Source organism: Empidonax traillii, unplaced genomic scaffold (assembly GCF_003031625.1).
Source record: "Empidonax traillii isolate 1590-97213 ecotype Southwest subspecies unplaced genomic scaffold, ASM303162v1 scaffold23:size2178997, whole genome shotgun sequence".
Classification (NCBI taxonomy): Eukaryota; Metazoa; Chordata; class Aves; order Passeriformes; family Tyrannidae; genus Empidonax; species Empidonax traillii.
In genome coordinates this window covers 2,004,390-2,127,998 of record NW_020955216.1, presented here as the reverse complement: position 1 = coordinate 2,127,998, position 123,609 = coordinate 2,004,390, and the positions used below count along the sequence as shown (strand labels likewise).

The 123,609-nt window shown below is 53.4% G+C and overlaps 4 protein-coding genes across 9 annotated transcripts in view; 2 read left to right on the top strand and 2 right to left on the bottom strand.

Annotated features, from left to right (window-relative positions):
• The first annotated feature begins 2,862 nt into the window (after positions 1 to 2,862).
• Positions 2,863 to 59,869, top strand: ACSF3 (acyl-CoA synthetase family member 3). Of its 2 annotated transcripts, none has more exons than XM_027904122.1 (10): positions 2,863 to 2,901; positions 5,653 to 6,375; positions 7,746 to 7,901; positions 17,549 to 17,703; positions 18,158 to 18,303; positions 24,052 to 24,164; positions 37,276 to 37,402; positions 56,859 to 56,993; positions 57,540 to 57,651; positions 59,574 to 59,869. In XM_027904122.1, exons 2-10 carry the CDS (start codon positions 5,683 to 5,685, stop codon positions 59,689 to 59,691), a joined length of 1,755 nt encoding a protein of 584 aa, XP_027759923.1. In that variant the 5' UTR covers positions 2,863 to 2,901; positions 5,653 to 5,682; the 3' UTR covers positions 59,692 to 59,869. The 2 variants fall into 2 exon arrangements, with proteins under 2 accessions (XP_027759923.1, XP_027759932.1); XM_027904131.1 differs by lacking the exon at positions 2,863 to 2,901 and adding an exon at positions 3,103 to 3,133.
• Positions 59,870 to 64,623: 4,754 nt separating this feature from the next.
• CDH15 (cadherin 15) lies at positions 64,624 to 70,701 on the top strand. Its single transcript, XM_027904279.1, has 14 exons — positions 64,624 to 64,674; positions 66,366 to 66,518; positions 66,655 to 66,810; positions 66,891 to 67,035; positions 67,118 to 67,278; positions 67,461 to 67,589; positions 67,693 to 67,878; positions 67,949 to 68,202; positions 68,287 to 68,429; positions 68,503 to 68,739; positions 68,815 to 69,054; positions 69,512 to 69,648; positions 69,731 to 69,886; positions 70,025 to 70,701. The coding sequence occupies exons 1-14, from the start codon at positions 64,624 to 64,626 to the stop codon at positions 70,220 to 70,222; spliced, it is 2,346 nt and encodes a 781-aa protein (XP_027760080.1). The 3' UTR covers positions 70,223 to 70,701.
• Positions 70,702 to 70,794: 93 nt separating this feature from the next.
• SLC22A31 (solute carrier family 22 member 31) lies at positions 70,795 to 73,732 on the bottom strand. Of its 2 annotated transcripts, XM_027904327.1 has the most exons (9): positions 73,677 to 73,732; positions 73,016 to 73,119; positions 72,785 to 72,939; positions 72,387 to 72,555; positions 71,986 to 72,107; positions 71,767 to 71,875; positions 71,474 to 71,688; positions 71,248 to 71,359; positions 70,795 to 71,177 (listed from the first exon to the last, which is right to left on the bottom strand). In XM_027904327.1, exons 3-9 carry the CDS (start codon positions 72,852 to 72,854, stop codon positions 70,829 to 70,831), a joined length of 1,146 nt encoding a protein of 381 aa, XP_027760128.1. In that variant the 5' UTR covers positions 72,855 to 72,939; positions 73,016 to 73,119; positions 73,677 to 73,732; the 3' UTR covers positions 70,795 to 70,828. The 2 variants fall into 2 exon arrangements, with proteins under 2 accessions (XP_027760128.1, XP_027760118.1); XM_027904317.1 differs by lacking the exon at positions 73,677 to 73,732 and having other exon boundaries at positions 73,016 to 73,514.
• Positions 73,733 to 77,072: 3,340 nt separating this feature from the next.
• ANKRD11 (ankyrin repeat domain 11) overlaps positions 77,073 to 123,609 on the bottom strand; it is a 131,680-nt gene continuing 85,143 nt past the window's right edge. For all 4 annotated transcript variants that reach the window (XM_027904078.1, XM_027904085.1, XM_027904094.1 and 1 more), the window contains exons 3-13: positions 109,622 to 109,766; positions 102,406 to 102,544; positions 92,465 to 92,635; positions 91,162 to 91,365; positions 89,047 to 89,189; positions 88,192 to 88,339; positions 80,716 to 87,443; positions 79,532 to 79,630; positions 79,298 to 79,441; positions 78,637 to 78,729; positions 77,073 to 77,832 (exon numbers count right to left, since the gene is read on the bottom strand). In XM_027904078.1, coding sequence (XP_027759879.1) covers positions 77,647 to 77,832; positions 78,637 to 78,729; positions 79,298 to 79,441; positions 79,532 to 79,630; positions 80,716 to 87,443; positions 88,192 to 88,339; positions 89,047 to 89,189; positions 91,162 to 91,365; positions 92,465 to 92,635; positions 102,406 to 102,544; positions 109,622 to 109,708 — 8,142 coding nt within the window. In that variant the 5' untranslated portion in view covers positions 109,709 to 109,766 and the 3' untranslated portion in view covers positions 77,073 to 77,646. The remainder of the gene's footprint in view (positions 77,833 to 78,636; positions 78,730 to 79,297; positions 79,442 to 79,531; positions 79,631 to 80,715; positions 87,444 to 88,191; positions 88,340 to 89,046; positions 89,190 to 91,161; positions 91,366 to 92,464; positions 92,636 to 102,405; positions 102,545 to 109,621; positions 109,767 to 123,609) is intronic.

Below are 123,609 nucleotides of genomic sequence, written 5' to 3'. Positions count from 1 at the left end.
TGCGGGCTGCGGGGCTCACACCCGTCTGGGAGGGAGGGAGGGAGGGAACAAACTGCGGTGGCATTTTGGGGACATCCCAGTGATCTGGGGACCTTCGCAACAGCCCCATAAGCCGGGGCAGGGGGGCCATGGGTGGACAGGGCTGTGGTGTGCCCCGACCTTGTTTTTTTCGTGTCCGGCATTGGGTGCTCCACTCCCAGCTGTGGTGGCACATCTGGACTGACCCCTCCCCGGGGAGCAGCTCCCTCCTCCCGGCCCCGGGCAGCAGAGTGCGGCCCCGGAATGGACGACAGAGGCCGGCTGCGGCTCGTGGTCGCGGCTGAGCGTCGTCTCCGGGGATGTGGCCGCCTCCAGATGGCCGGTGGGCACCAGGTGCTGGGGGCCAGAGCGGCAGAGGGTGGGTCGGGGTGGACATCTGGTGTGCACGGCCAGCTGGCCCTGCCTCCTGCCACGGTCGGGGGGGACGGTCCTGAACCCCCGCACCCAGGGCGGGGGGTCTCTGAACTCGCTAAAGAGGCACAGAGGAGCATTCTGCCTGTCACAGGAATCCATGGATGTCTCAGACCTGTCCCCACCCCATGCACTCCGTCCCTGCCAGCCCCTGGGCCACCACGGGGGTGGTGACACCCTGCTGGCATCACAGATCCCCCTCTGGGCACAATTACCCCTAGAGGGGGTGTTAATCCCTGCAGCCAGCAGGGCCCGGGGGAGGTCGGTGACAGATGGCAAGCGTGGAGAGTGACAGTGGCACTGGCAGGGCTGGGGTGGTGGTGACAGGGCTGGCATGGGCAGTGGCAGGACCAAGGTGGGCAGGGGGCACACCTGCAGGGCAGCAGGTGGGCATAGCTACCCTGAACCCTCTTCAGGGAGGTGTCACCTGCTGGCACTGGGGCCAAGCCCAGAGCTGTTGGGGATGTTCAGACCCTCCTGCAGCAGCTCTGCACGGGGTACATGTGTGATGGGGGCCCAGGAAAAAGGGAGGGGGTGTAAAAATGGGAAGGGAGTTTAAAATGGGAAGAGAGTGTGCAGTGGGGAGGGAACTGTGCGATGGGGAGGCTTGAAATGGGGAAAGGGTGTGCAATGGGAAGGGAGTGTGCAATAGGGAGTTGTGCAGTGGGGAGCTGTGGAATGGGAAGGGAGCCGTGTGATGGAGAGGTGTGAAATGGGAAGGGAGTGTTCAATGGGGAGTCCTGTAAGAGCTGTGCTATGGAGAGGGAGCCCTGTGATGGGGAGGAAATGAGGAGGGAGATCTGTGATGAGGAAGTGTGCGATGGGAAGGGGGCCATGCCACAGGGAGGGAGCTGTGCAATGCTGAGTCGTGCAGTGGGGAAAGGGTTGTGCACTGCGAGGCCATGAAATGGGGACACTTGAAATGGAGAGGGAGCTGTGCAACGGGGAGACATGACACGAGGAGCTGTGCAGTGGGGAGGAAAGGGGGAGGGAGCAATGTGATGGGGAAGCATGAACAGGGAGGGACCTGTGCTATGGGGAGATGTGGAACAGGGAGGGAGTGTGCAATGAGGACGGAGCTGTGCAACAGCCGTGCAAAGGGGAGCTGTGAAACGGGGAGGGAGCTGAGTCATGGGGAGGTGTGCAAGACTTGTGCAACAGGGAGGGAGCCATGCACTGAGGAGGTGAGAAATGGGGAAGAAATAGGGGGGATCTGTGTGATGGGGCAGTGTGCAACAGGGAGGGAGCTGTGCCACAGCCATGCAGTGGGGAGGGAGCTCTGCAGTGGGGAGTCATGCAATGGAGAAGGAATGTGCCATAGGAGGAAGCTGTGTGATGGAGAGACATGAAATGGGAGGGAGCTGTGGAACACATCCTGTGGGGAGCCGTGCATTGGGGGCTGTGTGACAGCCGGGCAGTGGGGTCCTGTGCAATGGAGATGGTGCTGCACAACAGGTAAGGGCTGTGCCACTGGGAGGGAGCTGGGAGATGGAGAGATGTGCAACAGGGAGCTGGGTAAGAGGGGAGATGTGCAGTGAGGAGGGAGCTGTGCAGTGGAGATTTGTGCTATGGGGCGCTGTGAGATGGGGTGCTGTGCAATGGTGCTCTTTGCGATGGGGCTCTGGGAGCACAGCCGGAACAGGCCCATTGGCTGCACCCTCCACCAGGCCTGGGCTCTGCCCTAGGCCAGGCTTTGCACATAGTTGGACTCTGCCCTGGGCCGGGCTCCTGGTCCTGTTTCCGCTCCCACCCCGCTGTGCCTCATGGGCTGTGGCCGCCGGCCCCAGTGGAAACACACCTGGGGATGTGGGTGGGGGTCACCCCGGCCGTGCCGCTTCACGGAACACCGCGCACACCCGGAAAAACACAGCTCCACCGGGGAACAGGGCTGGCAGGGGACATACCATGTGCCACCCGGCAACCTCTGAGCATCCCTGGGATGTTCATGCATCCCAATGGGGTCTGGGTGTACCTAGAATGCCTGTGTGTCCCCGGGATGTCTGTGTGTCCCTGGGATGTCCATGTGTCCATTGGATGTCTGTGTGTCCCACCAGTGTCTGTGTGTCTCTAAGATGTCTGTGCACCCTAGGGACGTCTCTCCACACCGTGGAGGTCCCATGAGTCCAGGCGATCCCTCACCCGTGCCAAAATCCCAAAGTCCCGCAGACCGGGCACATGGCCCCAGCACCACCAGGCAGAGCTGCCGCTCCATGATACCATGAACACCCGCCATGACATCAGAGGACATCATGAGGACGCTCCAGGTTGCTGCAGTGACCGTCGGCTCCGCGGCGCCCCCAACCCCGCCCCCCTGGGGGCGGTTTGGGGCCAAATCCCCGTAAATCAGGTGCGGGTGGGCGCGGTGGCGGAACGTTCGTGTGCGGAACGTTCGGACCGTGGCGCCGCGTTCCCCCCGAACCGTCCGTGCACGGAGCGGTCCCCCGGTGGCAGGTGAGGCCGCGGGAGGCGGCGGGGCCGGGGCGGTCCCGGGGGGATCCCGAGGTGGCCCCACAGCCGGGCCCGCTGCCCTCGGCGCGGAGCCCTGGGTCCGGCTCCCCGTCCCTGCGGGACCCGCCGGCTGCAGAGCCTGTGGCGGGGCCGCGGCGCGCCCGATCCGTGCCCGCGGTCCCTCGGGAATCGCAGGGCGAGGGGTTTTCCTGCTGCTTCTGCTCTGGGGCGTGCCGTGAGTAGGGTGAGGGCAGAGGGCTGGAGGGGGGGAATCCAGTCTGGGATAGGAAAAGAATAAGGGCCCTCCTTCCCTGTGAGGGCGGTGAGGCCCTGGCACAGGCTATTCCATAAGTGCCCCATTCCTGGAAGTGTTCAAGGCCATGTTGGGCGGGGCTTGGAGCAACGTGGGATAGTGGAAGGTGTCCCTGCCCATGGCAGGGGGTGGGACTGAGTGGGCTGTAAGGTCCCTTTTAACACAAACCTTTCTAGGATTAAATATTTATCCATTTTTTGTGTTGTGAGAAGGGGAAAATAATCAGCATCTCGGTCATTATTTGATACTTTTCTTAAGTCTCTTTCTCTAAGTTTTATTATTTTCAAAGAGTTAAGTTTTTTTTTAATCTCATCTGTTGCAGAAAAAGCCAAGGAGTTGCTTTGTATTTATACCTATAAATGAGGAAAGGATGGAATCCTACAGGTTGGACTCGCAGTGATAGTTACGTCACCATGCCACAATCAGAGCTGGAATGATGGTTATTTCCTATTATAACTCAGTTTGGAATAGCTCAGAGTAATTCTATGGATCATTTTACTTTAGGAAATAAAATTTATGCCCTTTATGTTCAGAAAGTGCAGAGGGGATTGGCACAGAAGGGACAGGGATGGGTCTGCACTGGGTCAGCTTCCAGTTTGCACTGGTTTGGTTGTGCTGGGAGCTGGTGGGAGCCCCTGGCTGCTTTAAATTCCTCAGTCATAGGAGGATGGGGTTGGACCCTTCCCTTCCAAGGTGGAGGGGTTGGACCCTTCCGTTTCTTCTCAGGGGGCAGACCCTCCCTTCCTAGATCTTCCCTTCCAGGCAGGTTTGAACCTTCTCTTCCAAAGCAGCGGAGCTCCATCTCTGCGCTGCCACGATCTTCCCATGGGCCCTGGTAACAAACTTTGGTTCCAAGTGTGCTGTGCCAGAGTTTGTAGTCCCAGTTATCCCTGAGGAAAGGGAGAGGAAAGAAAACCGCCCCTGGATTTACTTCCCCCTCAGTGTCTGTAAGTCTGCACACACCGACAAGCCCAGTTCTCTGAAGTCTGTAATGTCCAGACTGGCTGAAGGTGCTGCTGTTTATGGCAGCATTCCGTCTAGACTCATGGGAATGGGATAATGGGATTTTTTTGCAAGGAGCTGTTGTGAGGGAGCAGCAAACACCTGGTCTGGAGCCACATAGGGAACAGGGAGAATGCTGAGAGCAGGATCCTGGGAAAACACTGCTTCCGGTTAATTTCTCGGGTTTGATTCAAGTTACAAAATGTGTTGGCTCTTTATCTTTTAGTCTCTGCAGAGCAATGGAAAGATGTCACACCAGTTTGATCGTGACCTGCTTTGTTTTTTTCCATCCTGGTGGCAAATGTCAGGGGTTCACACAGTCACCCCACTCTGGGTTGGAAGCCTCTCTGACCCCCCCAGATGTTTCCGCAGTAGATCACAAGCTTGTTTTGCAGAAGCAGAAATTGAGGTCGATATGCAAAAGAAAATATGAGCAGAGCCGGTGTCTAGGTGGAGAAACGCTCCCAAGGTGGAGGGGAGAGACCACGGGGTCACGGAAAAACAAACACTTGTGCTGGGTAAAGCCCTGCTCAGCAATTCCCTGGGGAGCTGCCAGCCTGGATCCCTTTTATTTCAGCTCCTCCCCACAGTGGGGAGCTGAGCTGGGAGGCTGTTTTAGCTGAGCTGCTCCACTAATAGGCATTTATCAAAAAAATTGTAGGAAATCAAGTTGTGATTGCTGGTGCCAAGGAAGTGTCACGGACACTCTCAGAGAGTGAGGACTTGTCATCCTTTGGCTGTTTCCTCTTGTCATGGAATCTCTCTGGGGATATTTTGGTGGTAATTGGATTCTGTGCAGTAAATCCCTCTCTCTCCTGCCACAACCGTGTTCTGTCTTCTCTGCTCCCCATGGCTGAGGGCTCTATGGAGAGGGTGCTGCTTCCTGCTGAGCTCCCAGCGCTCCAGCCTGTGAAGAGGGGGTTAGGATTCTTCATGGAACCATGGAATGGTTTGGGTTAGAAGGGACTGAGGGGATACCTCAGAAAAATATTAGAAAAAAATTCTTCCCTGGGAGGGTGTTGAGGCCCTGGCACAGGTTTCCCAGAGAAGCTGTGGCTGCCCCATCCCTGGAAGTGTCCAAGGCCAGGTTAGACAGAGCTTGGAACAACCTGGTGCAGGGGAAGGTGTCCCTGCCCATGGCACGGGTGGGACTGGATGAGCTTTAAGATCCCTCCCAGCCCATTCCATGATTCTATGAAACTAGGTCATAATTTAAGTTAGCTGGTTTTTAGGGATGTGGAGGCTGCACAGGGAAGGGTCTCAGCTTCCCGTTCCATCCAGGCACTGCCCAGTGTGCCGGGGATGTGACAGCTTGAAGTGGGGACATCAATAATACAGTGGATGTTATTCAAATGAAGGCTGCCACTTCTCCTTGGTGGGAATAACCCCCTGGGTAATCTCTGCACGTACTTATCTGCTCCTGTAATTGCTTTCTGCAGAATCACTCCAAAACAAGTGGTGCTGGCGGGATGCTGCTCTCCCTACTCTTCCCCCGGCTGAGCCGGCCCCTCCGGAGCCTTGTCCGGGACCTGTCTTGTTCCAGATGGGGGTGGAAGAGGGCTGGCTGTCCCCACAGGGGTCTGCAAACAGCCTGGGCCACCTGCAGCAGTGACATCACCCCTGTCTTCACCAGGGCTTTGGCTTTCGGTGACAAAATCGCCATCATTGACCAAAACGGGGAGCACACATACAGGGACCTGCTCAGCCAGAGCCTGCATTTATCCCAGGAGATCTGTAGAGTCCTGGAGTGCTCCAGCAGGGACTTGAAGGAAGAAAGGATCTCATTTTTGTGTCCCAATGATGCCTCGTACGTGGTGGCCCAGTGGGCCTCGTGGATGAGCGGGGGCATAGCGGTGCCCCTGTACAGGAAACACCCCGTGCCGGAGCTGGAGTACGTGATCCAGGATTCCCAGAGCTCTCTGGTTATTGCAGCCGAGGAGTACGTGGGGAAAATAGCCCCTAGTGCCAAGAAACTGGGAATCCCAATGCTGCCGCTTCCCAAGTCCCGTAGCGATGGATCCACAGGCCATGCAGCTGTGGAAGAGGATCCCTTGACAACCTGCTCCTCGTGGAAAGACAGAGGAGCCATGATCATCTACACCAGCGGTACAACGGGGCGGCCCAAGGGTGTCCTCAGCACCCATGAGAATGTGCAGGCTGTGGTGAGTGCTGCTCTCCCTCCAAAGTCTTGGATTTTGGAGGTGGTTTGGGGTTGCAAACACACCTTCCCACTATCAAATTCCTGCAGGGAGCTGTGAGGCTGTAACTCAGAAATCCTCAGCACTTGGAAGGTGAACACCCAGCAGCGTTTGAGGCTCTGAACCTTGGCCTGGTGGTGTTGCTGCAGCTGCACCCCAGGGCAGGTGGACTCTCCTCCCTACTTTCCTGGAAAGCAGAAGGATGAGACCTGTCGTAAAAAAACTGATTTCTTTGCAGTTTGCTTCTCTACACTGTGATTAGGGAAGAATCTTTTCTCCTGACTGGAATATATCTTAGCCCAGTGCTGTGTGAAGCCTGTGCATTATTCAGCTCTGTATCCCCAAGGCAAAAAATCCATTAGCTCTCAGAGCCAAAAGGAATTAAAAGTTTGAATGAGCCTGCTGACTACATCACCACTTGGTTATCAGTGCCCGCAACTGCTAGACTCCTGCCATTAGGGAAAAAGGGCAGGGAATACAGTAGGCCTTAGGGATTCCTCTGGGAGCTGACGTTTTTCTGGGTGCTCGGATACCACGGTGTTGGGAATGGAATGAAAGCCTTGATGGATAGAGCCAGGGCTTGGCTATATTGGGCAAAGAATCTGTTCCCTTACAAATATGCTGATCATTTGGGGCTGGCCTGAGCAGTTCCCATCCTTTGTGCTGTCCTCCAGAAAGGCTAAAAGCTGCTCCCTGCCCTGTGGAAGAGGATTGTGAGGGACACGACCAAATTCCGCTGTTCAAATGCTTTTTTATTTTTAGGTGGCTGTAAATAAGTTTTCCAGTTGCCAGCTCTGGGCTCTGAAGGGCATTGGTCACCCAGAAACCTGATAATACATTCAGATAATTATCCCTTCAGAGCAGTTTTCTGGAAGCTTGTTACATCAACATTTTTTACTAACATGAAACCTACTTTCTGTTAATCAGTGATTTTCTGCTGCTACTGTTTATTCCTTACAGGTGCTGAAAGCCTGGTGTCATCAGTGTCCAAACAGTCAACAGAATTCTGAGAAAATTAGTTTTTTGATTAACATTGCTGCTAAGTCTGCATGTGTAGCAGCAGGCTGATATTTTTGTAGACTCTGCTTAAAATCACTGTTGACTATTTCTCAGCAACAAGGAAGGGCTTTGCTGATATATAAAGATGCAAAAGGTGTTCCTCTTCTGTTCTACTCTTGTGGGAATTTTGCTTGTTCTGATCCTAAAGGAGAGATTCTGTGCCCAGGCAGGTCTGTGATTCCTGCCACTGGCCGTGCCCAGGGATTTGGGGTTTGGATACCTTGGGAGAATCTTTCCTCCTGCCCTAATGCTGTGTTGTTTGTTTTGTTCTGCAGACCACAGGGCTGGTTGAAAAATGGGAGTGGAAGAAGGAGGATGTCATTCTGCACGTGCTGCCTTTGCATCATGTCCACGGGGTGATCAATAAGCTCCTGTGTCCTCTGTGGGTGGGAGCGACGTGCATCATGTTCCCGGAATTCAGCGCACAGATGGTGAGCCTGGAGGGACTGAGCCTTGCCTTTGAAATTCAGCAGCAGGACCCCATGCATTGTAATTAGAGCAACTCTGGAAATAAGTTCTTTAAGAATTCCAGGCTCTTTAGCCACTGGCTGTGTGTGGTTCACAACGCTCAGTCTGGGGTAAATGCTGTTCCAGAGGCTGCAGCTTGTTTAAGCGTGACATACTTAACACTGCTCCTCCTCGTGGGGCTGGGGGTCTCTGACTGCTGGTATGCCCTTCCACAGACACTAACTCTGGGTGCAAATTCTCTTGGTGGGCTCTTAATTTTTTTTAGTGCCAGGAAGGGTGGAAATGACAGATTTTTTTCTTGGGTGCCGCTTGTAGCTGTGCTGCTTTTTGGCTTTTTTGATACCTTGCATTTCACAGAATCACAGAATTATTCAGGCTGGAAAAAATCTCCAAGATTGAGTCCAACCTGTGACCAATCACCACCTTGTCAGCTGGACCAGAACACTGAATGCCATGTCCAGTTGTTTCTTGAACACCTGCAGGGATGGTGATTCCCTGGGCAGCCCCCCTTCCAATCTTATATCCCTAGTATTTTGTATGAGATTACATGATGAAACACAGCCTTCAGAATTTCTTGCAGCTCAGGTAAGAGAAATACTGGTTCTCCTCACTTGCATGAAAGCACTACTCTTCCTCTCTGGAGAAACAAGTGTTAACAGAGCTGTGGTTTGGACTCAGGGATATGAGAGAGAGTTTGCAAATCCAGACCTTCTTGCAGCTTTTAGGAAAGGTGGCAGGAGGGAAACCTTACCTGAATGATGCATTTATGGGTTTTTTTTTTGTAGCTGAGCCAGGAAACACCAGTCCCAGTGTTCTGCTTCTCCTTTGTTCTGTGCAGCAGTGGAAGTTAAATGATGTAAAGAGAAGAAGAAAAGGGACTAGAAATAGGACAAGCAGCAGGAAGGTGGAACAGGTTCTACAGTTCCCAGCTCCTGGGGTCCAGCACCGTTCATCCACATTTCCCAGTGTTGTGGGTGGTGTCTGCAATGTCACTGTTAAGGGATAACTGGGTTTTCAGGTGCTGCTGCCTTCTTGTAGCAGAAGGGAAATGTGTGATGTCACTGCAGAATTCCCTGGGAAAGTGAAAGGAGCCTGTCAAACCTGTGCTGTGTAACTAAACAGACTGCTTTACCTGTTTGTGTTTGTCCATATCCTTGTCACACTGGAAGGACAAAGTGCACAGTTGTTGGATACACCTGGAAGCCTCTGGCAGTGCTGCTGCCAGGGGAGGGTGAGCTCTGGCTCTGGCTCCGATCTGAGTGATGGCAGGACCGGGGGACTTCTTCAGTGCTTATTTCTGCTTCTCAGAGAAGCAACCAAAGAAAATGGGCACTTCCTTTCTTATGTTAAGATGGCTTTGATACCTTAACACAGATCCTTTGGGGTGGAATAGCTCCAGAATCCCAGAGGGGCAGCTCTGCACTTGAATTTTGAGACTAAATTGGTAGGATGCTGCAGTAGAAGGTGGCAGGGAGGTCCCTTGGCAGCTGTAACCAGTGCTCTTTCCTCTGGTCGCTGCCAAATTGTCCTCCCCTGACCTGAGGGTGTGACCCCAAAAGCTTGGGGTGCAGCACGAGTGTGCTGTAGCTGGGAGTGTGGCCAGTGCTGGGAGGCAGAGCCGGTGCCGGGATCCTGGAAGCAAAGCCTCTGGAGGGCGCGTTGCTCCACGTCCTGTGCCACCGGTGATTGATGGTCCCTCGTCCCCTGATGTTTTTCTCTGCTCTCTCCCGACATCTGCAAATCAATGAGCTGACATTGAGGGATGGGTTCAGGATGGGGGAGCGGGACACCTCTCCTGCCTTCCCTGATCCAAGCTCTCCCCAGACGTGTCCAAGGGCATGCGGGGACAGCGCCGGAGGCGGCTGCTTGACCCTGGAGCTTGAACTTGGGCAGGGAGGTCGGGGTGCTGTTCTGGGGCCTCTCAGGTGCACTGGGGCTCTGAAGGACGTCATTTGCTGTTCTATTTTTTGTATTCCCTTTATTTTTCCGAGGGCCTCCCCTGGGAGCTGCAAGTGGTTTGATCGACACTACAAAGCAAGCACAGGAGGGTAAATAAGGCTTTCTTGTGGAGTTTAATGCAAGCTGCCTTTCAGTTCCACTCTATTTTCACCAGCTGTTTACAAAATGCCCTTTGCTACTGAAATCAGCTTTCAGCAAAGCAGCAGTGGAGGATTTTGCCAAAGGAGCCCAAGTTTTGCTGTGTGCTTTTTTTCCTTCACTGCACCTTGAGAAAGCAGCCAATTATAGTGTGATATAAAGAAACTCGACTGGCAGCTAAAACACTTGACAGGCTGATCAAAACAAGGCGAGGAACTTACTCTCAACCTGCTGCAGACATATTTAGCCTTGAGTGATACTGGCAAAGGTTCAAGAGAAACCGCAGCAGCACGCCCGATGTGTGTTTGGTTTCTAATCACTAACACTTCATTATACAAAATAAATACTTTATTATTACAGTGTTTATTAAATTACATAATTTGCGGCGTGCCTTATAGTCGTGGATACAGATGGCAGTCTGGGTTTGGTGGTGGGAATAATGCTCTTTTTTTTTTTTTTTCCTTTTTTTTTTTTTTTTCCCCTGAGAAGACAGTTCCAACCCCAGACCAAGGCTTGCTTGTCGTTCCCTGTGGTGCAGTGTTAGGAGGTGGCAGCTTTCAGACCTTTCCGTCTGTTTTTGGAAGCTGGCCAAGAAAAGGTTAAAAATCAGGACTGTGGAGTAGCCCTAGTGTCCTGACCAACATCCTCTCTCTCACTAAACCAGCATCTGATATCTGTGGCTGCACACAGCTACTGCTGAGGCCACGAGGACTCGTTAAATTGTACTGAGGTGCCTCAAGCATGAAAGTTGCTGCATAAAATCAGATTCTTTTTATTAAATGAGGACATCCATTACTCTGCACCAGCTACTGTACATGTTATAATTCACTTTATAGCACCATCTGTTAAGACTGTCTTGCTTAAGCTTTTCCTAGCATCTTTTTATTGCAAGTTATTAAAAAATATGGCTGCATCTATTAATCATTTATTAATAAAGGGTTTATAAATGGACCCTTAGTTTTCAGAATTAGTCGACTTGTACGTGACATGCAAAGTCCTCTGGTGCTTGTACTCCTCGGGATGGAGTATCTTCACAGGGAGCCCTTCTCTGCCTGGGGGCCGTGGGAGCAGCATCCACTGTGCCTGTCTGTGCTTCTGGGATCAGGAATGGCAGGGATGGTCGAGAGGGAGTTTTCAGCACTGCTGTGGCATGGAGCAGGCAGGAGAACATCAGTGAGCCTGGCAGTGTGTTCTCCCAGCAGCTGTGTGGGGCACAGCTGGCTGTGATATAATTATTTTAGTGTTTTTCAAGGGTGAGAACTGGGAGGGCAGAAACCTCCTCTGGAGCCAGAGCAAGCTGCAGCCTCAGCATCCCTATGTGATCCTCCCACCATAACCTGCTTCCAAGCTGAGTTTACTTCTCCAGCTGTGCTGTTCTTGTTTGCATTCCTCAGCTGTTGTTGACCCTATCCCAGGTGCCAGTTTTTTTCTTGTGCAGGAGGAGACATTTAAAAGATGGTATTTTTGTGCAGTCTGGTGGCCAGAGGAGAAGAGATTAATGCCTCCACTAAGGGAGGACTGCAAGGTGAGCCTTCTCCTACTGAGCAGCAGAGAAAGCCTGTGACCGAGTGCTTTTTGGAGGCCTCTGGGCTTGCACCGACCACTATCTAGAGCATCCATTCCCAGGGGCTCCCTCCTTCCAGCTCCCTCCCTGCAGCAGTTCAGGCTGCTGAGGCTGAGCACACCCTGTGTGCTCCATGGAAATGTCAGTGAGTCTAGAGAGACGGAGCCAGGAGAAGCCGTGTACCCTCCATGCAGCTGCTCTTGCTGTGACAGTCACACGTTGATGTCCCGATTCCAGACCAGGACTTGGCTGTGCCAGGTACCCTATAGATAGGAGCATTTTGGAGCAAATCATGAGGTCAGTCTCTGCTTTGCAGGATCCTCTGCTGAGGCTTTTGGTCTAAGAGGATCCATTTGGAGTTTGAACAACAGCAACATCTTGTCTTTGCTTTGGACCAGCCCTGGTCTTGCCTTAAGGGAAAGATGTTCTAATAGCAAGAGGCTCCTTGTCAGCTTTGCATTGATAAACACAAGATCAGATCCCAGGAGGTCTTCCAGTCTTTTGTGCAGAGTGGGAAATAAAAGTATTCAAAAACCTGAAGGAAAAAGCTTACTCTGATGAGTGATGGGAGAAGCTTATGGAAATCTCCACTCCGGTGACCCAGTTGTGGCGTGTGCTGCCCGCTCAGCTCTGCCGGGCAGGTTTCAAGCTGTGATGTGCTGCCTGTGCAGTGACAGCCCTGGCTGTGCCCTGCAACCCCTTCCATGATAAATATGCCAAGATGCAGATTTACTGCCCTACAGTTGCAAAGAGCTGCTGTTTTGGTGCCAGCCTCACTCTGTGTGTGACTTAAGGTGCCTCCAAGGATCAAACCCTCTAAAAACCATACCCTGTTTTGCAATGTTGCATGCAAAGCCATCAGAATTATCTTATTTAGACCCTTCTTTCTAGGTAACTAGGACTGCTGAGTGCCCAGAGGAGGTGTGTGATTTGGGACAAGCTTGCCCTGACGTGCTGTAGGTGTGCTGTCACCAGTGGCACCTTTTCCTGGTGGTGGGAGGGAGCCACAGACCTGGCACTCGTTGAGGTTGTGTGTGAGATGTCGCTCCGGGGTTGCTGCTGCGTCGTGTGTGGTCACAGCCCTGACTTCCCAAAGGCCAGGAGAGCCTGTGCTACGTCTGGGAGCAAACTTTATCCTTGGCTCTGCTGTTATCTGTGCAAGCCAGGCTGAGCTGATTCTTTATACCTTGGCTGGGCTGCATGGGGAGATCCAGGGCTTGGCAGCCGTGGTTGCCTCTGGGAAGGAGAAGCGTGTACCACACTGAGCCTCTCCCCTGGATCTGTCACTTCTGCAAACATCAATCTGGGCAGCTCTTTTAGTTTATTTTTAAAAGAAAAGCAAATCCAAGCAGAGGATTCTGAGCTCCAATAACCAAGCGTGCTGGGGATGGTGGCTCCTATCCAATTTCAGCTGGAGAAAGGCTGGAAGTCTTTTCATCCATTAATGGGAGGCTTCAGAGGAGTAATTTTATTTCAGACTCAAAGAGGAGTCGGTGGAGGGAGGAGCAGGTCACTAGCGAATGGATTATGTTTGATCACTTCTCACAGACCTGGCTTTAAAAAGTTAGAGGTTTTCTTCCCATCTCCCCAGATCTGCCGTCTGTCCTCAGCATCTGTTCCCAAGTAATGGCTTTTGATGTGTGTGTGGAAATACAAAAAATGGAACCAGAGCCTGTCATATTTACTTATATTTCCAGGTCCCAGGGAAAGCACTTGCTCCTTTCTGTATGCCTCCAGCATAGGAAGGGTTTAAAAGCTTCAGCCTGGAATGCAGAGGGGCCATCAAACTGCGCTGATGAATAAATGATTAAAACCAGAGTCACGCAGAGCGTGAACAGTTTGGGGTTATAACAAACATGAGATGAAGCCACTGAGGACCCAATTTCCCTTTGAAGAGAAGAGTGTTTCTCTCTTCCTGCATATTGCTCGTGAAGTGTTGGCTGCTCAGTCCTTGGGTGTGAACAGAGCTTCCCCTTGGTGCTCTCTCATCTTGTGTCATGCCCGTGTGCTTTTTGGGGATAAATTGCAGTCGGATTTGTGAGCGTGGTCCTGCCGTCCCATTGCTGCTGCTGTTGAGTTACAGGAGCTTCCCACCCTCAGTGTTTGGCACAGGGTCTTCCTAAATGAGCAGCTGCTTTGGCTACAGCCGTGTTGTGCCTGTTGCTCTCACAGACACTCTGAAAAACACCAGCAGCCCTTTTCCTTGCCGGTGCTTCCCACATGGCAGTGGTCGATGCAAAACACAGACCCATTTCCCCAAGCAAAAGGAAGTAAAGGGATGAGTTAACCTTGCATTAGGGGGATTGTTACTTTTGAAAAGGTTGAAAAAATTCAATAACAACTGAAAATGGTACAATAATTTTATAGGAGAGAGGCGCTGTTGTGTCTGTCAATAGAGGCAACAGCACATTATCCATTTGTGGGCTGATGGAAAAATCCATGCTGGTATTTGCTTCCTTTTCAGCTCACAGTTCCTCTAATTTTGGGAATCTTGTGTCAGGGAAAATCTTACATTATTTAGGATACATATGATTTTTCCACCTTCTTTTTTTTTCATGAGAAGATGCCCAGGTGTTGGTGGGTTTGTTGTTTCTGTCGAGTTCATGTCTTTGCAGGTCTCCCTCTGTAAAAGGAAATAATGATTGCCTTTTCTCCTCTGTGCTCACATCTCTTCCTTCAGGTGATCTTAGTGGGCCTGGGGGCTGGTTGGGAAGGTTACTCTATGGAATGACCATCCTTTGGAGCAGCTCATATGTTCCTTCACCCTCATTCACCATCTGCACACTGGGAAAAATATGTGGGAAAAATCTTCCAGCTGTGTCTCGCTGTGGTTGGTTTGTACTCACTGGTGTCATTTTCTCCTTTTTTTTTCCATGTAATGATGGCAGAATCCCACTGGCCAGACCATGATATGCTTTTGAGCAGTGGGAGGGAGGGAAAATCAGGAATGTCATGCTGACAGGAAGGCTCTTGGGAACATTAGGTTTCCCATTTCTCTGCTGGCACAAGCAGTCCTGTCCTGTAAGCATTCACTATTGTTATTCCTGAAGGGAAGCTGTTCCCACTCTTGCTTCTTGCAATGAGAAAGTCTTTGTTTCTAGCCCTTGGTTATCTTAAAAGGAATCTTGATCCATCTCCTGAGCATATTCCATTGGAAGGCTGCTGCTTCCCTCGGTGCAGAGCCCAGCAGCCCTGGCACAAAGTGCCTCGTTTGCCTCCTGAATCCAGGGCTTTTTAAAAGCATTTGGAGGCCTGAGGTGTCAGGTGAGCAAAATAAAATGGAATGATGGGCTGCCAATATCCTTTCCACAGGGAATTGATGTGGTGTCGGTGACACGTGGGAGAACAGAGGGGGAGATGGATTGCGCTGCTCCAAGCCTGATGCTGTCGGAGGATGCCGGGTGCTGGAAGGACAAAGTGGCCTCTTGCTACAAGCCTGTCCAAGCCCCGGGATTGATTGATTAGTCCCAGGTAACGAGGCTTTCCCAGATCCTTCTCTCAGAGCATGAAGTTAGAGTTATAACCCAGGAATAGCTGTTCCAGCTGGCTGGGCAGTGACGAGCCCTCCGGCCAGCTCGGGCTCTGCAGAGTGTTTGGAGCTGCCAGCTTTGTACCACGGCTCGGGGCTTAGTCCTGTTAAACACATGGGAAGGATCCAGATTTGGCTGAGCAGGAGCAGAGCAGGTGGGGAGTTTGGCTGTCAGCAGATCACCCCGGCAGCTGGTGGCACAAATCCAAAGGCAGCTGCTTATCCTTAGGAAGGGGCTGTTGCTGGGGCGAGTCAGACTGACATGGAAAAAGCTGCTCCCGTGGCTGGAGTGGCAGGAGAAGGATTTTATCTAGGGCAGGAGTTCAGCAGGCATAGCAGGACAGGGAATTCTGGGTGCAAGAGAAACTTGCTCTGTTTAGAGTGATAGTGTTGTTTTTTTTCAAATCCAGAATCATATAAAAATAACTCTGCTGCATGGCCAGACTGGAAATCTCCTGTGTTCCCTGCAGCTGCTCAGGACTCGGGAAGACAAAAAAAATCACCCAGCAAGGATTGAACAATCCTGAGCATCTGTCTCCCTTCGATCTCTTCAACACAGTCCTGATCTCTGCTTGCCATCACGTCTCTCCTGCCCACAGCAATGGCTCTCGGGAACACCAGGCTGAGGAGAGCAGGCCCATTCAGCCCTGGCTTTGGAGATGGCAGCCCTTCTCTATCCTGCTGCCTTGAATGGGAAAGATATTGGGAGGTTGAAGAGAAAAAGAGGCTAGGAGAAGTATGACAGGGATTAGATCCTTCAAAATGCAATTTTGCAATATTTGGGTTTGGGGGGTCATGCTGGTAGGTGGGGTTTCTGCAGGGAGTGAAATATTCCCTCTCTGAACATATCACCCATCAGTCCAGGAAGTCACATTCCAGCTCTGTTTTCCTTGATGCCCAGGGGATCTGGCAGCACTCGTGTCCCACTTCCCGAGGTGTCCAGGGGATTTCCACTTTATGCATTCCTCCCTCCCCATCGCATCTCTGGGCTGGGAGGCAGCACGAACTTCCTCCTGTTGGATGGGACAGTGCCTTTGTGGATGTGTCCTGCTCTATTGAATAACACCGTGGTGGTGGTGGTTTTTTTTTTAGGAGCTGATTGTTCTGGAGCAGTGGAGTGCGAGACGTGGAGAGAGGCGGCACTGATGCAGCCAAGTAGAAAGTAATGAAATGGAGCCTGAGTGAGCAGGACTGAAGGGAAGGGGCAGAGTGACAGCATGAAGGAGAATCACTGGTTCACCTTCAATCAATGCCTGCCTTGCCGGGGTTTTCGCAGGCGCCCGTGTGCAGCTGAGCGTGCGCAGGCAGGAGCGGAGGCAGCGCCCTGTCAGGAGCTGTTAGGAAATACATTTGTCACCGGCGGGGCAGGGACTGGAGCGAGGGGAAGGAGGCGGCTGTCAGTGGAGCCTCTGATTTATTGATGGCTTTGGATCACTCCTGTCTTGGGAAGAGCTCACCTAGGGGAACAAGTGGCAAGGTGTGGAAGGAGTGGGCCCAACTGTGGTTATTTGTGGCTCCTGTGCCTTGTTAACTGCTCCCATGGGCTGCTCATCCCAGAGAGGGTCTTCATCCACATCCCGGCAGAGCTGGCTGCAAGAATTTGCCCCCATTAATAGTTCCCACAGGTTAGCAGGAGTTGCAGCTGAAGAATATCTGTCCCATAGGGACCTGGTTTAGTGGTGAACATGGTGGTGCTGGGTTAACAGTTGGACTCAATGATCTAAGGGGTCTTTTTTAACCTTACTGATTCTACGACCGTTCCTCTCAGGAAGAGTGTCATTGGTGTACTGGCCCTCCTGGCCAACTGCTTTCTCCTGCTACCTCTGGTTTACCTGTGGATTCTGGTGGCTTCTCTGAGCTCGCTGAGGACATGTCTCTCTGCACCCACTCAGCAGCAAAAGACTATTTTCGTAGAGTCTCACTCCCAGTTCCAGTGTGTGATCTTCCTCTTCCAGACTCTGCCATCTGTCTTCAAAGCTTTTCTCCCTCAGAAGTTTGAGTCCATCAGCTCCTACCTGTGTATTGTGTTCTTCAGATGTGGCTTAGTGTCTTTCCAAAGAAGAGCTCCCATGCTTTGGAAAGCTGGTGGCTTTGTGTAGCCTTTGGAGAACTGTACACGATAAGGGAATTAACTGGTTCTGCCACAAGCTTTTGTCTTCAAGAGCAAATTCTTGGCTGTAACATGGCAGCACTAAAAAATGCCATTCCCATCATCTTGTGAGTGTGACAGTGGGTGGGTGATCCACTGATGAGATAAGAGATGAACATTGTGCTTTGGGCAATAAGGGCATGATGAAGGTTGGGAAGTTGTTCTGGACATGGATGAGGTGCACACAACAGGCTTCCAGCTGTTTGTGCTTCCCAGAAGTCTTAGATAGCAGAGATGCATTTTTATCCGTGTATGTTCCCTTCCTTTCTAGGTTTGGAAGAAGCTGCTGAGCTCTGAAGCTCCCCGTGTCAGTGTCTTCATGGCAGTGCCCACCATCTATGCCAAGTTGATGGAGTATTATGACGAGCATTTCTCCCAGCCACAAGTCCAGGATTTTGTGCGGGCCTTTTGCCAGGAGAACATCAGGTGAGAGAGCAATGGCCCTGTGGGCAGGGGATGCTGGTGCCTGGCTGTCCCCACCATGGATCCTCCAGGTTTTCCTTTCAGCACCAGCTCTTTCAGTGCTGTGTTGTGCCTTAGCGTCTCTTTGACAGGAACAAGGGTGACATTATTTAATTATGAGCCACTCTTGCATGGTAAAGCCAGAAGGGGCTTGTTATCTGTGTCACCCTGTGTAACACATGGCTGAGGACTTTGTCCTGCAGCCCAAGCTTGTACTCCAGGATCTCTTTTAGGGAACTGTCCTGTCTTAACTGAAACCCCATATCAGACAGAATGTGTGAGGAACATCTTTGATACTGGTTAAAAGCCTTTTGGTGTTTCTGTCTTAAGGCAGACTTTATGTGACCCTGTTAGGCTGCAAATTCCCTGGAGAAAAGGTAATCTTGGATACTCTCTTACCTGGGCTTTCCCTGTGCAGGTTAATGGTGTCAGGCTCAGCAGCTCTGCCCGTGCCTGTCCTGGAGAAGTGGAAGAGCATCACTGGGCACACCTTGCTGGAGAGGTATGGGATGACTGAGATTGGGATGGCACTTTCTAACCCTTTGCATGGAGTCCGTGTCCCAGGTAGGAGTCTCCAGAGGGTGCCCACTCACTGTTCAGAGGTGTGTGCTGGGAAGTGGTTGTGGGTTTGCTCTGCACAGAGTATATACATGAGTGAGGAGCAGGCTACGGGGATGCTGGTAGGGGAATTGACTTTGGGAAGCCAGGACATGGATGTGTGGGTAGTGGCTGGTTGTTCCTTGGGATCAAAGCTATGTGGTGTAGACCTTACAGCAGTGCCCACTGGCCTGAGCAGCCAGGCTGGCAGAGTCCATATTGATACTGTATTACTTCCAAAATCGTAGTGAATTGAAGCACTGGGACTGTTTCTTCAGCTCCCGCTCCCTGGAGCTGTGTTTCTGTGTGGTGTCACACAGGATTCTCCACACAGCAGTGCTTGTCCAATCCATCAGTGCTGAACACTTAAAATAGGATGTCTGCTCACTCCTATTTTAGAGCCTGTTTCTTGCCTCTTCAGGAATTAGAAATTGTCACACCTCGGTGTACTCTCTGGTCCTGTTCTCTCCTTGTCCTCCCCTCCTTCTCTTAGCTACACTTTGTGACTCCTCTTGATATCTGTACTTCGTGTAACCTAGAAATAAATTGATCTGAACATTACAAATATAAAATGCCCCCACCCTCCCTTGGTTGGAGCATGGCCATCTGTGTGCTGAGCACCCACCCTGTGCCACCTGCCTCCCCACACACTGTCTGTGCAGACATGGCACCATATACAGCCTTTTGGGGGATCTGGGGGGCTGTCCTGGGTGTCACAGCTTTCCCACAGCACCTCAATCCCATGGGATGCAGGATTCACACAGGGAAAGGGGAAGCCACAACTCCCCCTCACTGACTCCTCAACCTGAGAACAGCTTGAAATACAAACTCTGTTTTACTTTTGCAGAGTAACTCTCATTCCCCTACTCCACCTCAGGCACTTTTCCCTCCCTCCAGAAGCCCCATCCCTGCTGGCAGAAAAGGGAAGCAGGCAGGGAAACAAGATTCCCACCTGCATTAGCTCAAACTGTGAGCCCCACACTGCAGGGTGAGAGTGCAGAGATCATTCCGGTGTCCCTATGGCCTGGTTATATTTGCTTTTTATTGATCTTCAGGAAGAGAAATGAGTGGAGCCTCTAGGTATTTCCCAGGAAACTAGAAAATAAGACTGCAAGTAACATAGTGAGACAGAAGCTGGCACCCAGACGGGCAGCTCCTGCCCCAGAGCTGGATGGCCATGCTCTGAGGCATCATCCCTGAGGATGTTGGGGTCTGCAGGGGACCTGGGGTTAAATCCTCTCATGCAGCCAGAGCAGAGGAGCTGGGGACTGTCACTTCAGCCCCATCCAGGGGCTCCTGTGGCCCCAAGAGGAAAAAGAAGCATCTCATAAAGGTGTGGATCAGCGAGAGACTGTACGGAGAGGAGGCTATAATTGAATAGGCTTGATTAATTTATTTCAGGCAGTGTCAGCTGGGAAGCAGATGGGTGAAACTGAGGCATAATTTACTGGAGCTGTGAAAAAGCTTTTGATCTAGTGCCCTGTTAGAGGCTGGGCTGGGAGGTCACCATGTACCACAGAGCATCCAAGTCAAATGTGATGATGGGCTGGGAACAGGGGACATTTGCCAGAGGATTTCTCCTGGAGTGGAAGCAGCACATGCCCTTCTCTACTGCTTTGACCTGTTGGAGAGAGTCCAGAGGAGGCCACCAAGATAATTAGAAGGATGGTGCATCTCTCCTATGAGGAAAGGCTGAGAGAATTGGGATTGTTCAGCCTGGAGAACAGAAGCTTTGGCTTGACCTAATTGCGGCCTTCCAGTGCCTGTAGGGAGCATGCAAGAAACATGGAGAGAGACTATTTACAAGGCTCTGGAGTGACAGGACAAGGAGGAATGGCTTCAAACTGAAGGAGAGTAGGTTTAGATTAGATATTGGGAAAAATTTCTTCCCTGTGAGGGTGTTGAGGCCCTGGCACAGGCTGCCCAGAGAAGCTGTGGCTGCCCCATCCCTGGAACTGTTCAAGGCCAGGTTGGACAAGACTTGGAGCAACCTGTTTTAGTGGAAGATGTTCCTGCTCATGGCAGGGAGTGAAATCAGATGATCTCTAAGATCCCTTCCAGCCCAAACCATTCTATGATTCTTGAGCCTCTGAAGAGAGGTCCTGGGGCTTCCCTTGCCCACTTCCACCGGCTTGGTGTGTCTGGGGAAAGGTCGAGTCCTCAGACCCTGCTCATCCTGCCCTTGTCCCCATTGGTGTCACCAGCAGCATGGCACTTCTCTCCACCCACAGCACAGGTCCGAAGGGGCATGGAGGAGAATGTGAGGGCTTTAATTTTCAGAAGAAACAAAGATGAAAGATTTGAAAGATAAATGTTTGCTTGTATATGGTTAAAACCCTGCTTAAAATGCCTCTGTTTTCACCAGCTCTCATTCTAATCCCCCCTGGTGCTGTTACTGTGAAGGGAGATGAATAATTCATGGCCAGAGAATGCCTCACTGGGCCTAATCACCGCTTTAATTGGAGGTTTAGATCAGAGGCAGCTAATAGCTCCTACAGCGGGGACTCCGTGTATTGTTGACAGTGAGATCGTTGAGTGCCTTATCGTTGGCCTGTTTCAATTCTCCCAGGACACCGCGGCACATAACAGCACCGAGGTACCCAGATACCGAAGGACACAGACCGCGGGGCCAATTAAATTTATCTGGGAAGAGCTGACAACTTTTTTAAACAGAGGAGAACTGGTGAAAGAATAATAGTGTCACTCCTTCCTGCCTGCAGCCCGGCTGGTGCCGCCTGTGCCGACACCTTGGGCGTGGTGCCAGCAGCTCCTAACAGTCAGGAGCCTGCAAATTGGAGGGAACTGGAGGGAGCATGAGGGGAAGGAGCAGGGATTTCTCCCCAGTTTCCACTCAGGATTATGTCTGGGGACAAAAGGAAGCCAGTGCTAAGTGTTGACACCCTGCTGATCACCACTGATTGTGGTCTTGCTGAAGCCAGGACATCCGGTGTCGTTCCTTTGGGAATGGGCCCAACCTTCTCTTGACCCGTTGGAGTTGGCACAGTGTGTATTTTGATGTGGTGGGTGGGCCTGGGAAGCTCTAGTCATTGTTTTCGCACGAATTTTATTAGTACTGTCAGGTTTGTGTAGTTTTAATCAATGATATGAGCTTTTCAGCCTTTACAGATGTTGAATTCCAAGTATGTCATTTTTCCTAAATACCAGAAAACCTTTTCCAGACCCAATATAAGGAAGCAGCTCTCCACCAGGGACTTGTTTTACGTGTAGACTTTTGCTTTAGCCAAGTAGGATACAAATTGGTAAAGCTGTATTTGTAACTGTGATCTGAAACACTGTGTGGGGAACACATCACTTCTCCGTGGCTTAGATTTGCCAGCACTGTGCTGAGCTTTGGTGTTTCCTTCTCAAAGACTGCGACTAGAAGTGGGCACTAATCCTTGAGTCCTGCTGCCTATGATCCGTGACATTTCCATGCTGAAGTCAGCAGCTTGCATCCGGGGAAGAAGGATCTTCCAAGGAAGGTGTCCAGCTGATCTTGATTTGAAAAATTCCAAGTCTGTGAGGGCCCATGGCACTTCCTTCTCTGGTTTATGCTCCCTCCATGAGCTTTCCAGGACTGACTTTGTGGTATCTGCTCACTGTCAGGTGCCACGTTTTGTGAGCAGGTAGAAGTCTGTTCACGCAAGGCATTTTTCACCCTGGAGAAATTGTTCCCATGGAAGTCTGGAAGGCGGCTTCAGCAAGCTTCCACACAACACTGATCGTGTTTTCCATGACTTGTTGTCTGCTTTGAGGCCTCTTGGAGTCTCTCGTAGCAGGTTTAAAATACATATGGTGTGATTTTTGGGGCTGGCCTGTGCAGAGCCAGGAGTTGGACTTGATGATCCTTGTGGACCCCTTCCAACTCAAATATTCTGTGATTCTCTGATTCCATAAATACCTCGACATGGCACCTCAGGGCACTTCTGGCTCATGGCTCCCTCTTCACCCTGCTGCAACCCTCTGTCTCAGGCTTTTGGCAGTGTCTGGTCAGGAGATGGGAGCAGCCCACGCAATGCTAGTGGTGAGAGAAGGAAGGACCTGGCTGTGTGTTGGCTGACCTGAATGCCGGAGGCAATTCTGAGCAGAGCAGACACGGATCACAGAGCTGCCACGTCGCTTTCTGTTTATTTCTTGCCAGATTTGCTAATTGTTCGGGTAGTTTCACTGCAATAAAATCTCACTCCCTCATAGCCCATCTGCTCTTGGCTCATCCTGCAGGGATGCCATAAATCTGGGCTACGACGACATATCTATTTCCATGGCAACTGACCAATGTAGCAAACAAAATCATGATGTCACGGATAGCAGATCTCCAGGGCTTGAAGAGGAGAATGAGACCAGGATAGGGAAAGTGTCACTTGAACCCAAATGCCTGAAATAAAGGTGACAAGGGGAAGACAGCACTGAGCTCCAGGTCCTGCACATCCTGCTGTAGGGACTTTCCAAGGTGAAGCTGATCCTGGCAGACCTGGAAAGCACCAACTGGAGGCTGTTCAGGGGGAAAAAATTGATCATCTCTTCAAATACAAAGCGCACTTACCAGTTTATAGAATCATGGGCAGGGACACCTTCCACTACACCAGGTTGCTCAAGTCCTGTCCAACCTGGCCTTGGACACTTCCAGGGATGGGGCAGCCACAGCTTCTCTGGGCAACCTGTGCCAGGGCCTCACCACCCTGACAGGGTAGAATTTCTTCCTAAGATCCCATCTAACCCTGCCCTACTTCAGCTTAAGGCCATTCCCCCTTTTCCTGTCACTCCATGCCCTTGTGAAAAGTCCTTCTTGAATTGAAGCTCAGACCTGTCCAGTCCTCGTGAGCCAGAGGTTGCTTTGAGCTGTTGTCCCTCTCCCTGCTCACAGGGGATGAAGGTCACAGGCCTCATTATGCCACAAGAACTGTTACGTACCACTGAGATGCCGAGCGAGCCCTGCTGAGCCAGCAGATGCCCACGGGTCCTGGTTGCTGCTGAGCCCATCAGAAAGGTCACAGGAACAAAGCTGCCCTTTCTGCTGAGCTTTCAGGTGCTCCCCAGGAAGAGCAAGCACTAAACTAGGGGGTGGGAATGCTGTAGGTTGGTCACAGACCCACCTTGGAGTTCAATAGCTGACACTGTGTCAGCTTCCCTGGCTTTGAAAATTGAAACCTGTGGACGAATGGTGTGGTTTTGATCCTTGCTTTTCTCCTCTGATGTTTTCTATACAGTGTATTGATGTCTCCTAAAACTGAGATAATCCCTTGCAATTCTCACACTGTTAAGCCTTTGCCTCCCCTGTCAGGCTCAGACTGTAGAGGAGCCACTGGAGTAATCACTGTGCTCTTTCTTTTCACAGCTTTGTGTAGGTTTCATAGTGCTTTAAAAAAAAAAAAAAAAAAGAAGAGAAACAGCTTCATTACTGAGCTACGAAGCTGTGCTGAAGTCTTCAAAGACTGGCCAAGAGAGACTGTTCAGGGCTGGAGACACATTTGTTTTCTGAGGCATTTCCAGCACTGCCTGCTCAGCGAACAACAGCATATTGCACCGTCGTGACATTTGCATGCAGACACACGACGTGATCGAAGCCTTCCTGAAGGGTAACCCCCTGCTAGGAAGTTCTTTAGTGCCAGCACAGTCTGCAGATGCCATTGATAGACGAGCAGCTGCTCTTTTGCATCCTTGATTTTGTGATTTCCCAGAGGCTGTCCACTGTTCCCACCTTGTTTCCCTCTATAGGTTCCGTGGGCACCCCGCTCCCAGGGGTGGAAGTGCGCATTGCCACCGAGACCTTGAAGAACGGGGCTCGTTCCTACACCGTCCATGCTCAGGGGGATGAGAACAGCACACAGGTAGTACTCAGCCCTGTTTGCTTCACTTTGAAAAGGTCTTCATTCATGGAAAGTTCTCTCCTTCCCAGCCCTCTGAAACCTCAAGGACTGAGGCTTCCACTGCTGTAATTCCCAGGAAGTCAATTATGCTATTTAAAGGGTTTTGTATTCTTTTTTTGGGTTACTGTAGCCATGGTACTTTATGAACTGCACAAGTGCTGTGCACTGAATCATAGAATCATGGAATGGTTTGGGTTGGGAGGGACCTTTCAAGGTCATCTGGTCCCACCCTACCTGCCCTGTCATGGGCAGGGACACCTTCCACTAGACCAGGCCGCTCCAAGCCCCGTCCAACCTGGCCTTGAACACTTCCAAGGATAGGGCAGCCACAGCTTCTCTGGGCAGCCTGTTCCTGTCCCTCATCACCCACCCAGGGAAGAATTTCTCCCCAGTATTCCATCTACATCTGATCTCTTTCAGTGTGAAGACCTGGTCTAGTGGGATGTCCCAGCCTGTGGAGTCAGATGAGCTTTAAGGTCCCTCCCAACCCAAACCATTCTGCGATTCTGTGATTGGAAGGGCAGGACTGGTGGCCTTGGGGGTTGCTTTCATTTTGAAACAGCACTGGGGGAAACCCATCAGATTTCCATGAAAATCCAGCTCTGTACTGAGCTCTGACTGACACATGATATCTGCATCTCCAGTTCTGGTATCAGAAGTTGGATATCTGGGATGGGGAAGCATGATCTGCCCCCATCCCAGACATCTGACTGCAGAAGCAGCCCAGCCCAGGGCTGGTCCAGGCTGTGCTCCTGCCTCAGCCCTTTGCCTTCCCACAGAAATAGCTGAACAGGGTCTGCATTCCTCCCACATTCCCTCATTGTGGGTGCAGGTCGTGTCGCTCCGTCAGATCAATCCCCAGGTGATGTCCAGGCTTGGCTGAGCAGATAAATGTGTGTGTGAGAGAAATTACAGCCGTGTGGCTGTGTGGGTGGGAGACAGGCAGGCGTGAGATTCAACCTGAAATACGTGGCTTCACTCATTCCTCTGGGGAAATTGCTTCTCATCCAGCCACCTACATGTCGAGGGTTTGAAAGGAGCTCCCAGCCTGTGCAGGGTGTACAGAGACACTGCTGGAGTAAGCACTGGTGAAAGGCTCAAGAAACCCTTTTATTCTCTAAATTCTCTGTGCTGACAGGTGGAGGAACCAGCAGGACCACAGGCAGTCCCGTGGGTGTGTTGTGCTCGGGCTGGAGTGGGTTGTGTTCCGTGTTCCAATGCCGTACAAGTGCTGGGTCCCACCCCAGACATGTAAAACTAGCCTGAGGGAGGATGAGAGGAGCACTCTGGCCAGGGATCATGGCTTTTTTTTTAAAAAAAAAAAATTTTCTGCTCTTTCCTCTGTGTCACTGCTGTGGTGTGACTGAGCAGTGGGCAAAGCAGGAGGCTCACCACATCCAGTTTTTGTCACTTCCCTGGATGGATGTTATGTTTCACAGGTTTGTCCCCTCATCCCAGAGTTAGCTCTTGGTCTTTTTTTTTCCACTTGTGTGGAACTGAGACGTGAAATATAACATGTCCCTTTTAATAATGATCCTATAATGCTTTCTGTCCCCTAAGGGATCTCTGGGCTCTTTACAAATTAGGTCTCAGACACGAGAATACCCAAAGTGCAGCTACTTCCAGGATGAAATGTGGATGTTGTTCTACTGAATTATGAGAGGAAAAAAAATGGGATGTTATTTTTCTGCTCAATACTCCTTCCCCTTCCTTCTCATTGCATTGAGTGACCAGAGGAGGGGAGCCCAGCTGACCTGTGTCTGATGCTGGAAGCCCACTACCCCCTCAGACCTTCAGAGAGCTGAGATTCACATAACTCTTCCCTTTTCTCTGTCTTCAGGCTGCTGGAGTTTATTTTTGGGACAGAGGAATTGCCTTTTTATCCCAGTCATTTCTCACATACACCCTACACCCCCCACTGTAGGTGTCTGAAGTCCATACCCACATCTTACCCTGCTCCCAGGAGCTCCCACCAGCTCTGGTGTTGGCTCCCCGCCCCTTGCTGATGGTTTGCTTTCCGTCAGGGTCTCCCTTGGGGATCTTTTGAACATTCTGGTGAATTCTCAAGTCATCAGCAAGGGAGGGTATGGGAAGGTGGCAGTTTGCCTCTGCGTGTTGTCTGGTGGGTTGGTTCCTCTCTGAAAAGCTGTCCCCATCTCACCCACCATTCCCCTTGTCCCAGCTTAACTGGGAGTTTCTTCAGGCTGAAGGGAGAAAAATGGTCCCATCTGTTTCAGGCCACCCTAGGAGACAGTGACTGGCTGGGTACCTCCAGGACATCCACAACATTTCCAGGAGGAGAGCCAGCTGCCTCTGTCCCTGGGATTGTCACAAGGTGGAAAAAACAGTCGCTGCTCCCAGCATGTCTTGGCACAGGCGGATGTGCGGAGATGCCAGGAGTTTGAGTTTTATATGCCCTGGGCGTGCAGTGTGACTTTCCATGGTGTGGCCAGGCAGGCAGGTGGTGACACCCCTCTGCTCTCAGGGATGCTGTAATTCCACTGCCTCACACCTGAGGTCCCGGGCAGAGCCTCACCTGCTGCCTGTCCCTGCCCCGAGACGCTGCTGCTGGCACTGTGTGTGCATCATGCTTGGTTAATAATTCATGTCAGCAGAGAATACGTCAGTGGAATTTATTTAAAACAAGGAGGATCTGACAGTCCGAGTGCTCATTACGCTCCACCAGTCAAAGGCCTGGCTTTGTTTAAATCAGCTCCTCCACAGCGGAGGGGAAGTCCCTGTGATGGGAAGATCCAGTTTGTGTCACCCTGCCTGTGCCACTGGATAACCCTGTGGCCTTTTCCTTGCATATTATGAGAAGGATGAACAAATCCTTCCTCACTCCCTTGCAGGAGGGCTCTGAGCCTTACGGAGTGTTGGTTGAAGGCTGGAAGGTCTGTGGTGTGGACCTAGCAAAGGCAGAAGGGTCCTGGAGGGATGGCTAGTGGTGGAACTGATGACGGTTGGAAATGGCTGGAGATGAGTCAGTGGAGGTTGGATATTCCCCCAGAGAGTGGTCAGGCACTGAGCAGGCTCCACAGGGCAGTGGTCACAGCACCAAAACTGTCTGAGCTCAAGAAATATTTGGACAATGCTCTCAGGCACAGGGTGAGAGTGTTGGGATGTCCTGCACAGGGCCAGGAGTTGGACTCAGGGATCCATGTGAGTCCCTTCCAACTCAACGTATTCTGTGAGGGCAGACACCGTGGGGCTGATCCAGTGGGGTGTTGAGTACCCCGGTAGGAGCTGGGTCCGTGCCATTTCTTCCCACCAGGCTCCTGTGAGCAGGTGATCTCTGTACCGGGGGTGAGGCACATTGTCAGGGCAATCTGTGAGGCGTTCACACCTCGGCTGTGCCATGCAGACCCTCCTGACTGTGAGCAGAGCGTGCCTGCCTTTGCCAAGGGAATTGTTTGTGGAGCCTCACGAGGTCACCGCCTTCCCCGCTTGTGTTGGGCTCGGGTTCCTGCCTTCTGCTCCTGCGACAACAGACTCTCTTCGAGCTGTTTGTTCCCCACTAACACAGTCTCTCCCGTTAGACTGGGGCGTTGAGCCCTTTCCTTTCACGCCATCACCCTTTGGACACATGAGATCCAAACAGGAGTGCGGTGGTGCTGGGGGAAGGAGTGTGGGTGGCAGGAGCAGGGAGGTGTGGAGTGTTTCTGCTTTGCCATCCGGGAACTGCCTGAGCTGGCAGCAGGGGACTGCTGTAATTTGCAAAGCTGGTTCCTGGCACACCCTGAAGATCAATAATCTACTTAGCTGGAAGTTTGCTGGATCTCTGTTCTTCCCTTCATTTTCTCCCATGCCTTGATTAGAGTGCTGGATTCCTTTCACGCACGTGCTCCAGCGCTTCAGTCTCCTCACATCTCATGAGCCCTGTGCTCCATTGCATTCCAGTTCAGGTTTTCAGCGGGGTGTTTCTGCACCCTTGGGCTGTGAGCTGGTTTCCTGAGCTGTACACGGAGCCACATGGATCAGGCTGTCGGCTGTGCCCAGCCTGAGACTGCCAGCACCAAACCAAGGTGCTCCAGCCGGATGAGATCCCCTCGCTGGGGACACCTGTGACAGGACAGCATGGGCAGGAAGTGACAGTCCCATTGGAGTCACAGTGCCCACCCTGACAGTGTCCCTACCTCCTCCCTGTTGCAGGAGTGTGGGGACACAGAGCCTGATCCCCAGGAGAGATGCTGTCCTGGGAATGCTGGGAGAAGTGCTTCTCCTCTAACACATCCCTGGGGAGCAGGGGTGTGGAAGCAGATGTCAGGAACTGCAACTTTGACTGCTTTGAGTCATCCCAGATCTTGCTCCTGGAGTCACTTGTATCCAAAACAGCTCCTAAACTTTTCACCTTCCCTAGGCAGCTCCCTGTTGAGTCTGTTGGACTGTTTAGGCTCAGTAATCTTTACCCACAGCCCTGAATGGTTTTTCCCCAGTTTTTTTCCCCCTTATTTTTTGGAGCTCTTCCCATGGCTCCAGTGCCCAGGAAAGGGTTACAGCTCTCCAGCGCTGAACGTTTGAGTTTGCTTTGTTCAGTGCAATGCATATTTCATACGCTCAGCTTCCCAGCTGGCAGAGGCCTGGAAACCCTGCAAGCTGTCGGGTATTGTCTCTCCTTCTTTACTTGTTTGTTTGTTGGATTTTTTTGGGTTGTCATTTTTGTTGGATTTCTTTCTTTTTTTTTTTTTTTTTATCTCTTCCAAATTGCTCACTCGCACGAAAGCCAAACCCCAGCCCCTGACAATGGGGGTCTCTCAATAGATAAATGGTTTCACAGCTGTATCCAACACAGGGCTGTAGCCAGGGCTTTTATGGCGAGTGATTTCCTCGTGACCAGGCTGCAAAGGGAGCTGTGGGGACGGACGGGTTGCAGGAGCTGGCAGCAGGAGGACGCTGTGCCATGGGCTTTGCTCCCCTCCCCGCCAAAGGTTGTAATTATCTCGTTGTTTATCCATATGCAAGCTGTCGTCCTGGACGGGAACGGCTCGGCTGTGGCTATCGCTCCCGAAAGCCACCAGCATTCCCGGGCCCCTCCTCCCGTGCCCCCTGTGTCTCCGCCATCTGCTCCCAGCTTGCTGCTGGTTGCCAGTGCCTCGGCGGGGCTGCGGGCGCAGGAAGGCAGCTGGCACTTTCACGGTGGTTGTGACCAGAGGTCTTGGCATTGATATCCCTGTGGAGCAGACCAGGAGCGGCTCCACCTCACTCATGTTCATCCCAGATCTCTGGAGAACCATAGGGAGGTGCTCGGTCACCACTGAGCTGCCAGAGTTGTCTTGGAGGCTTCCTCCAAGGACTGGGCACCCCATGGCTGCTGCCTGTGGGTGGTGTGGATTTGGGTACTTGGCACATCTCTGGGGCAGGTCCCATGTGGAGGTGCTGTTCTACATGTTTCCCTGTGGGATTTCTCATCATCCATCCAGGTACTCTGAAACAGCTGGTGCGACTGTACCAGGCTCTTTTCCTGTGTGTAGCTCCTGAGGATGGAGACAGGCACATGCCAGCCGTGCCTGGCATTCCTGAAAATGGGCAGGGATGGACATACTCATGGGGATGTGACTGCCTGGCCCAGGGAATCCTGTCTAGTTGTTTTTCCCAGAGGAACAACAAAAGGAACACCTGCTTTTTCCTTTCCTGTCCCAATCAGACTTCAGCCTAAACCAATTCATTCTTTGTCCTCAGTGCTCCTACACTTTCAAAACATCTCTTCTCCAGTTTTTCACCTGTTTTCTTTTCACCTGCTGCATCCCATCCTCATATTCTGGTACCTCGATGGTGGACTTCACCTCCAGCATCCCAGTTCCACCTCCCATGATTAGCTTGCCCTCAACCCCATGCTCAGGTAGTGTGGGGAATGCGTTGTTGAAGGCAGCCTGGATTAGATCTGCTGATTTTCTTCTATCTGCAACTCCAGCCCTCAGGATTTCTGGCACAATCCACCTTTGGTAAACACATGCTGCATTTTTTCCCATTTTCCATTTGCCTCTGCTTCTTCCAAAACCTCCTTCCAAAGCCCTTGGAGTGCTGGACACTGCACTTGTGTGTGTTCCAGTTATCATTTTTGTTTCTCCATATTGCTCTCATCTCCTCAGGAGCCTGTTTTGTGTCCTGTCTGAGTAATTCAAGTTTCTCCACTTGGTTGCCCAGGCTGCTTTTGTACTGTATAAACATTTTAGCTGCTTCTTATTGATCACATCCAGTTCTTTGGTCAACTCGGTTGGTAATTCCATTCTCAGATGTATTTATATCTCCTTCCTCTTTCTGTCTGCCCTCTGATTATTCTTGCTTAATAGTGGCCATAGCTCTATTTTATTTCTTCCTGGTAGTAAAAGTGGAGGCAGAGATTAGTTTAGCATCATGTCCCCTTGTTTCTCAGCTGAAAACTCTTTTCCTCACAGGGGCAGCCTCCATCCCAGGAGAATATTTCCTTGCACACTGAAGTTGAATCCATATGTCAGGAAGAACCCTCTTTTCACAAGTGTTTCTTGTGTTGAACTCGCTTTTGTCACAGCACCCTCAGAATCTTTATTAATCTCTTTATTATTGTTCTGTGCTTACATAGAATCCCAGAATGGTTTGGGCTGGGAAGACCTTAAAGCTCATCTTGTTCTACCCAGTGCCATGGGCAGGGACACCTTCCACTAGACCATTCCTCTTTGTAGCTGAGGGAAAGCTTGGGATGTTTGTGGGAGAGCCCTGGATGTGGTGGGGAGGTGGTGAAGAAGAGGCTGAAGAAAGAGGGGCAGTCTTCCAGAACTTCCCTGGAGTTCTTCCAGACAAGGGGAGGAGGCACCAGCCACTGGGGTGACTCAGCATGAAGAACAGTTAGAGGTTCTGGGGCAGTCCCAGCTCATCACAGCCTCACAACCTCCTCTTTTAAGGGAGGCTGATGGAAACCAAAACAAAGTGGGGGACCACTAATCAAATCATTCCCTGGTCCTCTGCCTGCCCCAAGCACAGAGTCAGCACGGGCGTCGTGAGGGCATATTGGGAGCCTTCCCCTAACAAGGAAAATGGAGGGAGGGGGAATATGTGCTGACATCTCACCTCATTTATTATCTGGTGAAGCCTGCAAACAAGAGGGATGAGAACAGCAGCAGGGAGAGCTGTTGGCATCTCTGGAATAGTGTTACATGCTTAATTTATGGTGTTAATATAGATAAGAAGTTTTGTGTCTATGAAACAACTGCGGGGAGGACTGACCTTTCCCCAGCTTGGGTTGTTTTCTGTGGTGCTTTTGGGATCATCTGGAGTTAATCAGTTCTGTAACTTTCAAAAATCAGTATTGCCTAAAAATATAGACAATCACTTTTGTTTTCAGTGGAGCAACATTTGCTGTAAGTAAAGGGTTGGGTTGTTCGAAAATAAGTTTCAGTGTTCCAGCTCCACTGTGCACTAGCCTTGCTTTTAAATTTATAACCCTTCAAAATGAAAAGTAAATGGATTGTGTTATTCCCAACCCTTTTATAAAAGTTAACATTGCAAAAACAGATGTGAAATGTGGCCTCATAGATTACAGCCTGGGCTTGGGGTTTTTAGGTTGGGGGTTTATTTTTTCCTTACTCTCTCTGTGCTGTGTCCCCAAGGAGCAGAAATCTGCCTTTTTCCAGCAGGAGGAAAATTGTTCTGTGTCTAAATTACCTCCTGCTAGGCTTGTGAAGGATGCTGCAGGACATGAAGCTCCAAGGAACGATAATGCCATGACAAAAACATGCAACTTAGCAGGGAATTTTTAATTAGGAATGTGCAGGAGAGTTCAGATTGCCTGGGATTTGGTAATGCTCTAGCAAACCTTACAGCCCTAGGACATGCATTCCAATATGGCCCAGGGAGACAGTGATTAAAAGGCACTGTCAAGTGGGTTATTGGTCTCCAGCTTCCTTTTAGGAGGCAGGTGGGCATGTCCTTACCTCCCTCAGTACCCACCATGCCAGTTCCGGATGTGGCGTGATCCCCTGATCTGGAAAAGCAGAGCCTGAGCAAAGCCTGGAGCTACCCTGCTCTCTCCAGGTCAGTGGGGGCTGAACTGTTGGATGCTGTGTTTACCCTGGAGAAAAGGAGGCTCAGGAGGGACCCTTCTGACTCTCCTCAGTTCCCTCACAAGAGGGTAGACAAGGCTCTGGGCCACCAAAGTCTTGAAGGGGTGAGTGAGGGGTCTCTTGAGAGACAGGGGTGTGTCTGGAGGTGTTAGCAGCAAGTAAGTTCCAGCAGTGGTGCGATGGGAGCATGGTAGAGCATCCGTGCTCTGCAGCCCAACCTTGGAGTACAGAAGGGAGCTGGGTCAGTCCTTCAGACTTTCTTATATCATTTTCTGTGCTCTGGTATGTTAAAAACCCAACGAACACCAGAAAAAAAGTTACTTCTCTGGGAGAACTGCTAAAAGGACTCCATCATTTCCATAAACCTCACACATGTAAATTATTGTCTCTATTAGTCACTTAAGGGCTCAGTTGCTTAATTATTTTGATCACAGTAATCATTTATTTACAAGGTGGGGAAAAATGCCAAGCAGTTCCAAGCTGAGCAGTGCATTCGGGCTGTGGCAGAGGAGGCAGGGCTGCAGAAACATTTCCTTCCTCCCAAGTCTAAATGCTTTTCCTTCATGGAATCACAAAGTCCCTTTTAAGGTCCCTCCTGAGAGATGATGCTGTGATCCACAGCCTTTGGTGCTCACCCAGGAAACAAGTTCAACGAGGCCAAGTGCAGGGTCCTGCATGTCGATCGGGGCAAACACAAGCACAAAGACAGGCTGGGTGAGGAATGGATTGAGAGCAGCCCTGGGGAGAAGGATTTGGGGGTGATGGTGGAAGAGAAGCTCAGCATGAGCCATCAGTGTGTGATGGGACCCAGAAACAAACCCCCCCTGCATGCCCTGAGCTGATTCCACAGTGGGGACAGCAGATGAGGGGGGGATTCTTCCCCTCTGCCCTGCTCTGGTGAGACCCCACCTGCAGTGCTGCCTCCAGCACTGGGGTCCAACACCAGAAGGACGTGGAGCTGATGGAGCAAGTCCAGAGGAGGCCATGGAGATGCTCCAAGGGCTGGAGCCCCTCTGCTCTGGAGACAGGCTGGGAGAGCTGGGGATGTTCACCAGGAGAAGAGAGGGCTCCAGGGAGACCTCAGAGTCCCTTCCAGTGCCTAAAGGGGCTCCAAGCGAGCTCGAGAGAGACTTTGGACGAGGGCCTGGAGTGACAGGACAAGGGGAAATGGCTTCCCACTGCCAGAGGGCAGGGTTAGATGGGATATTGGAAAGAAATTCTACCCTATCAGGATGGTAAGGCCCTGGCACAGGTTGCTCAGAGAAGCTGTGGCTGCCCCATCCTTGGGAGTGTCCAAGGCAAGGTTGGATGAGGCTTGGAGCAACCTGGGATAGTGGAAGGTGTCCCTGCCCATGGCAGGGGAGCTGAGCTAGAATAACTTTAAGGTCTCTTCCAACCCATTCCAAGAAAATTTGATTATTTGGAGGGACAGGGGGAAGGAAGCATCTGGTAGAAGTTATATGTGCCCCATGAAACCTACTGTTTGCAACCTGAAGATATTTGGATTTTTTCCTAAAAGCCTGTTTGTCTTCCTCCCTGTTGTCAGCCCAATAACATGTTCTTACCTTCCCAACAAACCTCACCTTCCAGCTTTCTCTCTGTGTCTCCCACATGTTTCTGCTTAGGAATCTGCCATGCCTCCCCTGCTTCCCAGAGAAGGACACGCCACTCTGAGCCTCCCTCCATGAAAGCCCCTAATTCCATTAAAGTCCATTACAAGCTCCTCTCCCGCAGTTCCCGGAGGAATGTGGGGCAGAGACCGCAAGAAAACAAATGGGCACTTTGAACAAATCCCAGGGCCGTTTGCCAAGCGGGGATTCCCAGCTCTTTACAAACCGCCCTCCTAATAAAGAGGTAAAATGGGAACGGGGAAAATATGCATTTTATAATCACCCAGATTTAGTCCTTCAAAGGATTTATTACAACCTTTTATTTTCATGCGTGGAAAATGGAATCTTATCTCGTGTGCCGGCTGGGCCGGCTCGACTCTCCGGCTGGGTTTAGAGCAGGAAGCTCTCAGACAACAACCTCTAGGGCCATGCTGTGCCTGGATGTTAAAGTTGCTCGAGTGCATTAAAATATGGCACTGGGAGAGGGGGAGATCTGTGCAATCAGAAATCTGATGCTTCCAGCAGCTGCTTGTGCCGTTGAACTGGTGCCTCAACACTGGGAGCCGCTGAGATTTGAGGGAGAAAGGAAACAACCACCCCAGCCATGTATTTCCAACCCTGCTCCCTGAGCCAGCCAGTGGGGTTTTAGCAGGGATCAGACACAAGGGGTTGTAGGAGATAAATGCCTTGAACCTTGAATTTTAATTTACACTGTTTGTGAGCTGGTTCACATCCCCTCTGCCACGCTGGGGAGCGGTGCCAGTGACATTCCGAGTTCAGCAAGCAAAATCCTATTAAGATAACGTCACGGCCTTTCTGTTTTACTGTTTGCAAGCCAGCCATAACATCATTAAATTACACAACAGGGAGGTGCCTGCTGCCAAGGGGCTCTGCTCGAGATAAGATGTGGGTTGAGCCACTGCCAAAATTTGAGTTGATATGACAAGAAATTTGGAGCTGGTTCAAGGCTTGATTCATAGCAGACATTGCAGAGTGCAGGTAAACATGGGGCAGGATTGGTCCCTGGGGCAGCTCAGCTGTGCAGGTATCTGGGTATCCGGCACCTCGTGGTGCCTGGGTAGGATGGGGCTGAAGGGCTTTGTAGCCGCCAAATTTCCACCTGTTCTTGTGTTCAGCACTGACAAACCAAAGCATGTCAGGATCTGTTGGTGAAGCTCAGGGAACCGGTTGCAGGTTCTTACCTCTGTCACTCTCTCCCCAGCCCTTTTGGGGGAGATGGAAGCGGCCCAAAAACTAGGATGCTGCTCAGGGAAGTGCTTGTTTTGTGATGCTGGACCAGCAGGAAAAAGAGTGAGAAGACAGAGCTGCATCATGAAATTCCACACAGGTTTGCTAGCCTTGAAAGCAGCCTTGCTGATCCCTCTGCATCACCCACCATGGCCCTGCCCCACTTGCCCATGGAGGCTTCATGCCTCTTGTGCCCTTTGTGCCCTTTTTTGTGCCCTCTATGCCTCTTTGTCCCTTTTGCTGCTGCAAGTGCAGATTTTGCTCCTAGGCTCTCCTGGACCCTCAGGCTTTTCTGTGCTGTCTTGCTCATGGAGAGTCTCCCTTTTTCAGCCTCTCATGGAGAGGCTCCCTTTTTCAGAACCCCTGGGGAGAACTCACCCAACACCACCCTCACCTTGCTGTCACTCAATTCCTCACTGAAATTAACAGCCTTTCTCTCCTGCAGCATCTTCCAGGCAGGGAGTTGATGCCCAGCCAGGGATCTGGGAGCCGGAGTTGTGTGTGCAAAGATCCTCATGTCACCCCATTCTCCAGGACAGGACATCAGGAAGAAATTACTTAAATATTATGCCTTAGAAAGCAGTTTTCTGAGCGTTTCCCATTAGGGAAGCTTTGTTTCCATCAAAGGCTGCAGAGAGCCACAGATCCTGCCCTGCCCTGGGACTGCCTGATGCTCCAGTGCTGCTATTACTGCTTCCCTCGTGGCCCTGTTTCTGGCACTGTTGATTTTTGGAGTCCCTGATGTATCTTGTCCATGTTGCTGCAGCTCAAGTGCAAAGTGGCTCGGGAAGTGGCAGGGAATTCCCGTTACTGAGCTGTTCTCCACAGACGTACGGAGCAAGCACATCCCACAGTGCCTTCCATCCCATGAGTACCATTGCACACTGTGGTAATGGCCTTAAACTGACAGAGAGTGGGTTTACATTGGGATATTGGGAAGAAATTGTTCCCTATGAGGATGGTAAGGTGCTGGCACAAGTTGCCCAAAGAAACCGTGGCTGCCCCATCCCTGGAAGTGTTCCAGGCCAGGTTAGACAGGGTTTGGAGCAACCTGGTCTAGTGGAAGGTGTCCCTGCCCATGGCAGGGGGTGGAACTGGATGAGCCTTAAGGTCCCTTCCCACCCAAACCATTCCATGATTCCATGATCTTCCCTGCCAAAAGTTTGAGTTTAATATGGTCCCACAAGTGTTCCGACATTTGTGCCCATCCAGTTCCTGATCCCTTGGCCTGTTGCATCCTTCTAATTGCCAAGTGATGTATGTGCAGGAGATGAGACATGGTGCCATGGCAGGCGAGTCTGTGACCTTCCTGCGGTTCTCCAGTTTCCATAACAGCAGGATATTTGTTTTGTTGCCATAGAAAGCCTGCCTGGGCAGGTTTGCAGGGGACCAGGTTGTGACTACAACTGTTGCCTTCTAGTGAACCTAAAAAGAACTGTGTGTCTGCAGGCACAAATCAGATGGTGTTTCCTGCCACCTCCTCAGGAAAAAAAATAACTGTTAGATTGACAGTTTTGGAAAGTGAAGGGTTTTGTCTGTCAGCAGAGCAGGGAGCAGGGTGGCACAGCCATGAGAGCATGTCATGGGAGCATGAGAGCGGGTTTGTTCAGCTTGGGGAAGAGAAGGCTCCAGAGCCCCTTCCAATGCCTAAAGGGGCTCCAAGAGAGCTGGAGAGGGACAGGACAAGGGGGGATGTCTTCCCACTGCCAGAGGGCAGGGTTAGGTGTGATATTGGGAAGGAATTCTTCCTGAGAAGGTGGTGAGGCCCTGGCACAGGTTGCCCAGAGCAGCTGTGGTTGCTTCATCCCTGGAAACGTTTAAGGGGTCAGAAAGGACCATCCCTTTCCCACGGTTATTTCCTTTATATTTGCATGTGAGGGCTCCTTCTCAGCAGCTGGAAGGCATTGCCCTACCTGGACTGCAGTACCAGGTTAGCAGTCCTTGTTTTCATATGACACAGGTGTCTTTTTTGAGAGCTTTGGAAAATCAAAAGCACCTGGTTGAGCCCTTCCACCTGAGGAAAGAGGTCCTGCATACTGGGCAGGGTGTGGTGGAGGTTGGTAAAGGCTGGAAGAGCATGTGATGTGGGTCCTGTGTTTCACCCACCACGGTGCTTCCCAAACTGTGGTGCTGGGGGACAGGTGATGGGGAGATGCACTCACTGTGTGCCTATCCTAGGTGACACCAGGTCTGGAGGGACAAGAAGGGGAGCTGCTCGTGAAAGGACCCACTGTCTTTCGGGAATACTGGAACAGACCCAAAGAAACTGCAGATGCCTTCACGCCTGACGGCTGGTTCAGAACAGGTACAGGGTGATGTCCCACAGCACCTGGCAGAGGGGAAAGGGGGGACAGCAGCTCTGATTTGGCCCACAGGGTTTCCCAGCTTCTAGGGGAGTTGGGAATTGGTGGTGGCAGCCTGGAGCGCAGACTGGATATGCTTCCAAACTCTGGGCTCAGGAAGGGGCTTTGCTTGTGTTGGCCAAAGTGAGTCAGCCAAGTAATGGGGTATGTTTGGGGTTCCTTGCTCCTAAGCATAAAATACCACTGCTTAATGTTTTCTGGGGAATTAAACTTTGCAAACGGGTGGGATTTAGCTTAATTTACATGGGGACCATGTCATAGGATCATAGAATCATTAACTACCAGCTACAACAACTCCCTGACAGGAGATTGTAGCAAGGTGTGTGTGTGTGTATGGGGGGGTCAGTCCCTTCTCCCAGGCAACCAGTGAGAGGACAAGAGGAAATGGCCTCAAGCTCTGCTGGAGGAGGTTCAGGTTGGACATCAGGAGGAATTTCTTCCTGAAAAGGGTTGTCAGGCATTGGAAGGGGCTGCCCAGGGAGGTGGTGGAGTCCCCATCCCTGGAGGTGTCCAAAGAATGACTGGACATGACATTCAGTGCTCTGGGCTGGGTGACAAGGTGGAGATCAGTCACAGGTTGATCTCGATGGTCTTGCAGGTCTTTTTCAACCTCAGTGATTTTATGATTCTCTGATTCCATGATCTCCACAGCTCTGACCTCCTCATTCCCCCCCTTTACCGTGTGTTAGCAGTGCCATTGTGTCAGGAGTCAGGCTGGATTTCTGATGCCTTCTGTGCAACCTTATTTATTGACGGTTCTTGAAGAAGCTGTGATTTATTATAATTGTTCTCCCAGAGCAGAGATCACTCTGCCAGCAGTGTCACCACGAGTCCCCACACCAGGCGGGTACTGCGGGCTGGGACTGGAGCACCATCAGCCGACGCACGGGGTGCAGGGCAATCAGCTCTAAAAATTTTTTTAGTCAACACTCCTGATGAATATTTCAGCTGCAAAGGAATAGCGTGCATTAATTATTGCAAAGAGATGTCTTTAGGAGAAAATGATTTTGAAATTCAGTTTAATTTCATTGTAATGCGCCGCAAACAGGAAGGGAGTATGTGTGTTTAATTGGCTCTCGGGGGTAAGGCCGGGAAGATGGCATGCCTTTGTCACAGGCCATTAGTGATACAGACTGCATAATGAGGGACTACAATCAGCTCACAGCTGCCGGCTCCTACGGGGAGAGAATGATATTAAATAGAAATCAGTATAAATTAAACTTAACCCTTTCGCTAACTGAGCAAAGCTCAGAGCTGGAAATAAGGGAGGGGAGCAGAGACAGGAGGGGGGTTCAGGGTGGGTCAGGGGGTGCTTGGCCAAGCCCCACCTGTCCAGGTGACCTCCCTGATGTTCTCCCTCCCTCAGATAGGAGCCTTGAACTCCCCTCCCCATCCCATCCCCCCACTCTGCCTTTCTTTCCTTTCATTCCCCTCATCACCGCTTGCTCCATCTCTCTTATGGATATCGGGTCGATGGGGCTGGTTTTTTTCCAAGCCTCATTTAACTGGCAGTTCTGTGAATGAGCCCTATTGCCCCTTCCTCTCCCTGCTCACCCCTGCTGCACTCGCAGCCTCTGGAGATCACTCAGAGGTGGCAAATGTCCCCGTGGTTCCCACCTCAGAATGAAAGAGGTTGTGTTCTGTCATAGTGACCAGATCAGAAGGGTGAATTCCCCCCATTAAGCAGACGTGGGTGACTTTGGATCATGCTGTCAGGATCCAAAAGAGGTGAATCATGGCCGCTGCCAGGCTGTAACCTGCCGTATCTGCCACTTCCAGATCATAGAGGTGATTTAAAGATGAGGCTGAACACCAGCTCCCAGAACCCTGACAATGCCATTTCTGAATCCATACCAGCATTCTGCTTGTGCCAGACTCTGGAGTGTGTCTCCACCAGTGACCTACAGGTCACCTAAAGCAGATGATGGGGGGATTGCAGGTGGTGGCCAAGTCCCCATGGCTGAATTTCATAGAATTGTGGAATTATACTGACTCTGCCCTCTGGCAGTGGGAAGCCATTCTCTCTTGTCCTGTCTCTCCAGGCCCTTGTGCAAAGTCCCTCTCCAGCTCTCTTGGAGCCCCTTTAGGTACTTGAAGGGGCTCTAAGGTCTCCCCAGAGCCTTCTCTTCTCCGGGTTGGACACTCAGCTCTCTCAGCCTGTCTCCACAGCAGAGTTTCTCCAGCCCCCAGAACATCTTCATGGCCTCCTCTGAACTTGCTCCAGCAGCTCTCCATCCTTCTTATCTTGGGGTTCCCAGTGTGCTGAGTATATTCATTTTGAGGATCTACCTGAGTGTCCATCCCCACAGTTACACACACAAAGCCAGGAGTCACCAGAGCTCATTCCCTCCTTTGGTTTTGTGACCATAGTTAACTTTTTTCCAGAAAGTGGAGGATCCAAAACAAAAAATAGCCAACACTTACTGGCAGCAGTCATTTTCCTGTCTGACTGACAGCTCCTTTATTAAAATCCCCTTTTCTCCCATTAAACTGTTTCCTCAGGAAAACAAGCTCATTGTAAGGATGGTTGCTCCCTCCAGGGCAGGAGGAGAAAATAGCAATGCAGAGTCTGGCTACCAGCACTCCCACAGTGTGCTCCTGCAGCTCCCTACTCCATTTCAGGGGAAATCTTGGGAAAACCAGGTGCTTAGTGCAACAACTGCAGACCTGTTTTCCTTCTGTGTGTGTGTGTGCCGTGCAGGAAGCTGGGCAGCCCTTCCTCTGCAAAACCACCCCCTTTGTGCCTCCAGCTAGAAAAGGAAAGGGAAAAAAGGGGGAAAAAACCAGTAACTTTTTGATGAATTCGAGATTGTAGTTCCTTGGAGAAGCCTCTGAACTCCTGGTGTTGCAGCAGGGATGTGCTGTTGCTCTGCCCTCTTTATTCCCTGGGATTTGCACTGCTGTCTGCTGATCCCTCCATCTCTCATTTCCATCTGAGTGAATTTGATTATTTTTATTGTATTAACGCTGTTGACAGAGCTGCTTAGATCAAAGTCCCCTCCAGCCATTTCCAGGGAGACTGCTGGGTTTCCACCTGCTGTCATACATCCAAGTGGCACTGAGCCCTCGGAGACCGAGACGAGCCCAAAGGAAAGATGCCTCTGGCCGTCTGTCTCCTGTCCCTGCTGGACCCTCCCAGCTGTGCCGGCCCTGCCAGGTGAGAGGCAGCCTCCAGACACACTTGTGTGCTGCTGAGCAGGAAGGAGGGAAGAAAAGAAGGAAGAAAGAAATTTTTTAGGATGAGGATGGTGCGGCCCTGCCACGGGTTGCCCAGAGAAGCTGTGGCTGCCCCATCCCTGAAAGTGTCTGAGGCCAGGTTGGACGGGGCTTGGAGCAACCTGATCTAGTAGAAGGTGTCCCTGCCCATGGCGGGGGGTGGAACTGGATGAGCTTAAGGTCCCTTCCAACCCAAATTATCCCATGATTCTGTGAGCAAAATCAAACCCTGAGAGCTGGAGGAAAGCAGAGAACCACCAGGTCATCACACTCCCTGACGTTCATCCATCCATCCAGCTAAGCCTTGCGATGCCAGCGCAGCTCAGGCTGTGGCACTGTCACATTGTACTATCCCTGCCCAGGAGGCAGCAAGTGGCTCTGGAGGCTTAAGGAAGGGGACAGAGGGTTTGGGAGTGTTGTGCCCAGGCACTGCCCATTTTCCCACGTTTTCCTGCCTGCACAGTGTGTTTTCCCCACAGAAATCTGTCAGTCCAGCGAAGTGCACCAGGCAGCAATGGGATCCAAGAGCAACCTTCTCCCCAAGGGAAGGCCAGCTTCCATTCACATTTGCCCATACATCCAGAAAATTAGAATCTGGTGTATTCAGGGAGATTTATTTTCAATTACAGGTTAAGGCTGAAACATGAAATAGCACTGGGTATGAAAGTAGTGCATAAATCCTGTAACAAATCCATGTATCTCTCCTCCATATAATAAGATTTTATTGATTGCTATATTGTATCTGTCAGAATAAAACTCTCTTAATGCATGCATCAGGATGGGGAAGATAGAGAGCTTGGTGGGAGTGGAATCTGATTCAAGAATCAATGCACTTTGATTAATATGTTGTTAAGAAAGTAAGAGTTATTTAACTTGTTTGATGCACATTTTGAAATGATGACTCATATCTTTTAAGTTTCTTTCTTTAAGCTGCATTTAAAAAAAACCCACAACCTTTGTAGCTGTTTTTCACATTGTTAAGTGTTGGTTTGTCACTGAATTTTTGCTGGACCCTTTTACACAGGTCACAGACACCCCAGAATCCCATTAATAATAAATCCTATGGCCCGAAACACTTCCTATATACGTTTGTTGGAGGCTTTAGGGGGAGAACGGGGGGATCTCATGTCTCTTTATTCCTTCTGGATGTTCTGCAGTGAAAGAGGGAGATCCAGGGAAAAGATTAAAAGAAAAGAAGTTGTTCCAGTATTATTACAAAAACAGGCACCAAGGCCAAGCCCTGGCCTAGTTGGGAACATCTCACTCAGCACTGAATTCCCAGCTTGCTCCAGAAATGGAACATGCTCTAGTTGCAGCCGTGAATTCCCAGTCAAGGGAAGGATCCCACTCAGAGTGGTTCCAGGGACCTCTTGGTGTCTGTCCATCCTCTTCAGACAGAGCTCTCCAGTCCACAACTGCCACCAGCTGCAAATCCTTGCCATTCCCAGCCTGGCTCTTTGAGATTCCATAGAATCATAAAATAGTTAGGGTTGGAAGGGACCTTTCAAGGTCATCAAGTCCAACCCCCAGCAAGACTCAAGCACGGGCAGTGACTGAGGGAGCTGGGGGAAGGGGTTCAGCCTTGAGAAAAGGAGGCTGAGTGGAGACCTTCTCACTCTCTACAACTCCCTGACAGGAGGGTGGAACAACAGCTGGATAAGAGGAAATGGCCTCAAGCTCTGCCAGGGGAAGTTTAGGTTGGATATTGAGAAAATTTCTTCATGGAAAGGGTGTAAAGCATTGGAACAGGCTGCCCAGGGTAGTGGTGGAGTCACCATCCCTGGAAGTGTTCAAAACATTTGTGGATGTGGCACGTGGGGATGTGGCTAGTGGTGACCACGATGGTGGTGCTGGGCTGACGGTTGGACTCAGTGATCCTAAAGGTCTTTCCCAACTCTAACAATTCCATGAATTCCATGGGAGAGGAAAAGCTTCCTGCTGTTTTCCAGCACAGAGAAATGTAGTGTTTGTAAGAAAGGCCCTGGACAGGTATCCTTGGCCTGGCACAAGCTATCCCTCCTCTGGGGCTGCTCCCCAAGGACAAGGGGCAGGATGAACCCCCATCCCTCCAGCACAGGCCTTTCCCAGCACTTGCCTGTCCCCAGGGACAAGCAGGTGTTTCCCTGCCAGGGAAATTGCTCACATCCGTGGGTGGAGCACAGACACCTGAAAGAGAAAACACTTGAGCCTGATCAAGGCAGATTATAAATAGAAATGCATCTAATTAGCATTCTAATCTGCAGGTTTTCTGTTTGTTTGCGGTGGCTTTCCTAGGCACAAATCCAGCTAATGTAAATTCTATTTTTAAAGGAATGATTCCTTAATTATAATATGTTGAAATGATGTGGAGTTACTGGTGTGGTGATCCCGCCGGATGGAGGGTGGGCTCTTCCCTGGGCGATCTTCTTGTGGACTCTGTCAGAGATAAGCTTGTGAGTGAGGCAGGATGGCAGCACTCAACTCTTCCTTTGTGGGCAACTCAGAGCTTGGACCCACCTTACCATAAATGATGTGAAAGGACACCCCCAAAAATGCCAGAGGGACCCCAAACACAGCTCTGTGTGCTGCTGTAGGAGGGATATCTAACTGGATATCCATGGGGCAGGAGCAGAAGCCAGACCAGCTGTGTGCTGGGCTCACATCTCCACCCAGCCCTCATTTAAGAGGTGTTTCTGGAAATAAAAATATAAAGGTGGAATGGTTTCTAATACACCAGCCTTTATCACCTCCAAATGTTCCTTACACATGCACTTTGAACACTTGGGACAGAGAATTCCCTTTTTTACGCTTCCTGCTTCAGTATTTATTCTTTCTCCTTGAGGATTCAATATTTCCAGGTTTGCCCAACAGCTGGAAGTCTAGGGGTCATCAGGACATGGGAGGGTGGAACGAGATGAGTTTTAAGGTCCCTTCTAACCCAAACCATTCCATGATTCCCTGATTCTGTGATTCCATTTCCTTGACTGCTCGTGAAGCTGATGTTTTCAGCAGTTCAGAGTGACTTGGGATTTTTGTAGCTGTAAATGAGAGCAGTTTTTGGCACAGAATTTGTTTACTCTCCAAAGCTCTACTCTCGTCGTATCAAACATCTTAGATGCCAACCCTTTACTTCTTTAAGAACCTCTGCTATACCAAGTCTGATTTCCAGAGGCATGGAGCAATTGCTTCCCAGCTGAGAGCCGGTGAGAACAGCAGGCACCCGTACCTCCAAAATCCAGGCTCTTCCCTCTCACTCTGTTTCTACCTCTCAAACTGTGCTACAATAGCGCTGCTCTCACAGTCTGAAGGCAGAGAGGCTGGAATGAGCCCCTGACTTTTGGGAGTGGTTCTTCCCATCCCATCCCATCCCAGGGATTTAGGAAGAAATTCTCTCCTGTGAGAGTGGTGAGGCCCTGGCACAGGTTACCCAGAGAAGCTGTGGCTGCCCCATCCCTGGAAGTGTCCAAGGCCAAGTTGGATGGGGCTTGGAGCAACCTGGGATAGTGGAAGGTGGTGCCTGTCCTTCCTTGCGTGGTGATGAGGGCTATCCTGACAATTCCCTGTCACCAGAGGTGTCCAGCTCAGGAGGAAATTTGACCTCAGGAGGAAAATAGACCTTCCTTCCGCCTTTGGTTTCACAGAATCACAGAATGGTTTGGGTTGGAAGGGACTTTAAAGATCATCTCGTTCCAACCCCCAAGCCAGTGCCCTGTTTTCTTTCCTCCCTGGAAGGAAGGAGAGTGAGGGTCACTTCTATCACGCGTGATCCAAGACATGCTGAGGTTTTGTTGGGTGCTGAGCTGGTATTAGTGCTCGAAGACAGGCTGAACGTCTCTGCCTTTGAGAAGCTCTTTTCCCTCTGCGTTTCGCTCAAGACAACTGAGAACATATTTACTCATGACTAATGCCACTGTACTGTAAGCAAAGTATTGGCTTCTGTGTATTCAGGCAAACAATTTAAGGCAGAAATCCATCCTTACGTCTCACCAGTGCCTCTGCCAACACTCTCCCATCATTATCTTGCTTTATTTAATCATTTCTCTCACCAGAGCCTGGGACAGCTCACTGCATGGACAGGAGCTTTCTTTAGCTAAGGAGTGATCGATTCCTCAGTGATCACAGAATCACAGAATATTCTGAATTGGAAGGGACCCACAAGGATCATCAAGTCCAGCTCTTAAGTGAATGACCCACGTGGGGCTCAAACCCACAACCTTGGCCTTATTAGCACCATACTGAGCTAATCTCAGGGTCTGCAGAGAGCAGAGGGGTTTGCTCTAATATTTTTATTACCACCATTATTATTTTTGGTTACCACACACTTCAAAGCTCCGCCGGCCGCGTTCAGCTGTGCAGCCACACCTTGGAGCATTGACTTATTTATTACTCCTTGAGTTTTCTTTTTCATCTCGTTGTCTGCAGGGATTTCCATAAATATTTAAATGCTAATGTGAAAAAAAGAAATGTTTTTCATTTTTACTTACCCATTTTCTTTTCTGGCTGCTCCTCTGGGCAAACCCATCTGTGGTAATTCGGGCTGAGGAGCGGGGGGGGGGTTCCTGCTCAGCCTACTTGTGTCATATCAGTCACCCATGAGCTCCTGCTAATGAGGAGTGAACCTACAAAGTCTTAGCTGCCTGGTTTGCAGAAACCTTCAAAGGTTTGCCTGGTTTATCCGCAGTTTTCCATCAGAGCCATGTGGCCCCCTTAGAACAGGACGTGCAGCCAGGGAAGGCTTCATCTGCTCGTGTCCTTCAGCTCTCAGGGCTTGGAGAGGCTCCTGGTCATGCTGAGCTGAAGAAATGAGATAAAGCTGAGGAGGAGCACCTCTGGCAAGGGCAGGCAGGACCTGGGGTGCTTCCAGACTTTGCCAAGGCTGAGTTTCCATTTGGTGCTGTCCTCTCCTGGTTGGACACCAGCACTGAGGACTTTGCTGGCATATGTCACATAAGAGTGTCCAAAGCCAAGGCTAGAGCAGGGACCATCTGCAGCAACCCTTGAGGCCCAAAACAATAGTACAGGGATGGGCCTTTGTATTTGGTAGCACAAACCTGCTGCCCAGTGGGACGTGCTGAGAAGCCTGACTTGCAGTGGGAGGGGCTTTCCAAGCTCCCCAAGGTGTCTGTCAGTGAAGCTGACTCTGCTGTCTCTGCTCATCAGTGGGGTTGAAGCTGTCAGCACCCTGCCAACCCTACACCAGCCTTACACCCTCAGGGGTGTTCTGTGTGTAGTCATGGGGACTGTGACATGAAAGGGCAATGCCTAAATGCTGTCTTGCCTTCTTTCCTGTGCTTAGAGAAGGAGAAAAGTCCTCTTGGGAGCAGGGAAAGATCTGTGTGGTGGAATGAGCCCTCTCACAGTGGCCAGATCAGGGGGAATTTGGATGGTGATGGAAATACGATGTGCAGACAAGCCAAGATGGTCAGTGAGCATCACTGTGACTTCTCAGCCTGCCTGAGAGGTGCAATAAATTTGAAGAATCTTTGGAAAATACATGTGAGGGGAAGGAATCACTGATAGATCAGCCAAGACAAGGGCTAGCTGCACTCCTGGGCTGCCCAGTGGCAGCCCCAATCCCCCTGTCCCCTGGCTGGAAGCAGAGTGGGGGAGAGCACAGCTCAGGGTTACTGGCTTGAATTACACTTGTCTTACCTGCTCCTTTCACATCACAGGTACCTGGAGATGCTGCCAGCATTCCTGGCACCGCTCCATCTCCCGCTCCACCAGCGCAGCCACCCAGCGTGGGGAGCAGTGCCTTATTTGCACAGCTCTTTGTGAGATGCCCTTGAGTGATTTATTTTTTTTCCAGGTGTAAATGCCAGGGGAGGCTGTTCCAGTGCTTCCCATTCTTTCATCTCGGCAGGGTTTTGCCCTTTCTCCCAGCGTGGCTCTGACAGCAGGCTCAGCGCTGCTGCCTCTGGAATACAAAGTTCCCTGTTACAGAACATGACAGGAATTCATTCCAGGCTGGGCTGCTTTTTTTGTTCTGATTTTCTTTTTTCCTCATGCTGGATGCTCCAGAGCTCTCTGGAGAAGTTTTGAGAGTGTGGAGTCAGTTGTTTAACCCCTTTCTCCTGGGAGCAGGCAGCTCTCAGCAGACCCAGCACCTCTCACAGATCAATCAGGAATCTCCTGAGTTGGAAGGAACCCACATGGATCATCCAGTCCAACTCCTGGCACTGTACAGGACACCCACCATGTCCCTGAGAGCATTGTCCAAACACTCCTTAAGCTCTGGCAGCCTTGGGGCCATGACCGCTGCCCTGGGGAGCCTGTTCAGTGACCAACCACCCTCTGGGGGAAGAACCTTTTCCTGATATCCATCTTAACCCTCCCCTGACTCAGCTTCATATGGGTAGGTGGAAAAGACTGCAATGCACGGTGCAGTTCCCACTCCCTGCCCAAATCCAGAGCAAGGACCCAACACATGGAGGCATTTGCATCCCTCCATCCCTTAGCAGCAGTCACGAGGGCAGTTGGAGGGTCTCTCCCCCCCTTGCTGAGCACACAGCACCTGCCATTAGTGCTGATGGGAATCAGGGAGCGCAGGGAGAGCCGAGGATGCCCCTGAGCTACAAATCTACTTGGCAATTTTATTATGTAAATAAATGGTGCTGCACATCCACCTGCTGCCGCCGCCGCTCCCAGGGCTGTTCGTGGCAAGGTGCGTAAACAAACAGCGATTCCCTTCTAATAGATTTATTTCCTTTCTCGTGAGCCATTAAATTACCTCCAGATTTCAAGCGGGGAGAAATCTGTAACAGCAGCGAAATCTTGCTCTGCCTCGGTGGCCAGTGGCCTGCAAAGTGTGACAGCCACCGATTCTCTTGGATGTTGTTTTGGGGGAGGGGCGGGAGCAGCCAGTGCCATCCTGGGGGTGACCCTGACTCTGGATGCTCCGTCCTTGATGCCTGCACAGCCCATGTCTGGAGAGCAGGAGTCTTCCAGACCAGAACAGGAAGGGCTCTTCCAGGGGAGTAAGGCAGAGCTTGCTCTGGACCTGGAGGAGACTTTGGGATGGGGCTTCATAAAATCCCAGAATGGTTTGAGTTCGAAGGGACCTTAACTCTTTTCTTGTTCCGTCTCCTTCGATGACCAGGGACTCTTTCTACTAGACCAGGTTGCTCCAAGCCCAGTCCAACCTGACCTGGAACACTGCCAGGGATGGGGCAGCCAGGGCAGCCACAACTTCTCTGGGAATTCCATTCCAGCCCCTCACTACCTCACAGGGAGGAATTTCTTCCCAACATCCTACCCAAATCTCCCCATTTCCAGTGGGATGCCATTCCCCCTTGTCCTGTCAATCCAGGACCTTATCCAAAGTCCCTCTCCAGCTCTCTTGGAGCCCCTTCAGATACGAAGGGGCTCTCAGGTCTCTTCTCGAGGTGAACACCCCCAGCTCTCCCAGCCTGTCTCCAGCAGAGAGCTTCTCCAGCCCTCGGAGCATCTCCATGGTCTCCTCTGGACCCACTCCAACAGCTCCACGTCCTTGTGTTGTGCACCCCAGATGGAACCTGCCTGCAGAACAGCAGCTCCGTGCCGAGCTCACCTGCCAGTTCCAAGCTCAGGGACATATTTCAGGGTGCAGCTGCTGAGCCCTCTCCTCCCTCCCACTCCCAGGCCCCACTGGAGGATTTTGGCAGAGGATTGTAGTGCTGCTGCCAGCAAGAGCTACCGGTGCCAAGATAGCAGCTGGATTGAGGAGTGCAGTGCCAACCCTTTTCCCAGTGCCAGTGGCTCTGCTGGGCAGGGCTGGGACACGGGGAAGGGCTTTTCCCTGGACCCACGGATCGAGCAGCAGCCCTGGGAGCTGCTGGGGAGATGGTTTCCTCATGAATAATTGGTGTGGTATTAATATACATGTGTTTTTTTGAGGAAGTTTCAAACTCTCCCCCTCAGGAGCCTTTGATGCTTTATTAATGATCGCGGCGCACACAGAGCTCTCAGAGCACCACAGCGGCAGCAGGGCCTTGGAGCAGCGCCATTATTTTTGGGCAATGCCTTCCATGAGCCCAGGGAAGGCATTTGCTGGTCCGAGTGACCAGGTGAGGGTAGGTGGACTTGAGAAGCCCCAAAAAAACCTTTCCATGGCTGTGACACACTCCAAAGGCAGCAGCAAGTTGGACTTCGGGAGCCTGGAAGGTCTCACTGTCGTCGTCTGCGCAGGGTGGAAAAGGCGTGAGCAAGCAGGAGTTCGAGATTTCAACTGGTTTGGCTCCAGTGAGGAGCCAACTCCCTGATCAGGAGTTGGACTTGATGATCCTTGTGGAGCCCTTTCAACTTAGGGTATTCCATGATTCTGTAATTAACTTTGGTGCTGGGAGGCTGCTGGAGGACCACAGGGTTTTCCTGCTGCCTTTCCCTGCTGAAGCGTTTAGGGACATGAGGCAGCAGTGGGGAAGTGGGAAGCAAGGCTGGAAATACAGCCTGGTTTCAGGGAATGTGTGTGCTGAAGTGCTGAGTGGATGGGGTGAAGAGGAGAGGAGCCTTCAGGCAGGTGACCCATGGGAGCTGGGACACGTGCCAGCACAAGGAGCCAAAATCCAGACTTCCACAAGTCTAATTACCCTTAATTAGCTACAATTAGTGCTCGCGACCTCTGCTCGTAGCCAAGATGGCTGAGAGCAGGGATGAACATTCTTCACTTCCATGCAATAAATCAAGGTAAAGTTGGGCTGTTATTCAGCCTATCATTTAGAATTTCATTAAATAGATATGTACACATACATCATCACTGCCGAGGAGGTGTCAATCTCCCTCAGCAGCAGGGATGCCTCCAATCAATCCCAGCAGTGCAGGAGAGGCTCTGGATCATTGTGTGTTGCATCTTCACAAGTGTCCATCAGGTGCTGGTAACTCCTCAGTGATTGAAAGCCCAGTTTTCAACCAGAGAGTTGCTCATAGTGATGATGACAGTCTGGAAGGTCCATGTTGGAGCCAGCATGCAGCTTCGGCTGGGCCCTGCTTTGCTGCAGCATCTTCTCCTATCTTTTCTCCCAGGGAACAAGCAACAGAACAAGAGAAAACGGCCTAAAGTTGCACTAGGGAAGATTTAGGTTAAAATGCTGGGAAATTTTCTCCATCGAAAAAGTTGTCCAACGCTGGCACAGGTTGCCCAGTGCAATGGTGGAGTTCCCGTCCCTGGAGGGATTTAAAAGCCGTGTGGATGTGACGCTTGAGGACATGGTTCAGTGGTGGCCTTGGCAGTGTTGGGGTAGCAGTTGGACTCGTTGGTCTTAAGGGTCTTTTCCAACCTAAACAATTCCCTGATTCTCTCTTCTATTGGCAGTGCATTCACACAGCACGCTCAGAGGAGGACTCAGTCTCCTGCAGCTCCAGGGCTTTGTGGTTGGGCTGCCCCAGGGCTAATGGGAGCAGCCCCGATTTGCCTGTGTGACACCACGCGTTCACTGCCCTCCCTCTCCCAGTGCTCCATAAATAAATTCCCCTAGTCTATCCCAGCACACTGTATCAATCTTGTTTAATAGACTGGAAAGCTTATTGCATGGCAGCGGGTCGCAAGGAATGTCGAGGTGATGGATTGCGCCTTCCCGGAGTCGAGCGTCGTTGATATATAATGAAATATTTATGATTTATTCCAGCTAATAAACTGGAGTGAAGTGTGTGATGTATGTGAGCAGATGGGGGATCTATGGATGCAGTTTCATGGCATGGGGGGAGGGAAAGGCTGAAAACCGTAACGGAGACACATCGCTCAGCTGCCCATCCCTCAGCCCATCCCGGTCGGCACTTGGCCACAGAGGGGACGGATTATCTAATTCCTATGAACAGCCTTTAGCAGTTTATAATCATTTATCCACCCCACATGGCTTTTCTCCAACAGAGGAGCCTCTGGGAATGGAAAGAAACCATTTCTTTGAGCACTGGGCTTGGGTTGGGAGCTGCACAGGGAGCTTGTGCTGCACAGGGATGGGAAGAGAGACAGAGTGACCACAGGAATGTCACTGTTGTGCCACACTCAGCAGCTTCTCAGTCCCACTGTGTCTGTCTTACCTGCAAAAAATAGTTTCCATGATTTAGGAGCATGGTGAGACACTGATCTGCTTTGAAAAGAGCAGGGAAACTTGAAAGCACATGAGAGACGTGATGGGCATATGGAACTCATGGCTGCAGGAGAATTCCAAAGCTTGGCAAGGAGCATTTCTGGGGTCTGCTCCTGGACCTGATCTGCAGGCAGGAAAACTGTGCTGGGAGGAGGAGTATGGAGGAGGACCTGCCTGCCAGCTGTGGCCCCACAGCTGCCTTTGAGTGGTCAGGGTGACCACCACAAGCCCCGACTGGGATCCTGTGTGCCCCAGTCCAGCTGAGGTTGGAGACTCACTCCCACAAAACCCTCACCAGGCAAATGGGGTTTGAGCTCCCAGATTTTGGCTCTGCTCTCCGAAGTGTGGAGAGTCAGGATCAGGGCCCAGGCTCTTCATCACCTGCACAGGCTGTTGGATCAATCCTGCCTGAAAAATAAATAATTTTAATTACTGAGGTGTGCCCCTTTGCCAGAGGGTGAGCTCTGCTTCAGGCTGGGATGGACCAGGAGCATCAATAACCATTTTAGAGTAGCAGGAGGCAGGCAGGAGTTAATCCCAGGGTAGAGCAGAGATGCAGAACCTCCTGCCCACTGCTCCGTAGTGTACAAGGCCACTTCTCATCCCACCGAGGCCACTTCTTTGCATCCCACCGAGGCCGTTCGCATCCCGCCAGCTGTTCCCATTTCTGCCTAATTAGCCTCTGGATCAGTGTGCTTGGAGATCCTTGGCTGAAAGGCCCTAGAGAAGGGCAAAGAGTGATTATTCCAACTGCCTCCCTTCAAGCTTCCCAGGGGTTTTCCAGCTGGGAGCCTGCTGGTCCCCCTGACACAGTTCCCCTGGCACGCTGGCTTAGTGAGCAATTTCAGGTGCAGAGGAATGCAGGAGGGTGAGCACCTTCCTCCACCTCTTCTCTGTGGAAATGGGGGATCATCATGGCAGGAGAGCAGCTGACAGCAGGGAATTCCTCCTGGAGTTTGGGGGAAAAAAAACCTTAAAGGTTCCCAAAAGAGCAGGGTGCATTGTGTGATCTGAAGGAGCTCTGCTGGCTATCCCCTGTCTTGTCTGTGTCCCTGTAGGTCAGAGTCATCTTGAAAAGTGGCTGTGAGAACATTCCTGCTCCCCATTCCCACTCTCTGAGGAGAACTGGGCTGAGCTCCTGCATGGAGTATTTGAAAACCAAGACTTTGCAAAAATCAGGAGTGATTCATTAACAGCAAAAGGTCTAATTAATATTTGAAAGTGCTCAAACCACATCCTGCTGCTGTCAGGGAAGAGCCCACCAGCATCCCTGGCGCAGCTCCGGCCCCTGGAGCTCCTGAGGAGAACATTAACAGCCTCCGGAGCAGGAGGGTGAAATAATCAACAAATTAATTTCTCTTTCAGAGGGGAGTTTTGCTGTTTTTTGGTATTTTCTGCTGTGCAGTACTTGGTCTATTGGAGTTATGACAGGAGCGAGGAGACATCCAGAGATCCTGTGGGATGCCCTGGGGGGATGGAGCCATGAGTGTCCCATGGTCCGGTCCTTCAGGGGCCGCATACTGCAGCTGGGTGAGGTTTGCTAATATACAAAGCCAAGCTTTCCTCTCTGACTCCACGTTTGTACCTGGTGCTGTTTCCAATGCCCCAAATGTGCTTCCAATGCCTCCTCTGCTCTTCCAACACAATTTTCATGCAGTCCTTGGTTCTATCTTCATTTTTTAAGTGATGGCTGGTGCTGGTCTGAGCCCAGACTGTCCTCATCATGCTCCCAGTGCCTGAGGCTGGACCCAAATTCATGGCACTGGCATCTCTTCCCTGCTGCTGATGTGCAAAAGAGCTGCTGTTCTGAGTGTTCCCCATGCTGGATCTGCCCAGCAACACAGCCAGGGAGGTCCTGAGGGAGTCTGCCACATTGCAGCTGCAAACAGCCAAATTCACTGGGATTTGGATGCTCTTGGGCTGGGCTGGGCTTAAGGTGTTGGACTGCATGGCTTTGGTTTGCAAACCTTGGAGCGCGGATCCTCAGATGTCCACACTGTCCTGCCTCCCATCTGCTAGGGTGGAGCTGCCTGGGGAACACCTGCCATGTCCCTTCTGGGGGCTCCAAACACAAAGGAATAGGTGTATAAATAATGTGGGATGGGGAAACACCACCCAGAAGCCAGGGAAGGCTGCGTGACAGCTTGCAGATCAGCGCAGCGCCGCGTTGCTCCCGGGTCAGCTCCATACGCCAGATCTTGGCTCACACGTCGCTGCCACACTGTCACTGCCACGAAGCTGGTGACACGTGTTACCAAACAGTCTTCCAGGTTTCTGAGTGACATCTGGCCCTGGGGAGAAGGGACGGTGTGCCTGGGATGGGTTTCTCCTGGGGCGTCCACCTCTCCTCAGCACCCATGTGCAGGACTGGATTAATGTGCCAGACCCACGTCGAGGGCAACACTAGCCCTGTTCATTTACTTTTTCCAGCAGATCCTAAGACATTCCCGGATCTCCATCTAGACTGGGCTGAAGTCACTGTTCCTCATGATTTATCTGAAAAGTCTTTTTTTTAATGCATATTTCGGCTATCTCAGACCTCTCGGGAGCCACTCAGCGTTTCACTTCTCCAGCCAAAGTGTTCTTTTGGTTAGTAGATGGTTCAAATATTTGCTCAGGACACCTTTGATGTGGGAATTGTGCCGTGTTTGCCAGGAACAAGCTGCCCCGTGGGTGAGAGGGTGTTGGCACAGGAGCTCTAGGGAGAGTTTGATCCTGTGGTTCAGCTCAAGGAGCAAAGAAAGAGGCTCTTTGTTTCCTGTGTCTTGGGAAGCAGCTCTGGCTGCTTGGTCTGCAGTATTGGTCACTGGTAGCTCTCTCCACTCTCTGAAGGAGGTGCTCAAAATACAGCCCATCACAAGGGCCCTTTTGTCCTTGGAATGGGGATTTTGCAACTTGAAGAACCTCATTGCAGAAATCTCTGCAGTTTGACTTGGGAAATGTTGGTCTCCATTGCACGTGTCTCCTGCATCTCCCTGTGAGGGTGGTGAGGCCCTGGCACAGGCTGCCCAGAAAAGCTGTGGCTGCCCCATCCCTGGAAGTGTCCAAGGCCAGGTTGGACAGGACTTGGAGCAACCTGGTGTAGTGGAAGGTGTCCCTGCCCATGGCAGGGGGTGGAACTGGATGAGTTTAAGGTCCCTTCCCAAACCATTCCATGATTCTATGATTTTGTGTATATAAATATATATATAATTGTCTGCAACTCGAGCAAGGGGCAGCCTGTTCAGTATGCAGCTCAGCACAGCCTTTAACATTTCACAGAACAGATGCCCACTGAGCATCTTGAAACAGATCCAAAGGTAGCAGTGACGGCTGCTGTCAGGGAAACAATAATCCCACGGCCTTGATGCAGCTCCGGCATGGAGCCACTTGCCACGGAGTTCTGCTGCTGGTGGCTTTGTGGGATGAAAGGAGCCAGTTGGAGGTGGCCCAGGCAGGCAGAGGTGGGGTGTCAGACGCCGTCATCTTATCAGCCAAAATTCCCTTCCCTGCACAGCTGGCTGCGAGGAGGGAAGTGTCGGTTGTGGCTCCAAGCTGCGGGAGGAATCTGAGCACGGGCACAGTGTCCTGACCCTGATTGTGTGCACTGTGGTGATCCCTGTGCTGGAGGGAGGAGGATGAGGATGGAGAGGGAGTGAGGCATTACTGGAGTCCAGCATCCCCCAGCTGATGCCTGACATCAGTCCTGCTGAAACCAGAGCAGGACTGGGAGCTCTGGAGGCAGGATGGGCAGGAGAAGGATCACACAGGTGCAGACCTCACTGTTGGGTGAATTCCTTCCATCACATCCCTCCCGTCCCTGTGCCAGTGCACTGGGTACTCCCTGGAAACACCTGGGAGCCAGCTGGAAAGGAAGATAGATAGGAATGTGGTTTGGAAAGTGGTGTTATCTCATGGGCAGAGGGCTCCATTCCCTGCTCAGAATCCCCCTGTCACCTGTTGTCCATGCTGGGCAAGGGCACCCACGGTCTATGTCCTGTCGGACACAGCAGCCTGATGGAGCAGGAAAAGCTGGAGCAGCTGGGATGGACGGAGCACAACACCAGCAGCAGGGCTGCTTGCAGGGGCTGGGTGGGCTCGTGGGGCACAGGAGCTCACATCAGGACCCCCTAGAAGATGGGCACAACTTCTGCTCTGGATCCTTGAGGCAGTGCCGGGTTTGGAAGTGACTCTCAGACTGTTTACCTGCAGCATGTGGGGAAGAGCCTTTCAGCAAAGTCAGCACTGTTTTAACAGGTCTCCTCAGCCTGGGAATTCCCCGCTGGCCTGGGAAGCAGAGAATGCTGGATGTGCCACTGCACAGGCTGCCTGATGTGCTGGGCTGGGAGCAGATGGTGCAGGGCAGAGGGTAATGTGGTTGTCCTCGTGGATGGCGGTCCCCCAGAGCGTGCTCCGGCCTGTCAGCTTGGGAAGTGACAGCCAGGCCCTGGCACTGGGCTCACAGGAGAGAGGAGACAGAAAGGAAGAGACATGGAATTACAGAGCTCGTCCCAGAAGCTCGCAATAGTTACAGTAATAATGCGACTCATTCCCCCACCACGATGTGCTGCCAACAGGACGGAGGGATCCGTATGGGGAGCACAGGGGATGGAAGGGGAGCAGCGAGGATTCTTCCTCCTCTCCCTGATTGTATGGAGAACATCTGGAAGAGGAGAGCTTAGGGAGCACATCTCCTCCAAAAAGGACATTTTGCAGTTGGCAATAACATTTCTAAGTGTGGGACACAGCTTCATGGGCAGGTGTGAACAGATCCTGCCTGTGCTCCTGCTGAGAAAATGGGGTGGCTGCACAAGGATGCTGGCAAAGGCCATACAGGGGTGATGGTGGTTGGCCATGCAGGGATGCTCATACCCTCAGCCAGACTGGTTCCAGCTATCACCCAGCTGAGCCAGCCAGGTACAGATCCCATCCTAAGGACCCTGCTCCAGCACTGGTCTCCCAAATTGCCTTGGCACATCTGGCAGGGTCATAGTGGATGCTCTGCATGGCCCTGAGAGCTCAGACTGCTGCCAGCTCAGGTGTTTCATTGTGGTACAGGCATGTCCTGATATCCCTCTGCCAGCAAAGCACAGACTTCCCACACTAGAAATGGGATTTCAGGCCGGACAAGATCTGTTGATGCCCTGTGCATGGGGGACAGGAGTGGGACAGACACAAGGCCCCAGTGACAGGCTCTGCCCTGGCAGTTTGCTTTGCAAACAGGCTCCAGAGAGACCGGTGTGGGACACCTCCCCAACAGACTCAAGGACATGCAGGGATAAGAATTCTGTCCTTTCTCAGTGTAAGGAGAGATAAGAGAAGCAATTCATCCAGGCAGGCACAGAGCCCTTTGGCTTTCACATCAGGAGCCCCTGGAACAGAGAAATCTTCCCCCATCCAGGTCTGTCTCAGAGACTCAACCATGTCCCTGTCCCAGGGATTGTTCATCCCATCAGAACAGAGAAAATGCAAATGGGGCCTGGACTTAGATCCCAAAGAGCAACATGGGAAGTGTGTGTGTCACAGAACCAGGGCTGAATTCCCTCTCCTCTCTCCATCTTTTCTGTGTGAATAAGCAGCTCCTGATCTCCCTGCTGAAAACTCTCTGCTCTCCCGGTGCCACCATTTAATTAATGTTCCCTCTCCCATCCTCTGTCAGTCACACACCACAGCAGTCTGGAAGCAGGAAGCAGTTCATCCCAGCAGCCACGAGTTCCTTCCCACCCCAAGAGCCCCAGTTTCAAACTCTCCCTCAACTTCAAAATATTCCAAACAGCTTTCATCATCCACACAGTGCCAAGGGGCAGGCAAATACAGGAACAATTAATCATTCCCTAGCTCAGCTGAGCTGCTCAGCATTTTGGCGTGTGCCAGCTGAGCAGGGACACAGCTCTTTTGGGGAGCAGCCTGGATTTCAGGTCTGATCCTGATGCTTCATTGCTCTGACACTGTAAATCTCTGGGCATTTGCTGCCTTTGCAGTACCACGTGTAAGCTGTGGAGCGTGCCCGGGGTGAGCTGGGAATCAGGTGTAGAAAACTGCACCACTGCTGGCACATTTTATGGTATCTGGGCTGGTAATGCTGCCAAGTGGCATTTTGAGGGGCTGGACAAACAGAGCCAGAAGGAAGGAGTGGAGCAAGGAGAGATTTGCTTTCCAGGAGACACAGCAGTGTACAAGGACGGTGTGTACTGGATCAGGGGCCGCACCTCGGTGGACATCATCAAAAATGGAGGGTTCAAAATCAGCGCCCTGGAGGTGGAGCGTCACCTGCTCGCACACCCCTACATCACAGGTACTGCTCTGCCCTGTCCCTGTGCTGTGCTGGCAAGGATGGAGTGTGGGAACACAGCCCTGGATCAGTGGGTGCATGAGGCTCCCAAGGGCTCCTGCCTGGAGCTCACTCCCAGCCCTCCCACAAGCGAGGCTGGTCTGAGCAAAGTGTCTAAATCCCACTATTACTTCTCTCCTGGGGCCAAAGCCCGTGGCCATGTACTGAGTCAGCAGCAGCTCCCATCTGACTGTGGAAATGAGACTGTAATTAGATCTGTCCTGCCCTCATGCATGGCCCTGTACAAAGGGACAAAAGGCACCCCCAGCTCCACACCACTCTGTACATCATCTTTCCTCCCTGTTGACTCTAAATTGCTCAAACCATGGGGCTTCCTGCCTTTTCCATGGTACAAAGCTCTGTTCTTGTGTCAGCACAAAGGTCCAGGGTGTTTTTCTGTGCATTTTCCTCCCCACACATGGTTGCTGCCAACACCTGAACCCCCCTTCTACCCCCCTGGGCCCCAGAAGCTGCTCAGGTTCCTCACTCCACCTCCTGTTCTCCCTGCAGACGTGGCTGTGATCGGGCCCCCGGACATGGTGTGGGGGCAGCGGGTCAGTGCTGTCGTGCAGCTGCGCAAGGGGGAGATGCTCTCAGTGAAGGACCTGAAGGACTGGGCCAGGTAAGATGCCAGAGGAAGGTGAACAGTGGGGGACACAGGGAAAGCAGGGTCAGAGCCAGCAGTCTCCTTATCAGAGGCATGTCATAGAATCATAGAATGGTTTGGGTGGGAAGGGACCTTAAAGCCCATCCAGTTCCATCCCCTGCCATGGGCAGGGACACCTTCCACTACACCAGGTTGCTCCAAGTCCTGTCCAACCTGGCCTTGGACACTTCCAGGGATGGGGCAGCCACAGCTTCTCTGGGCAACTTGTGCCAGGGCCTCACCACCCTCACAGGGAAGAATTCCTTCCCAATATCCCATCTAACCCTCTGTCAGTGGGAAGCCATTCCTCCTTGTCCTGCACTATTTACTCTTGTAAATAGTGTCTCTCCAGCTCTTTGTTCACTTCAGGTGCTGGAAGGCCACAATTGGGTTACCCTGAAGCCTCCTCTTTTCCAGGCTGAGCAATCCCAAGCTTCTCAGCCTTTCCTCATAGGAGAGGTGCTCACTGTGCTGCATAGTGCCTGCTCATCCCTTATCCTTCTGGCAGGGACATTGGTGATCCCAGCAGATCCTTTCATCCTCCACTTATGGCCTTGTGGATCCCCCAGGTGTTGCTCTGGGGGTCCCTGGTGCAGGGCAGGGGGCTGCACTCAGCCCCCCATGTAATTCCCTGCCTGCCCCCCTCCCAGAGTGTTCCCTGCACATCTCTTCCCATCACTGTCCCCAGCTCTGTGAGGGAGATGTTGCTCTTCTGCCCTTGAAACCAGAGCCCCCACAGGGTCCGGCTGCCCACCCAGGCTGTGCTCCCTGCCCAGCAGTGGCTCCAGGCACCGCTCCAGCACCCTCCCGCCCTGTCTGTCCCCTTTATTTTTGATGTCACTTACATTCACTTGGCCCCTTCTCTTGCGCTCCCTGGCAGGAGACACATGTCCCTCTTCAGAGTGATTCATTTTGCGGCTTTCACTCCGATGGCACTTCCCGGCGACAGGCGCCATCCCGAGTTAGCAGATCCATATGGCCGGGTGCTGGTGGCAGCGGGGGGAGGAGGCCAGGCGAGGGCTGAAGGGCTCAGCAGACTTGGCATCTCGAATTAGAGTCAGTGCCAGGACGCTGCCGGGGCTGGGCACAGCCCCAGGTTGGTGACACACGGGCAGCAGAAGGCAGGGGAGACCCCCCTGCGTGCTCTGCAGAGGGAATGATGCTCGGTGCTCAAACCCCTCCCCACAGCAGGAAGGCCCCCGGGGGCTGTGATCACTGACAAATCACCTGCACACTCCTGGGGAGGTGACTCACCTGCAGTCTCAGTTCTCAGGGACGGGCACCAGGAACACATGGGGTCCAGCATCCGCCACTCCACTGCGCGTTGTCCCTGTCTCTAACTGGGAGGGTCACTGACTCCACCTCACCATTTGAAGGGTCTGCATGCCCCCTCCTCAGGGGTGGGTGCTTTGGGGTGCCCCATGACAGGATTGGCAGCACAGGCAGCTGCTCCCAAAGGGCAGCGAGTGTGAAGCCAAGGGTGACCCTCATGGATGAGCTGGAGGTGTCAGGTGGAGCCAGCTGTCAGTAACAGGGTCCCTCTCCAGTCCAAAACACAGCAAGTGGTGAGCCAGGTCCAGGTGCCACCAGAGAGCACAGGCAGGAGAAGATAGGACCAGGGATAAACTGTGGTGGGGGAACAAAGTCCTCCCAGGAGACAAGGGCAAGGAGAGGGCTGGAAACAAGCCCTGCATCCCCAAGGGCTGAGCTGCTTCCTGCAGAGACAGGCTGGAAACAAACAACCCCCCAAACAGCTCTCGAGGGACTGAGAGCTAAATGGGCCCCTAGGGTGTGGGTGGCAGTCCCAGGTGGGACTGATCAGGGCCCTGAGGGCTGTGGGTGTTCTCAGGACAGCTCAGCCTGTGCTGGTCCCAGATGACTGTAATGGACTGTTCCAGGGAGACCATGGCTCCATACACCATCCCAACGGAGCTGATCGTGGTGGAGGAGATTCCACGAAACCAGATGGGGAAAGTGAACAAGAAGGAGCTTCTGCAGCGCTTCTACCCAGCCTGATTCCTGGCCCTGGGGCCAGGGCTGGGACCCCAGAGGTGCTTGGCCCTGATCCACGTCTGTTCTGCCTCCAAAGAGGTACTGCAGGGATCAGCAGTAGCAGATCTGGACTCGCTGCAGCCTGGTCCATGAATAACATCCAATAAAAGTAGGATTTATTTATCCCACCTGGCCGAGCTGAGCCAGAGCTGCAGAGTTAGGTTTTCCTTGTGTGAGAACCCTTTGCAGGAATCACAGAATCATGGAATAGTTATGGTGGGAAGGGACCTTAAAGTTTACCTCGCTCCAACCCCCTGCCATGGGCAGGGGCACCTTCCATTGGACCAGGTTGCTCCAAGCCTCATCCAACTTGGCCTTAGACACTTCCAGGGATGGGGCAGCCACAGCTTCTCTGGGCAGCCTGTGCCAGGGCCTCACCACCCTCACAGGGAAGAATTTCCCAGCACAAATGAAGAATAAATACAAAATCACACATAGATACTGGCTGTGCTGTCTAACTCAGTACATCTCCCCACACGTTCTCCCAGTGCACCTCATGGGTGTAACCCATCCCACAATGGAGCAGGAAAGGGGGAAGGAGCAGGGATGGCTGCCAGGGACTTGCAGGAACCTCAGTGTGATCAAAGAGCCATGAAACAATAAATAATGTGCAAAGACCCCAGGGAGATGGGGAGGAACAGCGTGACCAGGCCTGGGGTTTGGGCTGTGTCCACAGTGGGGCAAGGGGTGAAAGCCCTGGTGGGCACACGGCAGGCTGAGTTTGGTGGGCACATGGCAGGCTGGGGTGGGGGCAGAGCCAAGAGGGATATCACGGGCACCCAGGAGCAGATGCAGCAGCGTGAGACTGTGTGTGTGAGACACCAGTGCCCACGTCTGAAGGTCATCGATTACCTGGAGGACAGGCACTACTGATAAACCCCACCTTTATATGTGGAATTTTGTCCCTGTTTGACTTCACACAGGAGCTGCCAGCCCTGGGGGACCAATTATGCCAGTGAGGGATGGCAACCATGCCCTGCAGGTTCCCAACCAGTGGGTCCATCCCACTGTACTGGGGAGGCAGCAGGATGCTGGTCCAATCCTGTCCAGGGCCAAGGGGCTGACAGGGAGCGCCAGCTTTCCCCAGCAGCTGGTGGGGCACTGGAAGCAACAGGAAGGGCAAGAGGAACAGAGAGCACAAGTAATTACAGGGATACCTTTGCTAGGGTCAGTAGAGCCCCAAAAACCTAGCAGAACACATCATGAACATGAAGGGGACAGCTTGCAAGTACTGCACATAGGGAGTAGGGATGGGACAGGGACATGACAGCAGATGAGAAAAGGGGAACGGGCTTCCTACTGTGCAGCCCCACCATCCCACTCCACACCATCTGCACAGGGGTCCAGCCACATACCAGCACCCAGCCCACAGTAGCATCTCCCAGGGCCTGACTTTGGTGTTTCAGGCTCAGAAGGAATTGTGATGGGGACACTGGGGACACCGAGAGCTCACCAGCCACCCCTCCCTGTCCCACACCACGAGCTCAGCGCTCCAGCACACGAACACGTGTGGAGCTGAGCACTGGCAGCTCGTCCCAGCCTGCGGGAGGGACCGAGCGGATCCTTTGTTAAAACATCAACGATGCAGTAAATTTTTTAACTTACCAAATAGATCAATATCAAATTATCATGTCTCGCATTCATAACTCTTAAGCAAGCAACAATGGAGAAAGACAAGGTCACTGGAGAATAAATAGCAGCAAAAGCTCTTAATGATCTATCATTCTCGACAACCCCGGGCACCCCGCACCAGCCCCGTGACAAGATCATTAATAAAACTCTGCAGGAACGCTATCGATTGCTTTGATGGATGATCACAGGTAGCAAATACTGTAAAACACCTGGTTGTCACACACAAAATGAGTAGTTTGACTCACACCTCAGCGCAGGGACTCGGCTGTGGCTCTGCTGGATTTGGTCCTCGGTGGTTTCCGCAGGGCGGGTGATCAGTGGTGACCCCCAAGTTTGGGGCTGCCATCCATGCTGGACCCCCATGGTCCCACCTGCACTCCCCCATTGCTGTTCATCCCTATAGATAGAACCTGTTAATGAAAAGCCTCATTAAAGCACCTGGTTATGGTGCCATGGAACCCAGTTTGGGAGCTGAGCCAGATGGAGATGGAGTGGGGTGACTTGGTGCCACTGGATGAACACTGAGACCTCCAGGAACACTGACACAGCGAGGACTCCAGGGAGGGATGGGAGTCTCCAAGGCCATGGGCTCTGCTCCCTCCGTGCTGCCTCCATTAGGGGTGCAGGAGGGGCTATGTCCCCCCCTCCGCTCTAGGCGTTTCACTTGCAAGCCACGTCGGCATTGACGGTCGGATCATATGTACACAACCATTCAATTACCCCGTAATGGCTACAGGCGATTAAGCCATCAATCTCCTTCATTAAGGCCTGCCAGGCCCGGCCCAGCATCGCCCAATAAAACCATTAAAAGAACAACAACAACAACCCATAGCAGCAGCTTTAATGCATGGGCTGTTATGCTGACCCTGTCGACAGCACTGGGGGTGTCCCTGACCTGGGGATGCCTGGGGACTCACCGCAGCGGATATTGCCCTGCAGGGGTGTCTGCCCACCCATCCATGCCCCCCCACTCAGCACACCAGGACCTGCTCTCATGCTTTATAGCTGACATTACCTTTTATTGCCATATGAAATTGAAGCTCTGGTGGCTTTATGGGGCTATGCCAGCGTGTGGCACCTCTGCGCTCCCAGCTGCTCCCTCTGCCCTTGCTGGACACTGCCCTGACCCCCAGTCCCTTGCTGGGGTCATGGTGGGTCCTGCTGCACCCCACTTTAGGAATATCCATGGTCCCAACACACACAGTGGGGGCACAACTGGTCTGAGCACCCACAGCAGTTGCGCTGTTCTGGGCAGGTCAGAGAGTGTCAGATGGGAGGGGGGATTGGGACCCTCCAAAACAGGGTGACCCTGCACAGCAAGGAAGGTCATGGTCCTGGGCCGGTCCCACTTGGGAGACCCCAAGCCACTGCACTCCAGGGGGACCCCCGGTTTTGGGGGGGAGAGGGGCGAGTGGTGTCGGTGCAGGGCCAGCAGTGAGGGGGGCTGCAGTGCCCGCTGTCATGCTGCAACCGGGGACACGCCACGGGCAGCCCTGTCCCCACGAGCGGGTCTGGCGCCTTGTCAAAGCCTGTCACATCTGCTACCCCAGCACCCCCGCGCCGCGGTGCCGGTGGCAGGGAACATCTGCTCGGCTGCCCCGCTGCCACGGTGCGTTAGGGTCAGGGGCAGCCGCCAGGACCCCCGGCCAGCGCCGCCGGGGCGGCTCCTCGCCGTGACACTGATGCGGGGTGACAGGACGGCGGGGCGGACGGATGGGATCGGACAGACGGACGGGCAAGTGAGCGCCGCTGCCCACGCCACGGCCCAGCCAAGCCGCGGGTCACCGGTGCCCGACGCTCACCCGCTCGTGACAAGCCCTTGGAGACACCGACAGCCTTGACACCACCGCTCAGCTCCTGGGTACGGACAGGACACATCCTGTATCCCTCCTCCTGTATCCCTTTTCCCACGCCTTGTTCCCCATCCCCGTGTCGGTGCCCACCACAGGGCACCTGTTCCCGTGGACGGGACGGTGCTGGCCGGGAGTACCTGCAGCTGCCAGGCAGGTACGCGGTGATGCCATCAGTGTCACCGAAAAACCTACTCTCCCTTGCCAGATCCAGGGCTCGGTTACCCGGGAGAGCAAGAGCCCCTCGACCCCTTCGCCTTGCCCGGGGGGTCGCGGTTCTCCATCCCTGCTGCACCGGGACCCCGCGCGGCGGGAGGGGGGCGGTCCTCGGTGAGGCACCTCGAGCGGGGGGACCGCCGATGTCGGGGCTGGTGGCCTGGACGATGCTGCCACCTGGTGCCACGGCACCGCGACAGCACCGGGACCGGCACCGGGGGTCGAGAGAAACACTGGGACCGGCACAAGAGGTCACGGGCGGCACTGGGACCAGCTTGGGGGGGTCGAGGGCGGCACCGGGACCAACCTTGGGGGTCGAAGAAAGCACCAGGACGGGCCCCGACAGTCACAGGCAGCATCGGGACCGGGGTTCGGGGGACAGCATTGGGACCGACAATGGGGGCCGAGAGTCTTGGCGGGACCCTCGGAGCAGCCCTCGGCCGCTCCGCCCTGTGGGAATCCATTTGGACCAGGAGACAGCGGGACGCTGCCGTCCCTCTCCCCACCCAGCACTAGGACCGGCCCCGACGCCAACGAAGACGACACCGGCACCGTCAATGGCCGGGGAGAGGCCGGCGGGCTCCCCCCGACGGGAGGAGCGGCTTAGCTGGGCGGGAAGAATCGCTCCCGATCACTGTTCGTGTCCGTGTCCCTCTCCTTGTTCCTGTCCAGGTTCCTATCCTGTTCAGGTTCCTGTCCCACTACCGGTGCCGGTCCCTATCCATGTCCCGGTGCTGGTCCCTGTCCCGCTGCTGGTGTCTGTTCCTTTCCCAGTGCCGGTACCGGTCCTTCTCCCCCTGCCGATGCCGGTCCCTGTCCCGGCGCCGGAGCAGCCGAGGGGCAGGGGGCCCGGGTCTCTCCCTCCCGCCCGCCCCGTCGCGGCATCCCCGGAGCGCGCCCGGCGCCAGCTGCCGCGTTCCGCCCGCCCTGCCCGGGGCTGCGCACCCCCGGCCCCCCGGGCCCCGCTCTCCCGGCCCGGCCAGGGAGGACCTCCCCCTATCCCCTCCTCGCCCCCCGAATTCCCCCGGCGGGCCCCTCGGCTGGCCGGGCAGGGCAGGGGGTGCGGGCTGCGGGCCGGGGGCGGCGGGGCCAGCTGCCCGCGGGGGGGTCCGGTGCCCGCAGCACATGTGCTGTCACTCAGCCAGTCCCGCCGCTATTTTAGCTCGGGGCCGGCGGCCGGGCTGTGCCCCGCTCCGCCATGGGCCCCCCTCTCCTCCTCGCCTGCCTGCTCGCCCCCCTCTGCGCTCGGGTAAGGGGTGCGGGGAGACCGGGAGGGTGGGGATGGGGTGGGATGGGGTGGGATGGGGACCCCCACTCTGTACCCTGGGAGGGCTGGCCGGGATGGGGAGCCTGGACACGGAGCTAGGGAGTAGCTGGACCCCAAACCCCGCAGAGTCACGTCCCTGGGGGCAGCGGGGATGGGGCTGGGGGTGACGGGGGCTTGGAGCCCCTCTTGAGGCATTTCCCACCCCACAGATGGCCATGGCAGGGGGGGGCCTGCGGCTCCGGCATGCTGCCCGCGCCTGTGAGCCAGGATGGGCTGAGAGCGGGTCTGAGGAAGTGTTAGGCACTCTGATGCATCCTGTTCCCCCTTTTCCCATCCCAACTGAGGTCCCAGACCCCCCCGTACCCCCTTGCCCATGCCCACCCTCCCAGAGCCCCTCCCCACGGTCTCAGGCCTGAGCCACATGGGGCTGTTGGGGTTCTGGCCTGGCCTCTGCACTCGGTACCTCAGGGCAGGGGAAAGCAAGGCAGGGCAGCCCCCACAGCAACAGAGCCCCCATCGCCCCCCTACCTCCCAATCCATCCCCAGTTCCAGCGGTCACCCAGGGAAGGGAGGGAGTCTCTCCTGGGAGGGGAGGACTCACAGAAGCAGCTGGAGACCACAGTGCAGTGCCCATCATAGCCTTGGAACGAGCCCGTTGTCCTGCCCATCCCATGGGGCTGACACGCGGTCCCCGCTCCCCCAATCCCCATCCCCAGGGACCCCCAGCACAGCCATTCCCATAGCCCTGCTCCCCCTCCTCCCCCTCAGGGTGCACAGGAAGTCTCTGGGGCTCCTGGGACACTTCGGCAGCCAGCGGTGAAGGCACAGCTGGGTGCAGATGTGGGTGCAAGGCTGGTGCTGCCCAGATGTGCTCCCTTCCCAGGGAGGCAACAGTGCATGTCCCGTGGGATCAGGATGAGGATGGCACAGAGCTGGAGGGGGTTGGCTGTGTGCACACAGCTCTCCACTCCTACCTCCCTACCTCCTCCCTCCCCACTCCTACCTCCCAGCCCCCATACTCCCTATAGCTTTGGACCCCCATGCCACCCCCCCAATTCCCTGATCCCAGTCCTGCACAGCCTCTAAACCCATCAGCTCCCTGACCCTACTGCAACACCCCCACAACTGTCTCCATCCCTGTCTCCATCCCTTATCTCCCCCCTCACAGCTCCCAGCTCCATCCCAGCCCTCCAGCTCCCTCTGCCCCCCAGCACCCCAGCTTTGTGCTCCAAGACCACCCCAGCAGCCTAAACTGATCCCTGACCCACCTCCACCCTCACTGCCATGTCCATTTGTCACAGTGGTATGGGGGGGCCACAGCAGGTGCTGCCAGCCTGGGGTACCCCCCTCATCCCCTCTGAAGGGGTCCCAGGAGACACAGCCCAACCAGGATCATTTGTGGGGCAGCCTTTCCTGGTGATCCCTGCAGGACACCCATCACCATCCCACCAGGATGTCAGGGGACCACCAACACAATGCTCCTGTGGGAGCTGGGGGGCCCCCATGCTCCCTCAGACCCAACCTCAACCCCATCGGGGGGCCCAGCACTGTGTATCCCCACACCACGTACCCCATCACGGCCCACCCCAGCACCACCTCCCTACCCACTGCCCCGCATTCCACCCCACTCCAGAGGTTTCAGGGTCACCAGCAGCACCGTGTCCCCCCCGCAGGGTGCCAGCCCAGCCCAGCCAGGTGCCGCAGCCCCAGGCACCCCCCAGGCCTGGCAGCAGCATGAGGGTCCACGGCGGGTGAAGAGGGCCTGGGTGATCCCCCCCATCAGCGTCTCAGAGAACCACAAGCGCATCCCCCATCTCCTGGTGCAGGTAGGCGAGCGGCCCCCACCCTCTCCTCCAGGTGTTGGGGTGGGAGGCACCCTGGGCAGGGGGATTGCATTGGAGCAACCCCAGAGGGGAAGAGACCCCCAGCCTGGGACACCCAGACCTGATTTCCTCGGGGCAGATCAAGTCGGACAAGCAGCAGCCCGGGGGGGTGATATACAGCATCAAGGGGCCGGGGGTGGATGAGGAGCCCCTGGGCATTTTCTCCATCGACAAGTTCAGTGGAAAGGTCTTCCTAAATGCCATGCTGGACCGGGAGGAGAACGACCGCTACCGGGTAAGGATAATCCTGAGCACCCATAGACCCTTCCAAGGGGTCCCCAGCCAGACCCCAACCCCCATGCTGTGTGCCCACAGCTGAGAGCCTTTGCCCTTGACCTGGGTGGAGTGACACTGGAGGACCCCACTGACCTGGAGATCATCGTAGTGGACCAGAATGACAACCGGCCGCTCTTCCGGCAGGACGTGTTCACGGGGCATGTGGTGGAGGGGGCTGAGCCAGGTGGGTCCAGTGGGGGAGCTGGGGGGTGAGGGTCTGAGCCAGTCCCAAAACTGGCACCCACCAGGCACTCCTGCGGCTGCAGGGACCTGTGTGATGACGGTGGATGCCACTGATGCCGACGACCCCGACACGGACAACGCAGCACTGCGGTATTCCATCCTGGAGCAGGGCGCTGCCAGCATGTTCAGCATCAATGCCACCACCGGGGAGATCTGCACTGCACAGCCCGGCCTCGACCGCGAGGTAATGGGATGGGGAGCATCTGTGGGGGCACTGGGACTGGGGGCAACCAGGGCCCCCCAGCTGGTGTGAAACCATGAGCAGACCCAGGTGTGGGGACACTGTGGGTGGGCAGCAGCTGTGGGACCTCTGTCCTCCTTGGGGGGCTGGAGGGGCTCAGTACTGGCCCCCTTCATTCCCTACAGACCATGGGGGTGTACAACCTGACGGTGCAGGCAGCTGACATGTCCGGGGATGGGCTCACCACCACTGCCATGGCCGTCATCTACCTGGAGGATATCAATGACAATTCTCCTGAGTTCACCAAGGAGGAGGTAGCAGGCGGGTGGGATATGAGAATGTGCCAGGGAGCCATCCCCTCAAGGGGCTGCAACATCCCAAAGGGACAGACTCCAGCCTCATGCTGCTGTCCCCCAGTTCTCCATGGAGGTGGAGGAGCAGGCAGCCGGTGTGGACGTGGGCAAGGTGTTCGTGCACGACAAGGACCTGGTGGGCTCTCCCAGCTGGCTGGCCAAATACACCATCCTGGAGGGCGACCCTGAGGGCTCCTTCGCCATCCGCACTGACCCCCATACCAACGATGGTGTGATCTCCGTGGTCAAGGTGGGCATGGGGCAGCCAGGGGGCACTGGGGGGGTCTCATGGCTCAGCTGACCCGTAGCCCCTCTCGCAGCCACTGGACCACGAGGTGCGGGACCGCTTTCAGCTGACGGTGTCGGTGCAGAATGAGCAGCCACTGGAGCCCACGGCCCCCCCCAGCCCCAGGGCCCTGGCCACGGTGCGTGTGCGTGTGCGGGATGTCAATGAGGCGCCCATCTTCCGTGAGAACCCGAGGAGGATCAGCGTGTTGGAGGGGACCCCCCCGGGCACCCCTATCACCACCTACACCGCCAGTGACCCCGACACCCACCAGATCCAGACCCTCACGTGAGTCCTGCTCCCGTCCCATTGCCTCCCACACCCACTGTGGGTGTTTCAGGGAGTGATGTCACACCCCCCCTGCAACCACAGCTACGCGCTGCTCTACGACCCTGCGGACTGGCTGCAGCTGGATCCCCACGCCGGCACCGTCCGCACCAAGCGGGAGCTGCTGCACCCCTCGGCCTTCCTGCAGGGCGGCTGGTACATTGCCCTGGTCCTGGCCCGAGACGATGGTGAGCAGCACCCCTGCCACGCCCCCCCGCTCCCATTGCCCGCCCCCCCCGACACCTCTGTTCTGTCCCCCAGCCGAGCCCCCGCTCTCGGCCACCGGCACCCTCTCCATCGAGATCCTGGAGGTGAACGACCACGCACCGCAGCTGCAGACGCCAGCAGGAGTGCTCTGCGGGCGGCCGGGACGCGGAGGGACCCTGCTCCTGGGGGCCACCGACGATGACCGGCCCCCCCATGGAGCCCCCTTCCACTTCCAGCTCAGCCCCCAGCAGCCCCAGCTCGCCCGCAACTGGAGCATCACCCGCTTCAATGGTGAGGAACAGCCGGGTTGGGGGGAAGTTGCATAGGGGGACCCTGCTCACCCTCTACTACCCACTCCCCACGCAGTGACTCACGCGGTGCTGGCCGTGCTGGCGGAGCTGCCCGAGGGGCCCTACTCGCTCCCGCTGCTGCTCCGGGACTCGGGGACTCCCCCGCAGGAGCAGCAGCTGCTGCTGAACGTCTCGGTATGTCACTGTGGCCGGGACGGCACCTGCCAGGACGGGGTCCTGGCTGCCGCCACCGCCGGGGCCGGCATCACCCTCGGGGCCCTCCTGATCATCCTCGGCAGCACTCTCCTCCTCTTTGGTGAGTGAGACCCCCACCCCTCCATCCTGCCCTCCCTGGCACCCTGGGCTCTGTCATGCAATGCTGGCCCTGGCCACCTTCCCGAACCCCACCAGCACATTCGGTCACCTCATCCCCCACTCATCACCCCATCCTGGTCCTGGCCACCCCATGCATATCCTGCCCATGTCCCCCATCACCCCATCCTGGTCCAAAACACCCCAAACTCTCCCTACTCATGTCCCACATCACCCCACCCTGGTCCTGATCACCCCATCCAGTCAGTACCCGTGACCCTCAACACCTCCCCCCAATTTTGACCCTCACCAAAAGACCCCCACTAAAACATTCTGCTCCACCCTCATCCCACGCCATCACTGCCCCCAGTTATCCCTACCTGCATTCCCATCCCACCTCCCAGCCCCACTCAGACAGCATCCCCTCCATGCCCGGCCTCCCATGCCCGCTGTGCCCGCAGTGCTGGTGGCCGTGGGGGCCGTGCGGGTGAGGGGGCGCCGCCGGGCGCTGCGCAAGGGGCTGCTGGAGCGCTCCCAGGACGACATGCGAGACAACATCCTCAACTACGACGAGCAGGGCGGGGGCGAGGAGGACCAGGTGAGCAGGACCCACGGCAGGGGAAGCCCTGGGGGGGTCCCCATCCCAGCCCTGTATCCCTGACCCCCTCCTGGCCCTGCAGGACGCCTACGACATCAACCAGCTCCGGCACCCCGAACTGTTCTCAGCCCGGGCCAAGCCGCCGGTGCGCAGGGACGCCCCACTCAGCTCTGGGACGCCCCTCGCCCCCCGCAAGCTGCCCAACAGCCCCTCTGACATCGAGGACTTCATCAACCAGGTGGGATGGGGCTGAGTGTTCCCCTTGCCCTCAGCCCTCCATCCCTGGCGGGGCAGATAGTGCCCCCCTGTCCCTAGAAACCCCTATCCCCATCCCCCCATCCCTGGCGGGGCTGACAATGCCCCCCTGTCCTCACAGGGGCTGGAGGCAGCTGACAGTGACCCCAGTGTGCCCCCCTATGACACGGCCCTCATCTACGACTACGAGGGCTCGGGCTCTGTTGCCAGCCCCCTCAGCTCCATTGTCTCCAGCCTGACAGATGAGGACCAGGACTACGACTACCTGAGCGAGTGGGGGCCACGCTTCCGCCGCCTGGCCGACCTCTACGGGCACTAGGGGGGATGGGGGGGCAGGAGGGGGGCACCCCCCTGTCCACAGAGGGGCTGGGCCAGGGAAGGGACAGAGAGGGGCTCACACAGACAAGAGATGACCAGATGCAGCAGCTTTGGATATGGACACGAACAAGACACCCACCTGGAGGGGCTTTGCAAGAGGACTCCATGCAGAGGGGTCCACACCTGCATCCCCCCACAGACCCCAGACCAGCAAACCCAGGCAGCCCTGGGGGGTACACCCTGGGGGAGCCCCACAGAGCTGGGGAGGGGGGTGAGAAGACCCCTGGTCATGCCATAATAAAGAGCAGGGGCCAGTGGTGGGGGGTGGTGTGTCCCCCCCACACCAGTGGCCCATAGCCACAAGGCACTTTTGTTGGGAGCCAGCAGCACCCCCTGGGGGGGCATCACCCCCACCCCAGGGCTCCCAGCACCGCTCTTCCTGGGGCAGGATCTGGCCCTGCTGCAGGGAGGGCGTGTTGCTCTCCCGGCCCACCCAGCACACGTCCTAGTGCTCCCTGTTGTCCCCGTGAGCACCCACAGATGGGCGTCCCAGCACTGTGCTCAGCCCCCAGCAGTGGGAAGAACCCCCAGGGATGGGGGGGCACAGCTACATCTCGCGGGGGGTGTCCGGGGAGCCCAGCATCCTCTTGGTGGAGGCAGCGAGGCGGGAGTAGTCGTGGGGGATGCCGTGGGGAGCGAGCAGGGGCACATGGTCCTCGCGGGGGGGCCGGCGGAAGAGGGGGGGCCGGCGCTGGCTCTCGCCGTCCTGCAGGGACTGGGGCAGGTTGCGGCCCTGGCTCTCAGGAAGCAACATGATGCTGAGCACGGCCAGGATGGCGAAGGAGGCGAACACCACATGGTGCAGGAAGAAGCCGCGGCTGTTGGGGATGGCGGTGATGGGCGCTGCCGCCTTGCCCACGAAACTGGCCCCCACGACCAGGCCCAGCCCGGCACCCCTGCGGGGGAGAACACACTCAGAGGGGGCTCTGCCTGGGCAGCACAGGAGGGGAGTGGCTCTTCCCTTACCTGACCACGGTGGGGAGAACCTCACTGGCAAAGAAGATGCTGAGCATGGTGACAGCATGGGAGGCGGCCGTGCCCACCACGGAAAGGGTCAGGACAATGAGCTCCAGCAGATCTGGGAGGGGGTGAAGCACCATCAGGGGTCAAATCCTGCACCCACCCCTCTCAGACACGCAGTTCCCTCCCCAGCTGAGGGCTGCATGCCTGGGGGTCCCCTGAGGGTCCTTACACTGGGTGAGGGCCAGCAGCAGGAGGGAGGAGATGCCTGTGAGGACGGTGCAGAGGAGGAGGATGGCGCGGCGCCCGAAGCGCTCGGCCGTCAGGCACACAAAGAGGCAGGCAGCCACCTCGGTGCCCACCAGCACCAAGTAGGAGGAGAAGAAGTGGGGTAGGTGGGGGGCCAGGTTGCGGGTGAAGCAGTGGCGGATGCCAGAGCCGATGAACCTGTGGGAGAAGTGTCAGGGGGCCACAGGTGAGAGGCCCACCCCAGCAGCACCCCCATGGCACCCCCCTCATGCTCACGCTGCAAAGCCGAGGATGACGCCATTCTTCCAGATGACTCTGGTGCTGAAGATCTCGCAGACAGCGTGGTATCGGGGCTGTGGGGACCTCTCGGACAAGGCCTCCAGCTCTGCTGGGAGAAAGGATCCCAGGATACTGGGCACTGCCCCACCACCCTCAGCACCATAGCTGTGGGGAGGGGTCCCGGTGTTCCATCATCCTTGGAGTCCCACCACGCACCTGTGAGGAGGCTGTCCTGGGGACAATTGTCCTCAGCCAGTGCCTGCAGGGTCTTTCTGGCCCTCTCCAGTTGCTGCGTGGCCAGCAGCCAGCGTGGTGACTCCAGGAGCAGTGCTGGGCACCTGGGGCATGAGTGTCAGGTCACGGAGCTCCTCAGGGGCCTGGCCCCTCCAGCACTGACCCTCCCATCCGGCTTCAAAGCAACACTGCCCAGAAACCCTCAACTTCAAACCTGAGCAAACATTTACCCAGGGTGGAAGGGTTCCCGCTCCCCTGGAGAGTCCCAGGCAGTCTTTGATCCCTGCTGCGGCCCTGGCAGGGTGTGCCCAGCTGCGAACAGCTTGGCACCAGCACCAGGCACAGCCCAGCCCCATGCACCCCCCTGTCCAGGGGGTCCTTACCACCAGCAGGCAGCCATCAGAGCCAGGATCATGGTGACGGCGCCTTGCAGCACCCGCCAGTCCCGGCACAGCAGGGCCAGCCCCGGCAGCAGCAGCTCCCCGGCGATCCAGAAGAATCCGGCCACCATCGTCACCCCCAGCCGGTGGGTGGGCTCACACAGCTCCAGCCCTGGCAGGTGGTGAGGGGTGCACTGTGGGTGCCATTGACACAGGACATCCTGCACCCTGGAGCATCATCCCAGAATATCCTGCATCCCAGTGCATTCTACACCATGCAGCATCCTGCATCCTGGAGCACCCTATACCCTGGAGCATTTTGCACCCCAAAGCATCCTGTACCCCACAGCATCCTGCACCTCAATCCCCACCCCCCCGTGGACCCTCCAGATCACACTCACGTGCCACATAGAGGGCGAGGAAGGCTCCTGCCAGCGCCGCCCCGAAGAGCAGCCGAGCCACCAGGACCATGAGGAAGTTCACAGCCAGTGCCACAGCAAGGCCCACGGGCACTGCCAGCGCCAGGGACAGCAGGAAGGTGGGACGGCGGCCGAACCTTCCAGGGACAGGCTGTGAGTGGGGCTGGGCACGGCGTCCCCTGCCCAGTGGGCCATCCATGCACCCCCTCTTACCTGTCACAGGCCAGGCCAGCGGTGACGCTGCCCAGTGTCCAGCCCAGCAGGTGTGTAGTCTGCTCCAGGGGCACCTTCCAGCGTGAGGCACACACCAGGTCCCACTGTGGGGGGACAGAGTGGGGGCCTGTCAGCATGGGGGGCTCAGTAGACGGCTCTGTTGCTGCTCACAGGGCTGGGAAAGATGGGACAGGGGGGCTTCTGGCCAGCCCCCACCCCACAGCAGAAATGTGGAGATGTGGCAGGATGGTGCTGAAGACCCTTAGAGCCCTCTCCCCTGGACATTCTCCAACCCCTCAGCAACTTTCCTCCAGGGTTCCCCCACCTACCTCCAAACCCCCTTCCATGGTGTCTCCCACCTTCTTCTCCCAGGACCCTTCTCTCTTCCCAGGATCCCTGCTTTCCCCTCCAAGCAAACTCTCTTTCCCCCACATCCCAGGACATCCCCGGTGTTCTCCCTGCACATCCACGGCTTTCCCGTGGGATCCTTACGGGGGTTCCCAACTTGCTCCAGGGGCTGGGACCGCCAGCTTGTTCCCTCCAAACTCCCTCTACAGCCTCCCGCCCCACCCCACCCTCCTTAACCCCTCCTGTACGATGGGACCCCCACCCCCGGGTCCCCTTAAACTCCTCCGAAAGCCCCCCCGCCCCTGTCCCCCACCTGCGTGACGAGGTTGGCGCGGAGGCCGGCGGCGGGCAGGGCGTAGTGCCATCCGCGGGTGCAGGGCCCGGTGCCGTTGGGGCGGGGGGTGCCGGGGGTGCCGGGGGGGTAGCGGTACAGCTGGCAGGGGCTCCAGCCGCCGCGGAGACGCGGGACGGCGGCGCGGAGCAGCGCGGGGCCCCCGAGCCGGCGGAGCGGCGGCGGCAGCAGCGCGGCGTCGGGGCGGCAGCGGTGCGGGGGCTCCGCGCCCAGCGCCCACCCCAGCGCCCACCCGAGCGCCAGCGCCGCGCACGGCGCCCACCCCCCCGCCGCCCGCCGGCCCCGCGGCCGCGACCCCCCGAGCGCCATCGCCGCGATCGCGCCCACGCTCGGCGAGGGCAGGTGGGGGTGGCACCGGGCGGACCCGCCCCGCGGCACCGCCCCGACCGGGCCCACCCCCGGCTCTGACACCCCCACCCGCTTTCCCAGCACCGGTTCAAGCCCCCCCAGGCTCGGTTCATCAGGCCCAAAGCCTGGTTCGCACCCCCCAAACATGGGGATCAGACCTGGTTTGCACCCCTCGCCCAAGCCCGGTTTGTCTCCCCAGCCCGGTTCACACAGCCCAATTCCGGTTCAGCCGCCCCCCAACCCGGTTCGCCCCCTCAGTCCCAGTTTGCCCTCCCACCAAGCCCGGTTCACACACCCCACTCGCGGTTCGTGCCCCGCAATACCGGGTTCAGCCCCCTCAGCTCCGGCTCAGTTCGCCACCCCAAACCCAGTTTGTCCAGCCCCGATTTAATCACCCCCTCAGCCTCTCTTCGCCCTCTCGTCAGCCCATTTCAGTCCTCCCAGCCCCAGTTTCCTCTCCCAACACGGGGTTCAATCCCCCCAGCCCCGGTCTCGCCCCAGCCCAGTTTATCCCCCTCCCAAGCCTGGAATGCGGTTTAGCTCCCTAAAGCCCCTTCACTCCTCAACCCCGGCTCAGCTCCCTCAATCCAATTTGCCCTCCTCCTCCCACTTTTTGCCCTCCCGCCAGCCCCAGTTCACCCCCCAGCCCCAGGTCAGCCCCCCCTTCCTCCACGGTGCTCCAAACCAAGGCACCCTCTCGGCACTGGGACAAGCCCGGACCAGCCGGTGTTGGGGGCGCTGGGGTGCAGCTGGGAGTGCCAGGGCACATCTGTGAACACAGACAAACGCACCAGGTCCCCCTAAACCTCAAAGGGGGCCAGTGGGATCTGTGACCCTCCCCCAGGAAGAGAACCGGTGGGCACCCAGCGCCACATTACCTTGTGGGAAGAGCCAACGGAGCAGCCGAGCTGGAAACAGAGATTTATTCCCCCTCTTCTTTTTAAAATTTATTCACAGACGTGATTTCTGGGGGCAGCAGCATGGCTCGGGCGCTCAGCTCTGGACCTGCAACGGTGGAAAAGATTCCATCTGCAAAATCACATAAAAAGTCACATTGAAAATCACATTCAAAAATCACACCTACAAAGTCACACTGAAAAATCACATTAAATAAAAAAAAAAAATCACATCTGCATTTCTTTGCCTCCCTCCACGGGATCTGCACCCATAGACCCAGCTGGGAGGAACAGTGCCAGGAGGAAAACTGACCCTGGAGACTCCCAAGGCCATCAGTAACGTGGTCAGATGAGCCCACAGGACTTTCCGGCTTCACACACTGATAGAAGGCCTCTCCTGTGCCTACACAGATGAATTTTATTTAACAAAATAAAGAGCAGGGCTGGAAATTAATTAAATAATGTATTTGTGGCTGCTTTCTTGAAGCCCCTGAACACAGAAGCAGCCCCCAGTCCCAGGGCACTAGTTGCCCACACTGATCCCACAGCTCAGGGCAAGGATGGGGGGAAAAATCCCTCTGGATGCAGGTGGGACATGGCACACCTGTCCTGCTACAGCTGCAGTAGCTGATCCCGCTGTAGTGATCCCTGGTCCTGGTGCCAGTAGTGCCAAAGCAGGAGCTGGGGGTTGGCCAGGGAAAGGTGGGACACCCCCCTCACCCCCCTGCCGAGACACGTTGGAGTTAAATCCTCAAGGTCCCCATGCTAAGACCATGGAAAATTCCACAGCTGGCTGCAAAGCCTGTGGGAGCGAGGGGGGAACCGGGTGGGGGCTGAACGAGGGGTCCCCTCAGCACAGCGTCACTAGCAGAGGAAGAGGAGCCAAATGGCATTTGGAATATCTTTGCTTCCCAAAGTGGCAGCAAATGAGCACCCAGGAAAATCCAACAGAAGAAGCCGGAGAACTCAGAGCTGGCACCGGGCATCCACGGAGGCCACCCCTCATCCCGGCACACCAGCCTGGGGACAGCAGATGTGGACAGCTGCCCATTGGGAAAGGCTGGGCAGCAGGTGGAAGGATATCACAGAAGTCTTGGATAGGCACTTGACCTGCCTCCAATTGCATCCCTGAGCTGACAATCAATTTTGCCCCCCGCACTGAGCCCAGGTCCACCCATCCTTCTCTATCTGCAGCCCCCAAAGAGCAGCTCCTCGGCTCACAGTCACTAGAGGGGCTGAAAACTCACCAGCCTGAGCCCAAATATTCTTCATGTCACACTGTGACCCCCCCAGCTGGCACATGGCACAGGCAGGGTCCCCTCTCCCCATGGTCCACCCCATCACAACCAGCTGAAGGGTTTCCAATCCCACTGGACACACAGGGGGAGGAAAAGGCAAGATAAACAGTGTTCAAAATCACAGAACCATGAAATGGTTTGGGTTGGAAGGGACCTCAAAACTCATCTTGTTCCAGCCCCTGCCATGGGCAGAGACACTTTCCACTAGACCAGGCTGCTCCAACCTGGCCTGGAACACTTCCAGGGCTGGGGCAGCCACAGCTTCTCTGGGCAACCTTTTCCTTGACAGGGAAAGTGCTGCCCAGAGTGAACTATAAATACAAAGATAATTTTAATTAATTTATTTATTTCTTTACACATAACTGAAAGTGATGTTACAGTACATAAGTTATTTACAACTGTGCAGTAATGTGTTGCAAAATAAATTATCTAGAAGGCAGCAAAAGTACATTGTTAATGTATATAAAAACTGTACAGCATTTATGGGATACAATTTTTCTTTATATGAGTATTGGCTCTGTAGTGTTTTCAAGTTATGTTCTCAGAAAGAGAAACGAAATGCCCAAGATTAAAGGAAAAAATATATAAACCACGTGGATTTTACTCCATTAAAAACACAGTTGGCAAAGTCCTTTCTCTGCGTCGCCGTCTCCCCGGCCGTGCCGCCCCGGCGGCTCCTCCGCTTGTCCCCAACGGTGGCAGCGGCTGCTGTGGGCACATCCCGGAGCCGTCCCTGCTCCGAGCCGCTGCTGCCCAACTTGGACACTGTCTTTTTGTTTCTAATTGGGGTTCTTTTGTGACTCTTTTTTTGTTGGTTTTTTTTTGTGTGGTTTTTTTTTTGTGTTTTTTTTTTTTTTTTTTGTAGACATACCCATGATGGAACGAGAAACTCAAACACCCCCCCCTCCCCCCATGGTTTCCTACTGCAGCTTCTCCAAGAGGAGATCCGCGCCCGGTGGAAAACAGAGAGCTGGAAATCACGGTGTTCACAAGTACATGGTTCACGTGGTTGCTGGCCCCGCTCAGCAGCTTCTGCAGCACACACACGGTGTCCTTGGCCTCCTCCCTCCGCGCCCTGGCCAGTCTTGGGGCCGCCAAATGCCCGCCGCCGGCACTGCCCGGTGCCTCCCCGCCGCAGCCGCCGGTGGGAAGGAGCTGCGCCCGGCCCGCTGCCCCGCGGAGCTGCCGTCAGTCCGGAAGCGAGGGACACGTTGTGAAGAAAGTGCAATTATTTTTTCTTATTGTTTTGATTTCTGCCGATAGCTGCTTCCTCCTCCTCTGACCAGGGATTCATCAGCAAGCGGTAAAGGTGAATGTGAGCTCGACCGCCCGACCTCGGAGCGCTCCCGTCCTTGCCAGTGTTCAGTGATGTCTCCTGGGGTGGAACTGTCATGCCGGCAAGAGCACGAAGTCATCGTTCACGTCGACCATTGGCACATAGAACGAGGGCACCTCGTTCACGCAGAGGGATTTGTGCCCCGCGGGGTCCAGCTCCTGCACCTTCAGCTGCCATTCCATCCTCTGCACCGCATTCAAGGCAGCTGCTTCGTGTTGCTGTCGCATGAGCAGGCATGTCTGGATTGGGAAAAAACAACAGGAGGTAAGAGGGGAGTGGGAGAGAGCAGGAGAGGGTGTTGCTGCCCATCCCACCCAGCAAACCCAGGGGATGTGCAGCCATTAAGGTGGGCACAGCATTAAATGCAGCAAGGGATGCCACACACAGGACAGCTGGATTTGGGATGTCTGCTGAGCCCAATTCCAGCAGGAGCTGGGGCAAACCCAAAAGCTTTGGGTTTGAAAGGCTTGGAAGTACCCTAGAGCATCGACCCCATCAATGACCACTTGGGTACAGTCCCCACTGGCCCCCACAGGGACCTTCTCCCTTTGTGGGAGCTGCCAACCCCTTCTGTGGTACCAGCTGCAGTACAACTGTCCCTGCTCCTTCCCATGCCAGAGTTTGGCTCTCTAAGCTTTCTGGAATCACTGCCTAGGCTCCTGCCACCCTGAAGCTCTCCACAGGTTCACTGCAGCACATGCTCCTGGCAAAGGGCAGCCCCTGAGGGTTCAAATGACTGGGAAAGCTCCAACCAGATGATACGAGGGGGAATCACAGCTGAACTCAGCCCCAAGCTGAACCTGCCTCCCCTCCCCATTTTTGGAACCAGCAAGAGGCCACTGTGCTCCCCAAATCCCTGCAGAGGCTCCCAACACTCCACTGTGCCATGCATGGGAGCATCCCCACCATGCAACCCTGCCCTGCCCACCTCAACAACAACCACTCTGTGCTGGAAACCACTAAGGCATCTTTCAGGCTCCAGCCAAAGCCAGGACCCCTCTAGAATGCCCCAGCCTGGAGCACGGGGCTCCCACAGCTCTCACCTTCATCCGATCGTACTTGTCGTCCACATCCTGCAGCCAGGAAATGAACTGTCGCGCGTTGAAACGGTCTCTGACCGATTTGTTTTCGTCTCCCTAAGCAAAGGACAGCAAAAGGAATGACGTGGGGGATTATTTTTTACTTTAAGTAGTTACAGGTCTCACAGGCCACATTCAAACCCCTCCTGGGGCACACACTCCTCAGAAATGAGGTGCCTTCAGGGATGGAGGATGGAGCATGCCTCTTCAGCTGCTCCTGAAGCCCCTTCCAGGGATTCAGCCTTGGATAGGGATGCACACATGCCTGTGTGCACACACTCCCTGTTTTAACTTGCTTTGCAGGGCATCTGTCTGTGTCAGCCCTGCACCTCTCTGTCTCATTCAACTCATGCCAAGATCACAGCAGCACAGACACTTGGCTGGGAAATGCTCCTGGATCGATACACAGGTCACTAATAAATCCCAGGATCCTGTCCCTACCCAGGGTCCCTCCCACAGTGCAGCAGTGTCGTGGTTCTCTCCCCTTCCTTCCACAGGAAAAGACCCAGGGAGTAGTAAAATAAACCTTTCCAGTGAGTGAGATGATCCTGACCAGGAAGGGCAGAGGGTCCTGAGACTGACCAATAAACCTGAGAAGCTTCTCCCCACCGAGACAGGCACTGACCTGATTTTCTAGAGGCATGTTGTACACCTCGGAGTCCAGCAGCATGGTGCAGGCACTGAAGGGCACGGCCTGGTTGGCAATGGTCCTCGCTGCCCGACAGTGAACCCTCAGGATCTCCTGCTCGCAGGAGACAATGAGCTTCTCCTGAGGAAGAGCAAAGCAGTGAGCATGGCAGCCTCAGCCTCCCCAGCACAGGAAACTGGGGTCTTGTTCCCCGGCTGAGTGTCCCCTTACCCGCTCTATGCTGTGCTGGAGCCGCAGCTTCCCCCGCACGGCCTCCTGCTGCTTGAAGAGCTCCTTGAGCGGCTCGGCGAGCGACGGCGGTGGGGCAATCTGTGGGCACAGGGTTAGAGCCAGAGGGTCAGAGCCAGGATCACTGCTGGCAGCACAGCCTGGGGTGCTGCCTGAATACTGAAATGCACACTGGCCATGGGCTTGGAGAGGGAGCGGTGTCATAGACAGAAGGTCTGCAAAGGACAAGGTCTCGCTGGTGCTCAGACCTCAGTGAGTGAGACAACAGAGCAAAAGGTGCCCAGTGCTGGGAGGAGAGCTCAGCCTCCAGAATTAGAGCCTGAACCCCTCCACGTGCCACAGGGCAGGTTGTGCAGGTGCCCGAGTGTGTCTGAATGTTGGAGAACCACTGCCAAGAGCAGCCTGGTCTGTGCCCCAGGATGGGAGCCTGTGTCTCGATCTATCCTGCACCTTCTAGGGAGCAAGGTGTTCCTCCAGCACAGTGCCAGTTGCCAGCAGAGGAGCAGCTTGGTCTAGGAAGTCTAGGAAGGAACAAGATGTGAACACAGGGCTAGAGCCAACACCCCTGCAGGAGGAACCCACAGCCTGGGGTCCTTCTCCCTGCCCACAGCAGGGAACAGAGCCTGGTGTGGCCGGTCACACCGACTCTCCTCCATCTGGATCCAGATTTACTGCCTGCAGCCCCTAAGGTTATTGATGCACTTGTATTAGTCAGGCCATTCATCAGCACAGCAGGGAAATGCTGGCCCAAGTGCCAAGTCAAATAGCAGAGCTTGGGAAGGAGGCAGGAGTTAAGAGCCACTCTTTTCCTCTGTTCCAGGTTCATTATCCTGTTACGGCTCTGCTGTAAAAGCAGCTTAACCTTCCAGCTTCAAATCCAGTGGATTCATACAAACTTTGCTCTAAAGCCTGACCAAATCTTGGTCCCTCAACACAGCCCAAGGTCTTCCCTGCAAAAATGCGGCATCTCAGGGGCTGCATTTACCACACAGCCATGGACTTATCCAGGCTCAGGTTTAGTGTCATATTATAAAAGCAGGTTAAAGTCATGGCTGGGACACGTTGGCATTGCAAGGGTGGTCACAGGGCATGGGGGAAATCTTGGCTGTGCCTGTAGCAGTGAGGGAGGGGACAGTCACTGATGCTAAAGAGAAAAGGTGACTCACCACTGGAATATGGAGCTTGCTTAGAGGTTTGCCATCCAACAGGTAGGAGCCTGTGTAGGTGACATACTCAGCGTAGCACTGGGGAGCTTGGGGAGTAATATAGCAGAGGATTTTCCGCTTCTCCTCGATCTTTTTCCTGATCTGGAGGTACTCAAAGTAGGGGTTGGACCTGTCGCTGTGGTATGGTTCGATGTCGTCCAGTTTTATCGCATCCACAATAGCTGCCAGTGTTTGCTGGATCATCTCCCTCGTCTGCTGGGTGGACGTGTTGATTTGCTGCTGCAGCTGCTGGTTGGAGCGCTGGAAGCGGCGCTTCCGCGGGTGCTGAGCCTGGGAATCGTCCTCCTCCGTGATGCGGCCTTTGGCACGTGTGACGGGTGCGGAGACGGGAGGAAATTCCTTCTCGGCCGAGGCGGCATTCTGCTTGTTTTGGTTGGCGAGCATCTGAGCCCGGTTCCTGGTAATCCGCTGAGGAATCTCTTCTATTTTGGGTGGTTTGGGAGTTTCTGCTACTGGTTTTTGTACTGGTTCCACAACTTCTGGTTGAGCATTGCCTGGAGGTGTGTCTGCCTGGGATGATGGGGCCTGGCTCCCGCCGCGGGCCACAGCACCGTCCTGAGGAACAACGCCCTCAGAGCCGGACACCGGCGGGGGACAGGGCTGGGAGCTGCTCTCTGCCACCCCACCAGCAGATGACAGCTCCTCGTGCACGGCCTCCACCTCTTTGCTCTCCACCTGCGTGGACTCTGATGGGGTCTGCTGGAAAACCTGTGCTTCCGAGTCCTCCACTCCTTTCTCCTCAGCCACATTTAGCGCCTCTGAGGTGGTTTCTTGTGCAGCCACTTCTGGTTTCTGCTCCTCTGCTGGTGGCTCCGTGTCCACGGGCAGGGTGGCCGCTGCCTGGCTGGCCGGTGGCTCCTCCGGCTCGCTGGATGCTATCACGGACGCGCTGGCTTTGATGATCCCAGTGCTTGGCTCCGAAGCTGCTGCTGGGCTTTCCTCCACCGCCTCTGCCTCGGTCATCTCTGTCTCCGCAACATCCTTAGGCTGGAGCGGCAGCTCTGGGAGCGAGAAGGGGCCAAGGTCCAAGTCATCCTCAGTGTTGGTGAAGGGATCGGGCCACGTCACCGCCTCTTCTGTATTTGCAGGTGCTGCGTTATTGTTTTCCAGATAGTTGTTTTCTGGTGCGGTGACGACTTCGGCCTGAGGTTCTGCTGGCACACATGGGGGCTCTGGAGGGATCTCTGGTGCTTCTTCTGGAAGAGGCTTGCAGTTATTGAAGAAGGTGTCTAACCTAGTAGGAGACATGTAAGGAGCTTGCTCTTCAGCATTCGCTATCTCTCCGGGAACTGCTTCCTCAGCATCTTCCTTGACTTCCTCCAGCCGTGGTTCAGACACTGACAGAGGGTAAGAGATGGGAGAAACAGGGTAGGAAGTCTCTGTGGGAATGAAGGCTACCGGCGTGGGATGAATTGGCTCTAGGGAACAGAGTGGAGGTTTAGGGGATTCGGAAAACCTCTGGGGAGATTTCATCAGAAGCTCAGAGCCCATGGACCAGGGCACAGGGTGCTCTGTGGGGGTACTCATCAGGCTAGGGGGAATGGTGGTGTCTGGGTTTCGGGAAGGAGGGTTATCCCAGTCTATGTTGTTTTGTTCTGGCATACCCGAACTGAAATGGTTTTCTTCGATGGGTGGTAGGTAGGTGGATTCTGGTGGCATGATGGAGGCGGTGGCTTGCTGCTCCTCCGTGGTATCCAAGGGCATGCCGAGGTCGGGGGGAAGAGCACTTTCCACCGAAGGAGCCAGCAACTCATCTCTGTGCGAAGGGGAGGATTTTGCTTGTAAACCCGAGAAAACACTTTCAGGCGACTGGGCAACCCCGCTGACAGCTCCCGGTGCGCAGTGCAAAGCTTCCACTTTGGGTGAGGAAACTCCATAATCTGGGGAGTAATACCCGGGAGATAAACACTGGAACTTCTCAGCAGGAACAGAGGGAAGGGGAACTTTCTCCTCCATTAAATGCTGCACTGGAGAGTCATAATTTGATGTTGCTGGGACGCTTTGCTGTCTGAAAAACTTGTCTCCGACGCTGAATTCTTCTTCAGGCGCCCTTCTGATGTCCACCGAGATGGAACGATAGAGGTTTGTGGAGGGAATGGTGCGAGTCGGGGTCTGACTCGGGTTCTCGGGGAGCCCACTGGGAACGTTGGTGTATCTGTCAAAGAAGGATGGGGAGCAGGCGTTCATGGACATGGTGGAGATGGGCAGGGAGTGCTGTGAGTCCGCGCACTCGAACATCAGGTCCGTGTAGTCCTCGTTGCTGCATGACGGAGTCCTGGGCGTCTGCATCACCTCCTCGTAGCTCGGGCAAGACACAACGGATGCCGGAGTTGGGACGCCCGTCGGCCGGTTCTGATCCGGCCTGGGAGACGCCGGGAGGATCTCCTTCAGCTGAGGACCTGTGATCCAGTCCTTGGAGTCTGTACCCACAGCAGGCTGTGCCTTGTTTTCTGGTGACAGTATAGGAGTCAGTGGACCCAACTCTTTGAGTTTCTTGTCCTTGAGCTGAGTATCCAGCGACAGCGGCTTCTTTGTGGACAGATCCAGACTCCTCTTGCGCACATCTTCTGAGCTCTTAAGCTTATCCTTTAACTTGGGGTCTCCGGACCTGTGCCGCATTTTCTCCATTTGCTTCATTCTCTCTTTGTGCCTTTTGTGGCGTTCCTCGATCTCCAGGTCTTTCTGGCTCAGCATCCTCTCAAAGCTGGTCATCATCAGATCACCATCTCCCAGAAGTTTCTCCCTTGGCCTGGCCTCCTTCTTGCCACTGTCTTTGGAAACGGTTATTTTCTCATTCCCATTGCTTATTTTTATAGAGTCTGATTTGTCTTTGTCTTGGTTCTCCTTGAGCTTCTCCTTCAGTTTGGCTTCACTGAATTTGAGGTTGTCCTCCTTGGATTTATCTTTAAAGGTGGAAACTTGAGGCCCGTCCTTGTCTTTGAGTGTTGACTTTGGTTCATCTTTGTGATGTTTAAAGAAACCATCTGCATGTTTGTCTCTATGCTTTTCCTTTTCCTCCTTCCATTTTTCCTTGTGTTTATCCCGCTTCTTTTTCTCTTTAGCTGCGCTGATGGTGCTGGAACCATAAGTCTTTTCTTTTTCTGCCTTCTTTGACAACTCTCTTTCAGAATCATTTTTATCTTTCTTTTCAGAAAACAAGTAATCAATGCCCTTCTCCGGTTCCTCATCAGCCTCTGCTTTCATGTTGTAAGAAGAGCCAAAAGCCTCCCCATCCACAGAGAAATCTTTTTCGTAATGAGTGGAATCCTTTCTGCTGCTGGAGTCCTTGAATTCTTCTGTTTTTTCCTTTTTCTCTGTCTTCTCCTTCTTTGCTTTTTCCTTCTCATGACTTTTCTTTGAGGAAGATGAGGAATGTCGGTGTCTCTCCTTCTCCTTGAGTTTGTCCTGCAGGCAGGGCAAAGGGAGAGAGTCCTTAAACTTTTCTTCAGCGGCATCAGCAAGAGAAAGGTTTGAAGACTCAAAGAGGCTGGTCAGTCCCGGCTCTTGCCCTCTGTCCGTGAAGCTGTCAGACGAGATCTCGCTGATCTTGTCATTGGAGTCATCCCTGTAGTCATTCAGAGCCTCCTCCTCCAGTTTCTCCAGCAGGCTCTTCTCTGACTCCCCTCCTTTTGAAGACTTCTTCTCTTTGGAATGCTCTTTATCTGGCTTCTCCTTATGTTTGCTTTTCACCTTGTCATCACTGGTGTGTTTCTTTTCAACCTTTTCTGGGAGCTTTTGCTTGTTTTTCTTCTCCTGAGTGGAATCTATGGACATTCTGTCCTTCCTGTCCTTGTACTTCTCGGTGGAGTCTTTATCTTTCTTCTCTTTGTGTTTCTCAAAGGAACTCTTCTCCTTCTTCTCCTTTCCCCCTTCTGATGTTCCTTTGTCCTTTTTCTTCTCCTTGGACTCCTTATCCTTCTGCTTCTCCGAGTGCTGCCGGTCGGAGGAGTACTTGCGGTGCTTGTCGGGGTACAGCTCCTTCTCGGCAGCCGCGTCGTCCTTGTCCTGCAGACTGTCCAGGCGATGCATCTCGCCCCCAGCAGAGTCACTCACTTTGAACCCACTCAAGCTGTAATCATCCCTCTCGTCCTCGCTCTCATCCGTGAAGATGTCAGCAATGCTGTACCAGCTCTTCTCCTTGCCTTTCTTCTCATCCTTCTTCTCGGAGAAATCCTCACGGTCCGTGGAGAAGTTTTTATCTTTCTTCTCTTTCACTTGGTCGAAAGAACTCTTCCTCTCCTTATCTTTGCTGTGAAGATCTTTGTATTTCTCCTTAGTTTCTTTCTTCTCTTTGAAGCTCTTTTCTAGTTCTTTGTCCTTCAGAATTTTCTCTGGAGCAACTTTTTCATTTTTCTCCTTGTCGCCTTCTTTGGATTTTTCCTTGTATTTTTCTGGCTTCACCTTTTCTTTTTTTTCTTTATCGGGAGCATCTTTCTTCTCCTTTTCCTTCCCAGAATGGTGCCTCTCCCAACTCTCCAGGGTTTTCCCACTGAATTCAGGGTCAGACTTATCCTTGAAGAACGTTTCACAGCCGTAGTCTTTGAAGTCCTCTCGATAGGGCTCCTCCTGCTTCGTCTTGGAATCTTTTCGCTCTTTGGAGCCATCAGAGGAATCTTTTCTGTCTTTGTTGGTTTCACCTGTATCCTTTTCTTTCCTCTCCTTGACAGTCTCCACAGAATCCTTCCTTTTCTTATCCTTTTCTGGCAAATAACTGGGAGTAACTTTGTGTCTGTCTGTTTGGTCCTTTTTCTTCTCGGAGCTTTTCTCCACATAGTCCCTCTCCTTTTTCTTTAGAAAAGTGTCCTTTTCATTCCGCTTCTCGTTGTAATCCTTCTTCTCCTTTGTTTTATTTTCCTTTTTCTTGTCTTTAATTTCCTCTTTCACAGGTTCTATGATTAGTTTTGCCACAGTGTCATTTTTAATCTCCCTGAAATCTGTTACTGGAGAATCCCAGCTGTCTTCACCCTTGAAATCAAAGGATGAATCAGAGGACAAGTCTGAAAACCACCTCTCCTGCTGATCATCCGAAAGGCTGAACTTTGTGTCCTCACTTTCAGCAAATTGGGTTTTGTTATTAAACTCATCAAACCCAGACTCATCCCTGTAAAGTTTTTCTTTTTTGCATTTTTCTTTCTCCTCCTTGAAGGATTTTTCTTTCTCTAGTTTAGAAGCCTTCTCCTCCTTCAGCTCATTCTTTTTCTCAGATTTGGACTGCTTGTCCTTTGACTTCTTCTTTCTCTCCTCCTTGTGTATTCTTGGCTTCTCCTCCTTGGGAGATTTCTCCTTGACAGGTTTCTCTTTTTCTGATTTACTCAATCCTTCTCTGAAGGATTTGCTCAGGTCTTTACTACCATCTTTGATTTTTCTTAATGATTTCTCCTCTTTTGAGGATTTTCCAGTCTCATCTTTAAACAACCACTCCTTCTCCTCCACTTTACCTTTGGGGAGCTTTTCCTCCTTCTTACCATGTTCCCGCTCGTGCTTTAACACTTTCAACTTGTTTTCGACTGGATTTTCTGTCTCTACTATCAAGCCTTTCTCAGGCTTTTGTTTAGAGTCCTCAAACTCAAAAGAAAATGTTTTGATTATTTTAATGTCTTGGCTGATGGGACACTGTCCCTTCTCCTTGTTTTTATGTTTGTGTTTTGTTTTATGCTTTTTAACAACCTTCCCCTCCTTGTCCAGCTTTGGAATTGCTCCATCCACATTGCTATGGAATGAATTCTTTTTCTCAGAAACAGTGTTGTGGGGGGTGTTTTTCTTTTTGTGCTCTGGTTTCTTCCTGACTGGCTTTAGTGACTCTAAGCTCGAGTCCTCGGACGAATAGTCTGACTCGCTTGTCAGCCTCGTCCTGGTGGAGTCCGATAAGGAACTGACATCTGACCAAGCTGGAGAAGATATGGTTTTCCAATTGTCCGTTCTCCAGTGCTTGGAGTGCTGTTCTGTAAGATTGGGATTATGTTTCTGGGATGCTAAACTCCCATGAGAAGAGGTCGATGAGGCAGACAGAGAGTTAAACAAGGAGGATTCCTTTAGCACTAGCCTTGAGTCCTTTACACAGCTAGAGCTCTGGAGAGAGTCTCTATCATCCTCCTCACTCTCCACGTTTTCACTCTCTGATTCAGAGGAACAAAACTTGTCATTTTTTTTGCCAAACCGAACCTCTTTGCTTTTCGTCTCCTTCTTCCGCTTCTTTTTTACTTTGCTTTTCTCCTTCGGTGCCTTGGTGCTGGCGGGCTCCCGGATCTTGCTGCTGGGCAAGATCGAGTGGGTCGAAAGGCGCAGCTTCTCCCCCGTCCCCACGGCCACGCTGGTCTCCTCCTCGTCCGAGCTGTCCGACAGGATGCGGTGGGCAGCTTTCTTTGGTGTAATTGTGTTATTTTTAGGATAAGTTTTCACTTCCATTTTGGGTATGGAAATGAAACTGTTTGCTTTAGTCTCTTTCCTGTAATCCTTTTTCAGCAAATGTTTGTCATCGACCGGCGGGACTCGGTCCTGCTCATCATCCTCATCGAATTCATACTCGTCCTTCACTGGCGTGATGGTTTTAGGGGGCTCCTGGGCCTTGGGCTTGTGCTTCAAACCCTTCTCAAACTCTGAGTCTGTGTTATTGCCATCAACGGAGCTGGAGGGAGCGAAGGAAGGGGCATCCTCCTCTTCTGAGGTCTCTGCAGAGAGAGAAGAACAGCGTGTTAAAGGCTGTAAGAGGCTCTGGGGTCTATGACAGACATGAACCAATAAGAACGATCCTGGTACCCTTTGGCCTCACCCAGACTTTGCCAGATTGGCAGCCAACAGCTTGGAATGCCAGATTTGGATATGTTTTAGGAAAGTACAGCCATCCTGGCTCCAGCCTGCATGGCGTGCTCCTCAAAGCAACAGCCTGGGTGTACCACAAGAACTTTGTAACAGGGTTGGGGCTGCACACAGCACAGGTCAAGGCTCCCCATAAGAACTCTGATTAGCTCTATTTAAAACCTGCAGTGTCCCACAATGGTGGCACTGGTGGGACAGGCTCTAGCAAGGACAGCCTGGGAGTAGAACCTGAAACACCAGCGGTGGAACAGGGATGGGAACACACAGTGGACACGCAAACCTCCTCCTCTCCGTGGTAATTACCCATGTCTTAAAGGTAAGAAATCCATTTACCTGCAATTGGTTTCCAATCCTGCATCTTGATTACCCCAGGGAAGGGATCTCAACATTGGCTCCCAGCGCAAACAGCTCCCGGAGCTAAAGCTGCTGGTTACGTTGTTTGAATTTGGGTTACAGCTAAGGGTAAGCTCTGGACCACGGCAGCAGCATGGGGATATTCTGACAAGAATGTAAACTTCACTATCCTTCAACATCTCTGCACTAACAGACAGCTGCAGGCCACAAACATCGCTGCCCCAGCCCCAGACAGGTCAGTCTCACCTGTTGAGCTCTCCTCGCTGGAGGGGTACGTGGTCTTCCCCAGGAGCAGATTCACCATGGTGGGAGAATTCGCTACTTTTAAAGGTGTCTCGCCCTTCCTGTTGCTTTGATGAGGATTCCCTCCATAATGTAACAACAATTTCACCACCTGAAAGGAGAAACTGGGGCTTGAAGATGCTCATGATGTTTGGATTCCTGGTATTTTGTAGAACTTTCATACAAAACTATAAGGGGAATGTCCTCAGGACGTGCCTCATGTTACTAACAGTCAGCAATAAAAAAGGAGAAAAAATCCAGCAACACTCCCAGGGAAGCAGTGGAATCACCATCCCTATCCCTGGAAGTACAAAAACCAAGCAGATGTGGTGTTTAAGGACACGGTTTAGTGGTGGGGCGTGGCAGCATTGGGTTAATGGCTGGACTCGATGATCTTGGAGGTCTTTTTCAACCTTAATGATTCTGCAATTCTAAGAACCAACCTGGGCAGGAAAGAAGGGTGATGAACAAGACACAAGGTCACGTTCCCTTCCCAGTTCCTGGAGGAGAATGAACTATCTTGTGTGCAGGGGAACACCAAGTAAAACACTCAACAGCTCTGGGGCAAAAAAATTCACAGAATCATGGAACGGTTTGCATTAGACGGGACTTTTAAGATCATCTGTCCCATGGGCAGGGACACTTTCCACTAGACAAGGTTGCTCCAAGCCCCATCCAGCCCGGCCTTGAACACAGATTCCTGCCCACTAAACAGCAAATGAAAATTAAATAACCAGGATCCCTGTGTTTTTACAGTTGTCTGCACAAAGCACAAACGAGTTCCTAAAAGCCCAGCAGTGAAATCCAGCAATGCCCAACCTTGAAGTGCCCGTTGTTGGCTGCGTCGTGCAGGGGGGTGTCGTCGTCCAGCCCCTTGGTGTTGACCTCAGCGCCCGCCGCGAGCAACTGCTTTGCCACATCGTAGTAGCCCCGGTTACACGCCTCGTGCAGCGCCGTCCAGCCTGCAGGGAAAGGGACACTCAGCACACGACAACACCTTCACGGAGACAGACAGACCGGGAGAGTCACCTCCAGGCACAGAGGCTGCAGGTACCGCTGTGGAACGGGGTGTGTTGCTCTGAAGGCCAAGTTGGCCGTGTTTGTCCGGATGCCCCTGGAGGAAGGAACCTGCAGCTCTGCCCTGCTACTCTAGCCAGGTACTCATAGAATCAATCCCACATTTCCCTCTGGTCATGCCATGTGCTACAGGAAGAGCATCTGCCACGGCGGACACGGCCCCAGGAGGTAGAAAGGGAAAGTTTTATGTAAGAAATGAAGAGAATTGCTGCTGTCATGTGAAAGATAGGTCTCAAATCCTTTCCTCTCTGTAGAATCATGGGATGGTTTGGGTTGGGAGGAATTGTGGCCAAGGGCAGGGACACTTTCCACTATCCCAGGTTGCTCCAAGCTCTGTCCAACCTGGCCTTGGACACTTCCAGGGATGGGGCAGACACAGCTTCTCTGGGCAACCTGTGCCAGGGCCTCACCATCCTCACAGAGAACAATTTTTCTTCCAAATATCCCATCTAACCCTGCACTCCTTCAGCTTAAGGACATTCACCCTTCTCCTGGCACTACATGCCCTTGTGAAAAGTCCCTCTCCAGCCTTCTTTTAAGCACCGTTTAAGGTTTGGCTTTAGGTTCCAACTCCTCTGTAAGGGAAACACTGGTGCCCAGACTGGGCCTGAGCTCTGAACTGCAGACAAGGATCTGAAACTGGCCCCACACAGCCCTCACAAATATTTTCTGTGCTCTCTAAGCACACAGCCAGGCCTGAACACCGGCTCAGAGGGGGAACCAAACAGCAGGTCTCCACAGTAACGGCGATTCCAGTTCTCAAACAAACCTCTGAAGAGCACAGAACAAAATATTTTATCATGTTCAAACAGACTATTTTTAAGCAGAGCCTGTTTTGAAGTTTCCCAACGCAGCTGCTCCGGTGTTTTGCTGATAGCGCCGTGGGAGCGCGTTCCGTTACCTTCACTTGGAGCCTTCGGAAGGGGCACCTGTGCCCAGAATTAATCACAACTGATACTTCAGTCTGGCACTGGGATTAATCATATGGGAGGAGGAACAGCCATATCTATTTATAGCCCTAAAATCGTGCAAAGAGAACAGCAAAGAGCAAAGTCAAGTTCTTGGACGTGCTGAAGAAAGGCTGATCCAGCCCCACCATCAGCACGGGGGTGCATGAACAGCACCTTCATCATCATCTCATTGCTGCCTTCTCCCTGCAGGACTCGGGGTTGTTCCCATGTCATCCCACCACCCCAAGCAGGAGCTTGGCAGCACTGCTGAGGAGGAGGAGGAGGAGGAGGAGGAGGCAGAGGTGGTTCTACCAGGCTCAGGACAGTCACCACCTCCTCTAATTCAAGTGCCTCGTGGGATCTGACCTTGCCCTTCACATTCACCCTCCATTAGCAGCACCCCCACATTCAGTCCTCAAAAGCAACTCCCAGAAATCTGCAAGCATCAACCCCCCAACTCCAGAGTGAGGACATCACAAACCCACTCTTAGAAGTGTTTCTGTGCATATCATTTCTTCTATTTTAAGAAAAAGAAAGAGCTAAGCCAGCACATCTCCCTTGGCAAATTCCCCTCCAGACTTCCAAAACAGCACCTACATGGAAGAGCAAGGGAAATGGACCGGAGGGGCCCGTACACAGTTTCAGTGTGTGGAGCCAGGGCAGCCCCAGGGATTGCTCTGGATCCTGCCCAGCCAGGAGTTTTTTGTGTGTTTTTTTGTTGTTTGGTTGTTTCTTAAAGAGTAACAAGACCTTCCTCCCCAAAGACAGAAATCATTATTTTTGGCTAATCCCTTCCTTTAGGGAGCAACCCCATGTTATAAACCAACTACTTTGTGCGGTGAGAGTCATTCTCGGAGGTGGAACATGCAACCAGGTGGGAAGAGGTTGGGATTCCCAGGCTGGTTACCTGCAAAGTCCTTCACATTGACATCTGCACCCTCGATGATGAGCTCCTTGATGCGCCGGGCATCTCCTCGGATGGCGGCGCGATGCAGCCGAGTCTCTCCTCGCTCATTTCTCTTATTTACTTTATCTTTGGTTTTGGAGGCAGAGTTGGGAGTTCCCTTCTGACAAACTGTAGACTGAGAGGGATGCTTTGGTGTTGTGTCAACTGCAGGAGAGAAGCAGAGTCAGGAACCGCAATTCCAAGGAGTTCCTAAACCTTTAGAGGGAGCTCGTGCATCGTGTTTCATCTCGTCTCTTCCCTAAATATTCCCCACAAGGCAGCGAGAGGCAACCCAGCCTCCGAAGTGGATGTGAACAGAGCAGCCTGTGTGTGTCCGACCGAGATGGGAATCACGGGCTGCCAGAGCCCACTGGAGTCCTGGCAAATGCTGTGGACAATCCCGTGATTTGGGAGCAACAATGAAGCTCCTTACCCTCAAACCTCAATTCCCAAGGGAAGTGGCCTTTTACCAAGCACATGTGAGGTCTGATGGCCTTGGGAGGAGACTGCGCATTTCCTGGGAGAACACTGGAATGCAGCGAACACTCTGCAGCTTATTCCCTTTTAGTTTTCCCAAATACCAGCAACATCAGCAGCAAGATTGGTTAAAAACAACAAAATATGTGGCTAAAAGCCGTGATGTTGTGTGTAGGATGCAGATGTGACACAGTCCTCCGAAAACCCTGGGGGGGGGTCATGTTTGCAACAGATAAAAATTACTAAAATACAAAATCCGTGGTAAACACATTCCAGCTGCTCCACATCTCGAGTTACAGCTGCAGTGGTTACATGTCTTCTACCCCTCCACAAGAGGAAACATTACAAAACATACAGAGGATGATGTTTTGTCTTTATTCACAATCCTCCTTTACTGAGACAGCTGAGAGGCCAGTGGGAAACATGGAACTGATGTGGAGGAGGTTCCCATGGAATGAAAACTCTAACTAAGTAGCCAGGGCAGGCTTGGTAGTGGCCTGGATTCGGCTCGTGGGACACTTGCTGCTACTGCCTGACACTGGAAGGAAGGGCTACCACAGCCACATGCAAATCCCAGTGACACCGTGGTTGGAGTCACCTGCAGAGCCCTGTGGGACGGGTGAGACCCCACAGAGCAGCAAACCAGCCCCCTTGAACCACGCTGGAGGTGGCAGCTCAGCCACCTGAACCTCCTGGTGGCCCCGGGAACTGGGAAGACTGGGCATTTGGGATGCAGGTCCCACCTGCCCCCTCCCACCTCAGAGCAAACCCCCCCTCCAAGTCTCACCTGGGCTGTTTGCAGACTCTTCCGCTGTCATCTGCATGAGGAGAGCGACTTGCTGGCGCTCGGAGAGGGGGTACCCTGCCCGGATCCCCGAGAGGCCCATGCCGAAGAGCAAGCCAGGCTTCCTGGTGGCGGGCTCCTTTTTAATCCTCTTCCGCTCGGGACCCTGCTTCTCTGTGGGACAACGACACAGGAACACAAGCCATGAATGTCACTGGGACTGAAAACCATGTCCCACATCTCATAAACCGAAAAGTCAGCAGTGAAGATTGGTGAAGGATGTTCCTGTGGTGAAGGATGGACCCCTGAAACGGGAGCACCGGTACCTGGAGCAGCCACCCAGGCTCACACTGCCATAGGTACAGCCGGGACATGCTCCACTCCTGCTCCTCCANCTGCTCCCACCTGGCACAGAGCACCCACCTGCCATCACATCTTCTGCAACCCTCTAAAAAATCCCAAGCAAACAGGAGGGGAAGGGATGAAGAAATCCCAGAGAAAGTGCCTGTCTTGTCATCCCTGAATCCCAGCCTGACACTCGGTCTCCTAAATCATCCAGGTGCAAAGGCAGCTCCTGCTGAGGTACCAAGCGCAACTGCTGCTAACATCAGGATTCGTCAAATCCTGCTGCACCATCTCCAGTGGGTCCAAAGAGCCATAGCCACACCAGAGTCACATGACCATGGAATGGTTTGGGTTGGAAGGGACATTAAAGCTCATCTTGTTCCACTCCCTGTAGGGCAAGGTCACTTTCCACTAGACCAGGTTGCTCCAAGCTCTGTCCAACCTGGCTTTGGACACTTCCAAGGATGGGGCAGCCACAGCTTCTCTGGGCAACCTGTGCCAGGGCCTCATCAGCCTCACTGGAATAAAAAATAACAACCCTGCAGCCCCAGCTCTGCTCATCCAACCCCCTTTGCCAGACTCGATGTGGGTCACGGGCACGCGGTCACTGGGACGGAGCCTGTTGTGCCTCGGTGCAAAGTCCAGCGGGTCAGGTGGAACCGCCAGCGGACGGGGTCACGCTCGGCCACCAGACTCTGCACCACAGCACAGGTTTCTTCCTTCACCCACCAAACTATAGTGGAGTAAAAGTCTCCAGCAGATGAGGGCAGCAGTGTATGGGGATGTCTGCACTGCTTCGGCTCCGTTCCTGCCGTTCGGTTCCAGCTCCTGCACTCCCACGGCTGAGGCACAGGCTACAGAAACCTCCTCCCTGCACCATGTGCAGAGCTGCCATCCCCTGCTGCTCAGGTCTCACCTGGAGCAGGTGACTTCCATCAAGCCCTGCTCCCGGGATCCTGAACGTTTTGAAAAATAATGACTGTGCCGGGAAACCTCTCAGTCAGACAGCACAGCCACCCCTCTCCAAACCCCTCTTCTCACTTCCCAGGAAGCTGTGGCTGCCCCATCCCTGGAAGTGTTCAAGGCCAGGCTGGATGGGCCTTGGAGCAACCTGGTCTAGTGGAAGGTGTCCCTGCCCATAGCAGGAGGATGAGCTTTAAGGTCCCTTCCCACCCTGAAAACATGTCTGCATTGAAGGAGAATCCCAGTCTACTCTTCTGAAGCCACATTTTGGTCATCTTGGCAGCTGTAACAGAGCTGGAAGATGAAATCAGATCACAGGAAAGTGGGCAGTTTTTTAATGGCTTAAAATAAAATTAAACCCAGTGTGCTTACGGGAAGAAAACAACTTCACGCGGACAATTCCAGAAGCCACGTTGCTGCACAGTGTGTCCTGCCAGGCACACTCACCCTGAGCACAAGGACATCTGACCCATGTGTGCAGCACCTCTCTGCTCTTCCTAAGGCTCCAAGCTGCTGCTCCAAGCTGCTTAAATCCTGCTCTGCCAGGCCTGGCTTTTCTTCAGCCTTGGTCACCTCCAGCCATGCCCCAAAGCCAAGCACAGAGGTGCTCCAGGGGTCACACCTTGCAAGGCTGGTGCCACTAGGCAGTGTCCCTGAAGTACATGATTTTCAGAGCTGTACGAGGCAGAGGGCTGCTCCCTCAACTGGGAGCACAATTCCTTCCACAATTAGAATGGGAACATTTTCATTAATATCCCTTTGCTGCTGCAGGTTGTCAGCACGAGCCTGGGATTTGCAAAAATTGATTATCGAGTTCAACCGAAACCCCCTAAACTCCTATTCATTCTGCAGTTGCAGAAATTTCCTCCTCCACAGAACATTTAACATTAAGAAGCATGTGATCAACAAGATAAAAATAAATTGGAAAGCGACTGCTGTGTTCTCACTCGCTGTGGTGAGGCAGCGAGGGTTGGCGGAGGCAGCCGAGGACTCGGGCTCGTGCTTCCCGGTGGGAAGGGTTCAAGGCCAGGTTGGATGGTGCTTGGAGCAACCTGGTGTGATGATTTAAGTGTGGGTCATCACACCTGGTCTAGTGCAAGGTGTCCCTGCCCATGGTAGGGGGTGGAGTGACATGAGCTTGAAGGTCCCTTCCAACCCAAACCATTCCAGGATTCCGGCATTCTATGGCTCCCAGTGTGGGCAGTGCAGCAGCCCTGGACCCCTGCGTGACACAACCCTCCAGCAACATGAGGGGACCGCAGAAGCAAGACCCTTAAGTGGGTCTGAAATATGAGGAGGAGGATAGAGACAGAGCTGCTCCCAGTATCCCAGAGTTGCTTCCCATCCTTATCCTCAGCAGAGTCAGGGTCCTGCCTGGGCCCTGGGCTGGCTCCCCCAGCCCTGGCTGGTCCCAGGCTCACAGAGTTGCACGTCACTTTTATTTCAGCCAAGCCTTTACTCAGAATCGGATTTTCAGCAGATTTAAAGCTGCCCCTGCACAGAGATCTCCACTCAATGGCTCCACGTGCCGGCAGCTCCCACAGGCTGCTCCTTCTCCTCTAATTAAACACATTTCTGGAACACCTTGCAGGAACATGGAGTGAATGGAAAGAAACTCACAGTGGGTAAACACCTCAGCAGACAGAAATAAAGCCTATTTCACACTCAAACCCCTTTAACAAGCACAAACCCCCAGGGGACGAGGGGGTGAGCAGACAGGGAGCCCCCAGTGCCCATCAGCAGTGGCGGTGGCTGGACTGTGCACATGCAATCCAGCGGAAGACCACGGCAGCCCACGGATGCTCTGTGAGCCTGGGATGAGCCACACCTCCATGCAGCTATTTTTAAAGCAGCTCGTTTGCTGCTTCAGCCCTTCTGCAAACCTCCTGAGCACAGCCTCAGCCCTGGTTTTATTCGGGGATCCTGCTCGGCTCTTCCCTCATGCTGACGCCAGCAGGAACCGCGTGCGCAGGCTTAAAGGGGAAAGCAGGATCTGAGAGCAGAGCCGCCGAGCCCAGCCAGGAACTGCTCCTGCCTTTCATCACACGGAGCCTGAGAGGCTGCAAAGGCAGAACAGGAGCAGATTCCCAGGACAAAGGGGTTTGATGAGCATTTCCCTGCAGGTGGTTCTCATGCCCAAATGAGACTCTGGGCAATGCTGCAACGGGAGCACAAACGTGGGGCTCCTGGAAGCGCATTGGCAGCTCCATGGGGTCCCAGGGCGGACTGAGAGGGATTCAGTGTTGCTAGGCTGGCTCTATGTGCAGGGCAGACAGAGGCTGAACCCTGGCCCTATCCAAAATGGAGAGAAGCAGGGAAGGAAGGAGAACAGGGCGATGATGGAAAACCTCTCCAAGGTTTCTCGAGCCTGTGCTACGAGATGCTGGCAGGTCATGGGGATGTCAGAGCCGCACGGCTCCTTACTCCCCACACACGCAGAGAACCCTGTAATGCAAAAACCATCTGTTTTCACTGCTCCAACATGACAACACACGCATGGAAGGTGGAACCCTGAGGAAAAATACCATTTCCAAACCAGCAGCTCATGCCGAACGTCTCTGGCATGGAGACACTGAGTGCCGGCTCACCAGCAAACAGGGATTTTCAACAGTTTCCACGCCAAGCAAGCACACAACCAAGAGATCAATAAGAATAAATTAGAGGAGCACAGACAGCAACAGAGACTGCACTGCACCCTTGAGACCACACGGGCTCTGCTCCCCCCAGCCCGGCCCAGCCTGCGTAAGAGTGACTCATTCCTACTGCAGAACTTGGAGGGCATAAAACGTTTTGTAGCGTATTGGCTCAAGGCAGGGAAGAGCAGGTCTGGCCTAGCATCATGGCCCAAGGATGCACTCACAGGGCACCTGCAATGTGGGCCAGTGACTCAGGAGTAGAAAGGTTGACGGCAGCATGGTCCTAACACATCCCAATGCTCCAGGGAACCCCAGAACTGAAGGACATGCAGGCTGGTGGTGCTGAGGGGAAGGCTGGAGGTGGCAAAGAGCCCGGCAGCAGTGGCGTGGAATGGGAAGCAGCACCATGGCACAAGTGGATAAACAAGACTGGGCAGCAGGACAGGCCAAGAGAACACCCAGTGGTGAAGAGCTCAGCGAGGAGAGCGAGTAGGGCTGCACAGAGACCCCTGGAATGCAGAGGAACACGGCTTGGGCTGGGGGCTGCACGCCAGGGCTGGTGCTGGGAGGGCACCTTGGCATCAGGAGGTCATGGACATGCTAATGGACTTGGGGGCAGAGCCAGGAAGATATCTGGTTTATCAAACAGGTGCCAAAAAGGAATGCAATGAGCAAAATGAGAAGAAAAGCAGGGTCTGCCTTGGCAGAACGGTGAGGAAGGCACCCTTAGCCACTCCTGTACAGTAGGAAGCTGGTTCCTAACCTGAAAGATGGAGGTCCAGAGCCAGAGCCTCATCCTGCAATGCTGAAGGATGGTGGAGACCTTGGCTTTGAGGCAGGAACAGAGAGGTGCTGGCAGGAGGAACAAGCCCCTTTATAACCACGTCAGGTGACTGTGTGGAGCTGAGCCCACCATCCCCACTGCTCAGCCCAGCTCCTCAGGGAGCTCCCCACTGGCTGCAGTATTTCAAAACATAATTTGACTAGAGAGGTTCAATGCTGTGATCCAGGCGTCCTCCCTACACCTGTAGGCTAGACCCCACAGTTGTGGCTAAATGGGTAAAAGCAGCTCCTCCCCAGTGGCCACTGGTTCCCAAACTGCTTCAAGAGGAGCCCAGAGGCTTCATCAGAAACAACAGTCCTCATGTTAAACAAGAATAACTCTGAGAGAGACCAATTTTCAGGTTCAGACTGTTCATTTCCCACGAAATAGAAAGAACTGGAAGAGGGAGGACGGGGGAGGAAGGCTATGGCCAGCCCTCCCCCTCCCGGAGCCGGGCCAGGACACTCTGCAGACAGCGCTGATAAAAGCTCTTGTATTAAGGAAAAAGCCATCATTGATAGATTTTTGGTTCACAGAGACACAGCACACTGCAACCTCTCCCTCTGCATGTTAAGGAGGTGATGAGGGGGGAGGAGGGAGATTTATGGCAGCTCCCATCATAAAACGACCTGGTTTTCTGCGCAGCCCTTCCCAGATGGCTGCTGCGCACGGGGAGTTTCTCAGGGTGATCTGAAGGCTGGTGTGTGCCAGGCTCTCCACACTGTACCGGCATTATGGAGCCCAGCTAGGAAGGGAGAAGCTCTGACATTCACTCTCTCCCTGTTGCTAGGTGAGAACAGTTCCTCGACTATTTTAGTTAAAGGATTGAAATTACACAAGCAAAGAAAGCCCCGATGCAGCGCAGCCCCTCAGAGCCCCCAGCTGCAAACACCGGAGAAAAGCCAGCACAGAGAACGGCACAAATAACACTTTGGGATGCAGATGCCCTTTTTAATAAGCCAGCAATTTGCTTCTCACGGATTCCCTTGCCAGCCTTCCCAACTTGGGACTAACGAGCCTGTTCCCAAACACTCGCAGGCATTAGGCAGCAGCCGGCTCTGGGAGAGGATGGTTTGGGTCAGCTGATTCATCAAGCATTTTCTAACCTACTAATTAGCGTCACGTAACAACCTCGGGGGATTAGAGAGGAGTTTGAAGTTCCAAGGCCAGCTCCTGCCAACCATACTCACAACTGGCCTTCGTCCACCCCGCACCTCCCGGGCCATAAGCCCCCAGTTCAGCCCTGGGCTCCTGGAGAGATCTCAGAGCCAGGGAAGGTCAGTGTGTACAGAGCAGCTTGGAGGGCTGGTGGGGGTTTGTCTCTCCCTTCTTTTCCCAAAAGCACCCAGGGAGGGAGCTGGACACACAGGGAGGGAGCTGGGCACACAAGGAGGGGGCAGGGCATCTATCACCGCTGCAGACCACCAGGTTTGACCCAGCCTTGCTCAGGCCTTCCCAGCTCCCAAGGAGAGCTGCTGGAAGCCAAAATTAACTCAGTGCACTCAGATTTGTACTGAGCCCCAACTCTCCCTGCTGATGACTAAAGGCCTGGAAACCACAGCTGCACCTCGAGCCAAGGGACTCAAGTGACAGCAGGACATCCAGCTAAGGAAACCACGCGCAGGAGGAGTGGGCATAAGGAATTCTGCACTCCGTGCATCTCACAGCTGCTCCCCAATCAGCATTACCTGTCCCACTCTGCATTAAGGGACCTGTTGGTGCGAATCCGTCCCCTCGGGAGCCCGGGGGAGGTGGGGAGCGCCGGCCCCACGCCGGCAGTCTGGTGCCGTTGAGTCAGTCCATGACTCAGCCGTGGCTCAGCATCGGCACCGCTGCGCCAGCCGCCCGTGCCCACCTCTCCTGCCACCTCCCCACAGGTGCCTTCCCAGCAGGACCGCCCTCTCTCCCTGCTGTCCGCTCTCTGTGTGCTTTTAATACCACAATTATCAAATATTAATTTATTTTAAAGCCTAAACCTCCCTCGGTGCGGCACAGGGACGAGGAGCCGCAGGAAACCTCCCAAGCTGCTGGAATTGCTGCGAGAAGAGCTGGCTGTACTCGTTTGGTGGCTGCCAGGCAGCACGTAGGCTCCCGGCAGCGCCTGTGGATGTGGGGAGATGCTGCACGAGGGAAGGAGAAGGAAGGAGGAGAAGTCTGAGGCACAGAGATGCTGCTCACACAGTGCTGGAGCTGTAACATGCACAGTCTGGAGGCTCACGGCTTGATGCCATTTTTTTTTTTTCCTAAAGACAGTTTATTTAGTTAACTCTGAGGAACCCAAGAGCCAGAATTGTTGCTCTAGAAACCATTTTGAAGGAGATCATTTTAAAACATGTAGCCCTGAACCAACCATACCCAAACCATACGCTTAGAGCAGGGCTGGCCAGCAGTGCCACTAGAGCACACACCACAGAATCATGGAAAGGTTTGGGTGGGAAGGGACCTTAAAGTTCATCTCATTCCACCCCCTGCCATGAGCACAGACACCTTCCACTACATCAGGTTGCTCCAAGCCCCATCCAACCTGGCCTTGAACACTTCCAGGGATGGAGCAGCCACAGTTTCTCTGGGCAACCTGTGCCAGAGCCTCACCACCCTCATAGGGACAGAATTTCTTTCTAACACCTGCCCTCAAATTGCCCTGCAACACTGGCTGTGGCCCCTCACCTGGCCAGGATGGGTTTTGCTGCCCTTCCATGGCAGACAAACCCACCTCCAATGTTTCTTGCCCCAGAGAGCCAGAGCTGTCCGGGAAAACTGCAACATACACCGTGCTAAGGAAAATGAGTCACTGCCACACATCAGGATGAGGATCCACGCCATTGTTTAAACATTTAAAGAGGGGAAAAAATATCCCACTAGAGGCAAAGAGAGAGCTGTGCTAGCTCCGAACTCCCACGTGGCTGTGGAATATCCCTGCACCCCCCCTCACACACACACAGAACAGGCCCAGGAAGCATGACCACGTTACATAAACCACCCAGGGTCAGCCAGAGAGATGGTGCAATCTGGGAGCAAAGCTGAGGAGCAGAACAAGAAGCAGCAGCCTCTCCCTCCTCTGGGAATGTGGGGTGGGTACATGGCAGTCCCTTTGTTCCACACAAAAGTCTGTCCTGCACACCACACACACTTCAGTGTGCACAGCCACACGTGTGCCCTCAGCCAAGTGCCACTGGTGGCACCAGCACAGGCTCGAGGGGATCCCTCCAACCCCGGAATGTGCAATGTCTGTGCACCCACAAACACGTCTCCACCTGCCTCTACCTCAAGCCAGGCCAAGGAACAGACGGGTATGAAACACCCCACTGTCACAATGGGGTGTTGCAAGAGGAGAGCAAGGTGCCAGGAAGTCTTTTCCTATCTTCACTAAGCCTTTTCCCATCTCCAGCATCAGATTCCTGGAGTAAACGATCTCAAAGAAGAGGAACAAGCTCCTGCTAAGCATCAGTCTGACTCTGCGCGTTGATCTGCAGCTCCCTGCTGGTATCTCCAACCCAGCAGCTGAGTCACTTCCTCTCCAGTCCCCACCAAACAGGTTGTTGAGAGTCTCTTACACCTTCCCTGCACCTTCCCAGATTTTGTGAAAGCCCAGTTTGTCTTTCAATGGGACTGTGAGTGCCACAACCCTATACAGGTCTCCTGTGGGAGATGTGCTGCTGCTGCCCCTCAGCTCATCTGCTTCCCCGGGAAGGACAAGCTCTGGAGAGGAAGGGGAAGACACGTCCGGAGATAAGAGTCACACAGTTGCAGAAAGTAGAGGGGTAACGCAGGAGTCCCTGAGCTGGGGGGGTCTCACAGGCTGCTGCTCCTCCCCAGCAGTCACAGCCTCTCCCCAGCAGCTCTCTGCTCTTTTTTTTCACTTGGTTTCCTTCTCGCTGCTGCCAGCAGAAACATTTCCAACATCTCTGCAGCCAGAGAGAGGCCAGAGCCCTCGGAAAAGCAGATCCCTGCTGCTGGGGGCCACGGCGAGCGAGCTGGCGGAGGCCTGCTGTGACGTCTCAGCTGTCACGAGGGTCAGACAGTCCTGCAGCCAGTTTGGCCTTCAATTCCCAACCAAGTATTGAACGTGGCAGAAACACCCTTGACAAAAAGCAGAAGCTCTGGCTCTGGTCAATCAGCTTTGCCTTGTCCTGGACTCCTCCCCTTCAAAGGTGACACCCCAAGTGAGACACCACAGCACCCCCAAACTTCATCCCTGCGAACAGCCATCACGTTTAACTGAATTAATTAATTTTTTTAAACTTTCTCTCCAGACAGGGAGTTCAGTAACATAAACCCACGGAAGCACCAGGTCAACCTCAGGACGTGTCACGGCGTGTGCTCATCCATGAACAGCCCTCACCAGTGGCACTCCTGGCCCTTCCAAATCTGCTTTCCCGATTCCTGAACCATAGGAGACACATCCCATGTCAGATCACCTCCCACACTCACCGGAGAGCAACCAAACACAGCCTTTGTAGCATTTTAAAGCACATTCCTAGCTTTTAGCTTTTTATCTGTTTGCACAACCATTTTACCTGACCAAAACTATTTCCAAATACAGATTTCCTAGGAATGTACAGGAAGGACCCACACAAACCTCTCCCCAGAAATCCACAGCCCATTCCCTTACAACCAAACAACACTATTTTCTCCACATCCAAGCTTTGTGACAGCTCTTCTCAACTCCTCATAAATCCAACACAACAAATCCTTCAATATCTGTGTGAGGCCATGGTGGGCAAGACGCTTGTATACCAGCCACTCTTCTGCCACGAGACTGACCTGCTTGACCAGATTTTATTTGTTGGTTTTCTTTTAAACAATACTCAGCTTTATTTGCTTATTTTCAAAGTTCTCATGAGCAGGCCCAGCTCCATGGCTTGTCCCAGCTACAATTCCTGAACCAGGATAGTAATAAACAGGGACAACACACAACAGCTGAAGGAAGGGTGTCTCCTCACACAGCCACTGCGTGGTCCACCTAGAAACAGCACCAAAAAGGGCTTTAACCCACTGAGCTCCAGATGTGCACACAGCAGTTATCCAACCCTTGTCCACATCCTCTTCCTCCACACAAAAAAACCCAGGAAACTTGATACAACACTACTGCACGGATTGCCTGTACCCTGGATCCTGTGTGCTCCCCACCAGCCCCAACACTCACATTTTGAGGGTGGAATATGGCATCTCAGTACCTGTATCCGAGTCTTTTTGATCTCCATTTGTTCCAACAGTGAAAGGCAACTTGCGTTTGGTCGCTCGCTCTTTCACCTCTTTGCCGCCATCACTCCGGTCCAACTTTGGAGTCTTGGTTAGAGAAACTTTATCTTTATCCTGGAAAGGGAACAGACCAGATTAACAATTGCCTTCCCCAGACTGCATTCACTTGACCCCCCAAATCCCACACTGGCCTCACACAGCACCTCTTTCCTTTATATTGTGGATTTCCAGCATCAGGGTTTGCCAATGCAGCCTCTACCAAGATAAAAAGCTCTAACAAGGCCAATCAAGACTGCTGTGTGGTGCCAAATTCCAACCAATTCATGTAAAAAATGGAACCAACACGTTGTGTGAGGCTGGGGATATACCTGTCTGTGATCACGGAGGGAAGGTAAGCTGGGATGGGGGAACCTGAGGATTTCTGAACACAACAACATGACAAAAACAACCCACATTCTGCTTTGTACCAGTCTTGCTTATTCGGGTTAGTTTGGATTTTAATGTGAAGCAGAAATGCTGGCAATTGCTTGGAAGCAGGGAGAGATTTTGAAGGAACATCCTGAGCAAGACAAAGTTACCAAGTACTGAGACAGGCGAGATTTTTCATGTGACCAGAGAGAGCCGGTTCACAACTCAAACTCCAGGAGTTCAGTGTGCCAGGAATACACAGCCCGAGGTCATGCCCTTGTGTTTTTTGTATGTGAGGAACAGTATTATTTTAAGCAAGCACTTCTGGATTGACCAATGTGCCCCTGCTGCAACAACAAGGGCAGCACAAGCGGCTTTGTGACAGATCTGATTTCAATAACCCAACAAAACCCAGACCCTGAGCTTTAGAGGCAGAGTCAGATTAAATACAAGCACCTCAATACATTAAATCATGCCAGACTGTGGCCGGGAACTCGAAGGAGCCAATCTAAGAGCATTCCCCTGTTTAGAGAGGCGCAGTCCCTGTCTGTCCCTGGCAGGTGGCCCTGGTGCCAGCAGTCACAGGACTGTGCTGTCACTGCGTGCGTCGCTCCTTCCTCTTCCCGAGTCTCTGTCTGCAGACCAGACTTCACCCACAGATGAAAGAGAAACCCCGACTCGGCCCAAGGGGTTCAGTTTGCAGCGTGACAGCCCCGTGGCTCTTCTCACTGCGCTCCAGTGAGGACGGAGGAAATGGGCTGGGGAATCCCTTTTTTGGTAAAGCAAGAGAAACAAACCTGCCTGACAGGGCTCTGTGATGGGAAGGAGCCAAGACACGTTCGGAGCCCCAGGAAAGGCAGCCCTACTCCAGAGCAGCTGCTGAGTGCCGGCCTCAGCACTGGAGCAGAGGGACCGAGTCCCCACTGCCAAAATAAACACTCCAGCATTTCCTTTAAACCCTCCATATCGAAATGCTTTTGCCTTGCTTTTTCTGAGGTGAACAAAAATAGTTGGGAATAACTAATGATGCCACTTCTACTGCCAGCTGCTGCTCTGAGGAGCTCCCATCACCTCCCAGGAATGTCGTGTTGTGAGTAGGTACTGTAGTCTGTCCCAATTCTATCATTCTATTATTAAAAGAATAAAATAAAACATGTATGTGCCATGAAAAAAAGCCACCAAATAAAGCTCCTTTTCCCACACTGGCCATCCACATCCTGAACTTTTCCTTGTATCTGCTTGGATAAAAGACATCTCTGAGCGCTAAGGACACGTGGGGTTCCTGCACTGTGATCACGACACCAAGGCTGTCAGAGTTCAGGGAACATCTGGGATGATGCTCTCAGACATCGGGGAGGTTTTTTGATGGATTTTTGCTGTCCAGGATCTCTGCACACCCAGGAGTGAGAAAAAGGGAAGGACAGGTAAAATGTAGCTTATTCTAGAAAGCCAGAATCATAAAAACCTGGAATGGTTTGGGCTGGGAGGGACCTTAAACATATTCAGTTCCACCCCCTGCCATGGCCAGGGACACCTTCCACTAGATCAGGTTGCTCCAAGTCCCATCCATCCTGGCCTAGAACACTTCCAGGAATGGGGCAGCCACAGCTTCTCTGGGTAACATTTGCCAAGGCCTCACCACCCTCACATTTAAAGCCATCGTTATTGCCACGTTGTTAAAATCTCCAAATGGAGGAGGGAGACAGTAGAGGAATTAGGGGAAAAACCTTCCCAGACAGCAGGGTGAGCCCAGCATGGAATTGGCACTGGAACTGTCCGTGTGAATCTCAGGCACGCTCGGGCAGCGCTTCCTTTGCCTCCGCCCCAACGCTCGGAGCTGCTGATCCAGTAAGTTCAGCGCAATTAAATACCATGGAGTGAAGGAAGCGGTAGCAGCCCCAGCACTGCTTTGAAGATTAATTTGTACAGTAGCACAACGATAACCTTTTCTACTAATTGGAGCAAGGAAGATTCAGACTCTGCTCCCCCCTGGAAAGCAGTAACCTGCTGGGGATGCCTGCAGCAGCGGGTGGAACATCAAGGCAGTTGGAGAGTCCTATTCCTGAAAGTTTTCCTTTTCTTATTTTAAGCTTTACTTCCCTAATTATTTCCAATTTTGTAATGAAGAATGCTGTCCTTTACTCGAGTAAAACCTGGTTTCACTTTTAGGTCTTCTCATGTTTAAAGTAAGCTCAGACTCATCAGAATCAGGTTTCACAGATGCAACAAATCCAAGTCAGAATCACAGAGTCCTGGAATGATTTGGATTGGAAGGGACCTCAAAGCTCATTTCATCCCAACCCTTTGCCATGCACAAGGGACACCTTCCACTGCACCAGGATGCTCCAAGCCCCATCCAACCTGGCCTTGGCAGAGAAACTCGTATGAACGCCTGTGTGTAAGAGCTGGGGCTCTCCGAGGCCAGGACAGGAGTCTGGGGATGGGGAACAGTTGAGAGCTCAGCAGTGGCAGCAGCAAGTTCCCCTCTGTAGGTGTTAAGAAAAGCTGCTTTGACAAAGGGGACATGGCAACCATGAGTGCATGAAAAATCCCCTACTGGCACGTTGTGTTCTTAGTAAAATTTACTATATGAGTAACTGAACCCACCTTGAGTTATAATTGCAAAAGTAAAAGATCACAAGTCACTTTTGGCTGCCATGGTTTGGAGCACAAATCCACCACGCACTGCTCCAGCAGCCACCCAGGGTGAGATGCTGCAGCCTGGGAATGAAGGGCTTCTCTCAAAAGCACAACAGACCCTGATATGAATCTCATCAGGGCATTTCTGACATACAAAACAGACAAAGATTGGTTCTCTGAGCAAAAACAATCCTGTGGTTCCTTTTGATGTAGAATTCTAATAACAGACCCATTTAGATGGGGCTCTGAGCAATCTGGAAGTGAAAGGTGTCCCTGCCCACAGCAGGGAGTGGGACAAGATGAGCTGTAAGGTCCCTCCCAACCCAAATCATTCTGGGACTCTATGATTTACAAACCCATGCAAAGGAATCTGTATTTCCAGCCCCGTCACCTTGCTCCAAGAGAACCTGACTCACATCCCAGTGCTTATGCAGAGACTTGCATTGCCAGCCATGGAAATCCCCGAGCCCTTTGTTCTCCAAAACAAGCTGAAAGCATTTCAGGTTGTGATGTCAGTAAAAATAAGGCAGCAACGAACAAAACCAGCCCGGGCAGCCCAGGAGGAGAAGCCCAGGAGCACTGAGGGCTCCAAGGCCTGTGCCCCACGTCAAAGTCCTGCCACAGGCAAACCAGCCCACTCTGCGAAAAACCAAATGCTCCAAAGGGTGGGGCTTTCCCTGCACTAGCAGGTCATTTCCTGACCACGTCTTGTCAGGGGCAGAAGGGGTAGGAGAAGGTTCTCCCCCTGTGTTACAAAAAGGAAGGGACAGTTTTACCCAAAAAGCAACTGGATGTGGTGGAAACCAAACTAGTCCCTAAATCTGGGTCCCTTGTAGACTTTCCAAAACCAGAGTACAACACATACACACACAAAGTTCCAAAAAGTCTGAATTTGTGTTATCAGTGCTGCAATAAAATATTTGAAGTATGGAGGCAACTGGAACTGAAGCCTTTCCTGTGAGCCTCAGGCACCAAGGTTTGTAAGAAACATGACCCTGATGTGATGACCATGGGGTGATTTTCTTCACCAAAACATGGGCTCTTCGGTATCTAAGTCACCCACATGTCTCTGCAGGTTTCATGGCACAGAAGGTGACTCTGGTGGACACATAGTCCAGCTCTCATTTGTACAGCACTCAAAAGCCCTGACAGCCCAATGGGTTTCAAGAAGAACTGAAAAACATGGACTGTGTCCCCTTTTCTGAAACAGAGCAAAGAGGAAAGAGAAAAGCTCCAGTATTTTAATCTCTGACAGCTCCTACAAGCAAAAACCGGGGTAGTTGTTGTTCTGCTTGGTGTTCAGCTCAACCACTGCAGCAAAAATGCAATTTGGGCTATGCAAGAGGGAGCATTTCCCCACAAAGAGGCAAATGCTCTGCGGCAGGCGCCGAGCACACTGTGTAACCACCCAGCCAGTCCCAGGCACATCAGGAAATGGTTTCCACAACTGATCTGACTCTTGCTGCAGAGCCCTGCTCAGGCTAAGCCATGAGTAATCTGCCTCTGCTATGGGGATCTGCAGATCTAGACCAGAAAGCAGAATTATTCATATAAGGCATGCAGATTTTTACAGAACCCTTCAGCCTGAACTCAGCAGGAGGAGCCCTGGGGCTGCCAGTGCCCGCCCAGGGCAGGCTGAGTGCAGCCATATAAGGGCTCCACTAACCCCGGGAGAAACAGCTTCGATGCTGTCAGACACAGTCTTTAAACCACTTCACTCTTGTGGTTGCATCCCACTACTTCATAAGTCCCTCCTGTGGAAGGGCAGGGAGCAGAGAGCCAGCAGTATGAGCTTGACAGCTCAAAGCAGCAGCTGACATCCTATTCCTCAAAGCAGGAGCCCTCTGGAAAAGCACAGCTTCCCTGAGAGCTGGGCTGCTGTGTGTTCAAGCAAGGAACTCATGTCCAAAGTTTGGTGATCACAGAATCATGGAATGGTTTGGGTTGGAAGGACCTTAAAGCCCATCTTGTTCCATAGGCAGGGATACCTTCCACTAGACCAGGTTGCTCCAAGCCCCATTCAACCTGGACTTGGGCATTTCCAGGGATGGAGCAGCCACAGCTTCTCTGGGCAACCTGTGCCAGGGCCTCACCATCCTCACAGGGAAGAATTTCTTCACCGGATCTCATCTAACCCTGCCCTCTTTCAGTTCAAGGCCGTTCCCCTTGACCCTGTGGCCCTCAGCCCACCGCAGCACCAGGACCCCCAAGCATCCAATGCCATCCCACTGCAAGCGCTGGAGCTGCAGAGCCCAGGCATGTAAAGTCTTTTTACTGCTGAATCAACTATCGATATTAAGGTCACATTAAGAGGAAAACACTGCAGTGGCATTGCTTTGCTCTCCCCGTGCCCACTGGTGGGTCCCTGCATGTGGCACCACTTGGGCTCTGCCCTCCCTCTCCAGCCTCGTGTGCCAAGTCACAGCTCAGGCCTTTGAACGTGTTGACAAAGGCAAGATATATGAAAGGCAGCGGCTGCTGACAGGCAGGTACAACAGCGTCTGTAGGGAGGAGGTCGAAGTGCTTTTCCCCTGAGTCACTGCTCCAGCTCAGCTGCAGAATGAACCAGAAACAGGGAGAAGCAGATCCTTTGGCCACTCGGGCTGGATCTCAGCTCAGCCCCAGGAAGACAAGAGCCTGTGAGCACCTCCTCCGTTGAAAAGCCCAGAATTCAGTGAGCAGAAAGCTCTGCCCCGTCCCCCCTAGTGCCACTCTCCGCAGGTCTGTGCCGACACCTCTGAATGGGAGGCAGAAAATTGTGTCCTAGTTCTGTAGCCAGCGGGAGATAACTCCGGCTCCCAGCGTCCTCCGCGCCGCTCGACAAACCTGCTCTGTAAATAACACGCAGCCTTTAAGCTGCCGGGAGTGGATGAAATAAAATGGGAGCTGATTCATATTCCAACTGATCCTCTCCCTCCACAAGCACCTGCGCCAGCATTAAGCTTCTTACCCGGCGTAGACCAGCCCTGTATTTACATATCCTTGTTTGCCAGGGTAAATGCTGGCATCTTCCCCATGCTCCAGGACAGCTGTTCCCTCTCCAATACCTCTGATCCCAGATTTTGCTCCCTCCCAGAAGCCCCACGCTGTGCCCACAACGCTCCTGCACCAACCCGCGCACGCACGACAACACAGAAAGGGGAACGCGGCAGACGCTACGAACATGCTCCTTAACCAAATCCTGCCTGGGATTTTCCCGCTGGCTATCTGGCATTTTCCTCATTTTGTCAGTAATGTGACCTCAATCACACGAGGAGTTATTGCCATCACCATGGGAGAGACTGCAGGGGAAGTGACGGAGCTGGGGCTCACCATGTTCAGCTTCAGCTCCCAGGCAGAAACTCCTGGGGGAATGCTGAGAAACTGGAGCAAGGAGATGAAAGGGAAGTGGATGAGATTTGTTTCCTTAGCAGAAATCGGTAGATGTAGGTTTTCATGTTTATTTAAATTTGCACCCAGATTTCTGCAAAACTATTGACTGGAAATGACTGATACTGAGAAGGGGGGAAAGCTGAATGAGAGGAGGCAGAGCTCACGCCCGGAGCAAAACAAGAATCTGGGAATGAAGAGGAGAAGTGTGAACATATTAATCCTTCAACTCAGATTTCATCTCAGTAGCTTCACATCAAGCCACACCAAAACCCAAACACCTCAAATAAAGCCCAGAAGCAGCAATTTCAGCAGAGCAGCTCCCCAGGCTGAGCCCTGGTCAGCCCACACTGCTGGGGGAAGCAAGACCAGCTGAGCCTGACACCGACAAGACATTTCCATCAACACGGAGGAGGAGGAGAAGCTCCTCCCTTGCCCAGCACACACTTGCACCTATGACTGCATCACTTGGGCCTTCCACAGCTCAGTGAAGAAACCCCTAAAAATGCACAGTACTGTGGAAGAGAATCTTCCAAAGCATCTCCCGTTGCTCAGCCAAGTTGGGGCCAGGTGGCCATAGCATTTCCTGGGAAGGACTCCAGCCACAGAGGAATAGCAAGGATCCCATCAGCTGGCAGAGCACCAACACACCAATGTCATTCCCAGGATAAGAGCCCACGGCAACTTCCCACCACGTGAAACACTCCATGGCTTGGAGACACCAGGCTCCAGGGGCAGCATTCCCAAAGGAAGGAAGATGACCCAAACACAAACCTTTTTCCCCGTTTGTTTCTCCACCATGTCGTTGCTGAGAGAGAAATCTTCTGACTGTGGTGTTTTAGAACACCCACCCTTGGGCATCGTTCTGCCTTCCTTACTTGATCTTCATTTATGCTGCCATCGCCTCATCATCGACCGTCTGTTGGGAGAGAGGAAAAGGAAGGTCAGATATCTCAGAAGCATCTTCCCACTGCAGAGGGGAAAGGCAAGGCACTTCCCATGGGGATACAACCCTTTCCAATCCTTGGATGGCAGATCCAGGATGGCAGAGCACCCTCACCTGTGGAAGAAGCCATTGGAGGCTCCTGCCACCTTTCCAATAAGTCAGAGGTGCTGCAAGGAATCTCATATGGAATTACAGAACCATTTATGTTGGAAAAGACCTTCCAAGACCATCGAGTCCAAACTGTGACTGATCCCCACCTTGCCAACCAGACCAGAGCACTGAGTGCCAAGTCCAGCATTCCTTGAACACCTCCAGGGATGGGGACTCCACCATCTCCCTGGGCAGACCCCTCCAATGCCTGACAACCCTTTCCATGAAGAAATTCCTCCTGATGTCCACCTGAATGTCACTTGGCACAGCTTGAGGCTGTGTCCTCCCCTCCTATCTTTGTTGCCTGGGAGAAGAGGGAGGCAAGTTGGGACCTGCAGCTGCAAATATGGCTTGTTCCATGTGCACAGAATAGCCTAGAATGGATAATGTCCCAGCAAAGAGCAACATCTCTCCTGCTCTTCACCCACAGCATCACTCCAAGCCTACACAAAGCCTCCTGGAGCTGCAGCTCCATCCAGAGTGCAGGGACATGGGACAACCCTGAAGCAGGGACAGCTCTGGGAGAGGAACAGCCCTGCTCCCCCAGTTTGCCACACTGAATGCCCAGACACTTGCAGGACCAACACAAATTACAAAACCTACATTAAAAAATGCTCTTTTTGAACATGTTGCCACTATGAGACCAGAAAGCACCGAGGGGTCAGAGCGTTCCCAGGGCTGTTTGACATCCCAGTTCTGGCTCCGGTGCCACACATTGGCCCAGGTGAGCCAACCTAGAGGGTACAAAGCACTCCTGCTCCGGTGTGTGTTGCCTGGTTACAGGGCTGGAACAACAACTGACATCTGAAATATAGGGAGGCGCAAGCTGTAACAGGGATCAGGAACAGCAGCCGGAGCCAAGGCCCTTTTAGGTGAACAAAAATATCTCCTCTCCCGAGACCAGAGACTGGAAAGCATCTGTGCCACGGGATATCTGCGAGAAGTGACCCCCAGCAACCTCAAGTGCAATGGGCTTCTCCGACTGAGGCTGGAATGGCACAAACAGGGCATTTTTGGGAACTTTTCCCCACCTAACTGTCACCTGCCAGGACTAACATTGCACCCATTAAGGTCTGACACCAGCAGCTCTGCAGAGCTACAATTGCAGGAAATTGTCCAGGAACAAAGTCACGCAGTGCTCTATCACGAGATGGGAATTCTGGGGGCGGGGAGAGAGAGAAAGCAGAGGAGAGAGAAGAGAAAGGAGAGAGGACAGGACAGGACAGGACCCAAGGCCTCCTGCCAGCCCTCACTGAAGCAGCAGGGACCTTGAACCATGTCCTGGGAGAGCCTGGCACCACCTTGCCAGGTGCTGGATCCCAAACCTGCAGCAGAGCAGGACAGAGGGGTTACAGGCTGGAGGAAATCAAGAGTGGTGCTTTCATCAGCCCTATATTTCAGAAGTTCCCTGGAAATCTCTTTCAAATTTAAATGTTTTATTAACGCTTCAGAGGCTTTGGGGCCCTTTGGGTTGGCTTGTGCCTTTTTTAAAAAAAAAAAAAAAACGTAGTTCAGAGGCCTCATCCCAGCCCAGAAGCAGCACAGGTTCCCAGACCAAAGCACCAGGCACAGACAGTCCCGGCACTAGTGTTTCCAGCAGGTGACTGAGCTTTTAAAAGTGGCTAATTCGCAGTCCCAGCTCCTCTGCCTGGGCTATGGGAAGGTGGTTATTTGCGTTTAGGAGCAAAGCTTTGGGGACAGAGACCTCTCTGTGTTCCCCTGCTCGATGAGGGGACAGCTGTGGTGTTGAGCTTTTAGACTCCCAACCAGCAGCCCCCAGCCCTTTCCTTCTAGCTGGGAGAACAGGAAAGGACCTGCACTGGCCAAGACAGGAGCAGGCTGATCTACTCTCCTCCTTGCCACAGCTGGGCAGCAAGAAGGGAAGAAGTGCAGAAAATTCAGTCTAGTAACCCAGCCTGCCCATAAAGAATCATGGAAAAAGAAAACCTGCTTGAGTGAGGGAATGCCTGCAGAGATTTGTGTCTCCACATTTCTGCTCTTCACTCCTCAGAGACAGCGCCAGGGTTCAACACACTAGGGCTGATGCAAACAGCACCTTAAAAAGGCAGCTCAGCCATACCTGGATTGCCAGCACGGAGAGGCTGGAGCTCACCAGGCCTAGGCAAGGGGCTCTGGTCCTGGAGCTCCCAAACACCACCCCCACCCAGGTCAGGTCTCCAGGAGCAGCTCCAGCCATTCCCAGCCTCAAGAACCCCACTCTGTCAAGCATCACTAGCCAACTGGTAAAATTAAAGAATTATTTCCCCTCAGTTTCACCTACTGGGGCTCATTAAGGTGCAGGTTAAAGGAGAAAGGAGCGTGTGCCTGGGAGGAGGCAGGAGCAGAGGACAATATTCCCTTCAATATTCACTGCAAATCTAAGAGGTGGAAATACAGATGAAGTGCTGGGCAACGGAAATTTATTTACACTTTCCAACGGATATTAAACCCAAACAACTTCAGCTCTGCTGACAGTGAGCAGGTTGGGACCGGGACACACCTCCCACCTGCAGCCAAAAATCAACCCCACCTTGCCACCAGTGCCTCGCTCAAACAGCTCCATGACCTGCACGCTGCCAATTTATTCTCAAAAAACCTGTGCCCACTCCCAAGTCTTTGTGGCTGTTTGTACCAGGAGTAGGTACCTATTCACGTGGAGCTTCCAAAACCTGTTTAACTGAGAAAAGGCCAGACGGATGCCAGATTAATTCTGTGCCCCTTCTGTTCGCAGAGCTGACTCATTACACTTGGAAAGCCGCTGCCTCTCCGGGTAAACACAGCCCTGGCCTGTTCCACAGCTTGCAGGGAGTATCACATTTGCACAACAATTGCCGACAACGCCACAGCCTTCCTTTCATTTTTAAGCACGTTTAATAAGTTTGTTTCATTTTGAAGCACGTTTTATCAGAGTCAGAGGGGAGGTACACATTCCCAGCTGGAAGAGCCATCCCCAGGAGCAGCACAGAGTCGCAAATCTAGGGCTGCAGAATGACAATTCGGCTTCAACCCCTCCTAAATCAGGAGCTGGACGAGCACTCCCTCCCATGACCTCCTTCTCCAGCTCACCTCCCTACCAGAGACAACCAGCACCCCTCCTATTTCATAAACAATTAACTAAGCTCCTCCAAGGAGCTGATTCCATGTCGCCGCACAATAAGAAGTGGGAGACCGAGTGAGCTCAAGGGAATATAATCCCTCATACTTCTCCTGGAAAACAAAGGAGCTGTTTCCCCCCTGGCCAGTGTCCAGCCCTGGCTGCACAGACGGCCTGGTGGTCACCAGGCCCTGGCATGGCCACGGCAGCCCCCGCTGCTGGAAAGCTTGGATCCCACACAATCCCCTGGGAAAGTGGTGAATGGAGAGGGGGAGCCTGCCCTGGGATGGACCAGCCTGGGCATGGCAGCTCCTGCTGCTTCAGGACAGCTGGTTCCAGCAGGGAAGGCCGTGGTGGTCCCGGCACATGGGACTTTACCAGTTGGGAGAAAGCTGGAAAAGCAGAGATGACACCCAGTCCAGTCCCCCTGCCCCAGACCTGGGGCACTCCTGGACACTGCTAGGGGTTAGCAGATGGCAGTCAGAGTCCCCACAGCATCCCCTAGCACCTTCCCAGAGGATGGAGAAACAGGACTATCGGGAGCATGACCAGGAGTGGGGCTGGAGCCGTGCAGAGCGGGGCCCGCTGAGAACAGCCGAGCTCTGCAGAGCCAGCCCTGGCCATGCCCACCCACCCACGATCCTCTTCCTTTGCTGGGCTGAGGAACCAGTTGAAAATGGGTTTTATTCTGCCCAGGGCACACCAAGTCAAAGCCACACACTGAGACCAAACACTTCTGTGGAGGACCTCAAACAGCAATGATCCCAAAAGGGAGGGAAGGGAGGGGGGATTCATCTGTCCCTTGGAGGGATGAGGAGAAGAACACTGCTGGCTTCAAGCTCAGGACATCTGGGAGGCAGCATGGGACCAGCTGCTCCTGTTTGCCAGGACCAGGCTCCCAGTGAAGGTGACAGCAAACTGGGACAGGCACAGAGGAACACAGACAGAGCCCATTCCAGCCCCAGCCAGATAACACCAACACCATGTCCAAAAGGAGAGGAGATTCCTCGTTAATGAACTCAAAGGATCCCATATACATTTAAATTCTCCCATCCCTATTCCTCCTTCCTCATGGGCCCAGCGAGCAACACCAACAACCATAGCTGTGACAAGGGAAATGCAAACACCACTGAGGACCTCAAATGAATCACAGAATCATGGAATGGTTTGGCTAGAAGGGACCTCAAAGTTTATCCAGTTCCACTCCCTGCCATGGGCACAGACACCTTCCACTAGACCAGTTGCTCCAAGCTCTGTCCAACCTGGCCTTGGACACTTCCAGGGATGGGGCAGTCACAGCTTCTCTGGGCAACCTGTGCCAGGGCCTCACCACCCTTACAGGGAGGAATAAAGAACATTTTCAGATCTATCTCCAAGGGGGAATGGCGGCTTTCCACAGCTTTGCCATTCCCAGCCCCCCATCCCAGCACTCCATTCCAGCCCTCCATCCCTGCCCTCCCGCAGAGCAGCCAAACTCCTGCCATTCAAGCTGAAGCCACAACAAATGAGCTCATGCCCACGATCTGTGCATCGGAGCCTGCCCGGACCCTGCCAGCCCGGAGTAAAAAAGATTGTGGAGCCTTCCCTCAATGCCAGAAAATAAGGAGGGAATTGGCTGGAGGCTCCTGCCCATGCAAACCCCCCAATACAATTAGAGCCCCAGACATTACTTGCACAGATCCAACGCATTTGTTTGGACTGAAAAGGTTGGAATAGGAACAAACCTTGTGAAAAATGATAATTTTAATACCTCAGGTTCCTTTTAAGGACTCTGTCCCAGAAAAACAGGTGTCTTAAATCTTTGAAAATTGCCTTAAAATAATATCTCACACCCAGAAGTTGACCCCCCCCCCCCCCCCCAATACTAGAAAGCAAGGGGAGAAAACCAAGAGCTGAGGTCTTTCAACATGCACAACCATAGAATCCCAGAACTGTCTGGGTGGGAAGGGATCTTAAAGCTCATCTCGTTCCACCCTCTGCCATGGGCAGGGACACCTTCAGGCTGCTCCACCAACACGCTCCCAGCACCGGCTCTCCACCGGTTTATCCTTCACCTGCTTGGCCAACACGACCCATGATTAGTCCCTGAAATTGCACGTGAGCACCAGCAGGATGGGCAGTTTGCAGAACAAGGAACAGTTGTTCTTTGTGCTCCAGTCCCGCTCTGGAGGAGTAAAGTCCATGGTTTTCCATGGTGAGTACACAGGGCTAGGAGCAGCAGGAGCCCTGCAAGCCTGCACAGCAAACACAGGTGGTTTCCTCAGCACCTGACAATGGGTAATCAGAGATTAGCTATTAATGAGATAGTGCAGTGCAAGGTGCTAATTCTTAGGACCCAAAAAAGGGCAATGGAGAGAGCCCTGTGTTTTCCACAGCAAAGCGTGCTCTCCTGGTCTCACAGCTCCATCGTGTCCTCACCTTCAACTCCACATCTTTACTTACCAGGGGAACCTGTTATCTGTTTGCTCCTGGATTTTGAAGGGGGATGTCCCTCCTTATCAGTTCTTAGACACAAAACAACTTCATTCACCTCTTTGCACAGCTTCTCTCCTGTTCTCAACATCACTACCTGGTCCCCAGCAACTGTTCTTCCTTCTACCTTTCCCAAATATTTATTCTGCCTTACTCCACAGTGTTTCCTGACCTCCTGATATCCTGAAAAGACTCACAGCTGGCTTGGGCAAGGCTTGCTGCTCTCTCAAATACACGCCAGTCACGTAAACTTACTATGTGGGAATCATGGAATCCCAGACTGGGATGAAAGGAAATTTAAAGACAATCTAATTCCAATCCCCTGCCACAAGTAGGGACACCTTCCACTAGATAAGGTTGCTCCAAGCACTGTCCAACCCAGCCTTGAACACCTCCGGCAACGAGGCAGCTGGAGCTGTGCCAGGGCCTCCCCAACCTCACTGTAATAAAAAACAATCCTGCAACCTAAGTTACTTAAATAATATTACTGAATTACAGCAGCTCTTAGTATTTCAGTCATCAATGGAACAGATGCCCCTTCCTGGTGTTCCTCAGGACCTGCAGAAAACAACACAGCAGTGCAGGTCAGCCTGCACACGGATTTGCATCCATGTCTCCAAGGACCACGGTCAGGATGATTCCTCTAACCCCACTGGGCTCTGTGAGCATCCAACTCCTCCACAGTTCTCCAGCAATGACCCACTACACTAATTCGTCCCTGCCAAGGATTGAATTCCAACCACAACACCACACCTGTGACCTGACAGTGTCTTCTCCTGCCCCAGCAGGAGGTCAACAGTCCCAAATTCTGGCAGTTCCACACACTTCTGTTACACCGAGTGTTGCTATTTAACAGGATTATATTTGGATATTTCTGTCCAACCACACTGTGACTCAGAATCCTCCAGCTGGGACAGTTCTTGGGAGACATAAAGTCCGAACTAGGAGCGAGCCCTGACAGTGCCCTGCACCCACGAGCAGCCACTCCGCCTGTGTGGTTTCTCAGGGAGCAGTTTTTCCCACAAACCCTTCCCTCAATTATCTGTACGCAGCTGCCTCTGGTATTGCTCCACTTCTGGATGTTGCCGATGGATGATCTGGTTCCTGGCCAAGGTTACAAAACTGTAGTTTGAGTCAGTGCTCCGAGCTGTGCTCTGGGAGCGGGATCAGCTGCGATGAGGAAACCTCTGGAGCAGCCGGAGTGCTACAGGAAGGTTGGAGCAGTGTAGGGACACACCACACCACCGTTATCCAGGGTGGGAGAGCTGATTATCACACTGCTGTCCTCTCCAGGATGGCTCCAAATCACCAGCTTGGACCAAAACCTGTTGGAGAGGGAGTACTCTGTGCTTTGCCCGTCTCTGCTTTGCACAGAAACCCACCAGGCTTCAGCCAGGGAAGAGCCGTGCCTGCCAACAGTCACTGCCGGAGTTCCTGCACAACAACCCTCTTAAAACTGTGATCAACTTCACACAGATATTTCCACTGCTGCTGCATATGGGAGGAAGAACACAGTCGAAACTACCCTGTGCACAGAAAGCAGGGAAGAAACACAACCCTGATGAGCTGAGAATTTCAGGGAGGGTGAAGACTTCACCTGCAGCTCACAGGAATGTGAGCAGGGTCTTGAAGGTCCCACCAGTGGAGAAAGACAGGGATTCCCTGGGACTGCTTTATCCTGGCAAAATTTAAACACAAATCTGCAGAACTCATTGTGTTCCCAGGACAGTTTGGGGAGCCGGGCTCTGCCCCCTGTGCCCAGCACAGAGCTGGAGCTGTGGATTGCTCTGCTGAAGTGCAGCTCACAGGGTTCAAGAGTACCAGCTAAGACCCAGAAATGGGCTGGACCCATTTTCAAGACAGAGAAACAAGTTAGCATAGACAATTCCTGACCATTGCTGTCCTTGTTTTGATGCTGAATCTCATGGACCCAAGGGTGACAGATGAAGTACCAGCAGCTGTCGGTGCTCTGGCAGCGACAACCGGTGTCACCCACCCTGCTGGTGGCACTGGGGACCTGGGGCTGGCAGGATCTGATGCCACACTCTGTTCCCTCCTTGGTCAGGGCTGAGGCTCCTCCATGCTCCCACCTGCACATATTCCACCTCCCCACTCCTGGCACCCGTGCCCTGTCCCAAGAGGAAGCTGCATGACGAACACCATTCCTACAGAGAGCTCGTGCTGGCTTCTGAGAGCCCCATCTGCTGCTTGGCTGCACAACAGGAAGGCTTGAGAAGGTGGCAGGATGAAGATGTATTTGGGCTAATTTTTGGCCATTTAAATGAGCACAGGCATCACTGTTACATGGCCTCATCACCTATAACTCCGTGCCCTTTTCACTCTCAGGCACTCAGGATTGGCACTGATGTGACACAGCTGAACAGAGACAAGGCCCTGGGAGTCCAGGCTGCTTTAATTCCATAAATACTCCATGTCCCTGTGTCCATATCTGTACATACATGGGTACATGCCCACACATGCACTGACACACATACATATAATGACACACACCTTGCAGTAAAACCCAACCGAGACTTGCTCCAGTCCTACCCAATTACCATCATCACGTGCTTCATTATGTCAAAGTCTAGGACAAAAACCAGCTTTAACTACAAATAAACCACGACTTAAACATGCCCTTAAACCTGAGACCAAGGCTAAGCACACTCATTACATAAGAAAGAAATCATAAGTATTTTGCAAAAGATGCCATAGCCACTGGAAAAAGGTCTTTCAAATTGAGGAGACCCTCAGCATGAAAGTCCTGCTATGACCAGCCCAAGGACTCTGCAACTCCAGCTACACCCCAGTGAAATCCCTGCTTGAGCCTCGGGGAATTTGGACAAATACTTTGGGATGTCTGTGTTTAAATTTGGTTTCAGTCCACGATGTCGCAACGTGGACAAGTAACATCTCCCAGCTGCAAGCAGCAAAATCCATGGTAATGGCAGCAAAACATTCCTCGTCCTCCCTGTTCTTGCACAATTCTTCCCAGGATCCCTCTCTCCATCTCAGCATCTTTGTGCTTCCTCCCAGCGTGGGAACCTCAGGAATATTTTGGTGGGTTCAGGAGCAAGGACTAGACAGAGCGAATCTCACGCAGGGGCCCTGAAGGAATCAGGCTTTGGGGAAAATCCAGCATAGAACTTCACTGACTTCCTCTAATTTGGGGTCTGCAAACCCAGGCAAGCACCAGGCTACAGAGGGGGGAAAGGTTTCTGCTGGATTCACAGCTCCATGCAGGAGGGAAGGAAGGGGAGGGCAGGAGAGTGGGCACACGGCGGGTCTGCTGTGCACACTTCTGGGCAGCCATGCATGAGGCGCCACACTCAGAGCTGGGTCCTTTCCTTCTCAAGTACTGCTGCTCCCTCCCCACCAGCAGAACTGTCACCACGCTTTCTGTACCACTGAAAAAGCCATGGCAGCTCCCTGAGCCCCGACACGCAGATCCCACCAGCGGATTTCCCGATTATTTCAGCCCGAGCTGAGAGCTGAGCCCTGGCTGGAGCTGCGCTGCTGACGCCAGCTCGCTGCCACGCCGCTGCCCAACACGCTGTGTGACAGGAAACACTCGCTGTGGCTTTCATGGGGCTCCGTGTGCTGCAGCCAACGCGGAAAACACACAAACCCTGAGCTTCTCCAAGCAAACCACACGCCCTCCGCTGCCAGGTGTACGGGGAGAAGCACCTTGCCTGTGTTACCTTCGTCACTTCTGCTCGTCTTGTTCCAGAAGCCAAACTCCCCGTCTGGTTTTCCTACTCCCGGTTCAACAAGCGGTGGCTCTGCTGTGGCAGGTGCCGGCAGGTCCCTGCCTGTGGCCACGGTGATGCCAGGAGGCTCCTGCCTGGCTCAGCTCACTGCCAGGACCCCGGTCGAACACACGTCAGAAGCAAGGGAAGGAGCCATCCTGGTCCAGGGGCTGGCAGGGAAGGTTTGGGCACGGCACAACCCTACTGCTGGTTTGCAAAGCATCAAACCAAGGTGAATTCTCCACAAACCTGCTGCTCTCCTTCTTCCAGCTCCAGCTCCCAAATTACACAGCTTTTGAAGATCTATTGTTTGTGAAAACACAGGAATGCATTTAGCAAAACAGGTAGGCTCCCGTATAGGGGGAACTCAATTTTCTCTACAAAGCTCTTGTTAAGGTGCCATCAGAGGAGGAGTGATGGGAAGCTGTAAGAATGGACCTGCTTCAACAGACTTTTCTGTAAGGACATGTGCCCCCCTCAAAAAAACCTGAGAGCTCCTCCTGACTTTGAGCCCCATGAAGTGACATGTGGCCTCTGGGAAGACAATTTGTGATAAAGCTGCTGCTTCAACACTGGCTGAAAACTGAATCAAACTGAGAATACCCAGCAAGGTTGTGGATTCTCCATCCCTGGAAGTGTTCAAGGCCAGGTTGGATGGGGCTTGGTGCAACCTGGTCTCGTGGAAGGTGTCCCTGCCCATGGCAGGGAGTGGAGCTGGATGAGCTTTAAGGTCCTTTCCAATCTAAACCATTCCATGACTCCATAATTCTATGAATACCTGGAGCAGCTGACCAGACACATGGTGGGAAGTGTGTGGCTCTTTGGATGTCCCTGGTACCATTGCACAGCTCCACCATGGCTTGCCCAGGAGCCCCAGCACCTTCCAAAAGGCAACGCTCAGACAACACATAAGTGTGGCAAACTGGGGGGAAAAAACCCAACCGATTCTCTACCACCTCCTTGTCTTCCTCAAAAAGCAAGGTCTGTCTCCCAGCTGTGTCCTGGATCTGCCCGGCTCCCCCAGCTGAGGACCTGGTGTGATAACATAGAACTCAGTAGCAGAATTTGGAGAAGAGAGGGATCAAATTCAGGCTTGGTGACCCTGGCGGGGAAACAGAAGCTGGAACTGACAGGCAGCCTCTGCCCCAAGAGTAGCCTAAAGCCAGGCTGTAGCCAGAACAAAGTAACATATCCATGGATCCAAGCCTTGAAGCAGAGATCATGAGGACACAGGTAGAAACAGAACAAGTGGAATGGTACTATTTATACCTGGTCCCCCAGGTCTGCGCCAGGCTGACGTGGCTGGCACCTGGCACGCTGCACACGTGCTCCCATCAGGATCACAGCAGGCAAAGGGGACACTGCCACTCCTCCCAGGAATGACAGCCTCGAGAGATGAGCACAGCCAGCTTCTGTTTGTGATCCCAGGACTAAATCTCCTCACAAACCAGGGTGGAACCCTGGCAGAACCCAGCCCAGCACGGGGTCACACCAAGACCACTCTCACTGTGTCAGAGGGTGGATGTCCAGTGGGTGCCAGTGAAGGGCTCAGCCCCAAGGGCCTTGGGATCAGGACAGGAGCATTGGGCTTTAGCAGAGCTTCACACTCCTGGCTTGGTCTTTTACCTGTGTGGTGAATCAGGGCACAGAAAACAGCTCAACCAGGTCTTGTCTCAGCTGATTTTACCTCCCAGCCAAGCACAATGGTGAGGGAGACAGAAAACACTAGAGCTAAGGTTCCCACCCTCTGCATGGTGAAGCCTGGCCACCTCTCCAGAGCCTCCCGTGGTCTGAGCAGCCTCATCAGGCACCCTCTGACCGAAATCAGCCCGGCAGAGCCTGGCCACGTCTAAGGAGCAGTGCCTGGTGCTCCCGGAAAACACTGAGGTTCACGTACCACACACCTTGAGCTGGTGGACACGGGGCTCAGGACTTAAAGACAAGGGTCAGTATAACACCTGAATTCACCAATGGGCTCCTGGGTTGCCCACATGATCCAACCATGAGTTTCACAACCTGCCCGAGCAACCCTGGAATTTCTTCCTTTGGCATTGACCTGATTGGCACTGGCAGCGTTAAACGCTCCACAATGGAAAGGGGGTTGATGCCTGGGAAAGGGTTTCACAGCCCACACGCTCTGTGCTGGCTCTGCAGAGAGCATTTCTCCTGGCTGGGTACACCCCATCTCCCCCCGAGCCCTGTTTGCCCACTACAGCAGCCAGCTGCCCTGGCTGTGCAAACACCGGCCCCGGGAGCCGCCGGCACCGCCGCGGTATCGTGGCAACGTGGCTGAAGCCGGCTTTGCAAACTCACCAAGTGTGCAAATTAATTTCATTATCCGCTCTTGCACATCATGAGGAGGGAAAACAAATAACCTGCCTGAAAGTACATTCTAGTAATTATTAACATGGCATAAGCGGAGCTTGGGGGCGCGGGAGGAAGGACAGGCCAGGAGGAGAGCATGGCACTGCCTGGCCACTGGAGCACATGGTACCGCTGGACTTTTTAAAATATAAACCCAGCCTTGTGCTGCATTTTGTTCCCTGTTTAGCCCAAGGATTCTTTATGTGCTTGGCTGCACCTACACATTCTCCCAACAGTAAAACTGACCATCGCAATATTTCACAAGCAAAGCTCTTGGATTACATTTGCTTTTGCTTTCACAGAATCACTGAGGTTGGAAAAGACCTCCAAGACCATCAAGTCCCACCTGTGACTGATCCCCACCCTGTCACCCAGCCCAGAGCACTGAGTGCCATGTCCAGTCATCTCCTGAACACCTCCAGGGATGGGGACTCCACCACTACCCTGGGCAGCCCCTTCCAATGCCTGACCAGTCTTTCCAGGAAGAAATTCCTCCTGATGTCCAAGCTGAACTCCCCCTGGCATGATGTCCTTCTTCCCCTCCCTAATGGTCTGAAACACCCAGAGCTGTCAGGACAAACAAACGTTCTCTGGTGATGCCCAGGTGTGCACTGAGCACTCTGATTCCTATTTTATTTTATATTAAAAACCTCCTTCAGCTCAGCAGTGATGGGCTGGTCTGTCCCAGAAATCCCCCTCCCCTCCAAGAAGGAGTGCAAAACCTGAGATTTAATACTCTGCACATGAGAATTTAATCCAGTGCTGTACGTTTGGATTATATGACTCCTTCCCCATCCCAACAGGCAGAAACCCCATGTCATAATAAACTATGTGTTTATGGAGCTGGAATTTTTGCTTGGGGAATTCATACCATAACCTTAATTCTTCGGAATCCAAGCAGCTCCCATGTCCCTAATGACGAAATGGCTGTAGATGATAATGAACCCACAGGCTTGACCACGGCACAAAGCACATCTGAATGCTGCACCTTTGCCAGGAGCTGAGGAGATCCCTCCCTGCCCACTCCAGCTGCCTCCATCCAACAGGGCAACTGGAATACATGTTCTGAGGAGCCCAGTTTGGGGGAGATTTAGCTCATTGTGGAAAACTAAGGGGATCTCAGCTTAGAGGAAAGCAGAGCAGAACACTGTGAATCTACCAAGGCCAGGCTGGACAGGCTTTGGAGCAACCCGGTCTAGTGGAAGGTGTCCATGCCCATGGCAGGGGATGGAACTGGATGAGCTTTAAGGTCCCTTCCAACCCAAACCATTTCATGATTCTGTGATTCTACAGCAAGGCTGTGGCAGAGCTCCAGTAAATCTTCAGGCATTATCAGTAAGCCATTAAGAGACCCTGTCAAGACAGATAGGCTTTGCGATTGCTTTCCAAGGCAGGGATTTTGGGATGCACCGGGTGCTGCAGCAGCTCAGTTTTCCCTGTAAGCAGCCTGTCACGTGAGCACTGTTTTATAAGGAACCTCACATCTATAACCTGAGAGATTTTCCAAGGTGGCTCACAGCCACATCCTAAACCCAGCCTGGCCTCAACACCCACTCCATGCACCAGGACCATCAGAGTTAGTCAGAGCCCAGTTTGGATGAGATTCCTGTACAAACCTGCTCCCACGGGAGCACTCAGCTCCCTGCAAGCACAGCCTGGGGATGGAACAGCCCAACCCAGGGTGCTGATCCACCAAACGGGCTCTTCTGCCCCGTGTCCCTGCACCGGAGGGGCCGTGCACCAGAGCACGTCCGTCCGCCTGTACCGTCCTCCCTCCCTGGGCCTTATCTTTGGAAGGAAAGAGCCATCTACGTATCTACAACACTTGAAATGAACTCCCCAGTGGCTCCCAGTGCTTTTTATTCACCATGTTCTCGAGATCATCAATATAAATAGATCTGCACAGAAACTCTTTCATGTTCTTCCAATGGCCAAGGGCTCGTGGTGCTGCTCTGCAAGGCTGATCACCCCAAGCAGCTCAGGAGCA

Excerpts from the sequence above, each read along its gene's own strand:
- SLC22A31 (XM_027904317.1), bottom strand. The coding sequence starts at position 73,152 with ATGCTGACAGGCCCCCACTCTGTCCCCCCACAGTGGGACCTGGTGTGT. Across the intron at positions 72,940-73,015 it reads GCTGGCCTGGCCTGTGACAG|GTTCGGCCGCCGTCCCACCT; the intron begins GTAAGAGGGGGT and ends TGTCCCTGGAAG. Across the intron at positions 72,108-72,386 it reads CTGATGGCTGCCTGCTGGTG|GTGCCCAGCACTGCTCCTGG; the intron begins GTAAGGACCCCC and ends CTCATGCCCCAG.
- CDH15 (XM_027904279.1), top strand. The coding sequence starts at position 64,624 with ATGGGCCCCCCTCTCCTCCTCGCCTGCCTGCTCGCCCCCCTCTGCGCT. Across the intron at positions 67,879-67,948 it reads GTGTGATCTCCGTGGTCAAG|CCACTGGACCACGAGGTGCG; the intron begins GTGGGCATGGGG and ends CCCCTCTCGCAG. Across the intron at positions 68,740-68,814 it reads GAGCATCACCCGCTTCAATG|TGACTCACGCGGTGCTGGCC; the intron begins GTGAGGAACAGC and ends CTCCCCACGCAG.
- ACSF3 (XM_027904122.1), top strand. The coding sequence starts at position 5,683 with ATGCTGCTCTCCCTACTCTTCCCCCGGCTGAGCCGGCCCCTCCGGAGC. Across the intron at positions 24,165-37,275 it reads GGGATGAGAACAGCACACAG|GTGACACCAGGTCTGGAGGG; the intron begins GTAGTACTCAGC and ends TGCCTATCCTAG. Across the intron at positions 37,403-56,858 it reads TGACGGCTGGTTCAGAACAG|GAGACACAGCAGTGTACAAG; the intron begins GTACAGGGTGAT and ends TTTGCTTTCCAG.